A 144,179-nucleotide genomic window follows, 5' to 3' on the forward strand; every position below is an offset into this window, starting at 1 on the left:
ATGAAAATACAAAAAATGACAAAATGTAAATAAACACGTACATACATAAACAGTTTAAAAATCTGCAGGTTGTTACAAGTACACAGTCACGCAATGCATATTTAGATACATGCTAATATAACAGGCTATAATATGACATATCTGGAATCTTGTTCCTTGCATGAATGGTAAAAAATATCGATATTTATATGTTTATTTATTATTAGCCATTGCTACACTGTGAATCTTGGGGCCATGAGCCTTTTATTTATTAATGATCTGTAACTGTGGGTGCTCAATCTATTACCTTCTAGGCCTGTGAATAATGCCTATAAGAAGTGGTACAACCCATGTTGCTCATTTAACCCTCTGGGTGCGAGTGTGTCAAGCTTGTGTATCCACCTTGCCTCAAGCTGTAGAAGCTTCTTCTTTCTATTGCCACCTCTGATAAGTGTGGGAACGTGGTCTATAATTTTAGATCTTATACTGGCCAAGTTGTGTTTTCTCTCCGCACAATACCTTGCCACTGGCTGTTCGCTTTGGCCAGATGACAATGCCTGTCTTATGGCTCGGAGATGATTCGCCATTTTTTCTTTAAATTGACACTCTGTCTTGCCCATGTAGTATAGCCCACATGGACAAGACAGAATGTATACCACGTACCGACTTGAACAAGTGACCGAATGCCTGATTTTGATTTTTTGCCCAGAGTGGGGATGGCTCACTGTATCTCCTATAATCATGGAGCTACAGGTCACACACCCCGCACATCTGTAGCACCCCTTGGGTCGTGACAATAAGTGGGATGGTTTGCTGTCTTTGGCTAACCTGGCTATGTCAGTGTTTATCAGCAAATCTGCCAGATTGCGTCCTCTTTTGTACGCTGGCATGATTTGCGTGTTGTGCAAGCTTTTAAGGTCTTTATCTGACGTCAATAAGGGCCATAATTTTTTAACTCTTTTTGTGGTTTCACAGCTGCCCATCGCATGCTGTGTAACCCAGGGAATTTTGGGCCCTAATTCCTTCTTGTTGGTGGTAGTTTTTAGTGCTGTTTCGCGTGAGATGTTAAGCACCTTCTCCTTAATATTGGACAATTCTTTCTTTTTGTAACCCCTCTGTTCAAATTTGGTTTGCATTGCGTCCAATTCTATCTGTGCTTGGGCCTCGTTGCTGACTATCCTCCGTAGGGCAACCCCTCACGCAATGCTCTAGGATGGCAACTTTCATACCTAAGGAGGGTATTGCGGTCTGTCTCTTTTGTATGTAATGATGTCACTATTTGGTTGTGATTGAGACTAATTTTCACATCCAAAAAATTGATGACCGCTTTGCTCATGTTATATGTCAATTTGACAGGGTGGGCCAATGCGTTGTGCGCGTCAAATATGTCTCTTAGCTCCTCCATGCTACCTCTCCAAAAGATGAGCAGATCATCTATGTATCTGCAGAATAGTAATATTTTGTCTGCATACGGGGCTTGGAAGATTAACTGTTGGTCAACCTCATTCATGTAGGCATTGGCGTAAGATGGGGCCACATTGGACCCCATCACTACGCCAAGCCGCTGGCCATACACCACACCATTGAACAAAAAATAATTGCGGTTTAAAACCAAATGCAACAAATCCATAAACAAAGGAATTGGCAGACCTTTATATGTCTCATTGTTGCTGATCAGTTTCTCCACAGCTTGCATCCCCTCCGTGTGGGGTATGCAAGTGTAGAGTCCTGTTACATCAGCGCTACACATGACAACATCATCTGGTAAGGGGCCAAGGGCATCAAGAAATTCCAAAAGGTGGTTTGTGTCCAAGCCCGCCTCTGACTCAGAGTTAGCCCGCGGCTATAAACGAGAGGTAGTGGACCGGTGCTTGAAAAAAGCAAGAGCAAGGTTTCAAGATAAAACCAAGAAAGCTCCCTTTGATGAGAAAATAATGATTTATTCTACTACCTACAATACAGCCTCGCATAGATTGAAGAAATCGATTAAAAAATCATGGCCCATCATTACAAGGGACCAGCATTGGGTGCGATCAGCAAGACACCACCTATGATATCATACAAAAAAGGTCCAAATCTCAAGCAGATGCTGATGAGGCCCACAATGATGCCGGCTCGAGAAACTAGGAATTGGATACAGACGGGCAAAAAGGGTTGTTTTCGCTGTGCGGACTGCACAGCATGCAGATCAATGATGGTTGGATCGACATTTGCACATCCACATATCAACCAGAGAATTACGATACAACACAGAGTATCCTGCCAGTCTACATACATTATATACTTCCTGCTATGCCCTTGCGGGTTTTACTATGTTGGCCTCACAACGAGGACCTTCTGTGAGAGAATGGCCAACCATAGACGGTCGATAAGGGAGGCATTTGAGAAGAAAGGCTCCGACAAGCCAGTGGCCCACCATTTCTTTGTAAAGGGTCACTCTGTTGCAAGCTTAAAGAGCATGATCATTGATCATATACCCACCCCAGGACGTGGGGGTGATAGGGAGAAGCTCCTGAAGCAAAGGGAATTAAAATGGATACAGCGACTAGACACGTGTTCACCGAGGGGGCTCAATGAGCATTTACCATACAGTGTATTTCTGTGATTTGGGACTACACCTGAAGATATTGTGCGATGAAGTGGATGCCATATATAGTGGCCCTAGGACACTTATGACTTTGCTGCTGGACACCCAAACTTTTCTAAAGAATTTTTTTTGAAAAGTTTCTTTAGAGAAATTTTTTCTATATTCTGTATTTTTTCAGACTTAAACCCCAAATCCCCCCTTTTTTGAGTGGATACAGTGGAGCAGGGAGAGCAAAATAAAAGTCTTTTGCCCTCTAGGGCATTTATACAATCTACGGGTAAATATACCCATGGGTTGACTTTTTTGTATTTGTAATGTCTATGTATATGTTTGTCTTTATTGAACCAAGTTGTATATATGTAGCTGGGACCGTGGTGAATCCTATACCCACCGCTATAGATCATTATTGATCGACAGTGTATAACTGCAGGTCACATACACCTATTATATGATAGTATGTTTAGAAGTCAATCCACCGCAATATGTTTCTAGCAACCTATATCCATACGCTGGAAGTTGCTAGGCAACGTGTCCTCTCGTGGAGGCTCCATATATGTGTCGCATTTGGGTGATGCGTCACCATAACACAACAGAGCAGCGTTAGCTTGTTGCTATGATACCGCTGTATACGAAGTGCCGGGGACTTCCGGTTTGAGTACGTCCGCGTCATTTCCGGGTGACGCGATCGTGTAAAAACACAGCTCAGACACACGGCCGCGGCTACTATTTATTGAGGTACATGGATCAAGGGATTGTATGACTCTAACATCTATTATGGATTGAATAAACAATAGCCACGTTTATGCACGTTTGATGTTAGAATGACAAGCGGAAACAAAATGGCGGTGCGTTCCACTGAGTTGGAACGCACGCCGGGAGTTTTTGCCTCATTTACCATTTATACCATGATATTCAACTTCACAGCGTGATAGAATGGGTTTGTGTGTGCTTTGTGGATATAGATACATGATACATGTTGGGGATATGTCTGGAGTTAGCCTGCATTTAATGTATAAGTATAATTTAGTAGAATGACAGTCCATTGGTCATATGAAGGCACTTCCTGAGTGGGTGGGTATATAAGTTCACCATGGTCTCTGTTGGAGTAAGATCTCTTGCTGCATTGTCTGTCTTGAAGAAGGTCTGAAATGCGGACCGAAACGTTGACAACTATTTGATGTTCAATATTTTAATGGTTTGAATAAACAAGAAGTTTTAACTGCGAATTGGTGAGTGCCCTCCTTACAAAAATTATATATATATATATATATATATATATATATATATATATAAACACAGGGGGCCCAGCACTCACTACAACAAACTAACTCACCTTAACATTCAAATAATCAATAAATAAATAATGGGGTTTTAGTTCATGAATTGATCAATGCATTTAAGCTTGCAGCCCATCGCCAAGGGACCCCATTTCACTGCAAGTCCTACACTAACTGGTTTTCTTGGGAACCTGGCACCTGCTTACACATCATAGCTAAAATGAACATGTGTTTTTTCTCTGGGTTAATGCTCAACTGCCAAGTAACATGGCTTTTATAAGGTGAGACAATCCCAAACACAGCACCTGAATTAGTATTAAAGGGGCAGCTGTCACAGGTTTCAGGTAAATGAGCTTATCAAGGGTGCATGAGAAAGCTATGATCACAGTAACAGAGGTTAATTAAAAATCAACCCAAATATATAGATACAGAAGTACCAACACACTCGCCAATCCTAGGAATGGGGTGCAAACAGCACCCACATCCCAGGGTGGGGTGCGGTGGCCTGTGACCACACACTAGTAAATACAAACACAGGGGGCCCAGCACTCACTACAACAAACTAACTCACCTTAACATTCAAATAATCAATAAATAAATAATGGGGTTTTAGTTCATGAATTGATCAATGATTTAAGCGTAAATGCATTGATCAATTCATGAAATAAAACCCCATTATTTATTTATTGATTATTTGAATGTTAAGGTGAATTAGTTTGTTGTAGTGAGTGCTGGGCCCCCTGTGTTTGTATTTACTAGTGTGTGGTCACAGGCCACCGCACCCCACCCTGGGATGTGGGTGCTGTTTGCACCCCATTCCTAGGATTGGCGAGTGTGTTGGTACTTCTGTATCTATATATTTGGGTTGATTTTTAATTAACCTCTGTTACTGTGATCATAGCTTTCTCATGCACCCTTGATAAGCTCATTTACCTGAAACCTGTGACAGCTGCCCCTTTAATACTAATTCAGGTGCTGTGTTTGGGATTGTCTCACCTTATAAAAGCCATGTTACTTGGCAGTTGAGCATTAACCCAGAGAAAAAAACACATGTTCATTTTAGCTATGATGTGTAAGCAGGTGCCAGGTTCCCAAGAAAACCAGTTAGTGTAGGACTTGCAGTGAAATGGGGTCCCTTGGCGATGGGCTGCAAGCTTAAATGCATTGATCAATTCATGAACTAAAACCCCATTATTTATTTATTGATTATTTGAATGTTAAGGTGAGTTAGTTTGTTGTAGTGAGTGCTGGGCCCCTTGTGTTTGTATTTACTAGTGTGTGGTCACAGGCCACCGCACCCCACCCTGGGATGTGGGTGCTGTTTGCACCCCATTCCTAGGATTGGCGAGTGTGTTGGTACTTCTGTATCTATATATATATATATATATATATATATATATATATATATATATATATATATATATGTAGCGAGTAGTCGGCACTTACTCTCTGTAGTAGTGTGAAGGTGCCCGGAGGGGGTATTGTGATAGGAAGCAGAACACCGGCACTCACTCCTTTCAAAAATAATTTCAAGGACACTCAGAGGTGCATTTTGCAACGTTTCAGGCTTTTTTATTCAGCCCGTCGTCAGGCAGTACAGGATCAAAGAAATAATGTACAACACATACCTTTATACCAGTTGCATCCCCCGTTCGCAGTCCGCCCAGGTCCCTGACTTCCGCCATCCACAGGAAGCGTGTGTCTCCAGACACTCCCACCTACTCCCGGAGTGTGACGCGTTGTCATGGTAACTGGACGCGTTCAACTAGGTTTGCTGTATACAATACATACACCTGTGAATAATTACAAAAAGTGATATTATAATACATATTTACAACAAATGGAATATAGGAACACATTAATCGCATAGCTCAACTGATTATTTTAGAAAATATGGGATATAATAACCTCATATTTATAAAAACATACTTAGGTTTAATTGCTCATTTAATCCCCTCGGATGTACTGTGTCTAGAATGTGGATCCATTTGGATTCTAGACATAACAATTTTTTACCCCTGTCCCCACCTCTGTGGTCATCTGGTACATGATCAATGATCATATGTTTTAGGCTGGATATCGAGTGATGTTCTTTAAGGAAATGCTTGGCCACAGGTTGGTCATTGCCCTTGCCACTTAGGGCTGCTCTTATGGCCGACCTGTGAAGTGCCATCCGTTCCTTAAAGGGTAAGATGGTTTTACCCACATATGTCATGCCACATGGGCACTTAATCATATACACGACATGTGTTGTACTACATGTCAAGAAATGTCTAATGGTATATTTAGTGCCATTGTGTGGGTGGTGGAATACTTTTCCAGCTATCATGTGACCACAAGTTGTGCAGCCAGAACATTTATGGCACCCATTGGGCTTGATATTAATACCTTTAGATCTGTTGACATGTTCAGTGACATCTGATCTGATGACCCAATCTCTGATGTTTTTGCCTCTTTTGTAACAAGATCTAATTTTAGTTCTTTTGAGGCATTTCAGGTCTTTGTCATTCTGGATAATGGGCCATAAATTATGTGTGATCTCTTTCACTTCTTTATGTGCCACGTCGTAGTTATGTACCCAGTTAATCACATCATCCGGGTTGACATTATTGGCTTTGGGGACAAGTGTCTCCTGTCTAGTCAATTTGTCAACCTTACTTTTAGCTGTATTTAAAGTGTGATCTGCATAACCTCTTTTCTTAAATTTTTCCATCATTTTTAACATCTGTACCTCTCCCTCACTATCTTTACTACTAATTCGCTTGACTCTAAGTAATTGTGAGTAGGGGAGGCTATCCAGGGTGGATCTGGGGTGAAAACTGTCAGCTCTAAGCAAGGTGTTTCTATCAGTGGGCTTGCTATATAAACTAGTCACTATCCTGTTCTCCTCTATGCAGATATTGACATCAAGGAATGGTACACTCTCTCTGTTCATTACAAATGTAAACTTGATCGGACTCTCTCTACTATTAATATCGGACATGAGGTTATGGAAATCATCATAACTCCCTGTCCACAACAGTAGCAGATCGTCGATAAAGCGCCTGTAAAACAGTACTCTATCGCGAACATCTCTACCAAAAAACAAATCTTTTTCAATGACAGCCATGTATGCATTTGCAAATAGATCACACATAATTTATGGCCCATTATCCAGAATGACAAAGACCTGAAATGCCTCAAAAGAACTAAAATTAGATCTTGTTACAAAAGAGGCAAAAACATCAGAGATTGGGTCATCAGATCAGATGTCACTGAACATGTCAACAGATCTAAAGGTATTAATATCAAGCCCAATGGGTGCCATAAATGTTCTGGCTGCACAACTTGTGGTCACATGATAGCTGGAAAAGTATTCCACCACCCACACAATGGCACTAAATATACCATTAGACATTTCTTGACATGTAGTACAACACATGTCGTGTATATGATTAAGTGCCCATGTGGCATGACATATGTGGGTAAAACCATCTTACCCTTTAAGGAACAGATGGCACTTCACAGGTCGGCCATAAGAGCGGCCCTAAGTGGCAAGGGCAATGACCAACCTGTGGCCAAGCATTTCCTTAAAGAACATCACTCGATATCCAGCCTAAAACATATGATCATTGATCATGTACCAGATGACCACAGAGGTGGGGACAGGGGTAAAAAATTGTTATGTCTAGAATCCAAATGGATCCACATTCTAGACACAGTACATCCGAGGGGATTAAATGAGCAATTAAACCTAAGTATGTTTTTATAAATACGAGGTTATTATATCCCATATTTTCTAAAATAATCAGTTGAGCTATGCGATTAATGTGTTCCTATATTCCATTTGTTGTAAATATGTATTATAATATCACTTTTTGTAATTATTCACAGGTGTATGTATTGTATACAGCAAACCTAGTTGAACGCGTCCAGTTACCATGACAACGCGTCACACTCCGGGAGTAGGTGGGAGTGTCTGGAGACACACGCTTCCTGTGGAGGGCGGAAGTCAGGGACCTGGGCGGACTGCGAACGGGGGATGCAACTGGTATAAAGGTATGTGTTGTACATTATTTCTTTGATCCTGTACTGCCTGACGACGGGCTGAATAAAAAAGCCTGAAACGTTGCAAAATGCACCTCTGAGTGTCCTTGAAATTATTTTTGAAAGGAGTGAGTGCCGGTGTTCTGCTTCCTATATATATATATATATATATATATATATATATATATATATATATAGGTACTTATGTAATATCTGGACTCCCGTTTTTCTTATGAGACCGCATCCCCTCGCGGGGCTCGCTGCGCTCGCCACGCTTCGGGCACGGTGGCTCGCTGCGCTCGCCACACTATATAAAGTCAACTCCATGCATAGTTGGATAGTAGGGGTTTGAAAAAATGGGGTGCATTTAACATGGGAGCCCAGATTATATATATATATATATATATATATATATATATATATATATATATATATATATATATATATATATATATATATATACTGTATATCAAAGTGTTTGCAGGTTAGACACTCCAAAAAGTTCCAGAAATAGTTTGCTGGTGCTAGGCACATAGATACATGAATAGAGAGCCAGCACACAGTGATTTTGGTGAAAAGCAAAAATAATTTAATGCAAAAGCATCATTGCAAAAAGTGACAGCTGTTTATCCTGACAGCCGTTTGAACTACTCACAGGCAGTTTTCATCAGAGGTAAATGCATAAGGACACAGAGCCCACTTTTATACCATAGGATTGCGCCAAATTAGGTTATCCTGACCTCATTGTCATGTGTCTGCCATCATTACCATAGAGTGACAGCGGGAGGCGCAGCTAGGAGAGGGGGGTTCCCCCCGGGGCATGGCCAAGCAGGAGGCTCGGCTCGCTCCGGAGACCTGCGGCATCCTGTGCGCAAAGCAATAGCAGCCACTGCACATATGGCGGCGATAGCGCTGTCCGTGACAGTGTGCACTAGAACAAAGGGGAGTGAATGCTGGGGAGCTGGCTATAAAATCAGTGATGCCGAGAAGGCGGCAGGTTCAGTGTTCCTGACCGAAGCTCCCACTGACATGCTCACTGGTATACAAAGATAAACTATTCGCCTGACATATGGAAAATATACATAGATTAAAGAGAACAAAAAAGCAATAAAACAAAAACTTTTGAACATCACGAATAGGTGACAGCCTATTGAGGTGTACGAGGACACCAGGCTGTGTCAGCGTGACAGGACCCAACCAGGGTGTCTAGATGACCGGCCGAAATTAACAGTATATTGACATAAATAATCATAGAATAAGACACACAACGGTGTCAGTTCAAGCTGGCAAAACAGAATGTCAACTCTGACAATAGCAGCTATTAAGGCAGAATAAAGGGAAGTGTGATGTCGACATACAGCGATGTCAGACCACAAACCCAAATAAAGCAAATGCAGGCAAGTTTATCATCTACCAGCAATCTGAAGTTGGTAATCACAAAGCCTAATGGGGGAGGAGAAATTACAGATGGGACCCACTGATCTTGCGCACAACTGCGCCTTAAAAGAAATGTAAGCAGGGTCAGAGATACATTAACATGTAAAATACAAGCGCACGGCAGCGCAACATAACCATTCAAGGGCAAAGGCAGTTATATAAACATTTGGTACTCTTTACCTAGAAGGGCGCCCATCGCGGGCATTGAATGCACTAAAAAATCGGGTGCGATGCGACCGACGCGATGCCCGCGATTTCCCATAGGGAACAATGTTAAATGTCCCAATTGACCCGATTTTCCTGTTCAATGTCTCAATTGACCCGATTTTTCCATAGGAAACAATGTTAAATGGGCCACAGAGGCCAAATAGGCACCCTGAAGTGTGAAATGGCCCCCACAATTGTTAACGCCACCCCACGATCAAAGTGAACCCGAAGCGTGGCGAGCGCAGCGAGCCCGCGTCCTACGACCTTTTCATACCCCCACTATCCACGTCGGCGTGGAGTCGAGAATAGAAAGTGTGGCGAGCGCAGCGAGCCACCGTGCCCGAAGCGTGGCGAGCACAGCGAGCCCCGCAAGGGGACGCGGATACCTTCACAGGTATCCGCGTCCCCTCGCGGGCTTCGCAGCTGTCCGCGTCCCCTTGCGGGGCTCGCTGCGCTCGTCACGCTTTGGGCTTGGTGGCTCGCTGCGCTCGCCACACTTTCTATTCTCAACTTCACGCCGACGTGGATAGTGGCGGTATGAAAAGGTCGTAGGACGCATACCGCCGCCGCTCGCCACGCTTCGGGTTCACGTTGATCGTGGGGTGGCGTTAACAATTGTGGGGGCCATTTCACACTTCAGGGTGCCTATTGGGCCTCTATGGGCCATTTAACATTGTTTCCTATGGGCCTATTTTAGGGACAGGCCCCCGATATTTGGACCATCACCATTCAAAAAGGTGCTCAGGTCGGATAAAAAACACAAATTAATCTCAGCTATCTATGATCAGCTAGTATCAGCGGAAGGGGTGAGATACAAGAACTACAAGATCTGCGTGAGAAATAGGAAAAGGATATAGGGCCGATAGAATCCGATGAATGGTCGAGGGCAATGGCGGCGGTCCCGGGGGCTACAAACTCTATTAGAGTTCAGCAGGTGCAGATGTTTATTCTTCATAGGGCATATTTAGCTACAACAAGATTACTAAAGTTTGGTGCCAGATCATCTGATGAATGCCCAAAATGTCAATTGTCACCTGGTTCATTCTATCACCTGATCTGGGAATGTCCCAGAATTCAGGCCTTTTGGGAGAAGGTAATACAAACCCTGGTGGATTTAGGTATTAACAGAGCGTGTTTAACAAATAGATGCTGCTTGCTGAATATGAATAATGATGTGTCTCAAACGAAGGAGGATAAGGCCCTTATAAATAATGTGTGTGCCCTGGCCAAGGTAATGTTGGCGAGGACTTGGTTGGCGGACACTGGACCAGATCTTGAAGGTTGGAAAGCACTGGTGGAATACACAATTCAACATGAGAAATATATATACATATGTAGAAATTCACTGAGTAAATTTATTAAAATTTGGAGTCGGTGGACAGACCGATAAGATAAAGTAAGAAAGTAAGAATAACATGAGTAATTAGAGGGAAAACGGGGGTAAATATATATATATATTTTTTTTTTTTTGGAAAACACTGCTTACACAAAGATAAAATTAACTCCACAAAATATAAGACTTAAAAATATGAATGATATAATCACTAATGTAATACACGTAGAAATTCCCAACCAGAAATCAAGTTAAGATAGTTGGCCAATAAGGGCAACCCACATATATAGAGGCCTGTCCAAAAGAGGGAAGGAGGGGAAAGGAGTATCCCATTATAGTGTTCGAGATGTATTGACTTTGGGAGACAGCAGTATAACTAGATGGGGGAAAAATACATAAACAGGGTACCTCTCCATCATGAAACCCCGAGCTAAATATAGAGGAAGTAGAAGTAGTAAAACTAGAGAGACGGTGGATAGGAGGTAAAATAGTCTGGGCGTATGTGTGTTTTGGGTTTGTCGTGTTTTTAAGTGTTTATTGTGATAATAAGTTGATTGTATGTGATTTAAGATTTTGAATACTGGGAATAGGGAACTAAGACCCCTTTGAGGTCTGGAAAAATTTGGGTAATCCAACCTTCCCAGAATGTGAAATTTTGGTATACAGTATGTGCCTATGCACATCCTTGCTGGCGGGTCGCCAGAACGTACGCGCTGGCGACCCGCCAGCAGCCTCGCCAGCGAGGAGACTGAGACGCGCGTGCGTCTCACGCGCACGCGCGTCTCAGTCTCCGTCGCTAGCGTGGCGGAAACCCTGTCCGTCTCCGCCTCAGGGAGATGGACGGGGTTAGGGGGGGGGGGGGGTTAGGGGGGGTGCGGGCAGGCGGCGGGGACCCGGGGTTACCGCCGGCAAGCCGGCGGGGACCCGGGGAAACGTTTGGAAGCGCCGTCGGAAGGGGGCGCGCGCGCCTCTCGTGCGCGCGCGTCCCCTTCTCACGATCGCCATGGCGCTGGCGGGGGATGGCGGCTGGCGACGCCAGCGCCATCCCCTGCAAGGATGGGAACAGACCCATCTGTATTTATGAATTGATGTTTGTATGTTTTTTATATGTCTAAATTTTCAATAAAGAACAATAAAAAAAAAAAAAAAAACATTGTTTCCTATGGAAAAATCGGGTCAATTGAGACATTGAACAGGAAAATCGGGTCAATTGGGACATTTAACATTGTTCCCTATGGGAAATCGCGGGCATCGCGTCGGTCGAATCGTATGCGATTTTTTAGTGCATGCGATGGCCGCGATTTTTTACTAACGATGCCCACGATCAAAATCGTGGGCGCCCTTCTAGGTAAAGAGTACCAAACATTTTAGATAATAGCACACGGCGGCGCATCATGGGACGATCCCCCAACAAACAGCGGTGAAGGTGGATATAAACATTAAGCATAAAATAAGAAAAAATAAAACATAAGTTGATTTAAAGAAAGCATCCCATTTTAAAGTCCTCGTTCAGGCCAAAAGGGGCCTGACAGTTCAATCTGAAGATCCAAGATAGTTATCTTTGGAGGAGCATCTTGTCCCTGTCCCCTCCTCGTTTAAGTGGAGGGATATGACCGAGTATTGTACATCTCAGATCTTTGAGCGTGTGTGATTTTTCCAAAAAGTGCCTAGGATTGGTACTTTTCTTGATGGACGAGCGGTATTGATTCAGCCTCTATTTGAGCATACAAGAGCTTTTACCAACATACACCAGATTACAAGGGCATTGAAGAGCGTATATGACAAACCTGCTGTTGCAGTCATGTCTAAATTTGATGTTAAACATATTGCCATTGTTCGGGTTAGTGAACTTTGGTCCAGTGATTAGAATTTGACAATTTATGCACCCACCACATCTGAAAGTGCCCACTTTTTGCTTTAACCAACTCTGCTTGGGTGTAGGTATCGGGTTCGTGAATGTTTTCACCAACAGGTCCCTCAGATTAGGTCCTCTCCGACCTGAAGAGGACCTAATCTGGGCGGTTGGGCAAGTTTTGTTGATAAAACAGGATCACTGGAGATGAGGTGCCAGTGCTCATGTACCTTCTCACGTATATGTTTAGAGGCTACCATATAGGTGCTCACAAAGTTCAGTCTGTTGTTCTTAGTATCAGTCTGTTTGTCATGGGGTCTTTAGGAGGTCATCTCTGTTGAGCTGGATTACTTTGGTCATGGCATTGTCCATATCTTCTTGGCTGTATCCCCTTTCAAGGAACTTCACCTTCATGGATTCCAGGGCTTCTGTGGTAGTATTTGTGTCAGAGTTGATACAGACTACACAAAGGAGTTGTGAGAAGGGGAGTCCCCTTTTGAGGGGCTCAGGCTGAAAGCTGGACGCCAAAAGTAATGTGTTTTTGTCAGACTCCTTGATATAGATTTTGAGGCCACTGTTAAGTAAGATGGTGACGTCAAGGTAGATGATACATACCTCACTGAAATTAGCAGTGAACCTGATTGTACCAGAGATGGAGTTTGTGTGTGTGTAATGAAATTCAGAAGCTTCTCTTCGCCGCCAGTCCAAATAAAAAAGAGATTGTCTATGTATCCAGTATATGTATATGTATCTATGTATCCAGATTATGATAGCTGTTGGACCAAATATGCTAAACAACCAAGAAGGAATACAATATGAACAAAAGGCACCTGCAAAAATGGGGGGGGGGGGGATAATTTACAAATAATATAACCACAAATACCTATATGAATATGAGTTCCGTACTATTATGTTTTATGAATTTACATCTGCAATGCATAACAATATAAGCATATCACCTATCCCCCCAACAATTCACTATATCATCACACTGCAAAGTACGGATTTCTATTTTATCCCTAACCCAACCCCCTTCCTTCCTCATCTGCATGTTGATTGCACCCGACTTTAACTACTTTACACTTTCAGACACTATTTTTTTTTTTTATTAGCACATATCCACTCCATATTTCATTCTATCCTTTTTCTCAAAATATATATATATATTTTTAGATTCAACTACACCATTTATATCGATATCCAATACACAACCTTATGAATTCTTCTGCACAATATTTACATAATCGTTTCTCTATATAATATCATATACTGTTATACACTGATCTCATCACTTTTCACATGCACATTTATGCATCGAGTCCATACACATTATTTTAATCCCCCAATCACCTGAATATCGATGACAGGCTATTAAAAAACTTTTCCTTCCCAATATTTTCAAATATTACGTATTTATTTCTTTCTCCCATCCCAGCATACTCTATTCTTACAAATGTATGAACCTATATATCCCTGGTACCGGTAGAAACAGGAATTTACTGCACTAGTACCAGCATCATATAAATGAGATGTACATAAATTTCCAGGTCATGAGGAAAAATATGATAGATTAATAAAATACTATATATATTGACCACCATTTACATCAGTTCTGGGATCACTGTGGAATCAGTATAAATTAAACACATATGATGGATATCTGAAACTACGCAATCCCAACAACGCTCATAAAGTGGTAAGACATACACAAACAGGAATCAAATTAACTTTTTCTTAATGGAAAGAAGTCCGATCGTGGCCGTTTAACCCTTTATGCACCGCGGGCAAAGCGCCCGCAGTGCTTTAATAGCTGATCGGAGAGGGGGCGCCCCCCTCCGGCACCGATCGGCAGTGGCGGATTCAGGGGGGGGGCACCCGGGCACGTGCCCCCCCTGTCATTTATTTTATAGCTGAGGACCAGGGCTTTCCAACGAGCCCAGCCCCGTGTCTCTAGCCCCCCGGGAACCGGAGATATCGCCTGGCAAACCTGTAACGTTTTTTCCCCATAGGATAATATGGGACCCGTCAATTCCGACCCCTACCCGGTTCCGACGGCTGCCAGTTCCCGCCCTGGCATCCCAGAAGCTTGTGGTTGATATCATTCAATTCCAAATCGCTGGGCCTTCAATATGATACCAGGCTGGTCCAAATCGGTCAATCGGTTCCAGAGATATTGCGTGTAAACCGATTTTTTTATTTTTGTAATGTAATTTCATGGCTGTTCATGATTTTGAGGGAAGATTACTCTGGAACCAAACGTTCCAGTTTCACTGGACCAAAATCATTCAAAGCCCACTCAAAAGTTCTTCAATATAATACTTGTCTCATGTAAATGGGTCAGTTGGTTCCGAAGATATAGCCGGTTAAATGAGATAACTGGTTAAAGGGGGGAGGGGTGGTTTTCTCTCCCCTTCACACCAGAAAATGCAGGGACTAGGCTGGTGTAAAAGGGGCCAACCTGGGAATGCATTTTCTGGTGTGAAAGGGGTATTATTTCAAATAGCCGGGACCTGCAGTGCTCTGAATACAGCCAGGCTCTGCCACTGTCAGTGGCTATCACTTCTGCCTGGCGGCGGCTGTCCCCCATTTACCACGAGCATGTATTCCCCCTTGGCAATGAGCATGTAATCCCACATGGCAATGAGCATGGAACCTCTGGCAATGAGCATGAGCATGTAGAGAAGCAGCACTTATGTAGCATAATTTTTAATAGGCATTATGGTGTTTGGCATAACACATAATGGACATAATGGCGTGTAACTTAGGCCCTTATTCTGATGTAAGCGGTAACGGCCGCATGCGGCCGTTCCGCCGATGTTTTCGCTCTGCGCATGTGCAGAGGGCACTCTGCGCATGTGCAGGCGAAATCGCCGCACACTTTTTTTTAACGCCGCAAAGGGGGTGGATAGGGGCGTGAGGGGCTACTTAGCCTCATTTCCCTATGCATATGCCCCGCGTTTCATGGGCGTTCCCATGCAAACGTGGGGCGTACGCATGGTAATGAGGCTGTGACGCATGTGTTAGGGGCGGGCATCTGACATCGCCGGATGTCAGCTGCCCGCCCCCATACATGCTTTCACACGGAAAAGTGTCCGTGAGGTCTATGGGTGCGGGAGCTGGTGGAGCGTGCGGCCCTGCCTTCGATGGTCGGTGACCATCGAATGCAGGGGGCTGCTCCAAGATGGTGGAGGCGTATCCCCCGCCATTTTCATGCGGACCGCCACATGTCCGCGTACGGACGGCCGTGGCGATCCGTATGGAAGGCGGGGATTCGCCTGCACGGTCGGAGCCGCATATGCGGCTCCGGCCGCACCAAGCAGAATAAGGGCCTTAATGTGTAATGGACATTATGGTGTAAATGTTTAATGCGCGCCTTTGGTGGACAATGTCCCTGTTTATGAAGTGTATTGTGAATTTTGGCTTAATCTGTGTGGCATTATGTGAATTCTGGCTCAATCCATGTGGCATTATGTAAATTTTGTCTCAATCCGTGTGGCATTATGTGAATTTTGGCTCAATCCGTGTAGCATCATGTAAATTTTGGCTCAATCCATGTGGCATTATGTGAATTTTGGCTCAATCCGTATGGCATTTTATGCATTTGGCTCAATCCCTGTGGCATTATGTGAATTTTGACACAATCCATTTGGCATTATGTGAATTTTGGCTCAATCCGTGTGTTATTATGTAAACTTTAGCTCAATCCATGTGGCATTATGTGAATTTTGACACAATCCATGTGGCATTATTTGAATTTTGGCTCAATCCATGTGGCGGCATGTCAATTTTGGCTCATTCCATTTGGCATCATGTGTATGGGGCAAGTATAATGGGGTCTAGTATTTTGTTGTATATGGTGTTGACACGCCCCCTGTTGAGTGGCCACACACCCTTTTCTGGAGCGCGCCTTTGGCGCGCGCACAACTACATCCTTCACTTTTGTCGCCATGGTGGTCCTGCGTACTTTAAATGCCAGGGCCTATTTTTAATCCCATTCCCACTCTCTCCTGCCGCTCTCTTAGCATGTACACTGGCACCACTAACACCGCCCCTCCCCCACCCAAACCCTTTTTTATCATGGTGCCCCCCCTGTCATTTTATCCTGGATCCGCCCCTGCCGATCGGGGCCCCCCGCGGCGAGATCGGAGGGTGCCGATCGGTTGCCATGGCAGCCAGGGGTCTAATGTAGACCCCTGTGCTGGCCATGTCAGCATTCCTATTACATCCTGCCTGAGGCAGGATGTAATAGGAAGTGCTGAAAATCACTATGTTCAGCCATAGAGCTCTATGGCTGAACCTAGTACAGGCGATCGCGCCCCCTAGTGGTCAAGTACACTAGGGGGCCTTGTAGTAAAAGTTAAAAAAAAATTAAAAAAAAGTTTAAAAATAAAAAAAAATAAAAAAATATTAAAAGTTCAAATCACCCCCCTTTCCCCATTTCACAAATAAAAATAAATAAAAAATAAAAAAAATAAACATATTTGTTATCGCCGCGTTCCTAAAAGTCCGATCTATTAAAATATAACATTAGTTATCCCGCACGGTTAAAGGCGTAAACGGGAAAAAATTCCCAACGCCAAAACTACGTTTTTTGGTCGCATCGCCTACCCAAAAAAATTTTAATAAAAGAGATCAGAAAGTCGCACATATCCCATAATTGTATTAATTAAAAAGTGCACTTCAGCCCGCAAAAAATGAGCCCTCACCCAGGTCCGTAGGTGGAAAAATAAAAAAGTTATAAGCTGCAGAACATGGCGACGCAAATTAGAAAAACCGTAAAATTTTCTATTTTTTTTTTTAGTGGTAAAACGTAACGAAAACTATATAAGTTTGGTATCACCGGAATCGTAACGACCCATAGAATAAAGGTAACCCATCATTTTAAACGAACTATGAGCTCCAAAAAAACCGTAACCAGCGCAAAATTGTGGAATTGCGTTTTTTTTTCCTTTTTACCCCACATTGAATTATTTCCTGATTCCCCAGAATATTATACGGTATAATAAATGGTACCATTAAAAAGTACAACTTGTCCCGCAAAAAAAAAAGCCCTCATGTGTCTATATAGCCGGAAAATTAAAAAAGTTACGCTTATTTGAACGCGAGGAGGAAAAAAAAAAAAAAAGTTAAGAAAAAACGCCCCGTCGGGAAGGGGTTAATGAAGTAATAGCTGAAATAGAAACAGCATTATTAGTTATGCAGAGGTAGGGGTGCCTCACCCCCGAACCAGAATCAAGCGACTTCCGGGTATCAGCAAAAAACAGCAATCATTGGCCAGTTGGAAACACATGACGAGCGTCCCATGTCAGATGCCGCTCACGTGACCCGCAATGTCGGAAGAAGGGCGGAAGCACCCTCCAGGCGGAGATCAATGGAAACAGCGCCTGACTGGTGTGTTTCCTATGACATCTAGGACACTCCTGAATGGTGAGGATCATTTAACAAATACAGCAACTGAACAGACGCTGAAAAAGCCTTCTTAGAAAGGTGAAACACATGTCAGGCCGTATTTAATTTTCATGCAGAAAATTGATTGAAAGCTGACTAAATTATGGATGGGATGTAGATAGAAAGAGAGCATCAACATCTGGGCTAGTTTAGCAAGAATCCCCAGCAAGGGGACAGTAGGGGAGTTAAGCTTAAAATAGTGAGAATTCAATCTGTACCTGTCTTTATAGTGAAAGCACTCCCAGCCCATACAGAATACCAGACATATCGGTCAATGATACTGTAACGTTGTATTCTGTATATATTAACCAAGCCCTAATTCTAAACAGTAACATATTACTATCTTAAAAGGAGCCTGGGCTCTGTGCCAGTGAGAAAAGTTACATATTATCAGTGCACAGTCAATCAGAGCATGGTGCTTCATGAATAGAGCTCATAAAAGCAACAAAGCTATCTAATATTATATACTTATATTATATACTTGCTAAACACAAGTCCCATAGAGGACACCAGATATATTGTTATTTTGCAACATTGTATATTATATATGCCTCTCAAGCTCTAATTTAGAACATTAATACATCCCTCCTTAAAAAGAAGCCTGGGCTCTGTGCCAGTAAAAAGGAGTTTCATAAAAAAAAAAAAAAAAACATTTGTGTAAAATCAGAGTGTTGTGCTCAATTAATAAAGCTATTTAAAGCAATACAATAAATTGACCACAGCGAATGTAACCAGTGTCTATCTCTTATAATAGTCCTACAGCATAACAGAGGTTCTGTATTTTAATGCACCACTGTTGCACAATCTTTCTATTCTTCTTCCCACACATTGAATGCACAGTATTTGTCTATATATGTAAAAAATATTTTAGCCTCTTATTTCACCTTGTCTAAAAACGTCCTATGCCCCTGAGTTTCAACTGAATAAAAGAAAAAAACAATAAGGGACATTTTTATCAATTTATTCAAATAAAAGTACAAGTTATACAAAAAAGGTGTGCATCTAAATCGTACAACCGTTTCCTTCTCTTCTTCTTCTGTACCTATGAGGATCCATCAATAGCCCTTCTGATGATCAATTTGAATATCATACATGTGTGTCTCCATCTGTACTTGTTTTTCTTGTCTGTTTCTTGGCAGTGGCAAACGCAGGATTTTCAGATGGGGGTTTCCAGAGGGGCGGAGCAAAGCACGGAGATGGACACTTAGGTGACCCAGTATATGCCGGGTCAGTTAAAGTATTATAGATAGACCAAATGTATAATAATAATAATAATAATAATAATAATAATAATAATAATAATAATAATAATAATATACACACACACACACATATATATATTTATATAATAAGTTGAAGAATCTGTGTGCGTGTGTGTGTGTGTGTGTGTGTGTGCGTGTCCGGCGCATTGCGGACACACCGTGGCACTCAGAGACACCAAATTCAGCAACAAGATACCTCTGGACCCGGTGGTGTGTACCTCGAAGCCGTTTTTGGGAAATTTCACTTAGAAATTTAAAAAACACCAAGTTGTAATTTACCTTCATTGATGTTCTGGGGAAAAGATCGATGATCTGGGAAACCGTTTGCAAAGGAACAACTCCACACCTGATTTCATTGCTGTCATTGAGTATGAATGACACATTCTAACATTATGGTGAAGGCTTTTAACAATTAGGAAATAATTGAGGATATACATAGACCACACAACACACACATACACATTGTACACGCACACACACACACACACACACACACACAGTACACCACATACGCACACATAGCACACAACACACACATTTATACGTAGAGCACCTCACACACTTACACATTGGACAGATACACACACACAACACACCACATGCAGTACAATACAAATCCATACACACTACAACACACACCCAAAAACAGTACAACACAAACACACAGAACACACACACTTAAACATTGCCAGGATACGCAAAGCACACTACACACACATATATACGTAGCACAGATCACAAACTTACACATTCGGCAGATACACACAACACTCACAGTACAACACACACCCACATTCACTACAACACACACCCAAAAACAGTACAATACACAAAACACACACTTAAACATTGCACAGATACACACAGCACACTACACACACACAGATTTATACATAGCACACCTTACGCACTTACACATAGGGCAGATACACACAACACACACTCATAACATACCTCTAACAGCACAACACACACACACATTCACCACACACACCCAAAAAACAGTACGACACACACTTATACATTGCACAGATACACAAAGACACAACAAACACATACTGTATACACGTAGCACACCTCACACACTTACGCATTGGACAGATACATACAATACAACACACACAACCACATACACTACAACACACACACAAAAACAGTACAACACACACAAGCACACAGAACACATAAAAAATAATTTGCCGTTTATTTAACCGTCTGTACCGGCAAATAAAAACTGTACCTAATGTACCGTTTCTACTTTGTTCCCCATATCCGTCTCTCCAGTCCTCCAGCCTGTCACTGCGCTCCCCGGCCAGTTGCACTGAGAAATCTTTGTCCTGGCCAATGCACCCATTGATCAATGCAAAGTGGGTACACTGCACTCACCCTGTTAGTCAGTTGGATATCAGGCACAGCTCTGCCTTAAGGGTTTCTCAGACTCTTTTGGTTCATAGATAATGTTTGGTTGATGGGCATGAGCGCTGCATGCATTTGTTTGAATGTTATGAGTGTAAGAAGTTGAAGAATAAGACTGAGATGAAGATTTGTCACGTTATAGTGTACAATTTACTCAATAAATCGTGAAAAAAATATGTGTACATAGAAGTACAGTACAATCAAGAAATGAAAGTAGGATTAAAAAATTAATTCTGATTCAAACTGATAATTATTTGGATGGTAGTGGGTTGCGAAACAAATCTATAGGTGGAGGGGGTATGGAGATTGTGGGCATAATTGGTGTTTGGTACACCTACAGGGGGTCCCCAGTTGATGAGAAATTCTCACTACAGTGTCACCGTAGGGGGATTTCCAATTGGGGTTCAAGTGGTCTTTTAGGGACCCCTTTACAATCCCGTTGGTCTCTTCTCCTGGAGCCTACAGTCTCCCTCAGTGATTGACTATCATTAAGGGAGACTGTAAGCTCAAGGAGAAGAGACCTACAGGATTGTAAAGGGTCCCAAAAGACCACCTGGACCCCAATTGGGAATCCCCCTATGGTGACACTGTGACCGTGACACTGTAGTGAAAATCCCATCAATTGAGGGGCCCCTGTAGGTGTAACAAACACCAATAGATTTGTTTCACAACCCAACCCATCCAAACAATTATCAGTTTGAATCAGAACTTATTTTTTAATCCTACTTTCATTTCTTGATTGTACTTCTATGTACACTTACATTTTTTTCACGATTTATTGAGTAAATTGTACACTTTGTAACATGGCAATTCTTTTTCTCAGTCTTATTCTTCAACTTCTTAAACTCCAAACCTTATCAATGCATCCATTGATGATTGTGATGGCTGGATCAGTGGATTGGCTCGGTGGGTGTAGGGAAGAATTTTGCCCATTGCACCCATTCCCAGTGGTGCATTACAGTGGTGCGGATAGTGTGCATCGCGTCATGACATCATTTGGCCAGGCCCGCGGACCTGCTCCCACACTCAGGGGCTGCCCCACTGTTTGGTAGAGATGCTCGGTGCATGTGCTTTCCAGATCCCCAGACCTCAGAGACTGCTGCAGGCAGGTTCGGTGAGTGGCAGGGAGCAGTGAATTTTTAATTAATTATGGCGCGGTAAGTAACGCCCACCCCGGACCCCACGCACTCAGCGCCTGTAATTACACATCCTAGAAACTGTACCATTGAAAGTATAGAAATTGAGGTGTGGACATGTCCCTTTCTGATTTTGTACCGATTTCTGACCCTCAGAAGGTAGGTGCTAAATCTCAGGAGTGGATGTGGATGTGGGTGCTAAATCTCAGGAGTGGATGTGGAATTCATCAACACATACAAGTTTTCAACTCAGGAGCGTTGTGTTTCAAACAACAACACCACACCTGATTTCATTGCCATCATTGAGTATCAATGCAAACACATTCTAACATTATGGTGGAATCTATAACAAATTACAATCTTAGGTCTTTGTCACAGCATACTGTAAAATGACATTTTTCAGCAATTTTGGAAATAAAGAAACCCCAAGGTTTTCCCGGGCAACGCCGGGCGGGTCAGCTAGTATATATATATATATATATATATATATATATATATATATATACATACATAACAGCAGTGTAGACCCCTGGGCATAGCAATGTATTGGGGCCCCTATCGATCCTCCAGCAGTAGGGGTGGGGGAAGTTTTGATGTCCCGCGACTGGTAGGGGGTATTATATCAACTGCTCAGCGTGTAGGGCCTGGATCAGTAATTTCCACTAATTGCCCCTTTACTGCACATATGGTGGGAGATGGGGTGGGAGAAGGGGGCATTGGGCTGAATGAAGGGGCCCTAATACATTACTTCCAGGGTGGTAGAGGATGTTTAATATGCAGAGGAGGGGTGTATAGTGGAGTTGGCTTATTATTTATAATTTTCTGGTGCAGTGGTTCCCAAACTGTGTGCCGCGGCTCCCTGGTGTGCCTCGGGACACTTGCAGGGGTGCCACGGGTTGGTGGTCCTGGACCAATTAGAATTATGTATGGTTAATTATTTATGGACAAAACCAGTGCTGGTGGCTGCCAATCATAAAATCTGTGTACATACAGAAGCAAATCCTGCATTTTACCATATAACTGAACATCAGGATCACATATAAACACAATCTAATTATTTTTATATATTTTTTTTCTACATTTTTGGGGGGCCTAGGGGTGCCGTAAAAAAAATTCTGATACTCTAGGGTGCCGCGATTCCAAAAAGATTGGGAACCCCTGTTCTGGTGGGATGACAGCTTGCTTGACTGCAGATATCTCCAGTTCCCAGAAATAGATTTCTTAGATTTGAATGGAATTAAAAACTAGAGAATTCCTCCTACCAAATGGTACTGGGGACTAGGGGATCAGAGTTCAGGAGGCAAAACAATCTGCCAACGAGAATATAAAACTACATACCAGGTGTGTGGAGCTGGATCAGTAACCAGCTGCTGGAAGGCTAATATCTCTGGTTCTGGGAACAGTAGAGACAAGCTACTAGTGTCCATCAAAGGGGAGAGTCTCAGCTTTTGGAATATATCCTCAGAAAAACTCTAAGTCAGACAGAACCTGAAATATCTGACTGGGAAGAGCAATTAACAGGCTTGGATGGGGACCAGTGCTTTGAAGTCAGATATCTCCGGTTCCCAAGGGCCGATTTTTAAAATTCTTGTACCCATGGAAAGAGGAGACCCTCAGCTTTCAGCTTATGTCCTTTAGACTCCTGAGGGGTTTTCTGGGTACTCAGAAACCCCCCCCCCCTGCGTGCGCTACTGCTTGGGGAGTGGTTTCTCCCCATCAGGTGTTGAGACAAGATTGGCTGCTGTGCCAGAGGGTGGTCTACTTATTAATTTTGTTTATATTCATATGGGATATGTACACATAGGAATGTGCCTGTTTTGTGTTGATGCATGAGTAAAAAAGTATTTTTTTACCAATAAGAAATCAGACATTTAAACTTGGTAAGATTTTGCTCACAAGTAGATGTTGACTTACTATGCCAAAATCACACCATGTTAAGGAAGCTTGAGATACCTATGCGTGGCCCTGTGCCATTGGTATCATAAGTAGAAATCGACGATGTGGCATAATCTGTGTCTACAATATTGTATTGAGGGCTTGCTGTTGTTTGTCACCTGCTGCCAGTACCCCGCTGGGTCCCCCCAGCCACCGAATTTATTGTGTGTACACACCTTTCATCCCCTTAATTTATCGCACTGTATGGAAATGTTATAAACACTTTGTCAATGTTAAAATGTATGTTTTCATTTTGTTCTATGTTTTAGGTTTTGAGCCTTTCTTTTAAAAACAGAATTATAAGATTACAGAGAAACAGCACTTAAGCACAGCTGATGTTGCTCCCAAATGTGATAAGCATCACTTACTTTTGTTTACTGAAAACATGATTATTTTTCTAAGCAAAGGCCCTTAATTGGACTCATTCAATTATGTGGTGATTTTAGTCTGTTTAGCAAAACAAAATTACTGAGGCATTTTCTGCTCACTTACTCTCCATGCTAATAACTGCAGCATACTAGATTTAATAAATATAAGCATCTGGGCACACATACAGTAGCTTTGAGAGTCTGTGCAAAGTATAATTTATTTTATTTCACCACTGATTGTGCTGGAGAATCTAAGCAGCTTTTCTGTAGTATTAACAACTACAGATAAAAAGGCTTATTTAAAGCTATCATGCAAAATTGTCTCTTCTAATATTTCTGTAACCACATGAGCAATTACATGGAAATGTGTGCAGTTATCACTGTCCATCTCGGTAAATGTGACCTCTCTTGTTTCTTTTTACGTAAAGCTGAAGCTTATTTTTATGAATTGCAATAATAAAGGTGAACCATACTTGTCTACTTTTAAAAACTAGTTTCAGGGAGATTATAGTCGGCAGTAAAATTTTGTTCTGCGCCCAATTGAGGGGGCGTCTCATGCTCCCAAAGCAGTTAGTAAGAGATACTATACTTGGTATACATTGCCGTCTTAACAGCAGTGTGGGCCCCTGGGCAAAACAATGCACTGGGGTCCTTACCCATTCTCCCCTCCTAGGGGTCAGGGGTGCTATCAGCAGCAGCTTTGATGTGTTACGGGTGGCAGGGGGTGCTCTATCTTCCACTCAACATGTAGTACATGGAGCAGTAACTTCTGCTAATTAATCCTTTACTGCAGAGGTGGTGGGAGGGAGAACACTAACGTGTGGAAGGGGGCACTGAGCTGAATGAAGGGTACCTTGTAAATTACTTTCAGGGAGGTAGGGGGAGATTTATACCTAGGGGAGGGTTGGATAATGGAGTAGGCTTAATATCCATAATTTTCCAGTGGAAGGGCAGCTTGTTTGACTGTAGATATCGCCATTATCTGGAAATAGATTTCTTAGCCTTCAATAGTATAAAAACTGAGAGTCCCAACTTTCAGGAGGTGCTGGGGACTTGGGGATCAGAGATCAGGAGCCAGAGCAATCCTATATAAAATCTAAATACCAGACGTTTGGAGCTGGAGCAGGGACTGGCTGCTGGAAGGCTGATATCTCTAGATCTGGGCATGATAGAGACAAGCTGCTAGTTTTTCCAGCTTTTGGAATTTACTCTCAGAAAAAGAGAGAACCTGACAAATATGACTGCTGCTTTGAAGTTGGATATCTCCAGTTCCCCAGGGCCGATTTTCAAAATTCTGGTATCCCTGAAAAAAGGGGATCCTCAGCTATCAGCATAGGGCTGTTATACACCTGGGGCCCCTGGGCAAATGCCCATTAAGCCCATACGAAAAGACGGCCCTGTTGGTATAGTGCTGGGACATGGTTCTGATGATCCTTTTTTCCCCAAAAATGTAACAATGTAATGAGGGTAAGGTGACATGAGGGAGAGATGGAGATTGCTGCTATTTCAGGGAGTCAAACAACAATTAGCCCGAGGGCTAGAGTAGAAGCGCTGGTAATATGTATCCAAGATCCCTTGCTGCTATACACGTTTGCAGCCCCTTGTTAGAGGATGTGTACCTCAAACAAAGCGGGGAAGGGTAAAGCTCATGCAGTTTGCACCAACAAGAGCTTCCAAGGGGCACAGTTGTGTTCTAGCACAATAATAAGTCAATTATTTCAATAAAAATTATTATTTTTTATTTTTAAAAGATAATAACAATATCCAAAAAGCGAAGTGCACTTCAATATTAAAACAAGACAATACAAGACATACAACATATAAACAAACAGAGGCTATTAATTAACTATATATCCGGCTTGAGGCTTAAACTAATCTGGCATCCTTTTGGAGAACAAGCATCTGCAGCATATACATAGTTACCAGTCCCGAAGTAGTGAGAATAACTGCTGTTTAGGGAACTCCAATCTCCTTATATGGACAGTCCAACCTCTGATTCTATGGAGGTATTCCCCTGATGTATGGGGGATAGGGAGGAGGTTCCTCAAATTTCCAGCAGTGGCCGTTTTTTTCCCCCTTCTCTGTTATAGGGCTTTCTCCGGCAGTTTTCACAGCAATCTCTGGGTACAAGTATACACGCAGGTGCAAGGTTTCTGGCACAGCAACAAAACGCGTTTATCCGCCTAAACAGACATCAGCGGCTTCCTCAGTTGTGCTGTTACCTTGTACAGGTTGCCTTTTTATAGTAGTCCCGTTCGCGGGGTTTCATTCCACCGCGCTTCCGGGTTTGTATTCCAAGCCTTGTTTTGGATAGCTCCTATTTATACATTTCCGCGGCCATCTTTCTTTTGCGTGTCAAGCCTCGCTTTCAACATCGTGGGCTGATGGTCTCTCGCGGCCATTTTGAGATGTATTCCAAGCCTCAATCTCATGGATAGTATTCCGCGGTGTTACACGGCCATATAAATTCTCCAAGCCTCCATTTCGATCTGTACATATGCCGATCTTCGCGGCCATGTTTTTTATGTTCCAAGCCTCGTTCTCATATCTATGGAATAAGTCTCACATTATTATTATATATTTCAAGCCTCATTTTTAGAGCGGCTATTCTGCCATAGCTCCACCCACATATATACTCATATGCTCGTCCCAGATGCCAATCACTTCAAGCCTCATATCTGACTAGCCTCACATTGAACATGAAACATATAACATAAATTACATATAAAGAATAATTAATAATTTTTACATAATCCAACCATATTAAATTAATTTAAGAAATTACCAATAATTAATAAGAATATATATATATATATATATATATATATATATATATATATATATATATATATATATATATATATAAAGATAATAATAATAAAAAATGATAATGTCATTACAATTCATATTAATCGTCAAACATCAATATCGAATATCGATAGTTCCATCCTTGGTTTTTTGTTTTTTTCTTTCTTCTTTTCTTCTTTTGGTATGAATAATCCGTGTTCTAGTAGTTTACTTCTACCATATATATTTTATTATGCTATACTCTCCCTACTTCTAACCTATGGATATTAATGCCACAATATACATTCATTAATAGTTATATACATGTGCATGCTCCCGATAAACCGAAGCATGCACATATATTTCACTCCTCTAGATCAATGGCTAAATTATGTACAGATCGAAATGGAGGCTTGGAGAATTTATATGGCCGTGTAACACCGCGGAATACTATCCATGAGATTGAGGCTTGGAATACATCTCAAAATGGCCGCGAGAGACCATCAGCCCACGATGTTGAAAGCGAGGCTTGACACGCAAAAGAAAGATGGCCGTGGAAATGTATAAATAGGAGCTATCCAAAACGAGGCTTGGAATACAAACCCGGAAGCGCGGTGGAATGAAACCCCGCGAACGGGACTACTATAAAAAGGCAACCTGTACAAGGTAACAGCACAACTGAGGAAGCCGCTGATGTCTGTTTAGGTGGAGAAACGCGTTTTGTTGCTGTGCCAGAAACCTTGCACCTGCGTGTATACTTGTTCCCAGAGATTGCTGTGAAAACTGCCGGAGAAAGCCATATAACAGAGAAGGGGGAAAAAAACGGCCACTGCTGGAAATTTGAGGAACCTCCTCCCTATCCCCCATACATCAGGGGAATACCTCCATAGAATCAGAGGTTGGACTGTCCATATAAGGAGATTGGAGTTCTCTAAACAGCAGTTATTCTCACTACTTCGGGACTGGTAACTATGTATATGCTGCAGATGCTTGTTCTCCAAAAGGATGCCAGATTAGTTTAAGCCTCATGCCGGATATATAGTTAATTAATAGCCTCTGTTTGTTTATATGCTGTATGTCTTGTATTGTCTTGTTTTAATATTGAAGTGCACTTCGCTTTTTGGATATTGTTATTATCTTTTAAAAATAAAAAATAATAATTTTTATTGAAATAATTGAAATAATTGACTTATTATTGTGCTAGAACACAACTGCGCCCCTTGGTGCAAACTGCATGAGCTTTACCCTTCCCTCCATTTCAGGGAGTCTCCTGCAGAATGCAGGAGGGTAGGCAACTATGAGGTGAACCCAATGCAGGCCGACCATGTGGACACCCAATTAGTATACTGCATTCACTCCCATGCTCCTGGAGTTACTTACATTATGAAAGCCATTTCATGGAATTTCCTACAAATGTATACCCCTTTTTCACCAAAATTGTGGTTCCAACCTGGGATTTGGAAATTGGTTCCACTCCGGCTCAAACCCGGTCGACCCATTTCGCACTGCGGTTCTGATCTGGGTCAGCACCGTACACATGAACCAAATCTCCACTATTTATTATCAGTTAATTTAGTGTGTGCAGAGCCCCTACAATGTCTGTTTAAACAATGTGGTCACAAGCCATAGGGCACCCCAAAACTAGGAAAGGTGAGTGCCGATGTTTAGTGTATATATTGTTTATTAGATTAATTATTTTAATTAGTCTTATTGTGATCACATTCTCTCATGCACCCTGTTTTAACCCATAATGCATAGCTTATGTTAACTAGTTCCCTAGTTGATTAGTGACAGGTGTGTTGGTAACTGCTCACCTATAAAAGCACAGTCTGCTGTGAGCTTTAGACCAGATAGCATGCCTGGATTCAAACATTGATGTGATAGCTATGTGTATTGTAGCCATATTGAGCGATAGTGCTAGGACCTGCAGAAAGGTGGGGTCCCTTGACGGGGGCTGCAGGCTTAAATGCATTGATCAATTCATGAACCAAATCTCCACTATTTATTATCAGTTAATTTAGTGTGTGCAGAGCCCCTACAATGTCTGTTTAAACAATGTGGTCACAAGCCATAGGGCACCCCAAAACTAGGAAAGGTGAGTGCCGATGTTTAGTGTATATATTGTTTATTAGATTAATTATTTTAATTAGTCTTATTGTGGTCACATTCTCTCATGCACCCTGTTTTAACCCATAATGCATAGCTTATGTTAACTAGTTCCCTAGTTGATTAGTTACAGGTGTGTTGGTAACTGCTCACCTATAAAAGCACAGTCTGCTGTGAGCTTTAGACCAGATAGCATGCCTGGATTCAAACATTGATGTGATAGCTATGTGTATTGTAGCCATATTGAGCGATAGTGCTAGGACCTGCAGAAAGGTGGGGTCCCTTGACGGGGGCTGCAGGCTTAAATGCATTGATCAATTCATGAACCAAATCTCCACTATTTATTATCAGTTAATTTAGTGTGTGCAGAGCCCCTACAATGTCTGTTTAAACAATGTGGTCACAAGCCATAGGGCACCCCAAAACTAGGAAAGGTGAGTGCCGATGTTTAGTGTATATATTGTTTATTAGATTCATTATTTTAATTAGTCTTATTGTGGTCACATTCTCTCATGCACCCTGTTTTAACCCATAATGCATAGCTTATGTTAACTAGTTCCCTAGTTGATTAGTGACAGGTGTGTTGGTAACTGCTCACCTATAAAAGCACAGTCTGCTGTGAGCTTTAGACCAGATAGCATGCCTGGATTCAAACATTGATGTGATAGCTATGTGTATTGTAGCCATATTGAGCGATAGTGCTAGGACCTGCAGAAAGGTGGGGTCCCTTGACGGGGGCTGCAGGCTTAAATGCATTGATCAATTCATGAACCAAATCTCCACTATTTATTATCAGTTAATTTAGTGTGTGCAGAGCCCCTACAATGTCTGTTTAAACAATGTGGTCACAAGCCATAGGGCACCCCAAAACTAGGAAAGGTGAGTGCCGATGTTTAGTGTATATATTGTTTATTAGATTAATTATTTTAATTAGTCTTATTGTGGTCACATTCTCTCATGCACCCTGTTTTAACCCATAATGCATAGCTTATGTTAACTAGTTCCCTAGTTGATTAGTTACAGGTGTGTTGGTAACTGCTCACCTATAAAAGCACAGTCTGCTGTGAGCTTTAGACCAGATAGCATGCCTGGATTCAAACATTGATGTGATAGCTATGTGTATTGTAGCCATATTGAGCGATAGTGCTAGGACCTGCAGAAAGGTGGGGTCCCTTGACGGGGGCTGCAGGCTTAAATGCATTGATCAATTCATGAACCAAATCTCCACTATTTATTATCAGTTAATTTAGTGTGTGCAGAGCCCCTACAATGTCTATATATATATATATAGTCCTCTTAGGAACCGCACTCCTAAGCTTGCACAAATATGGGGTGCCTTCCTCGGGTGCCCAGAATCGGGGCCCAACATAACAATTTATTCAGCAGGTGGCACTTCCTCCCAATAAACAACTCAAGGGGTCAGCGTTACTTTTATCAACGTTTCGAAGCTTTAATGTAGATGCTTCTACATCAGGACATAAAATAACAATACAAAATACAACATATTTATACATACCACCCACAAGTGTCCATCCCCTCTCCGTCTCCTCCGTTCGCGCCATGAACTCGGCGGGTGACGTCACAAGCACGCGCCCGTGCACCCACCCGACCCGTCATAGACGCGTCGTCATGGAAACCTCCAATAGCAGCGTCTCATTCCCGAAAACCGGGCTGAGAACGCTGACAGATAAACGATAATAAGAAACATATATCTGTGTATGATGCCATCGGATTAAGTAATCCGATTGGATCCGCATAAACACAAGCCACAAGAATCCCTCCCAGCGTCAACACATCCCATATGATAGATCAGATTTAAATCTAAAAAAATGCACAAATTAGATTAACAAGGTTGCATACATGGGGATGCGGTCATTTGGTCTACTGCATTATGGTCGACAGTCATTAGGTCGAATCCATTAGGTCGACATGCTAAAAGGTCGACATGACTCTAGGTCGACATGGGAAAAGGTCGACATGATTCTAGTTCGAAAGGTCATTAGTTCGACAGGTCATTAGTTCGACAAGGTCATTAGTTCGACATTGTCTATGTCGACATTCACAAGGTCGACATGGAGTTTTTCACTGTTTTTTGAGCCAACATGTGCCGACAGGCGGTATTTCATGCCCTACCATCCACTAGGGCGTGGTGGGAGAATAAAATTAGTGTGCCGAGCGTAGCGAGGCACCGTGCCCGACGCATGGCGAGCGCAGCGAGCGATGCGAGGGGATGCAGTGCACTTTAAACTGTGTCCATGTCGACTGTGTTGACATTCAGGTAAAAAAACAGTGAAAAACCCAATGTCGACCTTGTGAATGTCGACATAGACAATGTCGAACTAATGACCTTGTCGAACTAATGACCTGTCGAACTAATGACCTTTCGACCTAGAATCATGTCGACCTTTTCCCATGTCGACCTAGAGTCATGTCGACCTTTTAGCATGTCGACCTAATGTATTCGACCTAATGACTTTCGACCATAATGCAATAGACCAAATGATCCCAACCCCATACATGACAGATATACATTCAAAAATGATATTATAAAATACATCATCACAAGAACTATCGAAGGGCCATATAAATTACAAATGCATAATATAAAATCGGATACAATACTAGCGATAATAAAACAAATAGAGTCTGGATTTTTAAAGGAACACATGTAGCCCAGCAGACTCATTGAGTCCCCTCGGGGCCAATGTTCCCAATCGCTGTATCCATTCCGCCTCTCGCCTCAGTAATTGTAATGGGCGATTTCCCCTCCTGATGTTCATAGGTATGTGATCAATGATGATGTACATAGGTACAGTATGTTTAGCTGAGAGAAAATGGCGGGCCACTGGCTGGTCACTCTGTCCCTTCTCGAGTGCCTTCTTGATTGCTGACCTGTGGCCTGCCATCCTCTCCCTCAGTGTTCTCTCAGTTTTACCTATGTAATGAAGACCGCAGGGACAAGTAATCATATATATAATAAAGGTGGTAGTACATGTTACCCTGTGTCTGATCAGGTAACGCTTGCCACTGGAGGGATGACAGAAGGAATCTTCAACAGTCAAAGCACTGCATGTAATACATTTTAAACATCGAAAACAGCCTGGTTTCGATGGTTTTCGATGTTTAAAATGTATTACATGCAGTGCTTTGACTGTTGCAGATTCCTTCTGTCATCCCTCCAGTGGAAAGCGTTACCTTATCAGACACAGGGTAACATGTACTACCACCTTTATTATATATATGATTACTTGTCCCTGCGGTCTTCATTACATAGGTAAAACTGAGAGAACACTGAGGGAGAGGATGGCAGGCCACAGGTCAGCAATCAAGAAGGCACTTGAGAAGGGACAGAGTGACCAGCCAGTGGCCCGCCATTTTCTCTCAGCTAAACATACTGTACCTATGTTGAGATACATCATCATTGATCACATACCTATGAACATCAGGAGGGGCAATTGCCCATTACAATTACTGAGGCGAGAGGCAAAATGGATACAGCGATTGGGAACATTGGCCCCGAGGGGACTCAATGAGTCTGCTGGGCTACATGGGTTCCTTTAAAAATCCAGACTCTATTTGTTTTATTATCGTTAGTATTGTATCCAATTTTATATTATGCATTTGTAATTTATATGGCCCTTCGATAGTTCTTGTGATGATGTATTTTATAATATAATTTTTGTATGTATATCTGTCATGTATGCAACCTTGTTAATCTAATTTGTGCATTTTTTGTGATTTAAATCTGATCTATCATATGGGATGTGTTGACGCTGGGAGGGATTCTTGTGGCTTGTGTTTATGCGGATCCAATCGGATTACTTAATCCGATGGCATCATACACAGATATATGTTTTTTATTATCGTTTATCTGTCAGCGGTCTCAGCCCGGTTTCCGGGAATGAGATGCTGCTATTGGAGGTTTCCATGACGACGCGTCTATGACGGGTCGGGTGGGCGCACGGGCGCGTGCTTGTGACGTCACCCGCCGAGTTCATGGCGCGAACGGAGGAGACGGAGAGGGGATGGACACTTGTGGGTGGTATGTATAAATATGTTGTATTGTGTATTGTTATTTTATGTCCTGATGAAGAAGCATCTTTATTAAAGCTTCGAAACATTGATAAAAGTAACGCTGACCCCTTAAGTTGTTTATTGGGAGGAAGTGCCGCCTGCTGAATAAATTGGTATATATATATATATATATATATATATATATATATATATATATATATATATGTAGAGAAAGGATAGTGGCCCCAATAATGCGCTTAGGAGAGCAGCACCTCTATAGTACCCTGCTGTCAGTAAAGGTACGGGGGGGGGGAGAGAAATAGAAAAAGGAATAGGGGTGCGCTTGATGTACCACTTAGTGGCTATGCATACAATGAATAAAAACCGTATTTTTCATAAAAGCAGAATAACATTTATTGAAGGTTCATCCAGCAGTAAAAGTTTTTTTCATTTGTTCAGAGTTTTTCAGACGTGTGCCACATATACTGTAAATCCGCGGCCCTATGTGGCACACGTCTGAAAAACTCTGAACAAATGAAAAAAACTTTTACTGCTGGATGAACCTTCAATAAATGTTATTCTGCTTTTATGAAAAATACGATTTTTATTCATTGTATGCATAGCCACTAAGTGGTACATCAAGCGCACCCCTATTCCTTTTTCTATATATATATATATATATATATATATATATATATATATATATATATATAGAGATCTGGAAAGACCGCACTCTCACCCAACAAAGCAACACTTGGGGTGCCCGGCAAAGGTGCACGCAAAGGCGTGTACCCGAAAATAGTCCAGGATCCACACTGGGTGTGGAAGCAGAGCACTCTCCAAAATCACAAATCAGCCTTGTGATTTAAATAAAAAAGTTATTTAATTCCAATTAGTGCAATAAGGCAATATACGTAAATGTATATGCATGCTCCGACGTTTCGGTCCCAACATGGACCTTTATCAAGGAGCCTATGGCATACAAGAGGTTACAGTCAGTAAATGCATGTATCAGCTGAACAAAGAAAACATACATTTGAACTGGAGAAAAATGACATAGTTACGTTTTGCATCACAATAGCGTTCAGTCAACGGTGCAGAGATCAGCCTGGTACAGGATAGGGTCAGCAAGCCAATCCAGCTGCCCTCCTGTCCGGCTATTTATACCTGTCTGAGGGGCTAAGTGCTGGATAGCGCCACAGACACGAGTCTGTGTAGCGCTATAGGACTTCCGGTGAATCCGGAAGTTCAGCGGCAGAAAGCCGGCCGCTGGACCGCACGTTTGGAACGCACAGCTTCCGGGTTAGCCGGAGCTGTGCGCGATCCTGGTGATTAGGGTTAAATTAGCATGGTAGAAGTATTAGGGTTTTCGGGGCTGTCGTTTGTACGGGACTATCCCTATGGCATTAAGGAAGTGAAGGGGATTATATTTAGAAACCATGCTGCGCTGTTAGTAGCGTAAGGTATATAGCCGGACCGCTGTATTGTATCTACCAGGGGGTAATGTGAGGTGGTGATAAAGTGATAATTCAATTAGGGTCATGAAGTGGGATTTTAATCCCGTGAATAAAGGGATTGCTATTGGTGACAGTGTCAATGCGGTTGTATCAGTGCATATTAGGTACATGCACACAGATACACACACACATCAACACACATGCACAAACAAATGAAAGTGCACATGAGAAGATGCGGGTGCATATGTGCGCATGTACTCATGGACCCGGGGGGTTCTGTGATCTATGAATGGAATTAAAATTCTGGGTGGTGTTTAATGGTGGGGGTCGTGGTACCAGGTGCTGGAGTTAGATGGTGAGGGTGTCCTGAAGGAATTCAGATTAGGGATAGGTGCCATTACCTTAAGGGTGTGCTGTGCTTTATCTATTATAGTATTAATATTGTAAGTAATTAGGTGGTTTTAGAGGGGTAGGCTATAGGTTCTGATGACGTGTCACTAGGTTATACATTAAAAGGACAAATATATTGCAGGAAGCAAAAAATGAAAAAACAAATAAACAACAAAAAGCTCAAAAATGGAAGATGGTGTAGGAGCAAAAAAAAGGAAAAGAAAAGACATGATCATAAACTGTTTGACAAAACTTATTCAATATAAACGTGAAGGTTAGGCAATGTCATCTCAGGAATATGGAAAGGGGATTGTTCTCGTTGAGTCCCTTGGGGGCTAAGGTGTCCAATTTGTGGATCCACCTACTTTCCAGTTTTCTCAGAATCAGGCCCCTGTCGCCTCCTCGGGGGGGTGGGGGTACCCAGTCAATTAAACGACAACGTAAACTTGAGTTCTGGTGTCCCGCGGACAGAAAGTGACGTGGTATTGGTAATTCAGCCTTCTTAAGTTCAAGCGCAGCCCTAATGGAGTTGCGATGGTTCGCCATTCTCTCCCGGAACTTTCTGGTTGTCATGCCGACGTAAGCTAGTCCGCATGGGCAGTTTAGAAGGTATATTACGTGGTCCATGGTGCAATGTAGTCGGTACTTGATTTTGATTGGTCGACCAGTGTGGGGATGTGGGAAGGTTGGGCCTGGTGTGAGACTGTTGCAGGTTGTGCAACCAGAGCATCGGAAGCAGCCCGGTCGTTTCGAGTATAGCCAGGTGGTGTTGGTGTCAATCTGAGGGCTCATAGTTGGACGCATAAGAAGCTCCTTCAGGTTAGGACCCTTCTTGAAGGCCACCATGGGGGGGCCAAAGTTGTTCATCTTGAGGGTGTGGTCTGAGGCAACAATGGGCCAATGCTTCCTAAGGCTTTGTTGAATCGTGGCAGAGGTGTGGTCATATTTGTTTACAAAGACCATCCTTTTTGGTTTAGGTGTCTGTGTGGTCGTTCGTGATCTGCTCATATTACTTCTGGCTTTGATCAGGCATCTGTCGAGTGTGGTTCCAGAGTATCCTCGTTGTTTGAAACGTTCGGTCATTTCAATTAGTTGGGGTTCCATGCTGGTGATGTCCGTATTGTTCCGCATGACCCGCATATATTGAGAAATGGGGAGGTGCTCTTTTAGAGCTGGTGGATGCTGGCTTGAAGTGTGAAGAAGCGTATTTCGGTCTGTATCCTTGCGGTAGAGACTTGTTTGTAACTTGCCATCAGTTATCTGGACCTTAATGTCGAGGAAGTTTATCGATTCACCATCGATGAGGTGTGTGAATTTTATGGGGTGGTCTTTAGAGTTGAGAGATTCCACCATGTCCGAAAATTCATCTGGTGTGCCCGCCCAAAGTAGGAAGATGTCGTCAATAAATCGCCGGTAGAATCTGATCTGTTCGCGATACTGGGGTAAGATGTGTTGGTTCTCGTAGTCGAGCATATACAGGCCTGCATATGAGGGTGCCAGGTTCGACCCCATCGCGGTGCCGGACACCTGGATGTAGTATTGCTTCTGGTAGGTAAAGTGGTTGCAGTGCAAGATGGTATCGGCCAATTCAACCAAGAATCCTGTTGGTGGCGTTAGTGTGGGTCGTTCATCTAATTTAGATCGTAGTGCTCGGAGGCCGTCCGTGTGAGGGATCACCGTGTAGAGCGAGTTTACGTCCATGGTAGCAAGGTAGACTTGGCTGGTGGAGATGTCGATCATCATTAGTTGATCAATGAAGTCAGACGTGTCCCTGATGTAGGTGTTGCTGGAGATGACCAATGGTTGTAGATAGTTGTCCACGAAGATGGCCAGTGGTTGTAAAAGAGAGGCCCTTGCCGAGATAATGGGCCTGCCAGGTGGGTGAGAGTGGGACTTATGGACCTTAGGGAGGGTGTAAATAATGGGGCACACTGGGTACTCTACCGTCAGGTAATCAAGTGTGTCCTTTGAGATCCAGTTGTTGTTCAGTCCTTTTTTGAGGAGTGCATCAACGGTACGCTTAAACTCAGGTATGGGGTTGTGCTGTACTAGTTTGTACGTGTTGGTGTCCCCTAGCTGACGAACCACTTCGGAGTGGTAATCAGACCAGTTTTGGACTACTACCGCACCCCCTTTATCGGCTGGACGTATTACCAGATTGGGGTTGCTTTTAAGCTCTTTACCCGGAAGCTGTGCGTTCCAAACGTGCGGTCCAGCGGCCGGCTTTCTGCCGCTGAACTTCCGGATTCACCGGAAGTCCTATAGCGCTACACAGACTCGTGTCTGTGGCGCTATCCAGCACTTAGCCCCTCAGACAGGTATAAATAGCCGGACAGGAGGGCAGCTGGATTGGCTTGCTGACCCTATCCTGTACCAGGCTGATCTCTGCACCGTTGACTGAACGCTATTGTGATGCAAAACGTAACTATGTCATTTTTCTCCAGTTCAAATGTATGTTTTCTTTGTTCAGCTGATACATGCATTTACTGACTGTAACCTCTTGTATGCCATAGGCTCCTTGATAAAGGTCCATGTTGGGACCGAAACGTCGGAGCATGCATATACATTTACGTATATTGCCTTATTGCACTAATTGGAATTAAATAACTTTTTTATTTAAATCACAAGGCTGATTTGTGATTTTGGAGAGTGCTCTGCTTCCACACCCAGTGTGGATCCTGGACTATATATATATATATATATATATATATATATATATATATATATATATATATATATATATATATATATATATATATATATATATACATACCCTCCAACATGACCCATCCCATTAGGTACAAAATGCTCTGTTCCTGGACTTCACTGCCAGTGACAGTTATAGATGTGAGTCTACAGCACAGTCCAATATTCAAAGAGGGTGGGAGAATATACTCCTTGTGGGAGAATATACATGGGTTGGTAGAGGGCACTCTTGAGAATCTTTAATCTGCTCGGCGCAGAAATCAATAATGAAGATAAGACACAAGAAGATTGTGGGTCAACGTTTCGGGCTCAAGCCCTTTATCAAGACATAAAGTAAAAAGTGAAACAGTACTTACATATATAGACAAATGGTGGGGACAGGTGTCCCTCGTACAGGAATCACTCTCAGAGCTCCCGGCGGGATGGTGATGACGTCAGCGGCGCATAGGGCCTCAGTAGTCACCGTGTAGCAAGGGGCATGTGTCAAACACTGGTGGTGGTAACCATGGTGAGGTGGTGTAAACAAAAAAATGCGTCCGTGAAGACAAGTGTAAGGAGAATGTAAAAAACACCCGGGGTCCTTGACGAGTGATGCCTGCATGTAGTATTCTGTAAATACAAAACGTTTCATAAGAAAACCGTGCTGATAAGCATGAGACATGAGAAGCAGGCAGTTAATACATTAAGACAAAATGGGTTCTCCAAAGGGAAAGTTCTGAAATAAAATGCTGATTAAAGCGGAGCTGGAATGAGTAACCAGTGCTGTGTATGAACAGCGCAAATCAAATGCGTACAGTTCTGTGGTTACAAGAAACACTGTCATAGACAGTGCCGTACACTAAGTGTTTATATATGTCCGAAGGACACAGAGACACCTGGCAGAAATGGGGAGCCAACCAGAGGCATTGGATGTGACCAGTGCGTGCGCAGATACTTGGTTCTGGTGATTTTCTGAGATATGGTAACGTGCATAAAGCGCAATGTTCAATATTGGGCAGAGAAGTGCTGACACAAATGTACATATATACAAGAGCCATGTTGGTATTGCGGTAAAGAACATGCAGAGTGTGCAAATAAGATGCAAAGATTACTTTAGTTATTAACGCAGCCTATGAAATGTATATAAAATACGGTACTCTTTACCTAGAACGGCGCCCATCGGGGTGATCGCGGGATCGCGGGCAGTACATAAACGGCCGCGACGCGATGCCCGCGATCACCGCGATTTTCCCATAGGGAACAATGTTAAAAAGTCAGATTGATCGCGATTTTGCATTCAATGCCTCAATGCCCGCGATTTTACCATAGGAATCAATGGTAAATGGGCTACAGAGCCCAAATAGGCTCAATTAAACCTTAAATGTCACCCCAATTTTTTTACGCCACCCCACGATCCACGCCAACCCGAAGCGTGGCGAGCGCAGCGAGCCCGCGAGGGGCGGCGGTACGCGTCCTCCGACCTTTTCATGCCCTACTATCCACGTCGGCGTGGAGTTGAGAATAGAATAGTGTGGCGAGCGCAGCGAGCCACCGAGCCCGAAGCGTGGCGAGCGCAGCGAGCCCCGCGAGGGGACGCGGATACCTTCACAGTTATACGCGTCCCCTCGCGGACTTCACAGGTGTCCGTGGCGACGCCGACACCTGTGAAGCCCGCGAAGGGACGCGTTTACCTGTGAAGGTATCCGCGTCCCCTCGCGGGGCTCGCTGCGCTCGCCACGCTTCGGGCTCGGTGGCTCGCTGCACTCGCCACACTATTCTATTCTCAACTCCACGCCGACGTGGATAGTAGGGCATGAAAAGGTCGGAGGACGCGTACCGCCGCCCCTCGCCACGCTTCGGGTTGGCGTGGATCGTGGGGTGGCGTAAAAAAATTGGGGTGACATTTAAGGGTTAATTGGGTCTATTTGGGCTCTGTAGCCCATTTAACATTGATTCCTATGGGAAAATCGCGGGCATTGAGGCATTTAACATTAAAATCGCGATCAATTAGGCTTTTTAACATTGTTCCCTATGGGAAAATCGCGGTGATCGCGGGTACACGATTTTGATGTACCCGCGATTTACCCGCGATGCCCGCGATTTTTTACCCCCGACGCCCGCGATTCTGATCGCGGGCGCCGTTCTAGGTAAAGAGTACCTAAAATACAATATTGGAGACCTGTAAGATAAAAGCAAACGAGAACATGACAAGAAGACAAGAATATACAATCACTGTCAATAGTAAGAAGGGGGCTTTAGAGAAAGCATGAAAGGGGAAGGATCTCATTGAGTCCATGGGGTGATACAGTGTTGACTAAATGTTTTCCAGTGACGGGCAACAGGTTGGTCTGAGCCCTTTGGACCTAGGGCAGCCCGTATGCTAGATTTATGTAAGGCAATACGTTCCTTAAACTGTCTGATAGTCTTTCCAACATATAATAAGCAGCATGGGCATTTGCACTGTTCATATACAGCACTGGCTACTCATTCCAGCTCCGCTTTAATCAGCATTTTACTTCAGAACTTTCCCTTTGGATAACCCGTTTTGTCTTAATGTATTAACTGCCTGCTTCTCATGTCTCATTCTTATCAGCACGGTTTTCTTATAAAAGTTTTGTATTTACAGAATACTACATGCAGGCATCACTCGTCAAGGACCCCAGGTGTTTTTTACATTCTCCTTACACTTGTCTTCACGGACGCATCTTTTTGTTTACACCACCCAGGGCCGGTGCCACCACTAGGCAGGTCTAGCCATTTGCCTAGGGCGCCGGCCACTGGAGGGCGGCAGTTCGCCCCTCACCCCCATGCAAAGGGGGTACCTGTTGCGCCGTCTGGGGAGCGGGCAGGGTGGTCCATGCCGGCTTCTGACAGGAGCATGCAGTGGTGTCCTTGCTGCGCGAGTACCTGCGGCGCTGTGTGTAAAGCTGGCGGCGGCGGGGGGTCCCTGCAGTGAATAAGAAATAACTATCGCTATCCGCCGGGCTATGCGGCGGCGTGGGAAACGCTGCCGGGTTTGAAAACACTGGCCGCACGCTGATTTGCTTAGATTCAGCCAATCAGCGTGCGGCCAGTGTTTTCAAAACAGAAGCGCCGCTTCTTAGTCACTGCAGGGACCCCCCGCCGCCAGCTTTATACACAGCGCCGCAGGTACCCCCGCGGCAAGGACACCACTGCAGGCTCCTGTCAGACGCCAGCATGGACCTCCCTGCCCACTCCCCAGACGGCGCAACAGGTACCCCCCACCCCCGGCACTGGGGTGCCCCCACCCCAACCCCTTGCACCGGCCCTGACACCACCTCACCATGGTTACCACCACCAGTGTTTGACACACACCCCTTGCTACACGGTGACTACTGAGGCCCTATGCGCCGCTGACGTCATCACCATCCCGCCGGGAGCTCTGAGAGTGATTCCTGCACGAGGTACACCTGTCCCCACCATTTGTCTATATATGTAAGTACTGTTTCACTTTTTACTTTATGTCTTGATAAAGGGCTTGAGCCTGAAACGTTGACCCACAAACCTCTTGTGTCTTATCTTCATTATTGATTTCTGCGCCGAGCAGATTAAAGATTCTCAAGAGTGCCCTCTACCAACCCATGTATATTCTCCCACAAGGATTGAGTGGCACCAGAGCAGTCGCTCATCCTGAATTGAATGCCGGAACCTTCCTACGTTGTATTCTCCTGTTTTCCTCGTTCAGAGTGAAACGGTGATTCAAGGCATCGCAGAACTTTTCTATTTCAGCACCCTCTTGCTGATAAGACATCACCGTCTTCACCACTGGTTACAAGCACCACAAGGAGAAACGAATTCCCTGGATATGACCACTGCTGCCGAAGTTCCAGGCTTTAAGGACATCACGCTTATCCCTGGGGAAACTCTTATCCTAACGGACTCCGATGCAGATGCCATACTTTTCAAAGAGAGATTCAATGATAAAGATGAAACCCCAGCCATAGACGTCCTGATTGCCCAACTTACCCGCCTCAAAAAGCGGGAAATAGACTTTTATTTACACTGAGTCACCTTGTTAGAATATTATGGAGACAAAAAGATTCCGCGTGGGTTCAGGGTAAAAAATATCCCGACTATTGGCAGACATAACCCTGACTTTTGTCGCAGGTGGACATCGGTCCTGAACAAATGTTCACAGGATCTCATACTTCTAGTTATAGAAGAATCCAAATGAGAACTTACCATCATCAAAGAAAAATAAACACGTTTGAGGCAACCCACCTTATCTCCATTCAGGCTGAACTCAAAATTGGCTGCCACAGTTATCTGTACAAATCAACAAATACAGACAGGACCTGATTGCATTCAAAAAAAACAAAATTAGAAACCGTCAATAGAGACTACACAGAATTCAGGGTCTACAGCTGGGCATACAGCAGAGGCCAGCAACAAGATCGCAGAACCAACTTTCGCAGACGCCGCAATCCAAAATTCGACACTGAACAATCCAGTGATCTATCTTCTAGCGACACTGATCGATCAAAAAACTTCAAAGCTACACAACAACGAAAACCCCCGTCAGGAGTAACCACCCGTGCCAGAGGTCCCCCACCAGACGCCCAACCCGCAGAGGTGGCCAGTACCTCCGACAAATTAAAAAAGAAAACAGGCAGGAAAGCCTAGTCTACAATCTGTCAGACCGGACCCTCAGCACCACAGAAATTCATGTACTTGATAAGGGATTATCATTTGTCCCTACAAACTTTCCAGACCCCTTTGAGGACCATATTGATATGTATAAATTGGGGCGCAGAATCAGGTTAAGGGAACACTTCGGTGCCAGCCGTCCCCAAAGTTGCTTTTCTTATAAACGTTTGATCAATTCCTAGCGGAATCTACAGCTTCTAATCTCATTCCGGACAACATACGCCTTCTACTCACCACCGACTTCCCCAAAGTACCCATACTGTATACACTTCCCAAAATCCACAAGGATCTTACCAACCCTCCAGGAAGGCCCATTATTTCCGCATGTAATTCCCTCTACTATACAGCCGCACAGTTCTTGGACCTCTTCCTTCAGCCAATTGTACAAAAACAACACATATACCTAAAAGACACCACATCGCTGTTGGTACACCTACAAAACCTTTCTCCATTACCCAACAGATGCCTATTATGTACCATAGACGTGGTTTCTTTGTATACCTGCATCCCTCATGACAGGGGTTTGGAAGCTGTTAGAAGATCGGTCCAATCAAGTGGCATTTACTCAGGACCAGACACTGCTTTTTTCATTAACTTACTCGATCTTGCTCTCTCCAACAATTATTTCCTTTTTGATAGGAAATTCTTCATACAGCACTCGGGGGTAGCTATGGGATCCTGTGTGGCACCAAGTGTCGCAATTATTTTCATGTATGAAACTGAACAAGACCTCTTTTTTACATGCCCAGACACAGTCTCAAAGATTAAAGCCTACTACAGATACATCAATGACATCCTCCTTATATGGGATGACACCCAAGAGAGCTTCATTGCACTTATGGAAGACATCAACAGAGCTGATGCCAATGTTAAATTAACATACAATCACAGTTTCGATAAAGTGAATTTCCTCGATGTATGCATCACACAGACCAGTGACCTGAATCTTAGCACCACTGTATTTCATAAACCAACGGATAGAAATACAGCCCTTCTCTACAGCAGTTTCCACCCTCCTGAATCAAAGTGGGGATTACCATATTCCCAGTTCCTGAGGGCAATGCGTATCTGTTCTAACATTGTGGATGCAGAAACTGAAATCATTGAGATGACCAAGAAGTTCTTGGCCAGAGGATACCCGGCCAAATTACTATATAACACCAAAACTAAAGTACTACAGCTCGACAGGAAAACTCTCCAGGAATCTAGTATTCCTGACAAGACCTTTGAGAATAATCTGCACACAATGCTACTCCACCGCCAGCCAAAACCTTGTGAAAGCTGCCAAAAGTTTATGGCCTTTGATCACAACAGATCCCAGCTTACCAGCACTTAAGAACTGCACCATCATGCCAGCATTCAAACGGAGTAGAAATATTAAAGACTTGGTTGTCCACAACGACATTTCCCTTTTAAAGGAAGCCCCTCCATCAACTTTCCTAAAAAGAAGGAATGGGAACTTCAAATGCCTCAAGTGCGTTACTTGCAATGGCCTGGAAATAGGTGAATACTTCCAGCACCCACTTACAGGCATCAAAACCCCAATCCATCACCCCTTGACTTGCAGTAGTAGATATGTTGTCTATTATATCAAATGCCCATGCTGCTTATTATATGTTGGAAAGACTATCAGACAGTTTAAGGAACGTATTGCCTTACATAAATCTAGCATACGGGCTGCCCTAGGTCCAAAGGGCTCAGACCAACCTGTTGCCCGTCACTGGAAAACATTTAATCATAGTCTGCCAAGCATGCGCTACAAAATGATAGACTGTATTCCTGAGAATCAACGTGGAGGTGACAGAGGCAAAGCCTTACTAAGAATGGAAGCCAGATGGATACATAAATTGAACACTGTATCATCCCATGGACTCAATGAGATCCTTCCCCTTTCATGCTTTCTCTAAAGCCCCCTTCTTACTATTGACAGCGCTTGTATATTCTTGTCTTCTTGTCATGTTCTCGTTTGCTTTTATCTTACAGGTCTCCAATATTGTATTTTATATACATTTCATAGGCTGCGTTAATAACTAAAGTAATCTTTGCATCTTCTTTGCACACTCTGCATGTTCTTTACCGCAATACCAACATGGCTCTTGTATATATGTACATTTGTGCCTGCACTTCTCTGCCCAATATTGAACATTGCGCTTTATGCATGTTACCATATCTCAGACAATCACCAGCGCAGAACCAAGTATCACTGGTCACATCCAATGCCTCTGGTTGGCTCCCCATTTCTGCCAGGTCTCTCTGTGTCCTTCGGACATATCTAAACACTTAGTGTAAGGCACTGTCTATGACAGTGTTTTTTGTCACCACAGAACTGTACGCATTCGATTTGCGCTGTTCATACACAGCACTGGTTACTCATTCCAGCTCCACTTTAATCAGCATTTTACTTCAGAACTTTCCCTTTGGATAACCTGTTTTGTCTTAATGTTTTAACTGCCTGCTTCTCATGTCTCATGCTTATCAGCACGGTTTTCTTATGAAACGTTTTGTATTTACAGAATACTACATGCAGGCATCACTCGTCAAGGACCCCGGGTGTTTTTTACATTCTCCTTACACTTGTCTTCACGGATGCATTTTTTTGTTTACACCACCTCACCATGGTTACCACCACCAGTGTTTGACACATGCCCCTTGCTACACGGTGACTACTGAGGCCCTATGCGCCGCTGACTTCATCACCAGCCCGCCGGGAGCTCTGAGAGTGATATATATAAAATCCCAAAAAGCAAGTGCCACAAACATTAACTGCGGGAATGGTTTTTGGGGACATTCCTGCGTCCCTCCCGCGGCCGTCAGTGTCCCACGGCGAGGGGGGGGGCTGTTTGGAGTCCCCACTGTCGGCTGCTGAGCAGCGGGGAATAAACGCTGTGCGCATGCGCACAGCGTCTATTCCTGCAGCCAGGGGTCTGGGGGCATGGATAGAGGCTCACAGAGCCTCTGGGTCATGCCCCTATAGCATCAAAACGGGGGCAGAAATTTTCGGCGCACACTCCCCTGGCCCTCCTCCGGCTCTCAAGAAGTTGGGAGGTATGTGTTTGTACCAATATGCCATGTCTACACGTGTCCAGAAAGCTATCAAATACTTATGCATTTGACTCAGGATTTTCTTGTATAACATGCACATGTAAATAAATGGAGTAAATCTGCTACATTATGCTCTAGGCAGAAACTTGAGTTACACTTACACAGTAAAAAAACACCATGTTTGATGTATTACAATAAAGTGTTTTATACTGTATTTGAGACAGGTTGGATGTGTTTGACACAATTGAGTACATATTTTTGAAAAAAGAAATTTCAGAAATTGTATGAAAAAACTATCTTTTTCTCCATAACCACTAATGGATTACGCGTCAAATGAATTTATCTTTTGACTATTCCGTATATTAAGACTTTATGGGTGAAATTTAATAAAATGCGATTTTTTTTGCACTTTCTAAAATCGCACCATATCGCCGCACATCATATTTTTTTTAATTGAATTTTTCCCTTGTAAACCGCATATTTAATGGGACGCGAATATACGGCTAAAAAGTGTGATAAAGTGCGAAGAGGTGCGATGTGGTGTGATTTTATGACACATAAAAGTGAGTTTTTTTATGGCAGTCATGTGCGAGTTTAGGGCCAACCAGAGTGCGAATTACAACACTGCCTCTGCATGCCAAATAACCTCCTAACCTATTGGCCCACCTAAGTCCTCTACATTATGCATCACACATCCTATATAAAGGGGCAGAGGCGCCATATTAAATTTTGAAAGGGAGTAAGGAGTATGGAGAGGAGAGGAGGTATGCTTGGCAGAGGAAGAGTGGCAGTAAGTGGTGGTGGCAGAGGGAGCAGTGGCCCACTGACAGGCAGCAGCAGCACCAGAGGAGGCAAGGGGAGAGGCATCAGAGTAATGCTGACACCCAGCACATTGAGAGGGAGAGGCAGCAGTATGGTGGGCAGCATGGAAACAGCAAGGCCAGGCCTAACCCGGATCCTAGAGGTGCAGGCACAGCAGGAGGAGGTGGAGGACCCTCTTGCATCCCCATCCCATCCACTAACACAGGACCTCTTCTTCACACAGACAGAGGAGGAGGGCCACATCTAAGAGGTCAACTGGCCTGAGGTGGAGGAAGATGGAGGTGAGGAGGAGGAGGGGGAGTTTGCCCTGGAGGAGCAGGGGGACATGGCCATAGAGGAGCTGGAGGAGGAGGGAGAAACTGGACGCACCCAAAGTGGCCGGAAGGTGCACTTTTCCTATGAAGAAAATGCCGCATTAGCCAGGGCCATTATCCCTATATATGACCAGCTGCTGGGGAAACATAATAATCGAACAACTGCACAGCGCAAGAGGGCCATGTGGAACTCCATAACAGAGGCGGTTAACGCAGTCATCAGTCATAAACACATCGTCGGAAATGTCAAGAAACATTTTAACGACATTAAAAGGCAGCTGAAGACCAAAATAGCCACTGAGCTCAAAGAGGCTACCTGGACTGGAGGAGGAAGCCCCAATCGTGTCTCATACACCTCCTATGAGAAAAAGTTAGAGGATCATCCCACCAGAGGTTCTTCCTGGCCTCCATGGGGCGGATACAGATAGGCCACCAACGCCACCCGAACTGGTAAGTGTGCCCACATTTCATCTACAACATACATTGCGATGTTTTATAACTGTAATGCTCTCTTGTAATGTTAGCATAACAATAGTGCTGATGTGGAACTACATATCCCAGCAAGGTAATTCTAGATAAATGTCATGCTCATAGATAGAATTTGTTGATTACTCTGGGCCATGTAGTTCTACACCTGCTGGTTTTGGACAAATGTTTATCAGTTTTTGTTACAAGTTAACATGGCTGTGGCCTCAAACATAGGTGTCATGTTGGTATAGCTGAAAAGCCTACATACAGTACAGCAGATGTGCTGGCAGTTTTCAGTCAAAATCAATATTTATTATATCAGTCAAGCATTGTTTGGTACTTGTTTCCTAGCACGGCGCCCATCGTATGCCATCGCATACCACTAATTACAATGGCATGCGATGTGATGCAATTTTTAATTATACAGGCACCCTGATGGGTGATTACTATGTTAAATGCACCCCCATTGTTAACGCCACCCCCACGATCCAAAGGGTGGTGAGGGGGCACGGAATACATGTGAAGTAATCCGCGTCCGCTTGCCACACTTCGGGCTCAAAGCGTGGTGAGGAGACGCGGAATACATGTGAAGTAATCCGCGTCCGCTTGCCACACCTCGGGCTCGGTGGCGAGCACAGCGAGCCACCCTATATAAAGTCAACTCCACCCCCACGTGGATAGTGGGGGTATGAAAAGGTCAGAGGACAAGTACCGGCGCCCCTCGCGGGCTCGCTGCGCTCGCCACGCTTCGGGTTGCCGTTCATAGTGGAGGTGGCGTTACCAATGGGGGTGCATTTAACATAGTAATCACCCATCAGGGTCCCCTGTACAATAAAAAAATCAGGTCTGATTTGATCACATCGCATGCGATCAGGTCCAAGCGATGCGATGCGATCAAAGCGATGGCATAACATAAAAATCGTGGGCACCGTGCTAGGAAACAAGTACCCATTGTTTAAATATCGATTCCACACCACAGCGCTCCAGACCGATTGGTGCTGATGCAGAGGCTGCAGGTAATGATATAAAAAATGACACCATTACACATACAGTACACACACCCATGTCACATACACAATAGCCTACATTACATTCATCTCCTGCTGCTACAGATGGAGCGGGTCTCGCTCTTGCAGGGGATGGCGAAAGATTCGCCAGCCACCATCCCCCGCCAGTGTAAGGGGACGAGCTCACGCGCGCGCGCATCGCCTTACAACGGGGCTCCCCCTGGGTCCCAACCGCATTGCCGAGGTTCGCCTGGGGTCCCCGCCGCCTTGCCGCCCCCCCCCCAACCCTGTCCGTCTCCCTGAAGCGGAGACGGACAAGGTTCCTGTCCCCCCGCCGACGGGAAACTGGGACGCGCATGCGTCAGTCAGATGGGGCGCCTCTCCGCCAGATTCTGGCGCTGGTGCAACGCCATCAAAAATGAGAGGTGCTCCATCTGTACATACCAACGGAAATGAATGTAATGAGAACCAGCCATCACTCTTATTACCAATGTTATCATTACATTAAGTCACGGGGTACATGATACCCATTGTTATGTGACATAACCCTCAATACACCTTAGTAACATCTAACTACACATATACTGCACTAGTATGCTTGAATTCTTACCAATATTTCTGTATCCACAGGAACATCACAACTAGAGCATCAACCCACAGATTCTTTGGAAATGATGGACGAAGAAATGGAAATAATTCTCCAGCCCGTCGAGTCATTTTCACCTGAAGAAGAAACCATCACAGCATCTCTGATAAGGCAACAACTGTGGTGACACCCAACCAACCCCCATCCACCCCACACACCAACTACCTCTGCAGAAACAGCTAACTCATTGCATAATTTTAAAAGTAAGCAGATTCAGTTCATGGCCATGCAAAGCCATCAAATTGGCAACATGCAAGGTTACATTAGAAACTTGTTTCAGCAAGTTAAAAAATTGACCACCAGTGTACGTGTTGCTGTGGGCACACAAGTCCGGATGGCTACTACCCTGGACACAACTTTGTCTGAAATTAGTAATGCCCTACGGGAACACAATAGTCATATTGCCACCCTTAGTTAAACTATTCTTGGCCAAAATCAAGCTATTACTGCACAGACCAATGCCTTCAGAGCCGGCCCTAGCCTAAATGACACCCTAGGCAAGATTTTGGCTGGTGCCCCCTTTCACTGCCACTAGTTCCGCCTCTGACCCTGCTCCCCTTTCCCAGCACCATTAACCCTCATTATAGCAGTCATCATTTTGGTGCTCCTACCCGCAATATTTTAATTAGAAACAGTGCACACATTTGGTGCGCAGCCCATACAGGGGTGTGTTCTTGCTGGGAAGGGGCATGGCCACCCAATAGTACCCCCAATTGAAATTATGCCACACAGTAAAGCCAATTTATTCACATTATATCATGGGATGGTGTCCCTTATTCACGTTAAATCACACAGTAGTACCACTTTACCTTATGTACATTACTCCTCACATTATTCACATTATACTCTTAAAAAAAAATCCTGAGAAAATATTGTATTTTAAGCACCTCCATGGTCACACTGCAACCCAGCACAAAGCAGTGTGTGCTGGGCAGAGGAGAAGAGCTGCAGCTGCTGCTGTCACTTAAGGGGAGGGGGACCGGGGCCCCCACTGGACCCTTCCATCAGACTTTGGCCAGGGTAATTTGTACCCCCTAACCCTTTCTCTCGGCACCCCTGATAATACCAAACAGTAATGCCCCTTACACATGACATACATTATTAATGTTCTTATAACCATAATGCCCCTTACACATTATGCCAACCTTTATTAATGCCCTTCATTCACATAATGACACACATAATGCCCCTTACACATATTTTGCACATTAATAATGCCCTTCATACACATAATGACACACATAATGCCCCTTACACATATGTTGCACATTATTAATGCCCTTATACACATGACACACATAATGCCTGTTACACATATGTCACACATTATTAATGCATTTGTACATGACACACATAATGCCCCTTACACATATGCCGAACACTATTGGACAACCAACCCACCCACAGACAGCACTTGCACAGCCGCTTACACTGTGACCTTTACCTCTGCTTGGATACAGATGTTTCCTCATACATCTTGCCTCAATAGGCCATGCAGCTCCTGGCCAGTTCTGCTAACGTAGGGTGCATTTTTTGCTGAAAAGTCATCTTCTTTGCATTGTTATGACAGCACACACAAGGTAAATATATTCTGTGTGCGACTGTGGCTGTACCTGCATACGGAATGCTATGTCACAGTGATTTCCATGAATACACTATTTCATATGCAGATACAGCCTCACTCAGAATATAGGCATGATGCATATCATTTTAATCAGCAGAAGCTGCTGATGCCCATAGGCATTCCAAATGCCCTAGGCAATTGCCTAGTTTGCCTATGCCTAAAGCCGGCTCTGAATGCCTTAATTGCTATGCAGGGTCAGATTAATCATGTGGAGCTTAATTTGATAGGGGCAGCTACATCTACTGTAAGTAATTTTTCGAGTACACCAGTGAGTGGCTCACCCACTTAACCCCCACGTTGGAGTGTTAGGACCAGGGGTGGGGTGGGGTCAGGTGCCAAGGGAGGATGTGCGCGTGCTCAGGCATCCAAAAAATGAGCTATTTTTTCACACATTAATATTCAAGTTATAAGCAGTAAAAAATGTATTTACCATACCAATGTCTATGTGGTTTATTTGCTGCTAATGTATTTATGGTAATACTTAAATGGTTTAATGGTATATGGTAATGTGTAGGTAAGGGTGTAAATTGGTCTTGGGGGTTTGCTTTTAACTGGAATACAACAGTGGTGTCAAACACATGGCCCTCCAGTTGTTGTGGAAGTACACATTCCACCATGCTCTGCCACAAATTTTATATAATGGATGGCTTAAACTGTGGCAGGGCATGCTGGGACGTGTAGTTCCACAACAGCTGGAGACCCATGAGTTTGACACCACTGGTATACAACATTTTAATAATGTACTTACCAGCATGTAGTCAGCAAGGGATACCTCAGGTTCACTAGCTTCACCTGTATGCCTCTGACTACTCTCCTAAATATTGATGAAAATGTATTAAAATTGGTTTATTGTATGTGAACACACTTACAGCAAAGGTACATGTTAGGGTAAAGTACACATGTAATTACCTGAGAAGTAGTGTCTGATAATCGCACTACGCATCAGATTCCCCCTCTGCGTACCCCTCACTTCCTGAGGTGTGGTAGTTTCTGATTCCTGCATGACTGCTGCATTGTCATCCTCAGCATTAGAAGGTTGGGAGAGGGCTATGTTGTGTAACATGCAGCAAGCCTGGACAATCATCACTACTTTTGCTGGGTGGTAAAGCAGTATTCCTGATGACCTGAAACTACTGCTGAAGCTACTTTTCAGCACCTCAAAGTGCGTTCCACAACATTGCGAGTGGCAACGTGTGCTTCGTTATAGCAGTGCTATGCAGGGCCTTCTGGGGATCGCAGTGGTGTCATGAGTCACGGAAGACACCCATATCCTGCATCACCTTTACAGAAAAGATGAGCTCAGTGCAGTATATGGTAACATATGTGCATTTGGGTAACATGAGTAAGTGGGGCAACTGCAGTATGCATTAAAAACTGTTAAAGGAGAGGGACTGCTTCTATATTTAGCACATATCAGAGGGGAGTACACAGTACAGTGCCATTTTAGTAAAACAACATGCACATTAGTACAGGGAACCAGGGCCTCCACTACTAGTAATGTTGGGGCCTGGGACTGACCTTCAGCCCGGGCCCCCAGCGGTACCCCCCTCTCGCGAACCAGCACCCCCCCTCGTGCACCGGCACCCCGCCTCTCCCCCCCAAATTACTATTACTTACCAGCGGTGGAGGCGGCGCAGCATCTTCTCCCTCCGGGACTCGGAGCACTCACTGCACAGTGCAGCCTGCAGGGCACTGAGCCCCTCTGTATCCTAGGCTCGGCGCTCTGCAGGCTCCACTGTGTATTGTGCGCGCCTGGCCACCGGCGCCGGGTGGGGGGATTTGTGCGGGTGGGGAGGGGGTGGATGCCGTGCCACTGTGGACAGCTGTATCCCTGGCACCCCCCTGTCGGCGGCCCTGCAGGGAACACTTACTGTTGGTAATGACTGGTTGTAACAACAGGCCTAGGCATATTTTAGCCACAATTAATGCACATTGTAATGGTAATGTGGATTTAGTGTAGTTGTGGGTATATTTTACAGACTATAGGGACACTCCACAGGAGGAAAATAATTTATTAGTTTTTAAAGTTACATATTTTAACACTAACAATAAAGGGGAAACATTTTTATATTTTTAAAATGTCCTTACCAAGTAGCCAGCCCTCTGGCATTTGTTGGTCCTGGAATTGGTCCCAGAGGGCTGAGTGCTGCAGAATAAAAGACGTCTTGGCATTTCCCTGGGTAGCCTGCAGCCACACCATTTTGAGGTTAGCATCACACCACCTGCACGTTCAGGGAGTGCCGCCCACGCCTATTGACGTAGACGTGTCCCCTCACGTGCGGTGCCCAAAGCCCAATGTGTATGCAATCTATAGTTCCCAGCATGTTAGGAAATGCTGAGAGCCTATAGAAAGCCACTCAGACTCAGAACGTGGGAATCTGATGTATGTGCACCACAACTTCTTTAAATCAAGTAACACTTGATTGAAATGCTTAGAGCAAGTGACGTGAGACCCCCAAAGACCATGAGGTCACAGACTGAGTGGAGCCTGTGGCCAAGAAGTAGAGGGCACACATTAATTTCTGCAGCCCAGACACTGCATAGTTGGCACCCCCGTAAGGGTCCAAATCATCTCTAACCTGCTCATATAAGTCCAACAGGTTAATGCGGTTCAGCCTAAACATCTCCATAACCTGTTGATCCGAGAGGGAGTCCAGGTACAGCCTAGCACGATACCTACGTGAACCACGCAGTAGTCGGGGTACCTGGATCTGGCGCACAGCTTCCTCCCTCCTCCTGCGCAGATCCTCCAAACGCTCAAAATCACAAACCGCCAACTCCAAACCACTCTGCACAATCTCCATCTAAGAAACCCTCACAGGTGTCCTTAATGATGTTGGGGTATATGTAGGGGATACAGAAAATAGTAAATGGATCACCCTTGGGCGCAACTGCTAGTAGGTCTCAAACACTCAATGAGGAGACACCACTCCTCCGAGTGGAAACCTTCCAGCGCTTATAACACAAGATGCAATACTTCCCTTTTGTTCATAGAATGATCCTATTGGGCAGGTGAATGGAACAAAAGATCCTTGTAGTCAATTTTCATTGGCATTAGTCCATGCAAAAAACAGAGACAAGAAATACCATGTAGTGAAATATTTCCACACTGTAAAATTGGTTTTACACCCGTGCAGGTAAGTAGGGGCTTTGCAGCTGTTTCTTCCACCAGATGGTATCTACAAATGACTTGCGTACCCAAACTCACATCAAAGATGTGACTAATCAAGCGAACATCACAGCACTTATACTAGTGAGTTGGGGTACGCATTCCCTTGGCATTTCCCCTTTTGGATATATCGAAAGATTCCTTGATGTGAGAATATAACATCCACACATTGGGCCTTATTCTGGTTGGTGCGTATATTTCCGAATACTTTTGGATGGCATTTTTTAGCCGTCTGCGCATGCGTGGGGAACGCTATGCGCATGTGCCACGCATGGTCTCCGTACTTGTACTCACTAATACCGTACAGAAATGTGCACCGCAATCACTCTGGAAATATGGGCGTATTATGGGCGTCATTCGGAACTACACAGGGGCGTACTTTCAAAGTGGGCTAAACTGGGCGGAAACATGGGCGGACACGAGGGAGTGCACTTATTTTGGTAGGCGTGCATTCGGACAGCACACCGAATGCACGCGGACAAAAAGGCAAGAAATATGCGGTGTCCATAAGCAAGTATTGCTTTGCGGACACCACTCGTTCATGCGCTAGGCAATCGCTACGCCTAATCAGTACAACCAATGTCAGCTGAACACAATACAATCCACTCCTTTACTCATTACTCATTAATTACAAGCTTGTCAGTGCTTCAATTGGAACTATTGCAGCTTAAATGGACCATTACTAAACACACACATATATGCTGCAGTTTTCACACACTTTTACACTGCAAATAATGGACACAACTTACTATTAATAATAGAAATAGACATGTCACTTCTACATGTATCAATTAAACCACACATTTGGGGGCAAAAAAAAACATTTATTACAAGAACTTATTAAATAAAATGGAAACCGTAACAAATTAAAAGGTACCATGCCAGGAATATAAAAAAAATAATATATAATAAATAAATGAATTTGTGACATACATAGCCACAGCAGAATCATTAGGAAAACATCAGGTGGCTTCACAACAAAAGTATAGCACCAACACTTCAAGTACAGCAGAAACGAGGGCAAATGTGGGTACCCTCTGCACGGGATTGGACACAGGAAGCTGACACACACAGCTCAATGAAAGATTTGGGAAGACATAAGGGTGGAGATTAATGCGGACACAAGTTCATTTGCAGCCACGTTTGGCCCTGGTAGGCTCCTTGCCACGTGCAGCAGCTCTTCGGCCACGGCCACATTCTGATGGTGGCCCAGGTGGAGCAGATGCTGGTGAGGGGGGGGATGGTGTTCCCCCTCTGCCAGCAGAGAGTGCTGCTGGTGGGAATGCACCAGAAACGGATGACAATAGGACCCTATTGCTGGCAACTAGCTCCACCATAAGCTCATTATGGTGGAGGAGGAGGTCATTTTGGCGCAGGGCTTGATCTGCCAGCACCTGCAGGCTTGCAGCCATGGTCTGCTGGGCCTCAGCCATAGCCTGCAGGCTCCCAGCGATAGTCTGCTCGGTGCTGACCAAACCCTGCATGACCTCCTCGGTCCTACGCATCCGCTCTGATTTTTATCCCAACATGACCCACTACAAATCCATCCATTTAAATTACCAACAACAACGGAATAACATTGAAAATATCTTTTTCAAAAAATAACACCCCGTCAGTACCCATCAACAACGACGACGGATTCCAAACACAGTTTCTCAAATTAGAGAAACTTTATGGACAAGAGGCAAGACAATGGTGGGAAATTACTACCCTAAAAAAATACCTAGAAAATAGCCTCATCCCAAGAGGGCTAAGAATTACAAAAAACGTCACCTTTGACCCTGTCATGCCCTCCTTTCATAAAGATTGGAACGAGATTCTTGATAAATGTGCCACAGATCTCATTAAACTCATTATAAAAGACAGATCTGAGAGTCTCACTAAGATCAATGAAGACATCGCTGTCTATGAAAATCGCTTTGAATCATTGTCAACAATGGAAGACTTTAAGAACCTAATAAAGATGACAAATGATAAGATTACTAAAGTGGAACAGGACATCACCTCAACAAAACAAAGAAAATTCCAAAGAGATTTAAAGGAAGTATCCTTCTATCCAAAGGAGGAAAAAAGACAATTTAAATCCAAAATACAGACGCATCACAATGAAACATATCATCACAGCCAACGCCAAGACACTTACAGAAAACCACAACATCACTCACAAAGACACCAAAACCAACCCACTGTTCCACAGAAACAAATTTATCAGAGAAGAGAACCATTACTTAAGAATACCCCTAACAACGGACAAAGAACTTATCCATCATACAATAAGAGGAACTTCACTTATGCAGATGCCTTAGCAAGAACATCATTCCAACAGGGGAAGCAAGATGCCATCACTGAACAAAAACAAGAATTCACGTCACTTCTACAAAAAATCTCATCCAGACCATCTGAGATACAAGTAGTCAGGAAAAAGATCCCCACCAAACAACTACACCTGGAAGAATCAGAAGAAGACAGTGAAGATGAGGCTACCGACCCTCATTTTTTGGATCAAGGTCGAGACATGAAGAAACCGCCAGACTACACCCCAAGAAACAAGAAACAGCGCAATTACACAGAACGCGACGTAGAGGCTGCAGAGGTGGAAAAAAGAAAAAGTCACACATAGATGATACATCAACAACCACCATCTTCAACCTTAGCAGTCGCACACTCACCATTGAGGAACAGATAGTCCTAAAGAAAGGAATGAAATTCGCACCAGATTCATCTGCCAAGAAATTCGACCTATATGTGGACACGCACAAATTTATCAGAAAACTCAACATTAAAAAATTCTTTTCCAAAAAATCAGTGCCACAATCAACACAAGAACCCTTTGCACAATCCAAATTTAAACCAGTCTCCACCTTCAATCCCACCTTCTGCAAGAGTGGCCCGATTGAAACTTTTCAAAAAGCAATAGAAAAAGAAAAAGAAATAATCAATCTTCCGGATAAACAAAAAAGAAAAATAAATTTCTCACAAAAAGAAAGGCAAGCGCTCAAATCTCTTAAAGAAGATAACACCATTATCATCAAACCCGCCGATAAAGGCGGGGGCGTAGTACTTCTTGACAAAATAAAATATGAAGAAGAAATTAATAGACTGCTGTCCGACACCACCACCTATAAAATTCTTCCGACAGACCCCACTACTGTATATCAAAACAAATTAATTTCTATTCTCAATGAAGCTATTCTTTTAGGTCTTATCAACAAGAATGAATATGATTTTATCCTGGTAAAACATCCAAAAATTCCCACCTTTTATTGTTTGCCCAAAATCCATAAACACCTCACCAATCCCCCTGGACGCCCGATAGTCTCCGGTTTAAATTCAATATCATCCAACCTCTCAGTTTACATAGATTCATTTTTACAACCTCTAGTTTCAAAACAACACAGTTTTCTCAAAGATACTATTCACATTTTACAGATACTGGACACCCTGGAGTGGAAAAGTCACTATATATTGGGAACAAGCGATGTTACATCGCTCTACACGTCAATCAGGCATCAGGAGGGCTGTGACCACACAAATCATTTCCTTACAGAATCATCACTACCCAACCGACAAGTTGTCTTCATCATGGAGGGCATCGAATACATATTACAACATAATTATTTCTGGAATGGAGGCGAATTTTACATCCAAGTATGCGGAACCGCGATGGGGACCCCTTTCGCACCCTCATATGCTAACCTGTTTGTTGCAAAATGGGAGGACGATACAATTTGGTCAAATAACCGTCATCTGGAGAATATTATTCTCTGGAAACGATACATCGATGATGTGTTTTTTGTGTGGGGAGGATCAGAAGAGGAGCTAGAAGAGTTTAAACAACATCTCAATAACAACAGCCTCAACCTCCGTTTCACCACTACAACAAGCAAACAGAGCGTCACATTCCTAGATCTCACCATTTCCATAGAAAATAATCTTCTAATCACAGAAACCTACACTAAACCCGTCGATGGAAATAACATTTTACCAGTACAAAGCAATCATCATCCAACTTGGATCAAAAACATTCCCCTAGGTCAATATAAAAGAATTCGACGGAACTGTACAAGTACATCCACTTTTCTCAAGCAAGGACAAACCATGACAAATAACTTCATTCAAAAAGGATACAAAGAAGAAGTATTAAATACCCAACTTGAATCCGTTACCAAACTTGACCGCAAATCTATACTAAAATACAAAACCCACAGTAAAGATAAAATCCAACCCAGTCTTTCTTTCATAACTCAATTCAACAGTAACCATAAGGCTTTTGAACAGATTTTACAAAAAAATTGGCACATCTTACAGCTTGATGAAGACCTACAGCCATACCTTCAAAACAAACCAAGGATCATTTACAAAAAAGCTCGAAATCTGAGACAAGAACTAGTCACCAGCACCATAAATCCAATAGATAATGAAGAACACACAAGAACGAAAGGCTTCCATTTCTGCCTAAAATGTAGAGCATGCAAGAATGAGGGCAGGACCTCAACAAAACCAGTTACAAATTTCCTCTCCAACAGCACCAAAAAGGAATACAAAATAAAAGAGTTCATTTCCTGCAACTCAGATGGGGTGATCTACCTTCTTCAATGCACATGTGGATTTCAATATGTCGGACAGACAAAGAGACAATTGAAGATAAGGACCTCTGAGCATATCTACAACATCAAAAGAGGCTTATCCACACATAGCCTCTCTAACCATTTTCTCACCTGCCATGATAAAAACCCCAAGGGACTTACCTTTATCGGAATCCAAAAAGTACAACCCAGCTGGAGAGGTGGAGATCACATTCGACATTTAAAACAAATTGAGTCTAAATGGATCTTCGAATTACAAAGCCTCCAGCCAAAAGGTTTAAACATAGATTTCGAGCTTAATGCATTCTTGTAACTATCCCCCCTCCCACCTATTCTTTTTTATCTCCTTTTTTTCTTTTTCCCCTCTTCTGCAACTAACTATCTTATTATCCTGGCACCAGTATTGATCTTTGTAAATTTTTACTTTATACTTTTTTATTATAAAAGTATTTTTATACCAAGTAACACTGTTGCAATTTTTTAGCTAACACAAGTTTTTTCACTTGCTGAATTTTCCAATATGGAACCTGGCAATGTGGTTCCCACCAAAATGTGGATGACCACATCCGTTTTTATTAATAAAGCTTCTTTTAAAAGAGACAACAGTGCCCAGCAGACTTCATCTTGAAAAAGTGCGCTTGGCGCATGAAACGCGTAGATCCTGCTGCCCGTTCAAGAAGAGGAAACCAACACACCCTCACCCCGCTCTCCAGCCCGGACCCCGCTAAGAATTTCATCAGCGAAGACGGGAAGCTACGGGACGCGCTGACACGCTGCAGCAGCGGAGCTCACTCAGACGCGGCTTTGTCATTCTGCCGCTCGCTCCTTCCTCGCTGCAGCCTGCACGTCAGCGCTGAGATAGAGGTAGGGACAGCTACACAGGTTTCCCAGAACGGACTTCCATCAACTCCTGCAAAGGAGCTGTTACATTTTTTCATTAACCCCCTTTTCTTTACAGGTGCCGCTCTGTTATCTCTCTTCTTCTTTACCTTATCGCTCTCTTTTCTTTAACCCATTTCTCCCCTTTCCACCAGTGCTCATTTCTTCCAACTTACTACAGGGAAAAAAAGAGAATTTTTCCTCCTTTTTTCTCATTATTACTGAGCTGCTCACCACTAATTAGCGCAAGTGACCCCAATTTCTTGCATCCGCTCTGATGCCAAGTCTCCCTGCTGGTGAATATGGCCAAGCACCTGCACCCACCTGTCGTATTCGGCCTCGGCCAGTGGCTGCTGCTGCTGCACGTGCCTGGCACTGGTGGCAGGTGGCACAGACTCCTCAACCTCAAGAGATTCTTGACCAAGCGGTGGGGATGCTGGTGAAAGAGACAATTACATTACAACACATACAGTACCATGCAAAATTAGGACCAGCTACTTATGGCATGCCAAATAATTACCTTCAACAAAAGCAGCAAAGACTTCCACTGGGGCCTCACTATCCATGGTGCTCACCCCCGGGACTCCTCTACTGCAATGCAGCATTCTGCTATCTCCTCCAGGGGGGTGAGCTTCAGCCGGCTTGGCATGGGGCCAGCCCCAGAGGTGTGGCTGTGTTCCCATCGCTGGGTCAATTTCTTCTTGAGGTTGGTTTTGAAGTCGTGCCACCTGCAATCAAAGTTTACATATTAATACATGTCACTCCTCATGTTTGCTGTAGCACCCATTGCAATCTGCAACAGATTACAACATGTGCTTCATTACACCAAACTTACATTATATTAAATTCGAAAACCAACCCTTAGAAGATACACTCACACTCACCCTACAATAACTATCGATTAAATGACATGGCAAACATGTCTGTGGCTCCAAGCAACGTGAGCGGCCATTTATCAACTCCATCTAAGATCTAATGTAAACATTAATGGTCTTGTACTGCTCAAATGTAACACACATGAACTTGCCTCTTCTTAACGTGCTCCGCCTCACGAACTTGTGGAGCCACCGCATTAATCTCCACCGTTATGTCCTCCCAAATCTTCCATCTCCTTGTGTGTGTCAACCTGTCCTGTGGACACTCGATCCAATCCCATGCGCGGGGTACCAGGATGGCAAGTTCCGAATGCCATGTTTCTGCTGCTTGGTTCCTCTGTTGGCCACGGCCACCTGTTGCTGTACTTGAAGTGCTGGCCAGGCTACTCTGTTGGGAAGCCACCTGTTGTGTTCCCAATGATTCTGCTGAGGCTGAAGATGGGCCAGCTGCCGATTGGCCTGATGTAGATGGCCCATCTGGCTGCTGTTCTCCCAATGGCTGGTCTGGGTTGAGCGGGACATAGCTGGTGTTGGAGTCCATGCGGGCAAACAGGTCCTGGCACACCTGCTCTTCCTCAGATGAAGATCCAGCCATGTTTGCAACAACTTTTTTCCTTTCTACTACTATACCTTCAAATAGTATTTCTATAATTGGCGTACATCAGCGACACCTTGCGTTCCGTGCGACAGCGTCACGTACGTCAGCGTACGCCGTGCTGTTTGTGCGGCGCATAGGCCACGCCCATAGTAGCGGCAATTTGATTGTTGAAAACCTGGCAACCCTTCAAAGTGTAATTGAGGTGAACTGTTGTAAGATTTGCTATAATGGACACCTCCAACGTTATGAAATGTTAAATGCTATCTGTAAATGTGCAGTAGTACTGTGCTATTGTTGAGATTGTCCATAAAAAGTAAGTAACCCAATCCATTTGAAAATCCGGGCCAGAAGGCATGCAATAGTTATCACTGATGTCATGCACAACACATGTGCTAGGCCTATAAATAGTGGTTGGCTGCTTGGTTCATTTGTCTCCAGAGCTGTATTGGGCCAGGGTCTAAGGTAAGCTCTCCCATGGTCATTGTAGAGATGATATACATTAACAATGTAAGGGTAATAATGTATGCATCATTGGTTCACTGAGTACAGATTGTTGGGACAGCAAAGGCTTGTTAGCATTATTAAAACATGTTACCTGGCCACCATTTTACTCACAGCTGTTAAACCTGTGTGTCACCATAGATTGGTGAACTACATGTCCCAGCAATACTTGAAATGTGTCATTTGATTTATTGATCAGTTGATCACACCTATAATACTTCATTAGTGTTTAGTTGTTACATGTTTTAAAGATATTTGTGTTTAAGAAGGTGTGTGGTGAGGTAATATTATTGTTACATCATTATAGATTAATATGGATCTGCGGGACTTCACTGGGCGGCCGTGTATTGTACGTATTGATTCATCTAATGTGACAATTTTTTTGCCATGACCAATCTTTGCATAGGTGATTCCTTATTTATGATCCTTTCGTTGTAGGTTGCTGAAGCAATGATGGATTTTATGGCTGATAGCCTAAGGGCACTTGCGGCTCACCCCACTCGTCGCCCAAGGAGGCCAGGACGTGCTAGAATCTTCCGCACACGGGTGACATTCTTTGGGATGCCCGATGATGAGGTACTTACTAGGTACAGGTTACCCCCACATGTAATTCTAGATATACTCTCTTTAATTGAGAGTGATCTAGAACCTCTTCATGGGCTCACGACAGCAATTCCGCCTCACACTCAGCTGCTGGCGGTCTTGCATTTCTGCGCATCAGGATCATTCCAACAAGTAGTGGCAGTACTTGCTGGAATATCTCAGCCGGCTTTCAGCCGAATCCTGAGGCGTGTGACGTCAGCCATGTTTAGGCGCAAGGGGCACTTCATGGCCATGTCTTTTGCCCAAGAGACCCTTCACCGAAGCCAGCAGGCATTCCATCAAATTGCTGGCTTCCCTAATGTGATAGGGGCTGTGGATGGCACTCATGTACCATTTGTGCCTCCATCAAGAAATGAGAAGATCTATAGGAACCGAAAATTGTTCCACTCACTGAACGTGATGGTGGTATGTGGCCCATCCATGAAAATTCTCTCCTTCAACTCGAAGTTTCCCGGAAGTGCTCATGACTCTCATGTTATCCGACAAACCGGGATTTGGCAAATACTCCAAGAGCTTGAAGGCCGTGATGCGTGGGTTCTGGGTGACTCCGGTTACCCATGTACGCCCTGGCTACTTACGCCGTACAGCTTCCCAGCACCAGGCCCACAGGAGGCCACCATGCCTGGTGGCATGTTGCCACCAGGCAAGTGGTGGAGCGCTCAATTGGCCTGTTAAAGGGTCAATTTAGAGTGCTCCACCGCACTGGTGGTGACTTACAGTATGCGCCTGAAATGGTGTCGAGGATTGTGGGCTTGTGTGTATGCTTTCACAACAAAGCTGTGCGGCGTGAGATACCCTTTGATGAGTGGGAGGTTCCATCTGAGCCGCAAGATCCGCCCCTGCGCCCATCCCGCTCCCCCGAAAGCCGACGTGGATACCAGCTGCGGGACTCGGTGGCCCAGAGATTCTTCAGGTACATTTCTGAATGTTGTCCAGACCAAACCAATTTCAGATCAATTATCCCCATCAAGGTTGAAAATGATTTAAATGTTGTGTCCTCCTAATTAAACATTAGGCAGCATGGCCTCTGAATGGCAATAGCAATAGCACTACGTATTATGTTTGAGGTGTATTGGTTTAATACCAATATTGCAGGTATTTTACATAGATTTGAAAATGTATTTTATGTTTCCATTATTTTAGCTGACCTTATCATCCATGTCTGGTGAGTACATTGAATTTCATACTTTTTTCACCATGTATGTGTGGGATGTGGGGGTGATTATTTTATTTGTAGATGTAATATTTATTATCACATATATATATATATATATATTTTTTTTTTTTTGGGGGTATTTATTTTTAAATATATTTGCAGTAGGAGCTAGTTAGCCAGGCAGGCAGGCGTCCAATATAATGGTATAGTCAGGAGAAGTGCTAGTATGTGTATGTGTTTTTTCTCATAAATGTACGCATACACATAAATGCATACAGTAAGTAATGCGAAGTACAGCTAAGCGATGCCAAGCTATAGCACGTGTTGTTTGGCGGTGCAATGTTTTCGCCGATTGTTGGGCGCATACACAATATCCATGTCAATATGGATAATAAAGTTAATACCAAATAGTAAAGTTAACAACCAATCACACGACAGGAAGTATTTTCATGTGCCATTGCTAAAATGGCTGCCTACCAGCGAGCACCACCCTTCTCCACTGCGGAGCTGCTAGCGCTGGTGGCAGTGATGGAGAGGAGGCTGGGGCAGGCAGGCCCCTACATTTCTAATCGGGACAAGCGCAGGGCATATGTTGCAGCCCGGAGCCGCATATTTGCCCGCAGTAATGTGCGAAGGACCATCGCCCAATTGGAGAGGCGATGGTCCGACCTGCGGAGGCGGCAGCCGGAGCGGCTGCAGGCTTTGAGGCGGCGTCTTTAACGCTGTAAGTATTTACGCAAAATACACATAATTGACAGTGGGCCAGATTCTCTAAGCTTCAAAAGTGATAAAATGGAGAGTAATAAACAGCCAGCCAATCAGCTCCTACCTGACATTTTTCAAATGGCAGGTATGAGCTGATTGGCTGCCTGTTTATCACTCTCCATTTTATCACTTTTGAAGCTTAGTGCATCTGGCCCAGTGAATGTTATCATTTTCACATTATTTAATATTAATATTACATGAGGTCAATTGGGTGTTGATGACATAGAAATGCCATATACTATATGTGTGATATATAACACATATATAATGTGGTTATGATATGTACTTGTTATAGTGATTAGAATGTCAAATGACACTCAACCATTTTGTTTGTTTAACCCACAGCGCGGGAGAGAGCCAGACAGGCCAGAGAGGAGGCCAGAGAGGAGGCCCAGGAGGTCGGCCAGGAGGTAGAAGTGGAGGGCCAGGTGGAGGTGGAGGAGGCGGGACAGGTGGAGATGGAGGAGGAGGAGGTTGAGGGCCGCCATGAGGTGGAATACCTCACCTCCACCACCCCTACACACACCCCTCCCCCTAGCCACTCACCAACCTCCACTGTCTACCTCCCCCCCCCCTCCCTGTGTACCAAGAGGAGGAGCTTGGCCTACCCCTCCCGGATTTCCCAGCACCTCCAAATCTGGAGGAAGAAGAGCTGGTGGAGCTGCCTGGCAGGGGTAAGTAGACGTAATGCATCATTACTGACTTAGGTACAGTTTGTTATGTCGCACAGCTGATGACATTTTGCTATAATGTAGTAAAGAGTAGTCCAAACAAATGGAAAACAACAGACACACTTTGGCCTTATAGGGCCATGCTGCAAACGTGCAATGTGGAGGCTCATGTAGGTGATGAGTGTTTATTTCTGGAGGGTCTTTGTATAGAAGCAACAATAAAACATCAATGGAATATGGCCAGGCCTGATTTATAATGGAGTCCCAAGTGTCCAGTTCCCCTGGGACCCCCTCTAGCCAGTGGGCCCGTGTTGTTGCCATGTATTTTTGAAAGGTATTATGTAGGATGGATTGCCCTTAGAAATTGTTTGGTGTATGGAAGCGGATTAGTGCTGCACTTTCACCTATCTGACAATGTGACAAGGAATCATGAAGTAATGGGTAGAGGGACTAGCCTAGCCTTTTAATGTGGTATCTATTCTCTCTCTCTCTATCTATCTATCTATCTATCTATCTATCTATCTATCTATCTATCTATCTATCATGCAGTTTAGCTATTAAGCAGTGACAAGCAGGTATATATGTATGGCTAAATGTGGCATGTTGTAGTGGGTGTAGCTTTCTAGTAGATTGGTGAGTGTTTTGGCAGGAGAAGTGTGAGTGAGGCTCAAGTGTTGTTGTGATTTTGATAGATACATTGTGAAGTTTATGAGTCACATATTCTGTTGTGTAAGCCAGTGTGTGTGTGTGTGTGTGTGTGTGTGGCAGCATCATATATTTTCTGCCTTTAGATACAGTATTGGCTATGTAATTGTTTGTATGTATGATTTCTCATGCTGTAGGTACTTAGGATTGACTGTACAAGGTGTACCTGAGTAGCATAATTAATGTTGAACCCCCTTTAACATGCCCACAGGTGACCCGGAAGAAGGCCAGGGTGTAAGAGGGGCCCTCATGAGGCTGCGGCAGGACCTCATGCAGATGGCGGCCCACGTACAGAACCTGTGCGACTTCCTGCTGGAGTAATTTATTTTTTATTTTTTTTAATGTAAATAAATTTTTCAGTTTAAGTACGAAGTGGTCTGTTTGTTATTTTATTATTTTACAGTTTAAGTATAAATATACGGAAATAAGTAAAAATATTGATGTTTAGTTATGTAAGGTGCAAAAGGTATATACAGTACATAGATGTTTTTATTGCATAGCAGTGATTTAAAGGGAATGTTAGGGTTAATGTAAAGTGGTTTTAAGTGTTTAATTATCAATTAGATAAATAATAGATGACCAGGATAAACAATCCCTTTTCAATGAGGTTGGCTAATTGCCTAAGTGTGTCATGTGATCGATTTGGGGATTCAGATAAGAGTGGTGGTGATTTGTGCGTAAATACACCGCATCGGTGCGTACGGGCAGGTTCCCGTCCGTTCTGACGCGGTAAGACCGTGCATACGCGGTAAGACCGTGCATTCGCTGTAAGACCGTGCAGAATCTGTGTGTGTGTCCACCGCACACGCATGGTTTGTATGTCGTCCGTAAACACGCCCTGTTCTTCCAGTGTGAGTCCGTCCGTATGCGGAGGTCCGGTGGGCGTTTCTTCAGACGATGTCCGCACAGGGTGGCATGCGGCCCGCTCCGTAAGAATACGGGAAAGTACGCACCGATCAGAATAAGGGCCATTGTGAGTTGGGGGTACGCATCAAAAATCAAAGATATCTTGATGTGCTTGATTAGTCACATCTTTGATGTGAGTTTGGGTATGCAAGTCATTTGTTATAAGCGCTGGAATGTTTCCACTTAAGAATTTGTGTGGTTTGTATATGTAGGGGAGTTTATGATTAAAAATGAGGACACCTGTGAGCAAATGAACCATTTCTGCACTTGACCAAAGTTGCTTCTGGGCCAAAACGCCTATCAGAACCTGGTCTGAAAAAAGTGTGATTTTTAGACACCTAAAAAGTGCGATTTTTATTTGTGCATGCCATTACATAAATGATTTGTATACTTTAGAATGGGAAAACATCTGGATGTGAACGGCTAATGAGAAAGTGCAAGTTATCGCACAAAAAGTGCGATTTACGGGACTTAGCGCACCCTTTTAAATTGGCAATTTCTGCAAAAAATGAAATAACGCCATTTTGTTGACTAATTAACGTCAAAATTAAAAAATTGCATCCTATTAAATGTCACCCCTATACAGTATGTACTCTAAGATCACCTGATTATGAGCATTTGCATTGCTGTCACCAGTCCTCCCAAAAATATTTTTGCAGTTTTTTTCCTTAACTGTTAAGGCCTAGTTGGTCACTTAACCCCTTCCCGACATTTGACGTATATATACGTCATGGCCGGGATGTACTTCCCGACACATGACGTATATATACGTCATGACTTTAAACTGTCCCCGTGTCTATAGACGCGGTGACAGTTTAAACATGTCTGCTGTCCCTGACAGCAGACATGTCCCTGCATGCCCAGGGGGGGTGGCGATGCCTCCCCCCCGTCGGCGATCGCTGTGATTGGCTGTTCAATGTGAACAGCCAGTCGCAGCATTTTCCTGTGTTACCGGCGAATCAGACGCTCGGTAACACAGGTGTCAATCACCGCCAGGTGTGAGGGGGCATGAGGGGGTCACCGGTGATGACCACACCTCACCCCACCTGCCCCCAAGGCTGTGATTGGTCCGTCGGACCGACGGACCAATCACAGCCAAGGCGCGTCATTTAAACTAACGGTGACTGCGCTGCAGATGCCATTCCGGTCTGGAATTGCGTGCAGAGCGGTCACCGGCCACTCTGTTGTGCTATACATACCTGAACCTTGCCTGATACTTACCTGATCACCGCTGATCACCGCTGGTAGCGTGCTGCCAGCAGCTGGATGCTTCCTGGATCTTGTGACTTCCTGTGTCCTGCTGCTGCAGTGTCATAGAGTCACAGATCGTGAGAGATAGTGACAGAGAGTGACAGAGAGTGACAGAGAGTGATAGAGAGTGATAGAGAGTGCTATATTTTGTGTCTGCTGCACCCCTTTTGTGCTGATCAGTATATCTGTGCTGATCAGCAACTTTTTTTTTTTTTATTTTTTATATATATACCTGTCAGTTGCACCAAAGGTTGTGCTGCCTGTGCAACTGACTGCTGCCCCCCCTTTTGTGCTGATCAGTTTAAATTAATTAACTGATCAACAACGTTTTTGGGGTCCAGTTTTTTTTTTATATATACCCTGTCAGGTTGCACCCACAGTTGTCTGCCTGCTGCCCCTCACTGCTAATCAGTGTCGCATCACTGCATCACTGATCTGCAGTTTTTTTTTTGGGGGGGGGATTGCAGTGGGGTTTTGTTTTTACACCCACGTTGCTTTTGTGGGTGCTTTTGTGGGTGTCCTGTGGCCGCTGATCAGTGACGTACATCACTGAACAGCATTTTTGGCACAGGGTTGATATAATTTTTTTTCTGCAGTTTTTTTAAATTGTTTTTTTTTTTTTGGAGAGTGCTGTGGTTTATTACACCCACGTTGCTTTTGTGGGTGTCCTGTGGCCGCTGATCAGTGACGTACATCACTGAACAGCATTTTTGGCACAGGGTTGATATAATTTTTTTTCTGCAGTTTTTTTAAATTGTTTTTTTTTTTTGGAGAGTGCTGTGGTTTATTACACCCACGTTGCTTTTGTGGGTGTCCTGTGGCCGCTGATCAGTGACGTACATCACTGAACAGCATTTTTGGCACAGGGTTGATATAATTTTTTTTCTGCAGTTTTTTTAAATTGTTTTTTTTTTGGAGAGTGCTGTGGTATTTTTTTTTTTAAATTGTTTTTACACCCACGTTGCTTTTGTGGGTGTCCTGTTGCCTTTGAGCGCTGTTCAGTGACGGACGTTACTGACCAACATCTGTGCTCAATTTTTGGCGCAGGACCTTTTTTTTTTTTATTGGGATCAAATTCCTGTATAAAGTATTTTTTTTTCTGCACTACATACACACTACACACTACATACCCCCGTGTTGAAATAAAGTTTGTACCCCCCCTACACTATACACGTGTTGAAACATTACACTTACAGAAACACAAAAATAAAAATGGCATCCCAAATGTCATCCCAAATGTCATCCCAGTCATCCAGAAGAATGTATTCAGCGGAGGAGGCATATGCCATGCTTGCCTCTGACTCTGACACAGCCAGTGATGCAAGCGGGGAATTTGAAGGATTCGTCTTAAGCTCCTCTTCCTCCTCTAGTGATGAGGGACCCCCTCAAAGACGCCCCCGTAGAGCAGCTGAGACCCCCCCCAAATGATTGATCCCGTATGGACCCCACCACCAGACAATTTTGAGCCCCAGGTTCCTGAGTTTTTGGCCATCCCAGGAATCCAATTCGATTCAACAGGTCTCAAAGAAATTGACTTTTTCAAATTATTTTTCTCTGATGATTTTATAAATTTAATGGTGGACCAAAGTAATTTATATGCCCAGCAGTTTATTGCTCAAAACCCCACGTCATCATTTGCTAGGTGGACCCCTGTAGATGCAGTAGAGATGATGATGTTTTGGGGGGCATAGTAAAAGGACATATGGGCATAGTAAAAAAGCCAGAAATTAGGCAATATTGGAGTACAGATGTTCTGTACAGCACCCCATTTTACCGTATGGCCATGACTCGGACTCGTTTTGAGACAATCCTTAAATTTTTACATTACACCGATAATGCACAGTGCCCACCCAGAGATGATCCCACCTTTGACCGGCTATTCAAAGACAGGCCGGTCATTGATCATTTCAGTGCCAAATTTGCAGAGATGTACATCCCTGAAAAATTTATTTGTATCGACGAGTCCCTTATACATTTTAAAGGAAGGGTTAAATTCCGCCAGTACCTTCCCAGTAAGAGGGCAAGGTATGGCATAAAAATGTATAAACTGTGTGAAAGCACCTCAGGGTACACCCACAGGTTTAGGGTATATGAAGGGAAGGATTCAAGAATTGAACCGCCAGAATGCCCCCCCTCCCTCGTAGGTGTTAGTGGAAAAATTGTCTGGGATTTAGTGCACCCCTTCCTGGATAAAGGTTATCACCTCTATGTGGATAACTTTTACACTAGCATCCCCCTGTTTAAGGCCCTTGGTTCAAGAGGTACAGCAGCTTGCGGTACTGTGCGCAAGAACCAAAGAGGCCTCCCAAAAACGCACGTTGCCCAATTACTGAGAATGGGTGAAAGCAGGGGAATATGCACCGAAAATATGTTGTTGGTCAAATATAAGGACAAGAGGGATGTCCTTATACTGACAACAATTCATGGAGACAGTACCACCTCCATCCCTGTACGAGGTACCAGTACCCACACCTCAAAACCTAATTGTATCCTAGATTACAATAAGTACATGGGCGGAGTGGATCTTTCAGATCAGGTACTGAAGCCGTACAGTCCCCTGCGGAAAACAAAAATCTGGTACAAGAAGCTGGCCGTGTATATCATCCAGATGGCACTGTATAACGCTTACGTGCTATTCCGTTCTACCAGCCAGAGGGGGACATTTATGCACTTTCAAGAGGAAGTCATAAAGGGCCTAATATTTGGGAACCAGCAGGCAGAGGGCCCCAGTACTTCTAGTACTGGCCCCCGTATTGTACCAGGGCAGCATTTTCCTAACGAAATCCCCTCCACTGCAAGAAAGGGCAGGACACAAAAAAGGTGCAAAGTTTGCTATAAAAAGGGAATAAGAAAGGATACTATTTTCCACTGTGAAACTTGCCCCGACAAACCCGGCCTATGTATAAAGGAGTGTTTTAAAATATACCACACATCTATGGATTATTAGGTTCATCAGTTCACCGTGCTTCGGGGGTCTTGCTAATGCCACATAGCACCTACCATTCATTCCACCAGAATCTGAGCTGCAAAATCCAAAAATCACTCCTTCCCTTCTGAGTCCTGCCATGCACCCAACTGGTATTTTTTGGTCACATATGAGGCATTGCCATACTCGGGAGAAATTGGGGCACAGATTTTGGGGTGCTTTGTCTCCTTCATTCCTTGTGAAAATGAAAAATTTTGAGCCAGAACTGCATTTTTGTGTAAAAAATGTAATTTTTCATTTGCACAGCCCAGTTGTATCAAAATTGGTGAAACCCCTGGGGGTTTGAAATGTACACTATACCCCTAGATGAATTCCCTGAGGGGTGTAGTTTGCAAAATGGGGTCACTTGTGGGGGGGTTCCACTGTATTGGTGCTTCGGGGGTCTTGCTAATGCGACATAGCACCCACCAACATTCCACCAGAATCTGAGCTGCAAAATCCAAAAATCACTCCTTCCCTTCTGAGTCCTGCCATGCACCCAAATGGTATTTTTTGGTCACATGTGAGGCATTGCCGTACTCGGGAGAAATTGGGGCACAGATTTTGGGGTGCTTTGTCTCCTTCATTCCTTGTGAAAATGACAAATTTGGAGCCAGAACTGCATTTTTGTGTAAAAAATGTAATTTTTCATTTGCACAGCCCAGTTGTATCAAAATTGGTGAAACCCCTGGGGGTTTGAAATGTACACTATACCCCTAGATGAATTCCCTGAGGGGTGTAGTTTGCAAAATGGGGTCACTTGTGGGGGGGTTCCACTGTATTGGTGCTTCGGAGGTCTTGCTAATGCGACATAGCACCCACCAACATTCCACCAGAATCTGAGCTGCAAAATCCAAAAATCACTCCTTCCCTTCTGAGTCCTGCCATGCACCCAAATGGTATTTTTTGGTCACATGTGAGGCATTGCCGTACTCGGGAGAAATTGGGGCACAGATTTTGGGGTGCTTTGTCTCCTTCATTCCTTGTGAAAATGACAAATTTGGAGCCAGAACTGCATTTTTGTGTAAAAAATGTAATTTTTCATTTGCACAGCCCAGTTGCATCAAAATTGGTGAAACCCCTGGGGGTTTGAAATGTACACTATACCCCTAGATGAATTCCCTGAGGGGTGTAGTTTGCAAAATGGGGTCACTTGTGGGGGGGTTCCACTGTATTGGTGCTTCGGGGGTCTTGCTAATGCGACATAGCACCCACCAACATTCCACCAGAATCTGAGCTGCAAAATCCAAAAATCACTCCTTCCCTTCTGAGTCCTGCCATGCACCCAAATGGTATTTTTTGGTCACATGTGAGGCATTGCCGTACTCGGGAGAAATTGGGGCACAGATTTTGGGGTGCATTGTCTCCTTCATTCCTTGTGAAAATGAAAAATTTTGAGCCAGAACTGCATTTTTGTGTAAAAAATGTAATTTTTCATTTGCACAGCCCAGTTGTATCAAAATTGGTGAAACCCCTGGGGGTTTAAATTGTACACTACACCCCTAGATGAATTCCCTGAGGGGTGTAGTTTGCAAAATGGGGTCACTTGTGGGGGGTTCCACTGTATTGGTGCTTCGGGGGTCTTGCTAATGTGACATAGCACCCACCAACATTCCACCAGAATCTGAGCTGCAAAATCCAAAAATCACTCCTTCCCTTCTGAGTCCTGCCATGCACCCAAATGGTATTTTTTGGTCACATGTGAGGCATTGCCGTACTCGGGAGAAATTGGGGCACAGATTTTGGGGTTTGCTTTGTCTCCTTCATTCCTTGTGAAAATGAAAAATTTTGAGCCAGAACTGCATTTTTGTGTAAAAAATGTAATTTTTCATTTGCACAGCCCAGTTGTATCAAAATTGGTGAAACCCCTGGGGGTTTGAAATGTACACTATACCCCTAGATGAATTCCCTGAGGGGTGTAGTTTGCAAAATGGGGTCACTTGTGGGGGGGTTCCACTGTATTGGTGCTTCGGGGGTCTTGCTAATGCGACATAGCACCCACCAACATTCCACCAGAATCTGAGCTGCAAAATCCAAAAATCACTCCTTCCCTTCTGAGTCCTGCCATGCACCCAAATGGTATTTTTTGGTCACATGTGAGGCATTGCCGTACTCGGGAGAAATTGGGGCACAGATTTTGGGGTGCTTTGTCTCCTTCATTCCTTGTGAAAATGACAAATTTGGAGCCAGAACTGCATTTTTGTGTAAAAAATGTAATTTTTCATTTGCACAGCCCAGTTGTATCAAAATTGGTGAAACCCCTGGGGGTTTGAAATGTACACTATACCCCTAGATGAATTCCCTGAGGGGTGTAGTTTGCAAAATGGGGTCACTTGTGGGGGGGTTCCACTGTATTGGTGTTCTACGGAGGTCTTGCTAATGCGACATAGCACCCACCAACATTCCACCAGAATCTGAGCTGCAAAATCCAAAAATCACTCCTTCCCTTCTGAGTCCTGCCATGCACCCAAATGGTATTTTTTGGTCACATGTGAGGCATTGCCGTACTCGGGAGAAATTGGGGCACAGATTTTGGGGTGCTTTGTCTCCTTCATTCATTGTGAAAATGACAAATTTGGAGCCAGAACTGCATTTTTGTGTAAAAAATGTAATTTTTCATTTGCACAGCCCAGTTGCATCAAAATTGGTGAAACCCCTGGGGGTTTGAAATGTACACTATACCCCTAGATGAATTCCCTGAGGGGTGTAGTTTGCAAAATGGGGTCACTTGTGGGGGGTTCCACTGTATTGGTGCTTCGGGGGTCTTGCTAATGCGACATAGCACCCACCAACATTCCACCAGAATCTGAGCTGCAAAATCCAAAAATCACTCCTTCCCTTCTGAGTCCTGCCATGCACCCAAATGGTATTTTTTGGTCACATGTGAGGCATTGCCGTACTCGGGAGAAATTGGGGCACAGATTTTGGGGTTTGCTTTGTCTCCTTCATTCCTTGTGAAAATGAAAAATTTGGAGCCAGAACTGCATTTTTGTGTAAAAAATGTAATTTTTCATTTGCACAGCCCAGTTGTATCAAAATTGGTGAAACCCCTGGGGGTTTGAAATGTACACTATACCCCTAGATGAATTCCCTGAGGGGTGTAGTTTGCAAAATGGGGTCACTTGTGGGGGGGTTCCACTGTATTGGTGCTTCGGGGGTCTTGCTAATGCGACATAGCACCCACCAACATTCCACCAGAATCTGAGCTGCAAAATCCAAAAATCACTCCTTCACTTCTGAGTCCTGCCATGCACCCAAATGGTATTTTTTGGTCACATGTGAGGCATTGCCGTACTCGGGAGAAATTGGGGCACAGATTTTGGGGTGCTTTGTCTCCTTCATTCCTTGTGAAAATGACAAATTTGGAGCCAGAACTGCATTTTTGTGTAAAAAATGTAATTTTTCATTTGCACAGCCCAGTTGTATCAAAATTGGTGAAACCCCTGGGGGTTTGAAATGTACACTATACCCCTAGATGAATTCCCTGAGGGGTGTAGTTTGCAAAATGGGGTCACTTGTGGGGGGGTTCCACTGTATTGGTGCTTCGGAGGTCTTGCTAATGCGACATAGCACCCACCAACATTCCACCAGAATCTGAGCTGCAAAATCCAAAAATCACTCCTTCCCTTCTGAGTCCTGCCATGCACCCAAATGGTATTTTTTGGTCACATGTGAGGCATTGCCGTACTCGGGAGAAATTGGGGCACAGATTTTGGGGTGCTTTGTCTCCTTCATTCCTTGTGAAAATGACAAATTTGGAGCCAGAACTGCATTTTTGTGTAAAAAATGTAATTTTTCATTTGCACAGCCCAGTTGTATCAAAATTGGTGAAACCCCTGGGGGTTTGAAATGTACCCTATACCCCTAGATGAATTCCCTGAGGGGTGTAGTTTGCAAAATGGGGTCACTTGTTGGGGGGTTCCACTGTATTGGTGCTTCGGGGGTCTTGCTAATGCGACATAGCACCCACCAACATTCCACCAGAATCTGAGCTGCAAAATCCAAAAATCACTCCTTCCCTTCTGAGTCCTGCCATGCACCCAAATGGTATTTTTTGGTCACATGTGAGGCATTGCCGTACTCGGGAGAAATTGGGGCACAGATTTTGGGGTGCTTTGTCTCCTTCATTCCTTGTGAAAATGACAAATTTGGAGCCAGAACTGCATTTTTGTGTAAAAAATGTAATTTTTCATTTGCACAGTCCAGTTGTATCAAAATTGGTGAAACCCCTGGGGGTTTGAAATGTACACTATACCCCTAGATGAATTCCCTGAGGGGTGTAGTTTGCAAAATGGGGTCACTTGTGGGGGGGTTCCACTGTATTGGTGCTTCGGGGGTCTTGCTAATGCGACATAGCACCCACCAACATTCCACCAGAATCTGAGCTGCAAAATCCAAAAATCACTCCTTCCCTTCTGAGTCCTGCCATGCACCCAAATGGTATTTTTTGGTCACATGTGAGGCATTGCCGTACTCGGGAGAAATTGGGGCACAGATTTTGGGGTGCTTTGTCTCCTTCATTCCTTGTGAACATGAAAAATTTGGAGCCAGAACTGCATTTTTGTGTAAAAAAATTAATTTTTCATTTTCACTGCCCAGTTGTACCACAATTGGTGAAACCCCTGGGGGTTTGAAATGTACACTATACCCCTAGATGAATTCCCTGAGGGGTGTTGTTTGCAAAATGGGGTCACTTGTGGGGGGTTCCTAACTTTTAGCATCTTATGGTGCCTAGAAACCTGCATGGTGCCTAAAAAATAATCTCATAAAAAGGAGGCTCCAAAATCAAGTAGGTGCTCCTTCTATTATGAAGCCTGTGGTTTGGTCAACGTGCACACTAGGGCCACATATAGGATATTTATGAAAACAAAAGAATTGGGGGAATCAATTTTTAGTCACATTTCTCTATTAAAATCTACTGTGTTCCTTAGAAAAATGTATTAAAATTGCAAATCTGCAAAAAAAATTAAATTTTGAAATTTCACCTACACTTTGTTTTAATTCCTGTGAAACACCTAAAGGGTTAACAAACTTCCAAAATGCTGTTTTGAATACTGTGAGGGGTGCAGTTTTTGAAATGGCATCATTTATGGGGGTGTCTCACATACAAGTCCCTCAAAGTCACATCGGAACTGAACTGGTCCCTAAAAAAATCAGTGTTTGAAATTTTCTTGAAAATTTGAGAATTTGCTATTCATATTTTAAGCCTCCTAGTGTCCCAAAAAAATTAAAAGGATGTTGAAATAATGATGGAAACATAAAGTAGACATATGGTCTATGTTAGTTATTAACTATTTTGAGTGGTATGATTATTTGTCTCACAAGCAGAAAATTTAACATTTTGAAAATTGCTAAATTTTCCATTTTTTTACGACATTTTGGTATTTTTCACAAAAAAACACAGACTGTATCGACCCAAATTTACCACTATCTTGAAGTACAATGTGTCACGAGAAAACAATCTCAAAATCACTGGGATAAGTAAAAGCAAAAAAAAGTTATCCCCACTTAAGTGATACATGTCAGATTTGAAAAAAAGGGCTCTGTCAGGAAGGCAAAAACATTGGGGTTAATATAATCTTTTCTATTATTATTATTATTATTATTATTATTATTATTATTATTATTATTATTATTATTATTATTATTATTATTATTATATCTTAAATATTAAAAATGGATACAAATTATTATTGAAATTTTTTCAGGAAACTGTCCAGGTCAGGTGCATGTTCGCAAGACTTAATCCCAGGTCACAACTTTCTATCTGTCCAGACAGACGACCCTGGCCCATTTTCGTTTTGCTCGACAGCAAATTGCCAGGCAGCATTCAATGTCCCACTTCGTGATCGGCGAAAAGGGGGCACGTCCATGTAAACTACCATGGATTGTCGAGATTCGGCCGTGATTGCGACAATTCACGGGCATAACTGACAAAACGGGCTCGACTGCTTTCAAAGTCGGGCCCATTCTGTCGATCTGCCTCTTCAATGCTGTCTGAATACCCCCTTACACTTGACACAGACATTACTGGGGGCCTCCCTGTCTCACACACACATACATTTCCACCTCAACCACTGAACCCAGACAACCCTCTCCTGCGTGTGCCATGTGCTGTGATGTCACCATGAAACATTCCAAACCTCTATATGCCATGGCTTGTTGTGTAGGTTTGGATGGTTTGTTTCTGTTCCTCCATTTATTAAGCATTGAAATGCTGGTATTGCCACTGGTTACAATATCTTGCTTAATTTGGTGGCATGGAAAATGTAATTGTTCTTGAAGCAGCAGCAATCTTCTACTTGCAGTTGCTGAATGGTGAAAATGAGCAGGATTTTTTTTTGCCCACATAGAGCATACCCCTGTTATTTAAACAAAAATGTTGTATCACCAAGTTAATTCTGTGTTCAAAACATGTGATGTGTGCAAATTCCCCCAATGTAATGCTCTCACAATATTAGTTGCATTTTTTTGAACTATGACATCCCTGAGTTTTTCTAACAGGTTGACACTGGTATTCCTCTTAGTGAAGAGAAGCCTTCCTGTAATTAAGTTGACATTTTGTTATATACTGCTGCTCCATCTTCAATAGCCAGTGGGCTTTCACATTCAATTTTTTTTATTTGAACCATGACTGCTTGTCCACATATCTGTGGATAGTGAATACAATGACATTTCTTTTTTTACATCTCGATACAATTGAGTAATTGCTACTAGAGTAAAAATGGAATTGAGATGGAATTTGGTAGCATGATCAAAGGACATCAATTAACTGTCTAAACTAGAGGCATTGGCTGGGAATTAATGACTGCAGATTTTATTCCGATTTGGTGAAAAGTATGAAATTTTGCAGTCAGTCAATGTACAGTAATAGCATCTGATTTATTTTCTCTGAATAAGATGGATCCAGATGTTTTGCCCATGTTAAACATACAATCCATTTGGGGGGCGTGGCTTGGATGGCCTAGAGGAAGGCAGCAATCTCGTGGAGCTCCTGCTAAATATCCTTTTAATTATCCTATTATACCCTTGACGACGGCCCTAATATTGGTGGCGACTGTGGGGCAACCTACCTGAACATTTGGTGTACTGTTTGGTGTGCTGAGACAATTATTTTGCATTAATCCGGCTGTTACATTCTCTGTGGCCTGCTGTTACACCGGAGCCCGAGGGCGGGGGATCTGCAGGCCATGTTACCCTGCGCCGGACAAAGTATCCTCCTGAACGCCGCCCTGTTTGAGGTGTTTTGGTGGACAGGAGGGGGTACGGGCTTGTGAAACTCCCAGCAAATCTTGTGGAGATAGTGGGAAGTGGATAGAGTATTCGTGGACTCCCTGGATCGCTTGACAGTGCCAAAATGGAACACTTCTCTGCGCAAATAATACAGGCTGCATATGCTTCATTTGCCAGAATCTTTCACTACCTAGATGATGTACAGAAGGGTGTCCCTTCATTTCATGTCCCTCATGGCTGCGATTTGGGAACTGCAGGTTCTCCTACATCTAATGCCCTTCTGGATTATCCTGAGGCACCATTGAAAACAACACTGGACTTGTATTCTTATCTGGATCCTTATAACATTGTGACCAATTGGTGCATCGCTCCTGGGGACGGTGCTGGTGGAACATTTTGCCTTCATCCTTCTTCTATTTTAATAATGATTGCACAATGCTCCTGGTCTTTGGCTTTTTTGAGTCCCAGACATTCCTCGAATAACCCCCACGAGAAAGATAATCCATGTAGGTCGATGGTACTACACCCTCAGGGAACTAAAAACTGACCAGGCTATAACCTGTAGTGAGGATTCTTTTTATATCCATTCATATTAGCTCTTCTGCTAACCCCTATTACGGTTCAATATTATATACGTCTTCTCCTGATGGTTTATATATTTTTGTTATTCTGTACTGTTTTCCTTATATTCTATTTGATGCAAGTGGTGCCAGTATGTTATACTTACTAATCCTGCTGAATTTTTCCTTAATATATTTTAAAGGCTGTTACTCTATAACCAGTCGCCATATCCTGATGTTTATCTAATTTACTAGGGATCATTTAAACTTGGGAAGGCTAGCCTTGTACTAGTAATAATATTTTGTTCTTATGCCACGGTTAATTATCCGCTTATTATCCTTTAGTTAGGGGTGTGAAGGGAAAGGAGGGGGGGGGGGATTAGATAGTTAGCGTAGTTATCATAGTTAGCTGGGGGGGTATGGTTAAGTGATCCAGGTACACCTAAGTTGGGGGTGGGTAGTACAGGGTGGGGGGTTACAGGGGAGGTTCATTTTGGGTCGTTTGGATGAGCTTGTTAATTTATATTTCTTGTTTCTCCAGATTGGATTGACCAGACATAAGATATTGAAATGTTAATTTCCTCCTGATATAGTATTCTGTCCTTGATGGGGATGATGCTGTCCTGACAATTTTATATTTGTAATGTTCAAATTTTGCTATATTGTAGTGTGATATTTTTTATTTGAATAGTGCCCGAATGGTGCCTTTGGGCACTAGGAATCATTCCATCCTGCATGGGAGTGTCTCAAATTGCTATGTCCGTACACAATACTCTTGCTATACTGGTACTTTCTTTGAACCACCCCCCCACCCCCCACCCCCCCCCCCCCATTAAGTGGATCTTATTCACAAAAGGATGTTAATGGGACAGGGAAACAGCTACTGTTGATTAACATTATATGAAAAATGCCTATATTCTGTATATAACTGCAACTGCATCTGCATAGAAAATGTTATATTACAGTATTTTCCAGCCAAACAATAACATGATTTGGTATATAGATACCGTAGCAATTATATACAGAAATACAGAATATAGGCATTCTACGTATTATTTTATTATTTTATTCAGCAAAAGCAGCTTGTGTGGGAATTATTTTGATGTTTCACTTTATAAAGCTGTTTTTTTTTGTGATTTTCTAACTCAGCTACTATAACATCACTGTTTGCAACTGTCTAAAATACCATGAGAAGTCACATCTGATTTGCATTCAGAGCATTATATATGCATGTTACTACTTGGTATTATTTTATCTGATTTTTCAGATTTTCTCAGATGCTTTGCATGAACTCACTCCAAATTTAATAACAGGGAAGAGGTTCCTAGATGGTTAAAGTTCCTGACTCTAATGGCTATGGCTTTACAAGTGCTATGGATGGCTTGATAATTGTCAGGATTAGACATAATTTCAAACATAAGAGATAGATTTTTTTGGTGTTATATCAGCCATTACCAGCCTGGCTAAGGATAGACAGCTGGGCCAATAATCCAATTATGTGAACTCAGAAAAGGTTGCTTATTGGCTGGCAAATTTGCAAAGGATTGAACACATGTGGATTCCCACCCTAGCATAAAGAATCTATATTTCAAACACATATACAGTAGCTCCTCTAGGAGATATATATCATTTTATTTGCAAAATATTCACAAACATTCCATACAGTCACATAAATCATGGAAAATAGTATATTCCAAAATATTTATTATCTCCTAATAATTATTTTTATGATCTTCCAATAGATCATCTTGGATTTATCTTATGATATGTGTTATAGTAACCATGAGTAATCATTTTACTGTATAATGTTTCCTTACTTTGGATTGTGCCAAGAAATGGGCTTTTTCTTAACATAGAAGACCATTAAGAAGAAACAAAATGCATCTCATTGTGTTACTCTGCTTAAGCTTCCTCACAGAATTGTGGGTTTGGAACTTGTGCTACAGTAAGTCCATCTTTATGACAACACAGTCATCAAAAAAGTATCTTGAGTTTTGAACTGATGACACAATGCTTGATGTGTTTTGTACTACTACATATTTCTTTGACTGTGTTATTTGATCTCCTGCGTTACACAAAATACAGTGTTTGGGAACTTCTAAAATCCGGATTTTCTGCAACTTCTATGGTTTCTTTAAATACAATATCCCATGATTTTGCAAGCCTTCTTGTAACTGGATTACGCAATCTGTAGCCTTTACTCTCATGAAAATAACACCAGGCCACAATTGGCATTATGGGCGAGATGTACTAATCTTTGCCGCGGCGGAGTTAGCTTGTTTCCACCGCGGCTTCTTGTTCACTGATGTATGATTAAAGTTTTGTACAAAAAAAATTGCAATACTCTCGGCGCGGAAAATAGGGCGAGATGTGTCCGGCGCTACTTCCCGCCTATACAAAACTGTGCAGTGATCGCGGGCTATTATGTATTAAGAGCAGCCGCGGGGAGGCATTTGCATATTTTTCTCGCCACAGCAGAGCCGCGATTTTTATTATTGCCTCCACGTACATTAATCTTTGGAGGTGTGTGGTACTTAGAAGTGTAATTTATATGCCCCAGTAATAGTTCCTAATTTAGATCTTCTTATTTGTCATATATATATATATATATATATATATATATATATATATATATAAAATAGAAGAGTTCCTGGCACTCGCTACATCAGTCAGCGACCTGGTTTATATATATATATATATATATATATATATATATATATATATATATATATATATATATATATATATATATATATATATAGTAGTCGACTGGAACAGAGGCGGCACTCAGCGGACTTGGTAAAAAACTTTTTTAATCACAGCAAAGTGAATGTCCAACGTTTCGGAGCAAACGTGCTCCTTTTTCAAGGTGTACAAATAAAAAACAGAAAACTCATACCTTATATACCTCACCCGGGAGTGTGTAAAGTCTCGCCCCAGGGGCCGGAGCAGGCGTCTGACGTCATGTCCGGTGAGCGCGGCGTACAGGCGCGCTTCCGTGTACACTGTTGGTAGGAGATTCATGCGGCCAGGTTAGCATTATCCATCACCTGGGTAACTGCTGTCAGAGGCTGCGCCGGTCCCGTGGGCGGGATTATCTGTGTAAACAAAGGAAACCACGGAAATATTACAGAGGTCAAATATGGAAAAACAAGTATACTGTGAGACGACTGCCGCAATGGGCAGATTATAAAAGTGCCTGTGCCTATGTGGAGAAGTTATTAAGAAAAATTAGAAAGTTTAAAAGGGTCACCTGACAGAGGTCTAAACATATACAAAACTGTTAGAGCTAGGCAGGCTGAAAGCCAGTCATAAATAAAGAAGAATGGAGCATCATGTTCCCATGTGTCTGCCAGTAAGGAGGCCCCTGCCACGGGTCTCCCCTCTGGCCGACACAGGGGAATCTATACTGGAAACGTCCACAATATGATAATAGCGATGCCCCGCTGTAAAGTGTTATATATTGATCTACAGTGTCCATAATCAGCGTCTTGGAAAGGAGAGACGATGGGAGTGGTGTTCAAGCCTACTCCGAAATATTCCAGAAAAAATTAATCAAAAATTGCACCAAAACATGTACCAAAAAAGGGTACAATCAAATGTACAAAACAATGTTCTTCTGGAGGGTATGTAGTTGGTGTTTCCACCGAGTGGAGTGCAGGTTCCTCTTGAGTTTGTGATGGATTTCAACTGGTATTAGAGGAATACACTTAAGGATTGTCTCTCATTGAGGCCCATGGGTCTGCCCGAGTTTAACATATGAATCCATCTGGCTTCACAGCATAACAATGCCCCTTATCTGCAGATAAATCCCAGGACTGGCTGGCGAAGCTTAAACAGCAATGCGACAGCTATCGCAATGACCTCATTAAATTTAAGCGAAACAAACTGCAGACAGTAAAAGAAGATTACGAGCGCAATCCGGTATACCGCTGGTTGAATGGGGGGAGTGAAAGATCCCGTCCACCTCAAGCCAAATCGGGGCAGGGATGGCGGAGACGCAGAGAAGCGCGCTCTGGACCGCAGGTATCCTCCAACAGCGATATGGATCCGGCACATATGGATTCTGAGGGAGCAGCTATAGCAAACGACATCCCTTTAGGGTCCAACTCCCGCTCCAGAAAAGCAAGAAACGCAGGTCGGCCACCCGTCGGGGAGGCCAGAACCAGAGGGTACACAAAAAGGAATCCCCCCAGGATCCCTAGTATTCAACCTATCACAACGCTACCTCACAGATTATGAAACTGGCATACTCGAAAAAGGACTTTCCTTCGTCCCTACAACAGACTTCAACGAACTTAACTGGAAAATTGAATTACATCGTTTCTCCAGGAAATTACGCCTGGGTGAATTCTTCCAGAATAAACCTGATCTACGCCCCCCCCCCCGTTGCACACCAGAGCTTTATCAACAAACGATCTACCTCACAATTTGATCCTCCATCTCAAAACGCGTCCATCAAGTCTTTCACCCGACTAGTGGATGAATCAGTTGACAAGTACACCAAGGCGGCAAACTCTAAACATTACAATCTCTCCAAAACAGAGTGGGCAGCTCTCAAAAAATTAAGTGGGTACCAGGACATAGTTATACGCCCCGCCGACAAAGGCGGGGGCATCGTAGTCCTGGATCTCGACTACTACAGAACCGAGATCTTACAGCAATTGGCAGACACTACCACGTATATCAAACTTGATACCAACCCGACGGCAGCTTATAAACTCGAGCTGGATAGGATTCTGGAAAAGGCTGTTAATGATGGTACCATTACCGACCAACTCAGGAAGGCGCTCACGCAGCAACATCCAAGGGTGCCCCTGTTTTTCACGGTACCCAAAATACACAAGAATTTGACAACACCACCGGGCAGACCGATTATTTCGGCCCAAGATGGCATTTTCCAGCCGGTCTCCCAGTTCTTGGACTCTATCTTGCAGCCCTTAATCCTCAAACAGGGGGGCTTTATTAAAGATACCACCAGCTTCTTGTTAAAATTGAACGAGATAAAATTAGTACCACAGGGCACCATCCTGTGTGTTATTGATATATGTAGTCTCTACACCAGTATCCCCCAAGATAGGGGACTGGAGGTGACACGGGACTTCCTAGTTAAGGAGAACTACGACGGTTTCAACATCGACCTGTTCATCCATCTGTTGTCCCTCACGTTGAAGAGAAACTATTTCTTGTTCGATAATGGCTTTTACCAACAGCTCAACGGCTGCTCTATGGGGAGCAACGTGTCACCCTCCTTCGCGAACATATTCATGTTCCAAGAGGAGAGGGACATGTTTTTTGACAACGTCGACACAGCATCCAAGGTCCTCCTATACACCCGTTATATCGACGACCTCTTCCTCCTTTGGACGGGAGGGGAAGAGGCCCTGTTGGCATTGTTCGGCAAAATCAACTCCAGAGACTCCCCGATCAGAATAACCCACCAGCATTCTGCACGTACAGTGAATTATTTAGATGTGGAGGTCACCATATGCGGAGACCGCTTGGTTACTAGCATCTATAACAAACCCACCGACAAGAACACTCTGCTAAGGGCTAATAGCCACCACCCGAGATCCCTGATTAAAGGTCTGCCACGATCCCAAATGATACGGGTAGCTAGAATCACCAGTGAAACATCGGAGCTCCCGGCAGAACTAGATCGGATGGTGGCCAAGTTTGCTGCCAGGGGGTACAACCCTAAGGATTTGGAGACCCAGAAACAGGAAGTTTTACATATCCCACGAAATGAATTGTTGCTACCAAAAATCAAAGAGAAGTCCCACATTATCCCTTGGGTCTCGAGATACAACACTAGCATCCCTGTCATTCCCCGTGCTACGAGGGCACTCTGGCCCATAGTATCCACGGATAAAGATCTCCACTGCTTTAAAAAAACCCGCCCTATGGTCTGCTACAATAGAGGATAGAACCTCAAGGACCATTTGGTCCACTCGGACATTTCTAACTTTAATAAAGCAGAAATCCCCAAGAACTTTCTGTCTCGGCAGCCAGGCTGCTACCGCTGTGTGAAATGTACCACGTGTGACCATATGACTGTGGGCAACACCTTCTCTAATGCAGACGGCAGCAGAACCTTTAAGATCAGACACATCCTGCATTGTCGGTCATCATTCGTGGTCTATTTGATCTCATGCCCATGCCAGCTCCAATACGTGGGCAAAACAGTAAGGACGGTACGCGAGAGAATGGCTTTACACCGTTCCGCCATTAAAAATGGTCTATCCACGAAAACATCAGAACAGCCGGTGGCACGGCACTTTTTGGAGGCAAAGCATAGGCTCCAGGACCTCAAATGTATAGTGATCGACCACGTCCCAGTCACTAATAGGGGAGGGGACAGAGAAGGGGCATTGTTACGCTGTGAAGCCAGATGGATTCATATGTTAAACTCGGGCAGACCCATGGGCCTCAATGAGAGACAATGCTTAAGTGTATTCCTCTAATACCAGTTGATATCCATCACAAACTCAAGAGGAACCTGCACTCCACTCGGTGGAAACACCAACTACATACCCTCCAGAAGAACATTCTTTTGTACATTTGATTGTACCCTTTTTTGGTACATGTTTTGGTGCAATTTTTGATAATTTTTTTCTGGAATATTTCGGAGTAGGCTTGAACACCACTCCCATCGTCTCTCCTTTCCAAGACGCTGATTATTGACACTGTAGATCAATATATATCACTTTACAGCGGGGCATTGCTATTATCATATTGTGGATGTTTCCAGTATAGATTCCCCTGTGTCGGCCAGAGGGGAGACCCGTGGCAGGGGCCTCCTTACTGGCAGACACATGGGAACATGAGGCTCCATTCATCTTTATCTATGACTGGCTTTCAGCGAGCCTAGCACTAACAGTTTTGTATATGTTTAGACCTCTGTCCGGTGACCCTTTTAAACTTTCTAATTTTTCTTAATAACTTCTCCACATAGGCACAGGCACTTTTATAATCTGCCCATTGCGGCAGTTGTCTCACAGTATACTTGTTTTTCCATATGTGACCTCTGTAATATTTACGTGGTTTCCTTTGTTTACTCAGATCATCCCGCCCACGGGACCGTCGCAGCCTCTGACAGCGGTTACCCAGGTGACGGATAATGCTAACCTGGCCGCATGAATCTCCTAGCAACAGTGTACACGGAAGCGCGCCTGTACGCCGCGCTCACCGGACATGACGTCAGACGCCTGCTCCGGCCCCTGGGGCGAGACTTTACACACTCCCGGGTGAGGTATATAAGGTATGAGTTTTCTGTTTTTTATTTGTACACCTTGAAAAAGGAGCACGTTTGCTCCGAAACGTTGGACATTCACTTTGCTGTGATTAAAAAGTTTTTTACCAAGTCCGCTGAGTGCCGCCTCTGTTCCAGTCGACTACTAGAAATCTACTTGGGAAGGCACCATCGGCAGCTGGTTACCATTTAGGCAAGAGTGACGGGCTGACTCCGTGGACTATATATATATATACACATACACATTATTTATTTACACACACAAACACACATATTATACATATATATATATATATATATATATATATATATATATATATATATATAGGCAGATGGAGGGTGCGGCACTCAGTCGACTTGCAAAGCGTCAGAAATAATCATACAACACGCTGGTTGCTTTACAACGTTTCAAATGTATTACATTTGTCATCAGGATAAAGTACAAGTGAAATAAAACATACTTTTATAAACACATACAAGGGAACAGCGTGTGAGGACGGAGCAATGGAGACCGCCCCTCTGCTGGGGGAGTGACGTCACAGAGTTACCCGTAGGCAACGTAAGGACGTTTAAAGGGGTCACCATGGAAACGTGTAAACATTCTATAAAAGTAATATGGAGCGTAAGTATGCAGCAATATGTCAGCAAAATTACATAAAGATATATACAATAAATAGCATAATCATCAGCTGGATATAATACTAATTAAAAGACACAGTAATACTGGCATTTAGCGAAATACAGACAAAGGGCAGGAATTCATTCAATCCTCTAGGGGAAACCACATCAAGTCGGTGAATCCAGCGCAATTCAAGTTTTAACAGTTTTTTAGCTTGATCACCTCCTCGTATAGAGGGAGGCACACAGTCTATCATGCGGTATCTGAGAGTGTTGAGCGCGTGTCGACACTCAGCAAAGTGTCGCGCTACCGGCTGATCACTATTACCACTGAGTAGAGCCTGTTTGATGGAGCTGCGGTGCGCTCCAATCCTCTCTTTAAATTTACGCTCAGTTTTGCCTATGTAATAAAGGCTACATGGACAGACAATAAGATATACAACGAAGCTGGATTCACATGAAAAGCGATGCTTGATACTGTATTTATGGCCAGTATGGGGGTGCAGAAATTAATCACCTGTTAATAAAAACTGGCATGTCACACATGGGCATTTAAAACAACCATTTTTGCCAGTTTGAAAGAAAATTTTATTACTTTTGGGGATGGAAATTTCTGTCTTCACTAAAAGGTCACGAAGATTTTTACCTCGTGAATAACAAGGCATGATAGTTTTATTACTGAAAGGGAGAGATTTGTCACTCTCGATAATGGGCCAATGATGTCTAGTAGTTTAATTAACTATTCCGGAGGCATAATTGAATCTATTAACCCATGGCACTCTAGAATTCTCTACATTACCACTTACCACATACTTACCTCTGTATTACTTTTACAGAATGTTTACACGTTTCCATGGTGACCCCTTTAAACATCCTTACGTTGCCTACGGGCTGTAACTCTGTGACGTCACTCCCCCAGCAGAGGAGTGGTCTCCATTGCTCCATCCTCACACGCTGTTCCCTTGTATGTGTCTATAAAGGTATGTTTTATTTCACTTGTACTTTATCCTGATGACAATTGTAATACATTTGAAACGTTGTAAAGCAACCAGCGTGTTGTGTGATTATTTCTGACGCTTTGCAAGTCGACTGAGTGCCGCACCCTCCATCTGCCTATATATATATATATATATATATATATATATATATATATATATATATATATATATATATATATATATATATATATATATATATATATACAGTGGTCGAAGTGGAAATTTTGAAGTGGGGGTATGGAAATTTTGAAGTGGGGGTATGGAAAAGTAAAGAGTGAATATAGTGCGCACCTTCGGACACCCCCCTGTCCATCAACGTCCCCTGCCAGACTGCCCCGTTGTACAGGGGTATTACAAAAGCACAATATGTGCTGCTGAGTGATCAGAGAGCATCCTGAGGGGGGGAATTTTTTTTTTTTTTTTATCTTCAGATTAAAGTGGGGGTATGCCATACCCCCATATACCACCCCACTTCAACCACTGTATATATATATATATATATATATATATATAGTATAGCAAGGGAGTGCAGCACTCGCAGTATAATGAAGTACACGGAAACAGCAGGTAAGTTCAGCAACGTTTCAACGTCCTTTTATTAGGACATTTTCATCAGGCTCGAAAAATGAACAAACATTACATACCTTTATACACCTCTGTGACAGCTGACTTCAGTCCACGCTGGCCCGCTTCCGGGTCCCACACGTATGACATCATCAGTAAATCGACAAGTGCACCCATCACCAAGACAACGAAACAAAACAAAAACATATACATGGACACTTTTGTTTCGTTGTCTTGGTGATGGGTGCACTTGTCGATTTACTGATGATGTCATACGTGTGGGACCCGGAAGCGGGCCAGCGTGGACTGAAGTCAGCTGTCACAGAGGTGTATAAAGGTATGTAATGTTTGTTCATTTTTCGAGCCTGATGAAAATGTCCTAATAAAAGGACGTTGAAACGTTGCTGAACTTACCTGCTGTTTCCGTGTACTTCATTATACTGCGAGTGCCGCACTCCCTTGCTATACTACATTATTCCTGGTGAAGGCACCCAGTGCATTGCTGCAAGCGTTGGAGCCGTGGATGTGCCGGCCACCTGTCCGGATATATATATATATATATATATATCTGTAGAGGGGTCCTGGCACTCGCTATACAATCAGCAACCCGGGTGCCTTCAGTGGGTGACTTCACTTCATTGAAGTCTGTAGTTTCTGCCCAGCACATGCGCACTGATGCCTTGTATGGAGATCCTGCGCATGCGCCGGGCAGAAACTACAGACTTCAATTCCCATCACGCCGGGAGCGTCGGTGCACATGCGCAGAAAACATTAAGCTGCTCATCGCGGACAGGACAGCGGCCGCCAGGGGGATAAATCATAATACATATGAGAGACACAGCTTGGCGAACGAAGGTACTTTGCGCAGCGGCAAAAAATCGAAAACTAAGCAAATTTTGATACATCTCGCCCTATATCTTTAAGGGTAACTGTTGGAAAATTGTTCTTTGAATAGACTACTGTGAATATGATTTAAACCAAAACAATTTATTTTCAGTATACACCTTTACACCTTGCTTTTTCTACTAGCATATGATTTGCTAATTCACTAACTTCCGTTTGCTAAGGACAATAAGTATTGGTAAGCTGATGCTCTATTCCATATCTTGTCAAGATTTGCTTCACTGATTTGCTACTGTCCTCCACTATCAGATCACAGAACTGCGGTCTGTTTGGTCCTCTACAAGACTTGTAATCTGAAACTTTCTTTGCTCCCAGGACAGCTTCTCTGCTCCCAGGACATGTTCTTGTGTTCTAATATTTCTCTTCATTTGAAATATACCCCCTTTCCCTTCTCTGCTCCAAACTAAACATATTAAGATTTTTCAGTAGTCCCAGGTAAGTTTTGTGATGTATTTATTATTTATTTTATTTATTAACAGTTTCTTATATAGCACATACATATTCCGCAGTGCTTTACAGGGAATATTTCAACATTCACATAAGTCTCTGCCCCAAAGGAGCTTACAATCTATATTCCCTACCACATGTACATGCACACACAGACATTCTAAAGCTAATTTTGTTGTAAGCCAATTGACCTACCAGTATATTTTTGGATTGTGGGAGGAAACCAGAGTCCCCGGAGGAAACCCACGCAAGCACAGGGAGAATATACAAACTCTGCACAGTTAGAGCCATGGTGGGGATCAAACCTATGACCTCAGCGCTGTGAGGCAGTAATGCTAACCATTTCACCATCCGTGCTGCCCGGGTAATGTACCCTTTTTTTCTTCATGTATCATTTTAATTGCTCTTCTTCGTACTGTCTCTGGTGTATTTCTATCCTATCCAAGATAAATCCTCCAGAACTTTACACAGTATTCTGAATGAGGTTGTACCTTTGACCTATATAGTGGCATTAATACTTCTTTCTTTCTACTGCTGATTCCTACCCCTATGCAACCAAGCATCTGACTTGACTTCCTCATTACTTTGATACATTACTTACCTGCCTTTAAGTCATCTGAAATACTGACTCCTATATCCCTTTTCTCCTCAGTAGTTTTCAATAAAGTGCCATTTATGTTATATTAAGCCTTTGGATTTTTGAGACCCAAGTGCATTTAGCATTTTTTTGTCATGAAACTGTAATTGTCACGATATTGACCACTCCTCTAGTCTAACTATTAGATCATCTATCATTTGTATTACTACTCCTGGTGTGTCTACCTTGTTGCATACCTTTGTGTCATCTGCAAAAGTACTTTCCCTTAAATTGCATTTTCAATGTCACCAATAAAGGCCCAGACCAATAAGTACAGATCCATGGGGTACTCCACTGGTAACATTTCCCTCCTGGTATTTGGGTTTTAGTATTGCATTCTACCCTAATGGCTATGTGGCGGTGCAGCAAAATCTGGGTATTTGTCCAAAAGGCTGGTAGGATCAATATTGTCTTTGCTATAGAAGTGCGCACTCTGTGGATACAATCTGTGTATTGTGTGTGGGCTTGTGATTGTGCCAAACACAAATGTTCTGTGAGACTGGCTATTGTGAAAAAAAATATCTTTATTGTAACTGTACAGTCTAGATTAAAAATCTATCATCAAGTATGGGGAGATGGGGTAGGGGTGGTCGCCCTTTGGGTGCGCGTCACAAAAACCAGCTGTGCGCTGTGGATCTCACTGCTGTGTCTTCCACAGGCGCTGGTATGTGTCAGCCTACCTGTGTCCCCCACCCACACGGAGCCCCCACTGGTCTCCCACCCCATCCAGGTCGACACAGGTAGGTTGACACATACCAGCGCCTGTGGATGACACAGCAGTGAGATTCACAGCGCACAGTTGGTTTTTGTGACCACCCCTACCCCATCTCCCCATACTTGATGAAAGATTTTTAATCTAGATTGTACCAGTTACAATAAAGATATTTTCTTTCACAATAGACAGTCTCACAGAACATTTGTGTTTGGCACAATAACAAGCCCACACACAATACACAGATTGTAACCACAGAGTGCGCACTTCCATACCAAAGACAACATTTCCCTCCTATCAATGCACTTTATTTACTACAACTCTCTGTTTTGAATCATGCTGCTAAGATCTTATACATACAACCATCTTTGTATCCAGTGCCATGCTTTCAAGTTTATTAAGCATTTGCTGGTATTAAGGGAGGTAAAAAGAGAAAAAGAAAAACCCTTTTTGGGGGCACTCTTCAATCACAGACCCATAGTGTATGGGTTGATACTAGATTTAAGAACAATTTTTAATAGATATGCATTAAAATGGAATATGGAATATATGGAATCTAATCAGCTTAGATGATTAACTTTAAAAGGCTATTTGCAAAAATATATAAAGTGATGTTTGGAAATGATGTTCCTTCAGTGTACCCAGATAGTGATCTGGATAAATTAGTCACCTCCCGTGACCAAGCTATTTGCGAAACGTACGTTGGGGCTACCGGATCACGTGGTGCACCGACGTGACCGGCTTCCAGCAGGCGAGGAAGACGCAGGAGCTACAGCGCACTCACACACAGACGGCTGGATTCATGCTACTTACCAGGGCGTTCTACACACGCTACTTACCAGGGTGTTATACCCAATCCGCACTGTGTTTTCCTTCTGATGGCACTAGCTATCCCAACCATGGGGTGCCACTGACGTTCCTGACATCACGCAATTTAGGACAGGACATAGCCTTCCATTTGTTCCTATTGCACAATTCCCTAACAGCGCTATAACTACATGAATACTCCTGATTGTTAACATGACAGTATAGATATCAGCTCATAAATTGTTTTTGCTACCTATCGATACTATTTTCTGATTTTTTCTAAATTACTGTCATTCATACTTACCTTCCAAACCTGCGTGGAGAGAAAAAGGTTCCCCCATGGTACCAAGTGACCAATGATTTGACAAAAAACAAAATTACCTATACATTGGAATAAAAACAAAAATGAGGATCACTATCTGGGTACACTGAGGGAACATCATTTCCAAACATCACTTTATATATTTTTGCAAATAGCCTTTTAAAGTTAATCATCTAAGCTGCTTGGATTCCATATATCTTTTAATGCATATCTATTAAAAATTGTTCTTAAATCTAGCATCAACCCATACACTATGGGTCTGTGATTGAAGAGTGCCCCCAAAAAGGGTTTTTCTTTTTCTCTTTTTACCTCCCTTGGTACCAGCAAATATTATTTGTTTAACCCAGGGGTGCACCACTGGCAATCAATTCACCCGCCACACGATCCTCAAATCGGCAATGTGTGCCATATGATAAATATAACTCATATTGGAGGTTTATGTCAGTTGTCACAGACCTACACAATCAACTACTGATTTTTACTAAGTGGTTTTTACCACCTACCAGTGCTGACATACTCTCAAAAAATCCACGTTCCCCCCCATTCCCCTTTGCTCAAAAAGTTTATTAAGCCGTCTGCAATGTGAGACATAAAAAAGTCCTTGCGAAAGTCTAGATAACCTACGTCTATGCCCCCTCCTCCTTATCTATTACTTTAGCCCCCTAGTTAAAAAAGTCAACAAGGTTTGTTTGACAAGATCTCCCTCCAGTTTGGGATCCTATAATTTTTGAGATTTGAGATCTTGCACGAGTTTGGGATCCTAAAGATTTTATTTGATATGCTATTCTTTAATGACTGGAAAAAAAACATTCTGTACATTTACTCATGCACTATATTAAACAAATGCACTACATTTAAAATATTTACTAGAATATTTTTAACTGTTCATCTCAAGTACAAAAAGGATCAAGTATTTTCGTTATAGACCTTCTGTTCTATAATATGAACTAAAGCTTCTCTAAAAATAAGGTACAATGTGTACATTTTTAACCTATTATTGAAATATGAGACCTCAGATTCATTCTGTTCCATTTTTATATATATTGCAGTAAGTAAAATACCTGTGACGCATTAATCTCTTGACCCCCATGAGGCTCACTGAATGTCAATTACACTATACTGTTGCCCAGAGGTGAGATTTGTGAACTGAAGCTGATGACAGGCTTCTTGAGCTGAACATTGACATCTTACATGGAGATCATGAACAATCAATCTTCTTCAGGTTCTGAGGGCAGAACCGCTTCAGCTAGCTGCAAGCTAAATGTTAGTGTATTAGAGGCTGAGGCAAACTTGTCTCTTGCTAAAGCCTTTGTACTCATACCTGACCCTGCTATCTCAGCAATATGCCCCTACAAACCTTACTTATTAAACTAATACAAGGCATGTTAGGAAAGATGACTCTGCAACCATGTTACTTGTGTTTTCTATTGCAGCTGACATTACAGACAAAATAATATTATACTGTACCTTCTTTTAAACACAGAACCTGAGGTATATCATTATGGTAAAACATGAAACAATCAGAACCAGTAAAGTAAAGCCGGTACTGTATGATATGTCATCTCTGTATTAGGCAGCCTTATTGCAGCATTGCATTACTTAATATGATGGAATTAATGCTGGTTTAACTTTAGTTCTGTCTGTATCCTCTTGTATCAATAAATTATTACCAAGTGTTGCTTTTTATGTAAAGTTTTAAAAAAGTATCATATTTATTTTAAACTGAGTATAATAGGCTGTCTCTACAAAATACACAGCATAAAGCAAAGTAAAAATTGAAGGCTGCTGCAGTGCACTAGCGCAGGGCCGGCCTTAGGCATAGGCACACTAGGCAATTGCCTAGGGCATTTGGAATTCCTAGGGGCATCAGCAGCTTCTGCTGATTAAAATGATATGCAGCATGCCTATATTCTGTGTGAGTGAGGCTGTATCTGCATATGAAATAGTGTATTCATGGAAATCACTGTAACATAGCATTCCGTATGCAGGTACAGCCACAGTCGCACACAAAATATAGGCATGCCGCATATCATTTTAATCATCGGAAGCTCCTTGTGTGTGCTGGTCATAACAATGCAAATAAGACGAATTTTCAGCAAAAAAGGCACCCAACGTTAGCAGAAGGGCCAGGAGCTGCATGGCCTATTGAGACAAGATGTATGAGGAAACATCTGAATCCAAGCAGAGGCAGAGGTCACAGTATTAGCGGCTGTGCGAGTGCGGTCTGCGGGTGGGTTGGTTGTGCAATAGTGTTCGGCATATGTGTAAGGGGCATTATGTGTGTCATGTATAAATGCATTAATAATGTGCGACATATGTGTAACAAGCATTATGGCCCTTATTCTGATTGACGCGGACTTTACCGCATACCTTCGGATCGCGTCTTTTCGGCGTCTGCGCATGCGTGGAGAACGCAACGCGCATGTGCCACGCCTTGACTCCGTACCTGTTCGGCCAAATCCCGTACAAAACTGTTCCCCGCAATCAGTCGGAAAATATGGGCGTATTATGGGCGTCATGCGGAATGACACATGGGCGTAGTTTCAAAGTGGGCAAAACGGGGCGGAAACATGGGCGGACACGGGGGAGTACACTTATGTTGGGGGGCGTACATTCGGATACCACTCCGAATGTACGCGATCAAAAAGGGAAGAAATGTGCTGTGTCCACAAGTGTACTATTGCTTTGCGGACACCACTCGTTCATGCGGTAGGCGAACGTACGCCTAATGACTACAAGCATTAACACCTGAACCCAATAGAATCGACTCCTTTACTCATTACTCACTAATAGGACGCTTGTCAGTGCTTTAATTGAAACCATTGCTGCTTCAAGGAAACCGTACTAATCCCCCACATATGCTGTACTTGTCACACACTTTAAAACTGCTAACAATGGACATGACTGAATATTAATACTAGCAATACACATGTGTATTCGACATGTACTCATGAAACCACACATTTTTGGTAAAGTAAACAAATTTATTTCTATACATGTCACAGTCAATGCCACTGTGATGCAATGACCAAAAAATAACAAATCCCAAACAAAAACAACATGGCAGGAATGTACAAAAATAAATAAGAATACAAAACAAATATAATTGCACACAGATGGACTACAGCACCTCCTATGTGCCACTGCACATGCAGCCAGTGGGAAATGAGGAGGCTGCTGGCCCTTCGACAGCAGGCCAACCTGCACCTGACCATTCTACAGCAGGGCAACCTACACCTGGCCCTTCTGCAGCAGGCCAACCTGCAGCTGGCTCATATGCACCATCAGCAGAATCATTTGGAACACAACCGGGGACTTCACAAGATAGTACCATGGCCATCACTTCAAGTACAGCTGACAGTAATGGCAGGCAAAAGAGGGCAACAGGGGCACCAAAAAGGACATATGAAGCAAGGGCTCATCTGGTTACCCTCAGCACGTGATTGGACAGAAGAAGCTGACACACACAGCACAATGGAAGATTTGGGACCACATAACGGTGGAGATTAATGCAGCCACAAGTTCATTTGCGACCACGTTTGGCCTTGGGAGGCTCCTTGGCCTGTGCAGCAGCTCTTCTGGCACGGGCAGATGCTGGGGCAGGTAGAGCAGATGATGTTGAGGGGTTGGCTGGTCTACCCCTCCTGCCAGCAGGGAGTGTTGCCGGTGGTAATGCACCAGAAACGGATGACATTAGGACCCTGTTGCTGGTAACCAGCTCCACCATAAGCTCATTATGGTGGAGGAGGAGATCATTTTGGCGGGTGGCTTGCTCGGCCAGCACCTGAGCACTTGCAGCCATGGCCTGATGTGACTCAGCCATGGCCTGCATGCTCGCAGCGATGGCCTGCTGGGTGCTGACCAAGCTCGCCAGGATCTCCTTGGTCCTATGCATCCGTTCTGATGCCAACTCTCCCTGCTGGTTGATGTCCCCAAGCATGTTGGCCAAGGCGGCCAAATCGGCTTGGGCCGATGGCTGCTGCTGCACAGGCCTACCCCTGGGGCCAGGTGGCACGGACTCCTCCACCTCCTGAGCAGAGTCGGCACCAAGCGGTGGGTTGTCTGTGGAAAAAGATAAACAAAATTAGGACACATTCTAAGATAATTACTTGCACAAGTTTATGGCATGACCAATATTTACCTTCAATAAAAGACGCAAACACTTCAGCTGGGGCCTCGCTATCCATCGTGCTCACCCCCCTGATCTCCTCAACTGATATACAGCTCTCGGCCATCAACTCCAGGGGGGTGAGCTCTAGCCCTGATGGCATGGGCCCGGCCCCAGATGTCTGGCTGTGTTCCCACCGCTTGGTCATCTTCCTCTTCAGGTTGGTTTTGAAGTCCTGCCACCTGCAATGTAAGTTGACATATTAATACATGTCACTCCAGATGTTTGCTGTTGCAGCCATTGCTCTGTGCTACATATTACGACATGTGATTAATGTCCAATAGATAATATTACATGCAACTATGATATCAACCGTTACAATACACATTCACAATCACCCTACTCTAACTCTCAACGAAATAACATGTCAATAATGTCTGTGTATCGTAACAACCTCACGGGCCATTTGCAAAATCCATCTAAGCATGAATTCAATCATTACTTGCCTATTACTGGCCACATGTATCACAAAACAACTTGCCTCTTCTTCACATGGTCCGTCTCACGAACTTGTGGCGCAACTTCATTAATCTCTGCCGTTATCTGTTCCCAAATCTTCCATCTGCGTGTGTGTGTCAGCTTCTCCGATGGACACTCAATCCAATCACGTGCTCGGGGAACCAGGATGGCAAGCTCCTGTGCTTCATATGCCTTATTTCTTGTAGTTGGTTCCTCTGTTGCCCTCGCTGTCCCCTTGCCACGTCCATGGCCACGCCCCCTGGCACGTGTCGCTGCACTTGAAGTGCTGGCCATGGTACTACCTTGTGAAGTCCCCGGTTGTGTTCCAAACGATTCTGCTGATGGTGCATATGAGCCAGCTGCAGGTTGGCCTGCTGCAGAAGGGCCAGGTGTAGGTTGCCCTGCTGTAGAATGGTCAGGTGCAGGTTGCCCTGCTGTAGAAGGGCCAGCAGCCTCCTCATTACCCACTGGCCGCATGTGCAGTGACACATAGGTGGTGCTGGAGTCCATCTGGTCAAATAGTTGCTGCAGGTCTGGGTCCACCTCTGGTTGTGATCCAGACATGTTAGCAACAACATTGTCACCTTCTAATACACCTTTATATACTGTTTGTGTATCCTGTTTGGCGGACATCAGCGGCAGCTGCGTTCCGTGCGTGTGCGTACGTCACTGTTTTTTCGCGCCGCATACGGTGGCGGAAATTCCATTGTGTAAAACCTGGCGAAACTTCGACATGAAATACTGGTCACCAATTCTAACATTGCATAGAATCTTCTGATACACCTGTGACTATTGCACAATACACATGCTATTTGCTAGCATGACATGACATTTGGTTCATGACTACTGTGGTATTGTGGAGTTTGATTGCAAGCTAAAAGTAGCCCAATCCCTTAGAAAATCCAGGCCACAAATCATGCAATACTCATCACTACTGTTATAGACCACACATGTGAGAGGCCTATAAATAGTGAGTTGCTGCTAGAATCATTTGTCAGCAGATCTGGACTTGTCAGGGTCTAAGGTAAGCTCTTCCATGGTACAGCTATGCGTTGCTAAGCTATAGCACGCGTTGCTTGGCGGAGCGAGGCGTCATTGGATTTGCTAAGTGCATACACACTGTGTTTTATATATATCAGATTTGTTCATTGCCATACATCAGCACTACTGTTTTGAAGGCATGCGAATTTGTCACCATTTGTGTTGGCGCAGAGACGCTGTTCATGTCAAGATGAACAATAAAGTTATTAACACAAATAACTGTGATAAACCAATGACACCACCTGATTGGTTGATAGATGCCATTGTTAACATGGCGGAGACAAGAAGGGCAGACCCCTTTTCACATGCGGAGCTGAGGGTTCTGGTCTCCGTCATGGAGACAAGGCTGGGCCGTGCGGGGCCCTTTATCAGTAACCGCCATAAGCGGAGGGCCTATGCTGCGGCAGGGCGCCGTATTTACGCCCGCACTCGGGTGCGGAGGTCCCTCGGGCAGCTCGAGAGGCGGTGGTCGGACCTCCGCAGGCGCCAGCCCCAGCTGTTGCAGCAAATCAGGGGCGAAATTGCTGATTGTGAGTATTTTAGCTATGAAATTTCGCACTTACAACATAGCATATATAAACAATAACAGGTGTCTCATGATAAGTGGGTGTCCATGGGTTTAAAAGTCCATAGACTGTTATGTGTGCTTCTTCCTGGTTAACATGCAGTCATGTGGCTTTTATATGTAATGACATAGCATTGAGGATTCTGATGCATACAATGTGCCAGATCTAATATGTGTTACACATTGATAAATGCCAGGGTTGTAATGTTTGAACAAATTACTAACAATCACATAATAATTTAAATGTCACATTTTTGAGTCCATTAACAGTAAGGAGCTACTTGCCTGCATCGTTTGCCATCATTATCACCCTTCCATGTATGTCTTGTTATGGATTAATACATGTGCCCCAATGACCCGACATTGACCATGATTTTTTTTTCTACCACACAGCACGAGCCCGAGCCCAACAGGCCCGTGAAGAGGCCGAGGCAGCCCTGGACCAGGAGGAGGCCCAAGACCCTGAGGAGGAGGTGGCGGCAAGGGTGGAGGAGGAGGAAGTGGAGGAGGAGGAAATGTTGGAGGAGATGGTGGAGGAGATGGTGGAGGAGGAGGAGGTGCCTGAGGAGGTGGTGGTGGAGGAGGTGGAAGTGGAGTTGGTGGCAGAGGAGGAGGTGTTGGTGGCGGAGGAGGAGGTGGAGGAGGAGGTGGTGGTGGTGGAGGAGGAGGTGGAGGAGGAGGAGGTGGAGGAGGAGGTGGAGGAGGAGGTGCTTGTGGCGGAGGAGGTGGACGTGGTCATGGTGGCAGAGGAGCTGGCGGAGGAGGGGGCTGAGGAGGCCACGGTTGCCCCAGAGGATTCAGATTCCGAGGGGGAGGAGGCGTGCCAAGCCCCGGAGTCCCAGCAGATCGGTATGTTTACATAATGCATCATTCATGAAGTAGTTGTACTGGTATTTGTTATGTAGCACTGGTGATTAAAAATTTTGTTCCAATACTATTCATATAGACCCCAAAGTGGGTAGCTACAGATACAGGTACGGGTTAGATGGGGTGTCCAAGGCATCCCTTTCATCCAGGACACCTCTCAATTACACAGGTTTGTGGGATGGGTTGGAGCTCCATTTTGACTGCCACATAACCGTTGTAGTTAAACAGGATCCTGGAGTAAAGGGATGAGTGGATCATTTGTGGATTAAATTCACCTGCTGCAATCGTAGATTATGACCCATCAAATAGTGGAATCTATATTGTTGGTGAATGTTATTTATAAACTCTAGGATGTATGCTATAAATGGAGTATGGCCCGGCCTACCTTGGAATGGAGTCAGAAGTTGCCAGTGTCCCAGGAGCCTCCTCTACCTAAACACCCCCTGTAGTTCAGATTGTTTTTTTGCCCTCACAGAATTGTAGGTTGGTTTAGACAGAATTATGATTTTGAGGATGTGTACTGTGCATTCCTGACATTTGCATAACTCCCATGCCACGAACCATCACTGAACTTAGACTGAGCAGATTGTGACAAGTTCTTATTGACGGAGGCCATGACATGCTTGTCATTGGTTAGTCATGGGTGGGTTGTGACTGAGAAGAAACACTATGACTGTTATGTCTTCTGCAGAGTAAAGGGTAGAGGCAAAAAAAGACAGTATGTAGTAAATAAGTTTGCATGTATGTATATATGTATGTGTCATATCTATTTATCTATGTGTGTCTCTATCTCTCTACATAGATATATATATATATATATATATATATATATATATATATATATATATATATATATATATATATACACACACACATGTCACCTAGCATTTGTGCAATTTATGTCGCAGTATGTGAAATGTATGCATGAATAACATGACTAATTTTTGCCCCTTTGACATGCCCACAGATGACACCACACCGGCAGATGAGGGGGTGCGTGGGGCCCTCCTGCGGGCGGAGCACCACTAGAGGCTCCTGCTAGCCGACCTGCAGGACCTCAGAGATCTGCTGATTTAATTTATTATTTGATATTTTTTTATTTATATGTTCATTGTGTTTTCTAATAAATTGTTTATGCAAGTTCACAGTTGTTGGTTTTCTTTGCACATTAAACAGTATATGTGTAGATTGTTTATAATCTTTTACACAGGGTGTAATACAAACCATTGCACTTAAATTGCTGTAAGGGTTAATGTGTGCAATGCATGTGTTAGGCATGCTTGTAAGGATATATTGGCATTTAATTGATTCCAATTCCAAATAAGCAGTTTTTTATGAGGATAGGTAATTGAATAAGTGGGTCATGTGATGTCTTGCAGAAGATACTTAATAGTGGGTTGTTTGGCGTAAATACTCCGCTTACGGGCGGTAGCACCGCTTGGCTCCCGGTCGGATGCGGTATTTCCGAGCATACTCTGTAATACTCTGTAATACCGTGCATAATCGGAGTGTTTCTCCCGCACACGCATGGTTTGTATGTCGTCCGTAAACACGCCCTGTTCTTAAAGAGTGAGTCCGTCCGAATGCGGAGGACACGTGGGCGTTTCTACGGACGATGGCCGCATGCGGCAAAACACCGTGGCGTGCGGACCGCTCCGTAAGAATGCGGGAATATCCGCACCGATCTGAATAAGGGCCTATGTGTGTCATGTGTATAAGGGCATTAATAATGTGCGACATGTGTAATGGGCATTTTGTGTGTCATGTGTATAAGGGCATTAATAATGTGAAACATATGTGTAAGGGGCATTATGTGTGTCATGTGTATAAGGGCATTAATAATGTGCGACATGTGTAATGGGCATTTTGTGTGTCATGTGTATAAGGGCATTAATAATGTGAAACATATGTGTAAGGGGCATTATGTGTGTCATGTGTATGAAGGGCATTAATAAAGGTTGGCATAATGTGTAAGGGGCATTACGGTTATAAGGACATAAATAATGTGTGTCATGTGTAAGGGGCATTACTGTGTGGTATTATCAGGGGTTCCGAGAGAAAGGGGTAGGGGGTACAAATTACCCAGGCCAAAGCCTGATGGGAGGGCCCAGTGGGGGCCCTGGGCCCCCTCCCCTTAAGTGACAGCAGCAGCTGCAGCTCTTCTCCTCTGCCCAGCACACACTGCTTTGTGCTGGGTTGCAGTGTGGCCATGGAGGTGGTTAAAATACAATATTTTCTCAGGATTTTTTTCTAAGGGTATAATTTGATGAGTAATGTATATAAAGTAGTACTACAATGTGATGTAACATGAATAAGGGACACTCTCACATGATATAATGTGAATAAAGTTGCACTACTGTGTGGCATAATTTGAATTTGGGGTAAAATTGTGTGGCCATGCCCCTTCCCAGCAAGAACGCACCCCTATTTGGGCTGCGCACCAAATGTGTGCACTGTTTCTATTTAAAATATTGCAGGTAGGAGCACCAAAATGATGACTGCTATGATGAGGGTTGATGGTGCTGGGAAAGGGGAGCAGTGTCAGAGGCGGAACTAGTGGCGGTGCTAGGGGGCACCAGCCAAAATCTTGCCTAGGGCATCATTTAGGCTAGGGCCGGCTTTGCACTAGCAGGAAGACTGAATCAGATGGGCAAGGTACCCTCTAAGTCAGTACTCCATTAAATTATTTTAATGTTGGCATGCATGAAAACAATATAATCGTTTTCCTGTCACTAGTACTTTGAGAATGAGTCTTAATTGAAATAAATTATCATGCATGGGCTTTTTACTAGAACCACATGGTTTATTTTGGTTATTTTCTTAAGCATACAATAACCTTGGAGGGAATTCTTACAATCTCACAGTGCCTTTAGAGAAATGCCATGGGCACCATTCATCCCAATGGGAGTAGTATGTGTAACACACCAGGATGGCAGATACCAATACTGTACTTGGCACTGTTGCTATACAACATTACATTTTCTCAAATGGTCTGGATGTGTTCCATATGATACTGCTGCCAAAGACTGTTGTTTTCTCCATGTGAAGAGTCAGCTGCCAGGGCATGGGAGCTGCCATCTTGTCTGCAATGAGCTGACTGCTGCTCTGACAATCTCTGACCTTATACCCTGCACATCACTTCTTCGACCTATTAGCTGCTAGGGTGCCCTTTATACAGTATGTTTTGCCTGGTCATAATTTTTGGCCAGAATATCTGCTGTTGTCTGTTTAGTAGCTTCCTGTGTGCAGGTGTTCCAGAGCTTGTCTCCACAGTTTGCATCATCTGCTACTGTGTTACTACTGAGCAATATCAACAGATTCCAGTGTATAACAGCAAAATTCCCTTTATCCGTACTATCCACATTTTCCATTGGGTTCCTTTGATACTCCCAGTGCAATTCACTACAAGGAGCTCACCGGATCCCAATATGTTCACAGTATGTTCCATCTAGTGGTATCAGAATGTACATTCTCCTGCAGCACCTGGCTCCTATCATAGAGAAAGAACTGACATTGCAGTCTCTGGGGGCAGGATACAGTGGCAAACGCAGGATTTTCAGAAGGGGGTTTCCAGAGGGGCGGAGCAAAGCACGGAGATGGATACTTAGGTGACCCAGTATATGCCGGGTCAGTTAAAGTATTATAGATAGACCAAATGTATATAAATAATAATAATAATAATAATAATAATAATAATAATAATATACACACACACATATATATATATATATATATATATATATATATATATACATACATACATAACAGCAGTGTAGACCCCTGGGCATAGCAATGTATTGGGGCCCCTACCGATCCTCCAGCAGTAGGGGTGGGGGAAGTTTTGATGTCCCGCGACTGGTAGGGGGTATTATATCAACTGCTCAGCGTGTAGGGCCTGGATCAGTAATTTCCACTAATTGCCCCTTTACTGCACAGATGGTGGGAGATGGGGTGTGAGAAGGGGGCATTGAGCTGAATGAAGGGGCCCTAATACATTACTTCCAGGGTGGTAGAGGATGTTTAATATGCAGAGGAGGGGTGTATAGTGGAGTGGGCTTATTATTCATAATTTTCTGGTGCAGTGGTTCCCAAACTGTGTGCCGCGGCGCCCTGGTGTGCCTTGGGACCCTTGCAGGGGTGCCACGGGTTGGTGGTCCTGGACCAATTAGAATTATGTATGGTTAATTATTTATGGACAAAACCAGTGCTGGTGGCTGCCAATCATAAAATCTGTGTACATACAGAAGCAAATCCTGCATTTTACCATATAACTGAACATCAGGATCACATATAAACACAATCTAATTATTTTTATATATTTTTTTTCTCCATTTTTGGGGGGCCAAGGGGTGCCGTAAAAAAAATTCTGATACTCTAGGGTGCCGCGATTCCAAAAAGATTGGGAACCCCTGTTCTGGTGGGAGGACAGCTTGCTTGACTGCAGATATCTCCAGTTCCCAGAAATAGATTTCTTAGATTTGAATGGAATTAAAAACTAGAGAGTTCCTCCTACCAAATGGTACTGGGGACTAGGGGATCAGAGTTCAGGAGGCAAAACAATCTGCCAACGAGAATATACAACTACATACCAGGTGTGTGGAGCTGGATCAGTAACCAGCTGCTGGAAGGCTAATATCTCTGGTTCTGGGAAAAGTAGAGACAAGCTACTAGTGTCCTTCAAAGGGGGAGAGTCTCAGCTTTTGGAATATATCCTCAGAAAAACTCTAAAGGCCCCCATACACTAGCCGATTTTGGTCAGATTTCAGCCAGATCAGTCGGATCTGGCCGAAATCGGACCAAAATCGGCTAGTTTTGATGTCCCCTCAGATCCGATGCGCGGTCCCGTGCGCATCGGATCTGCGTCGGGTGGTCGGACCTGCTGCACGTCCGACCACCCGACTTGGGACCTAGTGGGGCGAGCAGGGGGGGCTGGGGACGCTGCGGGGGACACAGGCGGCATAGAGCCGGGCAGGGGGAGCCAGCGGGAGCTGTCAGTACGGAAAGAAAAAAAAAAAAGCCCATACAATGAATGGGCAGCCTGTGATTGGCTGAGCGCTCTCTCAGCCAGTCAGCAATTGGCTGAGAGAGCGCTCAGCAGCCAATCACAGGCTGCCCATTCATTGTATGGGCTTTTTTTTCCCTTCGGTACAGACAGCTCCCGGCTCCCCCTGCCCGGCTCAGCTGTAAGTAATTGCCGCAGCTGTGTCCCCCGCAGCGTCCGTCCCCCCAGCCGCCTCAATGTCCCCCTGCCCCCTGCTCCCTTCACATTGCAGCTCCCCTGGAGTTGCAAATGATACATCGCATGCGATGTATCGTTTGCAAAACTTGGCACATCAAGTGCCAAATCGTGTGTCCCCCTCCCGGGGAGCTGCAGGGGGGAATCAGGTCCGACTTGTCCTTAGGACAAGTCGGACTAATGTATGGGGGCCTTAAGTCAGACAGAACCTGAAATATCTGACTGGGAAGAGCAATTAACAGGCTTGGATGGGGACCAGTGCTTTGAAGTCAGATATCTCCGGTTCCCAAGGGCCGATTTTTAAAATTCTTGTACCCATGGAAAGAGGAGACCCTCAGCTTTCAGCCTATGTCCTTTAGACTCCTGGGGGGGTTTCTGGGTACTCAGAACCCCCCCCCCCCCCTGCGTGCGCTACTGCGGATAGCATTTCTGAGGATGGGGTCATGACCCCTTTAACTTAGGTCATAGCCCTTTTTTGGAGGCATGTACCTGTGGTGTTCAAGGAAGATGCAGAGCTCCTTCTGGGTGTCACCAGGCCTAGTGACAGCTGCTACAGGGCACTCTACACATTTTCCAGTATTTCTAGTATGCTCCTGTAAATTCTCAGTATCAGTCCATACAGTTTGGCATCATCAAGAGTTTCCAGTATATGACGTGTCATACTGTATGTATCCCGCAAGACACTATGCTAAGTCTGCACTAGCACTCTGTGCAGCCCTTGTCCTAAACCTATTCACCAATCCATACTGGTAATCAGTGACTGTATCACTGTGCCACCTCAGATCTTTACGTGTGCCTGCCAGTATAAATTAACAAATTGAATTTCATTTATGAGGAGAAAGCTCCAAAAAATCTTTATCCATATAAGCAGAAAATTCACAGATACTCTCAGTAGGGGACATTCAGTATTAATAAAGATGGTAGCTAGCCTCATACTTGTAATCTAACCTGTACCCCAGCGGAAGCTGTAGTGGATGCTCCAATATATGCCCCAAATACAATTACTGTACCCCTTTTTTACACCTTTACTGTTATGTAAGGGTAGAATATAATATTATACCTTGCTTATTGCTGGATCACTATTAATTTTCTTCTGGTGATATTATTTTGTGGAGGGTGCTAAATTATGGATCCTTGAAGTGAGGCTGAATGCCATCTGCAGAATTCTCTACAAATTAAATATAAAAAACTGTGCTAGTATATATGTGCACCAGGGCTAAAAATACAATTTAAATTTATAATAGGTGGACACCTAATTAGATTACTTTATAACACATATGGGCATACATTTTCTAAAAACTGAAATATCTCTTTAAATAGCATACATTTTTTGCAGCCGGGATAAATGTAAACTTGAATAGTTTTCCATGTACTGTAAATTTTTATAAGTCTTACCCCACTTAATTGATTTTAAAAGTAACTGTCATCTGTCCCACAACTGAGAAGTGGCAATAGCGTAATACAGTTCTTTAAACATATCCAAAAATTATTACTAAATGAAAAAGATTGACACATGAAAAATTTGCAGTTTTTTAAGGAATTTTTGTTTTTTACTTTTTCATACTTTACCACCCATGAGAAACGAGGCACCTGGCCCAAAGCATGGCGAGCAAACCAGTACACTTATTGGGAGTCCACTTGTTCAGGTGTTGACACTGACATGATTTTGAAAAAAACTCATGTCGACCTTTTTCATTTTCCATTTTAACCTTTTGCTTACCTTTTGCTTTAACCTTTTGCTTACCTTTTATCATTGTCAACCTTGTGCGTGTCAACTTTTTGCTGTCAACCTAAATTGTCTGTGAGCTAGAAAACCCCTGAAAACTACAGTGGCACAAGAGATTAAAAATTGGAAATATTAATATTAATCAGACCTAAAATAGTTCTGATTAAGTTATAGAGGTATATTTAGTAAATTGCTGCTAATAAATGGCACTGGTTGTTGCCAAGTTTTATGGAAAAATGTATCCTCGCATTTCTTTTTTTTAAACTTGATTTTATTGGAGGAATGTAATTTGGTACACATTTAACAAAAATAATTTCAGATATACTGTGCACTGGACAATGTTTACATTATACTAAGTAATCACTGAAAAGATAAAAAGAAGATACATATACAGTATACTGACAATAATGAAAGTCTGTGAAACCTAAACAATATTCCATCTAGACCAGTGGTTCCCAAACTGTGTGCCTAGGCACCCTTGGGTGCCTCAGGACACTTAAAGGGGTGCCTTGGGTTGGTGGACCAAGATCAATTCATATTATTTATGGTGAATGTACCAGGCAAAACCAGTGCTTGTGGCTGCCAATCATAATATATGTGGACAAACAGAAGCAAATCCTGTCCCTCACCAGATAACTGTGACATATAAACACAATGCACTTAATTTAATATTGTTTTTCTGAATTTCTCGATAAAAAGCATTTGGCCTAGGGGTGCCTTGAAAATATTTTGATGCTCTAGGGTGCCGTGATTCAAAAAAGTTTGGGAACCCCTGATCTAGACTGAAGAATCAGTAGATACTATTTGAATTAATACCAGAAAGTTTATGAAAAACATTTAACATTTAATTGCATGGTTGGGATGTGAAAGATTGAAATATAGCTTTCCCAAAGTTCAAAGAATTTATCACCTTTGGACTCTTTGGGCAGTATTCAATGAGGCCAATTCGCCATGTTTTATGGCGAATTTGTGCTATTTTCGCGTTGGAAGGTTTTTTTTTTGTGTCAGAAAGTAAATCACCCTATTCTTTCTAAGTGATTTTCGCCATGTGTCGCCGTGTAGCAAATCGCCATCTTTTCATGGTGAAGTGGAATGTAAACTTAAAATAAAGTTGTTGTTTTTTTACATTTGGTGTCAAAAATCAGGAATTTTATTCTGTGAATGGGCATGTTATTTTTATTCATGTGCTTATAGCACATGAATATATATTTAATTTTTTTTTTTTTTTACACATAACAGCCAGCAGGGGGCCGGGAGCCGAGAGCCGCTCATTAGATATTCATATATTCACTGCTCCCGATCATTGGTATGCACAATGAAGAGCAGTGAATACCCGGTCCCCTGCTGGCTCTCCTGGGGGGCAGCTTGTGCTGCCTGGGTCCCGGGGAGCCCTCCTCCCTTCCACATACGTTCTGGGGCAGGCAGGGAGACTTCCATCTCCCTGCCTGCCGCCGTCCCCCAGCTCCCTGCGGGACGCCACAGGGGTTATGATTCGCCGTCAGGGGCAGCGAGCCCCCGCAATGTTGAATACGGGGATAGCAGGGGGACAGCGAGGCTCCAGAACACGGCGACTGTGCAGCGAATCTTAAACAGGATTCGCTGCACGCCGTGATTATATTTATTGAATACTGCCCTTTGTTTAGAGTGGCCTGTATCCAGTCCATTCCAAATAGATTAAATTATTAATTATAAATTATTTGAATAGGAAAAAAAGGATGATTCCAGACTTGGACATTTTTTTTTTTTTTGCAGTAGAACTCCTCTGGCCCTACAGCAGCATACCAAAATAGCCCACTCCAGGTAAAAGGTTAATAATTTACCAGATTATCCATGGCAAATGTGTATTTGTTAAGTAAAAAGGCCTAACTTTTGGACATAACCAAATCCACTGAAACAAATCTGCATAGTCATCACGACACCTAAGACTATGACTGTGGGATGAATCCCTTATAAAACTATGGTGGGAGCTAATGTATGTTCTATGATGGATGTTAGCCCAAATTTAGAGAATTATAATCTATTATATTATGTAAGATATTACAATGTCTTGAAATTGCTTTGCATTCAGTGGTGAGAAATTTTTAAACAGAATCAAGAGTGTTATTTCCAGTTATAATTGCATTTCTATTAAACTACCAGGCATAACACCAGGCGTACAGTATTTTGCATTTAATAGTAGTAATAATTTTACTAGCATATAAATTCCTTAGTAAAATATAATCTATATAATAAATTGAAGAATCTGTGTGCGTGTGTGTGTGTGTGTGCGTGTCCGTCGCATTGCGGACACACCGTGGCACTCAGAGACACCAAATTCAGCAACAAGATACCTCTGGACCCGGTGGTGTGCACCTTGAAGCCGTTTTTGGGAAATTTCACTTAGAAATTAAAAAAACACCAAGTTTTAATTTACCTTCATTGATGTTCTGGGGAAAAGATCGATGATCTGGGAAACCGTTTGCAAAGGAACAACTCCACACCGGATTTCATTGCTGTCATTGAGTATGAATGACACATTCTAACATTATGGTGAAGGCTTTAAACAATTAGGAAATAATTGAGGATATACATAGACCACACAACACACACACATACACATTGTACACGCACACACACACACAGTACACCACATACGCACACACAGCACACAACACACATTTATACGTAGAGCACCTCACACACTTACACATTGGACAGATACACACACACAACACACCACATGCAGTACAATACAAATCCATACACACTACAACACACACCCAAAAACAGTACAACAAACACACAGAACACACACACTTAAACATTGCCAGGATACGCAAAGCACACTACACACACATATATACGTAGCACACATCACAAACTTACACATTCGGCAGATACACACAACACAACACTCACAGTACAACACACACCCACATTCACTACAACACACACCCAAAAACAGTACAATACACAAAACACACACTTAAACATTGCACAGATACACACAGCACACTACACACACACAGATTTATACATAGCACACCTTACGCACTTACACACAACAGATACCAAGTAGGGCAGATACACACAACACACACATAACATACCTCTAACAGCACAACACACACCCACATTCACCACACACACCCAAAAAACAGTACGACACACACAAAACACACACTTAAACATTGCACAGATACACAAAGACACAACACACACATACTGTATATACGTAGCACACCTCATACACTTACGCATTGGACAGATACATACAATACAACACACACAACCACATACACTACAACACACACACAAAAACAGTACAACACACACAAACACACAGAACACATAAAAAATAATTTGCCGTTTATTTAACCGTCTGTACCGGCAAATAAAAACTGTACCTAATGTACCGTTTTACTTTGTTCTCCATATCCGTCTCTCCAGTCCTCCAGCCTGTCACTGCGCTCCCCGGCCAGTTGCACTGAGAAATCTTTGTCCTGGCCAATGCACCCATTGATCAATACAAAGTGGGTACACTGCACTCACCCTGTTAGTCAGTTGGATATCAGGCACTGCTCTGCCTTAAGGGTTTCCCAGACTCTTTTGGTTCATAGATAATGTTTGGGCATGAGCGCTGCATGTATTTGTTTGAATGTTATGAGTGTAAGAAGTTGAAGAATAAGACTGAGATGAAGATTTGTCACGTTATAGTGTACAATTTACTCAATAAATCGTGAAAAAAATATGTGTTCATAGAAGTACAGTACAATCAAGAAATGAAAGTAGGATTAAAAAATAAATTCTGATTCAAACTGATAATTGTTTGGATGGCGGTGGGTTGCGAAACAAATCTATAGGTGGAGGGGGTATGGATATTGTGGGCATAATTGGTGTTTGGTACACCTACAGGGGGTCCCCAGTTGATGAGAAATTCTCACTACAGTGTGACCGTAGGGGGATTTCCAATTGGGGTTCAGGTGGTCTTTTATGGACCCCTTTACAATCCCGTTGGTCTCTTCTCCTGGAGCCTACGGTCTCCCTCAGTGATTGACTATCATTAAGGGAGACTGTAAGCTCAAGGAGAAGAGACCTACAGGATTGTAAAGGGTCCCTAAAAGACCACCTGGACCCCAATTGGGAATCCCCCTATGGTGACACTGTGACCGTGACACTGTAGTGAAAATCCCATCAATTGAGGGGTAGGTGTCGCGTCATGACATCATGTGGCCAGGCCCCCGGACCTGCTCCCACACTCAGGGGCTGCCCCACTGTTTGGTAGAGATGCTCGGTGCATGTGCTTTACAGATACCCAGACCTCAGAGACTGCTGCAGGCAGGTTCGGTGAGGGGAGTGGCAGTGGCAGGGAGTAGTGAATTTTTAATTAATTATGGCGTGGTAAGTATCGCCCACACCGGACCCCACGCACTCAGCGCCTGTAATTACACACCCTAGAAAATGTACCATTGAAAGTATAGAAATTGAGGTGTGGACATGTCCCTTTCTGATTTTGTACCGATTTTGGTACTTATGTAATATCTGGACTCCCGTTTTTCTTATGAGACCGCGTCCCCTCGCGGGGCTCGCTGTGCTCACCATGCTTCGGGCACGGTGGCTCGCTGCGCTCGCCACACTATATAAAATCAACTCCATGCGTAGTTGGATAGTAGGGGTATGAAAAAATGGGGTGCATTTAATATGGGAGTCCAGATAATACATAAGTACCCCGATTTCTGACCCTCAGATGTTGGAGGATATGTCATACAGTAGGTGCTAAATCTCAGGAGTGGATGTGGAATTCATCAACACATACAAGTTTTCAACTCAGGAGCGTTGTGTTTCAAACAACAACACCACACCTGATTTCATTGCCATCATTGAGTATCAATGCAAACACATTCTAACATTATGGTGGAATCTATAACAAATTACAATCTTAGGTCTTTGTCACAGCATACTGTAAGATGACATTTTTCAGCAATTTTGGAAATAAAGAAACCCCAAGGTTTTCCCGGGCAACGCCGGGCGGGTCAGCTAGTATTTAATAATTATAATGATCATAATTTCCTCAGCACATGGTAACTACCTAAATAAATCAGGTTTCCTTAATCTATTTATTTTAAGAAAGTAAAGCTGGAAACACATACATACTGTACAATCGTCGGGCCGTTAATCCGTTCTGGGTCAGACGGCCGTTCAATTGTATAGGTGTGTATGCTGTCCCGATTCCCTCTGTACGATCGATAAACATGTCCGTCCGTACTCGGTAGGTCGAAGGTTCAGTGCTGTTTAATATTTATCTGACCGGCCGGGCCCATATCGGAACAAAAGTGCAGTGTTTACGCACATTCGATCGATATGCTGGCCATTCGTGCGATTATACTCCCATAGCTAGAACGCCCATGTGGGCGTTGACTAGCTGCATGATCTCTCCTACAGCACAGCATGTTAACAAGAAGCGTTCACCTTCAGGGAAAAAACACAAATAATGGTATACCCACTGGCGAGACTGGATTATAAACTTGCACCTTTGGGTATCTTTAGTATCAAGAATCTGAAAAACTCAGAACACAAAAGAGAACCATAGTGTAGTATTGTAAAACACTTCCAATGTTTTTAATTTTCACAGGCCACTCACTTGAAAGAGATCAAAAAAGCACATGTAACAGGTCTTTGATAGCAGATTTGGATGGCTGATCAAACCTATATGGGCTCAATGAAAAATACAATAGTGCAATCCTGTAGCTTAAAAATTGGAACAATTTATTGATACACTCACAATTTAAAAGAAGATAAAAAGCATATCACCCAATTGGGTATGTAGAACACGGATCATCAGAGGTCCCTCAGGTAAAGGTATCCAGAGGTAGTCCCCAGTGTCCGGTCCGTTTGGTGGTGATGAATGTGCTTAAGCGCGCTTTCGGGCCAAGTGAGCCCTTCCTCAGAAGCATAATGATCACCATCGAACGGGGTGGCTCTTAAATCCCCCGCACAATCAAAACAAAACAGTGAGCAGCTGGGATTCCGGCTGGCCGGATGTGACACTGTGTCCCGCGTTGTTAGGTTTCCAGCAGTGTACAAAGCCTCTAGAAGAAACGTTCCCAGCTGGATGCGTTGCGGCGTCCTCAGCCGGAATTGACACAGAGATAGATGTTTCTGCGTTCCATGCGGACTTCCTGTTTGCGCTTCACAGGAATCCTCCGCTATTTCACTGTTTACATCAGTTTCGTCCACTTGTTTTTTTTAAACGGAATGTCCTCATCAAGTCCATTATTCCAATGGATAAATAGAAATAGAAATACAAAATAAAAACAGGATATCAGGGCACTATAAAACATTTGTGACATTATTCTTCGATACCAGAGTGACTTCACAAAAAACATTTAATTTCAAAGTCACCATTCAGACCCACTGGGACCAATGTTTTTAATTTATAAAACCACTGCATTTCAGTTTTTGCAAGCCGGACTTTGATGTCATTGCAGCGCCAGGATGGATTAATCTGTTGGATTCCCCAGAAAGTTTTAATTTGGCATGGGTCTGAATGGTGAACTTTTTTGAAATGTGCGGACAATGTATGGTTTTCCACTCCCTTTTTTATATTGTATACGTGTTCTGCTAGTCTGATTCTCAGGCACCTAGTAGTTTTACCTACGTATACTAAACCGAATTGTACGGGGGCGTGGCTTCATGGGGCATGGAGTAGCAGTGCTTGGCTGAGCTCTCCGTCCCTAAATATCCTTAAATCCCATCCTGCACGCACACACACTAACACTTACTGTTCAAAGAATTTATCACCTTTGGACTCTTTGGGCAGTATTCAATGAGGCCAATTCGCCATGTTTTATGGCGAATTTGTGCTATTTTCGCGTTGGAAGGTTTTTTTTTTGTGTCAGAAAGTAAATCACCCTATTCTTTCTAAGTGATTTTCGCCATGTGTCGCCGTGTAGCAAATCGCCATCTTTTCATGGTGAAGTGGAATGTAAACTTAAAATAAAGTTGTTGTTTTTTTACATTTGGTGTCAAAAATCAGGAATTTTATTCTGTGAATGGGCATGTTATTTTTATTCATGTGCTTATAGCACATGAATATATATTTAATTTTTTTTTTTTTTTACACATAACAGCCAGCAGGGGGCCGGGAGCCGAGAGCCGCTCATTAGATATTCATATATTCACTGCTCCCGATCATTGGTATGCACAATGAAGAGCAGTGAATACCCGGTCCCCTGCTGGCTCTCCTGGGGGGCAGCTTGTGCTGCCTGGGTCCCGGGGAGCCCTCCTCCCTTCCACATACGTTCTGGGGCAGGCAGGGAGACTTCCATCTCCCTGCCTGCCGCCGTCCCCCAGCTCCCTGCGGGACGCCGCAGGGGTTATGATTCGCCGTCAGGGGCAGCGAGCCCCCGCAATGTTGAATACGGGGATAGCAGGGGGACAGCGAGGCTCCAGAACACGGCGACTGTGCAGCGAATCCTAAACAGGATTCGCTGCACGCCGTGATTATATTTATTGAATACTGCCCTTTGTTTAGAGTGGCCTGTATCCAGTCCATTCCAAATAGATTAAATTATTAATTATAAATTATTTGAATAGGAAAAAAAGGATAATTCCAGACTTGGACATTTTTTTTTTTTTTGCAGTAGAACTCCTCTGGCCCTACAGCAGCATACCAAAATAGCCCACTCCAGGTAAAAGGTTAATAATTTACCAGATTATCCATGGCAAATGTGTATTTGTTAAGTAAAAAGGCCTAACTTTTGGACATAACCAAATCCACTGAAACAAATCTGCATAGTCATCACGACACCTAAGACTATGACTGTGGGATGAATCCCTTATAAAACTATGGTGGGAGCTAATGTATGTTCTATGATGGATGTTAGCCCAAATTTAGAGAATTATAATCTATTATATTATGTAAGATATTACAATGTCTTGAAATTGCTTTGCATTCAGTGGTGAGAAATTTTTAAACAGAATCAAGAGTGTTATTTCCAGTTATAATTGCATTTCTATTAAACTACCAGGCATAACACCAGGCGTACAGTATTTTGCATTTAATAGTAGTAATAATTTTACTAGCATATAAATTCCTTAGTAAAATATAATCTATATAATAAATTGAAGAATCTGTGTGCGTGTGTGTGTGTGCGTGTCCGTCGCATTGCGGACACACCGTGGCACTCAGAGACACCAAATTCAGCAACAAGATACCTCTGGACCCGGTGGTGTGCACCTTGAAGCCGTTTTTGGGAAATTTCACTTAGAAATTAAAAAAACACCAAGTTTTAATTTACCTTCATTGATGTTCTGGGGAAAAGATCGATGATCTGGGAAACCGTTTGCAAAGGAACAACTCCACACCGGATTTCATTGCTGTCATTGAGTATGAATGACACATTCTAACATTATGGTGAAGGCTTTAAACAATTAGGAAATAATTGAGGATATACATAGACCACACAACACACACACATACACATTGTACACGCACACACACACACAGTACACCACATACGCACACATAGCACACAACACACATTTATACGTAGAGCACCTCACACACTTACACATTGGACAGATACACACACACAACACACCACATGCAGTACAATACAAATCCATACACACTACAACACACACCCAAAAACAGTACAACAAACACACAGAACACACACACTTAAACATTGCCAGGATACGCAAAGCACACTACACACACAGGCACAGGCCCCCGGACCTGCTCCCACACTCAGGGGCTGCCCCACTGTTTGGTAGAGATGCTCGGTGCATGTGCTTTACAGATACCCAGACCTCAGAGACTGCTGCAGGCAGGTTCGGTGAGGGGAGTGGCAGTGGCAGGGAGTAGTGAATTTTTTAATTAATTATGGCGTGGTAAGTATCGCCCACACCGGACCCCACGCACTCAGCGCCTGTAATTACACACCCTAGAAAATGTACCATTGAAAGTATAGAAATTGAGGTGTGGACATGTCCCTTTCTGATTTTGTACCGATTTTGGTACTTATGTAATATCTGGACTCCCGTTTTTCTTATGAGACCGCGTCCCCTCGCGGGGCTCGCTGTGCTCACCATGCTTCGGGCACGGTGGCTCGCTGCGCTCGCCACACTATATAAAATCAACTCCATGCGTAGTTGGATAGTAGGGGTATGAAAAAATGGGGTGCATTTAATATGGGAGTCCAGATAATACATAAGTACCCCGATTTCTGACCCTCAGATGTTGGAGGATATGTCATACAGTAGGTGCTAAATCTAAGGAGTGGATGTGGAATTCATCAACACATACAAGTTTTCAACTCAGGAGCGTTGTGTTTCAAACAACAACACCACACCTGATTTCATTGCCATCATTGAGTATCAATGCAAACACATTCTAACATTATGGTGGAATCTATAACAAATTACAATCTTAGGTCTTTGTCACAGCATACTGTAAGATGACATTTTTCAGCAATTTTGGAAATAAAGAAACCCCAAGGTTTTCCCGGGCAACGCCGGGCGGGTCAGCTAGTATTTAATAATTATAATGATCATAATTTCCTCAGCACATGGTAACTACCTAAATAAATCAGGTTTCCTTAATCTATTTATTTTAAGAAAGTAAAGCTGGAAACACATACATACTGTACAATCGTCGGGCCGTTAATCCGTTCTGGGTCAGACGGCCGTTCAATTGTATAGGTGTGTATGCTGTCCCGATTCCCTCTGTACGATCGATAAACGTGTCCGTCCGTACTCGGTAGGTCGAAGGTTCAGTGCTGTTTAATATTTATCTGACCGGCCGGGCCCATATCGGAACAAAAGTGCAGTGTTTACGCACATTCGATCGATATGCTGGCCATTCGTGCGATTATACTCCCATAGCTGGAACGCCCATGTGGGCGTTGACTAGCTGCATGATCTCTCCTACAGCACAGCATGTTAACAAGAAGCGTTCACCTTCAGGGAAAAAACACAAATAATGGTATACCCACTGGCGAGACTGGATTATAAACTTGCACCTTTGGGTATCTTTAGTATCAAGAATCTGAAAAACTCAGAACACAAAAGAGAACCATAGTGTAGTATTGTAAAACACTTCCAATGTTTTTAATTTTCACAGGCCACTCACTTGAAAGAGATCAAAAAAGCACATGTAACAGGTCTTTGATAGCAGATTTGGATGGCTGATCAAACCTATATGGGCTCAATGAAAAATACAATAGTGCAATCCTGTAGCTTAAAAATTGGAACAATTTATTGATACACTCACAATTTAAAAGAAGATAAAAAGCATATCACCCAATTGGGTATGTAGAACACGGATCATCAGAGGTCCCTCAGGTAAAGGTATCCAGAGGTAGTCCCCAGTGTCCGGTCCGTTTGGTGGTGATGAATGTGCTTAAGCGCGCTTTCGGGCCAAGTGAGCCCTTCCTCAGAAGCATAATGATCACCATCGAACGGGGTGGCTCTTAAATCCCCCGCACAATCAAAACAAAACAGTGAGCAGCTGGGATTCCGGCTGGCCGGATGTGACACTGTGTCCCGCGTTGTTAGGTTTCCAGCAGTGTACAAAGCCTCTAGAAGAAACGTTCCCAGCTGGATGCGTTGCGGCGTCCTCAGCCGGAATTGACACAGAGATAGATGTTTCTGCGTTCCATGCGGACTTCCTGTTTGCGCTTCACAGGAATCCTCCGCTATTTCACTGTTTACATCAGTTTCGTCCACTTGTTTTTTTTAAACGGAATGTCCTCATCAAGTCCATTATTCCAATGGATAAATAGAAATAGAAATACAAAATAAAAACAGGATATCAGGGCACTATAAAACATTTGTGACATTATTCTTCGATACCAGAGTGACTTCACAAAAAACATTTAATTTCAAAGTCACCATTCAGACCCACTGGGACCAATGTTTTTAATTTATAAAACCACTGCATTTCAGTTTTTGCAAGCCGGACTTTGATGTCATTGCAGCGCCAGGATGGATTAATCTGTTGGATTCCCCAGAAAGTTTTAATTTGGCATGGGTCTGAATGGTGAACTTTTTTGAAATGTGCGGACAATGTATGGTTTTCCACTCCCTTTTTTATATTGTATACGTGTTCTGCTAGTCTGATTCTCAGGCACCTAGTAGTTTTACCTACGTATACTAAACCGAATTGTACGGGGGCGTGGCTTCATGGGGCATGGAGTAGCAGTGCTTGGCTGAGCTCTCCGTCCCTAAATATCCTTAAATCCCATCCTGCACGCACACACACTAACACTTACTGGCAAGTGGGAGCTGCAAAGATTCAAAATCCCCCCACCTGCACGCACGCTGCGACCTGAAAAGCTGTGGGGACCTGACCTGTGAGACGCCGGCGCCATCTTGGACCCACGAACCAAGCTGCCTCAAGAAATCCGTGGAGGGGTCCCGGCAGGAGAGAAACCCTGAAGGGCGAGGGGGTGACGGAGCCGGGAGAGCTACAGCTCCGGTGAGCCACCCGGCAGGACTGGAAGGACTGAGGACGCGGCGGGGCTTGTGACGTGAGTTGCGGGCGCCATCTTCCCTCGTCCTTCCCTCGTCTGGCCAGATACTAGATTGACAAGCCCGCAGACTCACTCTGACCCTTGGGGTGGCCCCTCTGTGTGTGTCCCCTCCTCTGGTTTCGCCCCGGGCTATCCTGATCACAGCCCTTGCTGGCATGTGAGGCTGGTGTTCAGGGCCAGCAGAATATCCATATTACACTGAATCTGTGGGGTAGCGGTGGAGGAAAACTGCAGCACCACACACCTCTGTGATATTGTGCCTTGGACCCACCCTGTTGCTTCAGGGGCCGAGCTGCTAGAATAGAGCCTGGGGCATGTATGCTCCTTTCCCTCCTTGAACTCCCACTGGCCAAAACAACTTCCCTGCAGCCGGACCGCCACCCCCAATGGTGCCCACCAACATCAGGGGGACTGACATTGCCAGTTGGAGTGTGGCTTTCAAGTCTTTTAGTTTACTGGCTCCCTATATAAATTCCTCTATGTGTGCAATACTACTTGCGCCGTGACGCTCACCTGCTGGTGAGAACTGGTGCACTCTAGCCCCCTCTACACAAAACCTGTGGGCGTGCTTTTTTTATACTAACTACAGAATTCTTCACCATGGGTAAAACGCAGAATGCAAATGCCGCTGCTAAGCTGGAACGCTATGCTAGATCATCCACCCCCAGGGGTCGCTCCCCAGAGCGCGACTCGGACTCCAATGCTTCCTCATCGCAGGAGCCTCCCCCTGCTGACACACATACCGACTATGCCCTACAGAAGGTACTAGATGCGGTTGTCGCGTGTGAGACCAGGCTGGCGGAGAGGATTGGTAATGTGCAATCTGACTTGTCCATTATCCATCAGGATCTACAAAAAGTTAGGGAAAGGGTTGGGGAGGTGGAAAGCCGAACCTCCACCCTCGAAGACAAAATAGATCCCCTTAGCAATAAAGTACAGACCATGGCTACCCAGCTATCTGCCGTTCAGGACAAGATACTTGACATGGAGGGGCGTCTGAGGCGCTGCAACATATGTCTTGTGGGACTCCCTGAGAAAGAGGAGGGTCAAAATCCTGAGAAATTTCTTGAAAAACTGCTGCTGGATACCTATGGAGCAACTTCCTTCTCTCCGTTTTTCGCTGTGGAACGGGCCCACCGTGTGCCTACCAGACCCCTGCCCCCTGGTGCTCCACCGCGCACGTTCATCGCTAAACTCCTCAACTACAGAGATAGAGACACCATCCTGTGCTTGAACCATACTCAAGGACCACTGACATTGAATGGCAATAGACTTTCACTGTTCCCAGACTTCGCTGTGGCGGTCCAAACACATCGAGCAGAGTTCCTTCCGGTGAAGAGCAGGCTATGTGAACTCAACATCACCTATGCTATGCTGTTCCCCTCTCGCCTTAAAGTAATTATAGATGGGGACACAAAATTCTTCTCCACGCCTAGGGAGGCGGCCCAATGGCTGGACACTGCCAGGCCGGCACGGAGACCAATGGCAGCGGAACCGTAATGTATACTGCCTCATCTGCTAAAATGTACTTGCATTTTCTGTACAGGTTGTAAAGTCTCCCCCTTCAACATATGCAGGGAACATGGGGGCACTGGCAGGATGTTTAATGCATGCCTCCTCTCTTCTTTTTTTATTTCCCTCTCATCCTGTCTGGCCCACTCAATGCATCCCTCGGGTGGTGGGGGCTGTGGGGGGGGGGGGGGGGGGGCTCCGTCGGTGGATCGGCCCTCTGGAGCCATAAAACCCACTAAAACACAGACCATGCTAAAAGCCAGCCTATAACCCGGTCAATATATCAGCTGTGGTGGGAGCCTGTACTAGCAGACTCCATACACAATAGTTTTTGGGTGTGTGCAGTAACGAGGGACGGGTGACTTGGCCTTGCACATATGCTCAGAAGCCACTTCATCTTTTGCCTCACATAGTCATTAACCACTAGGGTTAATTGTTCTTTTTTCTTTTCATACTAGAATCCAAGAAGAGGTGACCGGCATAAAAGTTTATTAAGATTGGAGTCTAAGTAGATCCATATTTTAGATAAGGTGAGACCCAAAGGGTTAAACGATCATTTAAATCTAAACGTATTTTTGAATTGAAAGATTTGCTGTATGCCGCCTCCTCATGTTGATTCTAATAGATTTATTCTGTCCCGCTACATAATGTTTCCTGTTCCTGATAATGCATGTAATTGTATATAATGTATTGCATTTAATTGTATATTGTGGATATTTACTGCAACATTGTACTTCTTATTTTTGATTTATGTATATTTGTGTGTTGCCGCATTGCTAGGGCAACGACTGACACGCTCTAAGCAACATAGGATCCTGGAAAGTTAATACCCAGAAGTCCTTGCTGGAACTCACGCCTGAGCTCCTGCCGTGCGGCACCTGTCCTCACGTTGTCTTTGTAATTGCATGTGTATAAAGGTGAGCACTGTATTTGTTTGTTTGTCAATTGCTGCCTGATGAAGGGCATAATAAAGCCCGAAAGCTTGTAATCTTCATAGTGTTGGAGTAAGTTATTCCATTGAAGAATCCGTGAGTGCTCGCCATTGGACTATGCTATATACACACACACATATATATATATATATATATATATATATATATATATATATATATATATATATATATATATATATATATATATATATATATATATATATATATTGGAGAGTTTAACCATCAGGTCAAACAAATGAAATCCGCACACCAACTGAGTAAATTTTTAAAAGAGTGTATTAAACATCACAGCAAGTGAAAAAATAGACACATGGCATCATATTTGGCAGACAAGATATGCAAAAAGGGTCCAGGTATAACTTATCTAGTATGGCTCCACCAAAGAGACCTGCGACCAGCCATAAAGCCCAAATACCCGACAGCCTGTTTCGGTGGGTGCTCCACCTTCCTCAAGGGTACAATGCTAACTGGCCCAACAATGCCTTAAATAGAGCAAGAAGGTGCCGCCAAAATCACAGGAATCACACTCACCTGTCCTGTACTATCCCGTCTCGTCTGTGTGCCATTCCTCGCAGCGTGTGGAACGCAGGTGACCCGCATCACCGCTTCCGGTTCCGGCTTAGGTCACGCACAAGGAAGTATGAAAATAGTGGCCGGGCAGCGTGTGGAACGCAGGTGACCCGCATCACCGCATCCGGTTCCGGCTTAGGTCACACACAAGGAAGTATGAGAGTAGCGGCCGTGCACTGGGGATAATGCCAGCGTCAGGCTAGGTGACATCACAGCGCGTCGTCCGCCAATGGCGTAACGGGCTCTGTGCTCACCATATATGCACTGCGTGTTGCTGCTTCCGGCTACTGAGCCGTTCCCTGACACGCACGGCCATTTTAGCTACGTCAGTGACCAATATAGTATAATGATAACTGGCAACACATATAGGACTGGTGATAAATACATGGACTGGGTGGAGTGCTCATACCATATGAAAATTGAATGGCCTTCCCTTACTCCCACAGAAAAATATCAAATAAAGTGCAATAATATCTCCATCACCGCTAGATCAAAGAATTGCTATATATAATACAGTGAAGGCAAATATATAATAATAAAGAGGGAAAGTCATTGATGAGATAGCCACCAAATGAGCACTATAGCTAAGTGGAAGGTCCGAGAGGATTACAAAGATGTTAGGGTATATCCCTGGATTTTTTCTCAAGGTAATACGAGGGCATGGAAACCACGTCCATCAGGCAGGAGGAGATATACAAAACCGTACACTGATATAGAATCACAGACATCTGATTCAGATCAGGGCACTTCTAACTCTAGTACTCATTTTTTGGGAGAAGCAGGAAACACCCGGGTGAGAAATCGGGGAAAAAATGCAGGCGCGGGGGGCGGAAGAATAGGCACAAGGGAACAACCCCCACGAACCCTGAAGAGATAAGTGTATATAACATCTCTGATTATCAAATCTGACCCATTGAACAACAAGTACTTGCTAAAGGGTTAACCTTTGTTCAGACCCATAAACAGCGGGCGTTTGACTGCAAAATTGAACTTCACAAGTTTCACAGACAGTTAAAACTGAAGGATTATTTTTCCAAAAATTCTAACACCTCGACAGTACCAGTTAGATTCAAGAAAAAAAGTGTGTTTGATCCTCCCAGCTCCAATGCATCCATTGCCACCTTTGTCCGCCTGATTAGACGGGATCTTATCCCTTTTATGAAGAAACAGAAATTCTCTTACTCCAACACTACTGTTGAAGAGAGACAGGCAATTAAAATGTTAAAGACCAATAAAAATATCATTATACGCGCGGCGGACAAAGGTGGTGGTGTGGTTGTAATGAATCTGGATGACTACGTTGCAGAAATACAGCGTCAGTTAGCAGATTCTACCTGCTACAAACCATTAAAATTTGATCCTACGTCCAACTATTCCAAAGAATTTGATAATATTCTGTCCATGGGTGTTAACAACAACTGGATAGACGAGAACACTTTTTATCTCAGAATTTTTATCTCAGAATGCTCCGGTCACCCCCTTACTCTACATATTACCAAAAATAAAAAAGAGTCTCCAGAAGCCACCGGGGAGACCTATCATCTCCTCTAGGAACTCTCTTTGCCAAAACCTCTCGCAATATATTGACTTTTTTTTGCAGGCATGTGTAGCTGAAATTGATAGTATCTTAAAGGACACGACGGACTTCTTGCTCCGCCTTGATAAAATCAAAACCATACCAGCCAATTGTATGCTAGTCACGTGTGACATTACTAGCTTATACACAAACATTTGTCACCAAGAGGGATTAGATGCAATCAAAAAGGTTATCACATTGAATCCAGCATATAGTGGTCCTCCTGTCGATTATTTTCTGTTACTGATTGATTTTGTTTTGCATAAAAATTATTTTCTGTTTAATAATTCATTTTATTTGCAGCTTCAAGGCACGGCCATGGGCTCAAACATGGCCCCTGCCTATGCCAACTTATTTATGCATATTTATGAAGAGTCTAATATCTTACATAACAGATTATTTTCGCCATATATCACATCTTATGTTAGATTTATAGATTATATTTTCTTTTTATGGACAGAAGGCCCTATTTTGCTTGATTCATTTATGCAGCATATCAATGGATTACCAGGTACCATCAGGTTTTCCCATGCCAGCAGTCAGACTAACATTTGTTTTTTGGACGTGGATGTGAGCATTGTGAATGGTCAGCTCCACACGTCCATCTATAAAAAGCCAACAGATATCAATTCTGTCCTACGAGCCGAGAGCTTTCACCCCAATTCACTCAAGCGTGGACTTCCGTACTCTCAATTATTGAGAGTTGTACGTATTACTTCGGATAGGTCTAAATTGATGCCTGCTTTACAAAAAATGGGCACAGAATTTTTACAAAGAGGATATGATGCCAAGGAGGTTGAGGATTCCATCCAAAAATGCTACAAATTGGACAGAGACACGGTGCTGAAACAGCCTAAACGCGACACCTCTATCCAAAGGATGATTTTCCCAACTACTTATTCCATTGCATCTTCTAAATTGAGAGACGCTGTTTTTACACATTGGCACATATTGGCATCAGACCCAGTTATGGGTCAATTTTGTGGTGAGAAACCCATGTTCGCGTATAAACGCAGCAGTAATTTAAAAGACCAGATTACTTTTTGGGATGTAAGTCCTGCACCTAAAGCATCCTGGCTACAATGTCGTGACGGAGCCTTTAAATGTGGATCCTGTGTGAATTGCCCTTTCTTCATGACAGGAAACATCTTTGTCCATCCATCCACAGGAAAAAAGATTAAGTTGCATCAACATATGACAGGTGACAGTAAATATGTAGTATACACCATCGTATGTCCCTGTCACTTCCTATATATAGGAAAAACAATTTGCATGTTGAAGGAGCGCATTAAAATGCACAGATCATCCATTAAAAAAGCGATGACAGTCCGTGACCTCACAACGCCTCCATTACCCAGAAGTCCTTGCTGGAACTCACGCCTGAGCTCCTGCCGTGCGGCACCTGTCCTCACGTTGTCTTTGTCTTTGACATTTTTATGAAGCAGGACATACAATCAAAGATTTCAAATTCATGCCATTATTCCAAGTAAAAGCGCCCAAAAGAGGCGAGGACAGACACCTCTGTTTATTACGAAAGGAGACGGAATTTATTTACAATCTTAATTCATTGACACCATTTGGTTTAAATGAAGAGATCAATTTCAATGTTTTTCTTTAGTCTGACTGCTGCCATGGTGAGATCATGACATGATATGTTTCTGACTATGTATCTGATTGTTGCAATTGTATTATTACTTTGAAGCCTATTCTCTCGGATCGATGGGTTCCACTTAGCTATAGTGCTCATTTGGTGACTATCTCATCAATGACTTTCCCTCTTTATTATTATATATTTGCCTTCACTGTATTATATATACCAATTCTTTGATCTAGCGGTGATGGCGATATTATTGCACTTTATTTGATATTTTTCTGTGGGAGTAAGGGGAGGCCATTCAATTTTCATATGGTATGAGCACTCCACCCAGTCCATGTATTTATCACCAGTCCTATATGTGTTGCCAGTTATCATTATACTATATTGGTCACTGACGTAGCTAAAATGGCCGTGCGTGTCAGGGAACAGCTCAGTAGCCGGAAGCCGCGTCACGCAGTGCATATATGGTGAGCACAGAGCCAGTTACACCGTTGGCGGACGACGCGCTGTGACGTCACCTAGCCTGACGCTGGCATTATCCCCAGTGCACGGCCGCTACTCTCATACTTCCTTGTGTGTGACCTAAGCCGGAACCGGATGCGGTGATGCGGGTCACCTGCGTTCCACACGCTGCCCGGCCACTATTTTCATACTTTCTTGTGCGTGACCTAAGCCGGAACCGGAAGCGGTGATGCGGGTCACCTGCGTTCCACACGCTGCGAGGAATGGCACACAGACGAGACGGGATAGTACAGGACAGGTGAGTGTGATTCCTGTGATTTTGGCGGCACCTTCTTGCTCTATTTAAGGCATTGTTGGGCCAGTTAGCATTGTACCCTTGAGGAAGGTGGAGCACCCACCGAAACAGGCTGTCGGGTATTTGGGCTTTATGGCTGGTCGCAGGTCTCCTTGGTGGAGCCATACTAGATAAGTTATACCTGGACCCTTTTTGCATATCTTGTCTGCCAAATATGATGCCATGTGTCTATTTTTTCACTTGCTGTGATGTTTAATACACTCTTTTAAAAATTTACTCAGTTGGTGTGCGGATTTCATTTGTTTGACCTGATGGTTAAACTCTCCAATATACTATGTTTATGTGACCCTGCACCCTATTATCCGCATTGGGACAGTGTGCGTTTTTTCCGGGATCTATATATATATATATATATATATATATATATATATATATATATAGACACACACATACATACATACAGATGGGGAAGGCCTCTTCTTTGCTGCCTGGCTCACCATCTGACTGAGACGCGAGTGCGTCTCACGCGCGTCTCAATCTCTGTGGGTGTGGCGATGGGAACCCTGTCCGTCTCTGCTTCAGGGAGAAGGACAGGGTTAGGGGGGGTGCGGGCAGGCGGTGGGGACCCCGGGGAAAGCGCTTGAAGCGCTGTCAGAAGGGGATGCGCGCGCCTCTCGTGCGAGCCGAGAAGGCTTGAGCCTTGAAAAAGACTTTTAGAAAGTTGAAACATGTGTTGTTGGTGGGCAGAGCTAGGGCAATGTTTGGTTGTAGATGTAAATGAATACACAAACAGAAAATATGCAGAGATTGTAGTTGATTGAAAGAGGGACACGGCCAATCTGGCCAACTAAATCCCCACAAAAGGGCAAACAGGAATCCAGCACTTGACATATTCTCCTGCTGAATTAATTGGTTGAACTAAATACAGTAATACCAAACCCTGCAGCAGTTAACTGCCGGTCCAGGCAGAAACCCCTTAAAGGGACAGTACAACCTCAGTAATCCTGGTATTTTGATTAAATATCAATGGTATACTAAACCCTGCAGCGGTTTACTGCCGGTCCAGGCAGAGACTACTTAAAGGGACAATACAACCTCAGTAATCCCGGTGTTTTGATTGTGATTAAATATTAAAAACTGATACCATTTCCCAGATAAGAGGGAACAGAGATATTTGCAATTTATGTCCCTGGACAAACTGAGGGTTAAGAAAAGCTAAAATAAAAAATATATATACAAAAACTGACATATTTTCCCAATCAAAAGGGAACAGCAAGAGCTCACTCAATCCGATATTGAAACAATGTTGATCTGAGTGGAAATCAATTATTTTTACTGTTGCTGTATTCCTGCCCCTGTGAAAGTGATAAGACCTGGGCTCTGTTCCAAAAACAGAGCAAAAAGTATCTAAATTAAGGCAATATAGCCACTAATAAATATACAGATACACCAGCATCTGTCTCATACGAATAACTACAAAGACTGCAGAAGCAACCCTAGCTCTGCACCACATATTTTTTTTTTAAAACTATTCTTTTTCGCTAGCTAAATTTCATTGTTGCACTACATGTCTCATTTATGTTGTGATTGTATTTAAAAAAATGTTTTAACCTCTTATCTAACAGTCTTTATGTCCTCCAGTTTCAATTAATAAAAGAAAAACTAGAAGGACATTTTTAAGAAAAATTAACCTTGTATAAAAAGTAAATTTTCCTTGAAAAAAGGTGTGCATCTGACGGTACAACCCCCTTCTCTCTTTTTTGTCCACATAAACTTATATGGTTGTGAGGATAGCACCCCCACCAAAAAGAAATAGATTGGTGGCAAGACCTACACTGATAGGTCCAATAATCTAGAGTGCAGACTTACCCTCTCTGCTTGACTTAGTAAACTCCCAGTAATGCACAGCACATTTGTGCAATCACGGTGGCTTGGATCCCGATGCTCAGCTACATTATTCATTGTCACATTGCCAGATAGGTGAAGCTGCAGCACTAACCCACTCCCATGCACAAAACCTTTATTAATAAAAAACAACAACATTTTTTGAGTCAAAAATACATGCGAACCACAGGGGGCCCCTAGCTAGAGGGGGGCCCAGGGGCACTGACCACTTGTGCCTCCATTATAATCCAGCCCTGGCCATACTCCATTTATGCCATACTTATTCTTGTATTAAAATAAAATTTAACAAATAAACACTAATAACCTACATGAGCCTACAGATTTTAAGCTTGCAGCAGGGCCCTCTAACTCCCAAGTCTGTCTGTTGTTACCCACTTTGTTGTATTACTGTTTACTATAGTAAACCACAATGGAATCTTCTGTGCTACATACAAACTGAACATACATAATTAACTAATGAACCATTATGTATACGTACCACTTTCATCCACGTTCCCACCCATTTCTTCCACCAGGTCGGTGGGTGGTGGGTAATTTGCAGGTGGCAGGATGGCCTCAGGGCAGGCACTGTAGGTGGGTGGAGAAGGGAGGGAGAATGAGGAGGTATGGGAGTGGGTAGGGGAAGGGTCTTGGATTGGGGTAGGGTCTTGGATTGGGGTAGGGTTGTGGGTAGGGGAGTGTCCCTCCTCTTCATGGGCCTGTCTTGCTCTTTCCCGTGCTGTGTAAATAAGAAACAATAGAGCAATGGATGAGTGTCAATTATGGGACATTTTTGTATGAATCAAAATCAATAATCATATACAATTACATATTATATCCACATTACTGCATGTCAAAGAGGAAGTATCACACATATTGTATATGCCATTTATAACTCATTAACACGCACTTAACCTCATGTTATTATTCTCATTAATAATAGTTATTAATGTGAAAATGAAAACATTCACTGGTAATTTATGTGTTTATAGAGTAAAAATTCACATAGTTCAATCCGGCACCTTAGACGCTGGAGAAGTTCCGGCTGCCGCCTCCGCAGGTCGAACCATCGCCTCTCCAGCTGGGCGACGGTCCTCTGCACCTGTGTGCGGGCGAAGATCAGGCGCCGGGCAGCAACATACGCCCGGTGCTTATCATGGTTAATGTTAAAAGGGCCCGCACGGCCCAGCCTCCTCTCCATTATGGAGATTAGTGCCATCAGCTGCGTGGTGGGGAAAGGTGCAGCCCTTTGATAGTCAGCCATCTTAGCTATGGCGCATTAATAACAATCATGTACTGTCATTGGTTGGTAAGAGTGTTTTTTGGTATTAAATTTATTGATCCTTTTTACATGAACAGTGTGTATGCGCCACATACATAGGCGACAACATCGCATCGCCAAGCAACGCTTGCCATAGCTTGGCATCGCAGAGCTGGCTTTCGCATTACTTACTGTATGCATTTATGTATATGCGTCCATTGACTAAAATACACACATACACATATGTGCAGTTCTACAGCCTACACCATTATATTGGACACATTATATACCTCAGCTGCCTGCCTGCAAGCCAAAACTGTGAGGTCATGCTGGGACATGTAGTTCCACAACATGTGGAGGGCCACAGGTTGGAGACCTGTTTGTTAAAGGGTGGTCAGGTAACATGATTGATGTATGCAAACAAAGATTTACTGGAAAAAAAGAGTATGATATGTTAAACACTTGTGCCAAAATGAGTACACTAACATTGTAAATCTATCAAATCTCAAAATGAAACATGTAAAACCTTACCTTACACCAGGCCACACTGGAGATCTGGATTCAAATGTACCTAGCATCAAGCCAGTATTTATAGGCCTATCACATGCGATTTGGATGCAATCAGTGATAAGTATTGAATGTATTGTGGACTGGATTTAAATCTGGAATGGGTTAGTTACATTTGTTGTACCTACAATACAAGTGCACATTACAAATCGCCATTCACATATTGCATGTATGACTGTGAGAAGTTGTAGTTGTTCAATGATGGAAAATTTAGGCTATGTATAGAAAAACAACCTCTGAATGGACGCCTGGTTTTGTAAATTATTCTTCCCGCTGGTATGGGCATGCGGTTTGCGCATGAGCTCCTCATGGCTCGCCTGGACTCCATCACCTCCAATGTGCACCTGAGCAAAATCAGCCATTGGGAGGTGATCAGGCAATGGTGTCTGCAGGCCCAACTTCTGCAGGGCCACCTTCGACCTCAGCAGAATCATTGGGGACACAGCAGGTGGCATCACAAGAGATTAGCCACGCCAGCACTTCAAGTACAGCAACTGGTAGCCATGGCCGTGGGCGTGGGCATGGCCGGAAGAGGCCAACTGAGGAACCAACCACTAAGAACAAAGCATTCCAACCATAGGAACTTCAAATACTGGTACCCTGTGCACAGGATTTGATAGAGTTGACACACACGAGGTTGACACCCACAATGAGATGAAAGATTTGGGACGACATCACTGCGGAGATTAATGCAGTTGCTCCACAAGTTAGAGAATCAGAGAGTGTTAAGAAAAGGCAAGTTCAAGTGTGTAAAGTTAGAGTTTAACAATACCAGTAATGTGTTTATACAAAGGTAGATGCAATTGCTAAATGCCAGGTCACGTTGCTAGGAGCAACAGACATGATTGTCATGTCACTTATTCAATATATATTAGATGGTGACTGGGAATGTATGTTCAAGGTGATTAATTTAAGCTTTGACCTCATGTAAGTTCTGTTGAATGAAGCAGCCTTAAAAATCTGTAGCATATAACAATGCATGCTAATACAAACTTCAGGTGTGACATGTAATAATTTTTAAACTTTGGTTGCAGGTGGCATGACTTCAAAAGCAACCTCAAGAAGAAATTGACCGCACGTTGGGAACACAGCCACACCACTGGGGCTGACCCCATGCCAGGCTGACTTAAGCCAAACCAACCAAAGTTTAAAAATTATTACATGTCACACCTGAAGTTTGTATTAGCATGCATTGTAAAAAGTTCTTATGTTTTTTGTAAAATGTAATAAATTGTTATTTTACCCCCACATATGTGCTGTTATCGCTGAATGTAAAAGTTAAATTTAAATTTATATTAGTGTTACAAATTTCTTTCCATTGCTTGCAGTGTAAATGTGGGTAAAATAGCAACAATGCAGTCGTGTTTGCAGCATATATTTGTGTATTTAGTAATGGGCCATTTAGGCAGCAATGCTTCCAATTGAACCTATGAAAAGAGTGTAATTATTCACTGATGAGTAGAGGAGTGGATTGTATTGTGTTCAGCTGAGAGTGCTTCAGATGCGGGTGTACTAATTGGGCGAACCGAATGCCAAGCGCATGAACAAGTGGTCTCCGCAAATTTAAACTTGCTTATGAAGACCGCATATTTCATGCATGTTGGTTCGTTTGCAGTCGGTGTCGTGTCAGAATGCACGCCTACCACAGTTCGTGCACTCCCTCGTGTACGCCCAGATTTACGCCCAGTTTTGCCCACTTTGAAACTGCGCCCTTGTGTAGGGCCCGAATGACGCCCATATTACGCCCATATTTTCTGAGTCAATTCGGTGCACATTTCTGGACGGTATTAGTGAGAACGAGTGCGGAGACAATGCGTGGCACATGCGCATTGCGTTGCCTACGCATGCATAGACGGCTAAAAAGCGCCCTCCGAAAGAATTCGGAACGGACCGCACCAACCAGAATAAGGCCCTTAGTAGCCAAATGTGAGTACAAATTTAAGGACAATTTCCTTATAACCCTTTGTCGCTAAATGCGATTAAAAGCCAAGACTCGGTACAAATTACGGAATAAGTAGATAAAGTCCCTGTACTATATATTTTGGTCCCTAGCGAACAACAGGGGGTTACAGATATATATATAAATGTACAAAACAAGATATACACTCTGTAATACAATATAACAATGGATTCTAAGCTAACAAGGGAAAAACAACAGGTCTAAATACTGACAACAAAAAACTGAAAAGTCCCAAGGCGCTACCAGTCCTTGCAGCCGTAACTCCAAAACAAGGACCACTGGGTAATCCTCCTCTACAACTCTTCCAAAACAAATAGGAATTTCTGGCGCTGGACTTGTATGTTCCAATGTGGATATTTTTCTCGTGCAAATGTGAAAACAAGAAAAAATGTGTATAAATAACACAAATATAAATAAAGGTAAGTGGGGTAGGGTTAACCCAAAAAAGGAAGTCATAGCCCTTTTTTGGAGGCATGTACCTGTGGTGTTCAAGGAAGATGCAGAGCTCCTTCTGGGTGTCACCAGGCCTAGTGACAGCTGCTACAGGGCACTCTACACATTTTCCAGTATTTCTAGTATGCTCCTGTAAATTCTCAGTATCAGTCCATACAGTTTGGCATCATCAAGAGTTTCCAGTATATGACGTGTCATACTGTATGTATCCCGCAAGACACTATGCTAAGTCTGCACTAGCACTCTGTGCAGCCCTTGTCCTAAACCTATTCACCAATCCATACTGGTAATCAGTGACTGTATCACTGTGCCACCTCAGATCTCTACGTGTGCCTGCCAGTATAAATTAACAAATTGAATTTCATTTATGAGGAGAAAGCTCCAAAAAATCTTTATCCATATAAGCAGAAAATTCACAGATACTCTCAGTAGGGGACATTCAGTATTAATAAAGATGGTAGCTAGCCTCATACTTGTAATCTAAACTGTACCCCAGCGGAAGCTGTAGTGGATGCTCCAATATATGCCCCAAATACAATTACTGTACCCATTTTTTACACCTTTGCTGTTATGTAAGGGTAGAATATAATATTATACCTTGCTTATTGCTGGATCACTATTAATTTTCTTCTGGTGATATTATTTTGTGGAGGGTGCTAAATTATGGATCCTTGAAGTGAGGCTGAATGCCATCTGCAGAATTCTCTACAAATTAAATATAAAAAACTGTGCTAGTATATACAGTATGTGCACCAGGGCTAAAAATACAATTTAAATTTATAATAGGTGGACACCTAATTAGATTACTTTATAACACATATGGGCATACATTTTCTAAAAACTGAAATATCTCTTTAAATAGCATACATTTTTTGCAGCCGGGATAAATGTAAACTTGAATAGTTTTCCATGTACTGTAAATTTTTATAAGTCTTACCCCACTTAATTGATTTTAAAAGTAACTGTCATCTGTCCCACAACTGAGAAGTGGCAATAGCGTAATACAGTTCTTTAAACATATCCAAAAATTATTACTAAATAAAAAAGATTGACACATGAAAAATTTGCAGTTTTTTAAGGAATTTTTGTTTTTTACTTTTTCATACTTTACCACCCATGAGAAACGAGGCACCTGGCCCAAAGCATGGCGAGCAAACCAGTACACTTATTGGGAGTCCACTTGTTCAGGTGTTGACACTGACATGATTTTGAAAAAACCTCATGTCGACCTTTTTCATTTTCCATTTTAACCTTTTGCTTACACCTTTTGCTTACCTTTTATCATTGTCAACCTTGTGCGTGTCAACTTTTTGCTGTCAACCTAGATTGTCTGTGAGCTAGAAAACCCCTGAAAACTACAGTGGCACAAGAGATTAAAAATTGGAAATATTAATATTAATCAGACCTAAAATAGTTCTGATTAAGTTATAGAGGTATATTTAGTAAATTGCTGCTAATAAATGGCACTGGTTGTTGCCAAGTTTTATGGAAAAATGTATCCTCGCATTTCTTTTTTTAAACTTGATTTTATTGGAGGAATGTAATTTGGTACACATTTAACAAAAATAATTTCAGATATACTGTGCACTGGACAATGTTTACATTATACTAAGTAATCACTGAAAAGATAAAAAGAAGATACATATACAGTATACTGACAATAATGAAAGTCTGTGAAACCTAAACAATATTCCATCTAGACCAGTGGTTCCCAAACTGTGTGCCTAGGCACCCTTGGGTGCCTCAGGACACTTAAAGGGGTGCCTTGGGTTGGTGGACCAAGATCAATTCATATTATTTATGGTGAATGTACCAGGCAAAACCAGTGCTTGTGGCTGCCAATCATAATATATGTGGACAAACAGAAGCAAATCCTGTCCCTCACCAGATAACTGTGACATATAAACACAATGCACTTAATTTAATATTGTTTTTCTGAATTTCTCGATAAAAAGCATTTGGCCTAGGGGTGCCTTGAAAATATTTTGATGCTCTAGGGTGCCGTGATTCAAAAAAGTTTGGGAACCCCTGATCTAGACTGAAGAATCAGTAGATACTATTTGAATTAATACCAGAAAGTTTATGAAAAACATTTAACATTTAATTGCATGGTTGGGATGTGAAAGTTTGAAATATAGCTTTCCCAAAGTTCAAAGAATTTATCACCTTTGGACTCTTTGGGCAGTATTCAATGAGGCCAATTCGCCATGTTTTATGGCGAATTTGTGCTATTTTCGCGTTGGAAGGTTTTTTTTTTGTGTCAGAAAGTAAATCACCCTATTCTTTCTAAGTGATTTTCGCCATGTGTCGCCGTGTAGCAAATCGCCATCTTTTCATGGTGAAGTGGAATGTAAACTTAAAATAAAGTTGTTGTTTTTTTACATTTGGTGTCAAAAATCAGGAATTTTATTCTGTGAATAGGCATGTTATTTTTATTCATGTGCTTACAGCACATGAATATATATTTAATTTTTTTTTTTTTTTTTTTTACACATAACAGCCAGCAGGGGGCCGGGAGCTGAGAGCCGCTCATTAGATATTCATATATTCACTGCTCCCGATCATTGGTATGCACAATGAAGAGCAGTGAATACCCGGTCCCCTGCTGGCTCTCCCGGGGGGCAGCGTGTGCTGCCTGGGTCCCGGGGAGCCCTCCTCCCTTCCACATACGTTCTGGGGCAGGCAGGGAGACTTCCATCTCCCTGCCTGCCGCCGTCCCCCAGCTCCCTGCGGGACGCCGCAGGGGTTACGATTCGCCGTCAGGGGCAGCGAGCCCCCGCAATGTTGAATACGGGGATAGCAGGGGGACAGCGAGGCTCCAGAACACGGCGACTGTGCAGCGAATCCTAAACAGGATTCGCTGCACGCCGTGATTATGTTTATTGAATACTGCCCTTTGTTTAGAGTGGCCTGTATCCAGTCCATTCCAAATAGATTAAAAAAAAATTATTTGAATAGGAAAAAAAGGATGATTCCAGACTTGGACATTTTTTTTATTTTTGCAGTAGAACTCCTCTGGCCCTACAGCAGCATACCAAAATAGCCCACTCCAGGTAAAAGGTTAATAATTTACCAGATTATCCATGGCAAATGTGTATGTGTTAAGTAAAAAGGCCTAACTTTTGGACATAACCAAAGCCACTGAAACAAATCTGCATTGTCATCACGACACCTAAGACTATGACTGTGGGATGAATCCCTTATAAAACTATGGTGGGAGCTAATGTATGTTCTATGATGGATGTTAGCCCAAATTTAGAGAATTATAATCTATTATATTATGTAAGATATTACAATGTCTTGAAATTGCTTTGCATTCAGTGATGAGAAATTTTTAAACAGAATCAAGAGTGTTATTTCCAGTTATAATTGCATTTCTATTAAACTACCAGGCATAACACCAGGCGTACAGTATTTTGCATTTAATAGTAGTAATAATTTTACTAGCATATAAATTCCTTAGTAAAATATAATATTTAATAATTATAATGATCATAATTTCCTCAGCACATGGTAACTACCTAAATAAATCAGGTTTCCTTAATCTATTTATTTTAAGAAAGTAAAGCTGGATACACATACATACTGTACAATCGTCGGGCCGTTAATCCGTTCTGGGTCAGACGGCCGTTCAATTGTATAGGTGTGTATGCTGTCCCGATTCCCTCTGTACGATCGATAAACGTGTCCGTCCGTACTCGGTAGGTCGAAGGTTCAGTGCTGTTTAATATTTATCTGACCGGCCGGGCCCATATCGGAACAAAAGTGCAGTGTTTACGCACATTCGATCGATATGCTGGCCATTCGTGCGATTATACTCCCATAGCTGGAACGCCCATGTGGGCGTTGACTAGCTGCATGATCTCTCCTACAGCACAGCATGTTAACAAGAAGCGTTCACCTTCAGGGAAAAAACACAAATAATGGTATACCCACTGGCGAGACTGGATTATAAACTTGCACCTTTGGGTATCTTTAGTATCAAGAATCTGAAAAACTCAGAACACAAAAGAGAACCATAGTGTAGTATTGTAAAACACTTCCAATGTTTTTAATTTTCACAGGCCACTCACTTGAAAGAGATCAAAAAAGCACATGTAACAGGTCTTTGATAGCAGATTTGGATGGCTGATCAAACCTATATGGGCTCAATGAAAAATACAATAGTGCAATCCTGTAGCTTAAAAATTGGAACAATTTATTGATACACTCACAATTTAAAAGAAGATAAAAAGCATATCACCCAATTGGGTATGTAGAACACGGATCATCAGAGGTCCCTCAGGTAAAGGTATCCAGAGGTAGTCCCCAGTGTCCGGTCCGTTTGGTGGTGATGAATGTGCTTAAGCGCGCTTTCGGGCCAAGTGAGCCCTTCCTCAGAAGCATAATGATCACCATCGAACGGGGTGGCTCTTAAATCCCCCGCACAATCAAAACAAAACAGTGAGCAGCTGGGATTCCGGCTGGCCGGATGTGACATTGTGTCCCGCGTTGTTAGGTTTCCAGCAGTGTACAAAGCCTCTAGAAGAAACGTTCCCAGCTGGATGCGTTGCGGCGTCCTCAGCCGGAATTGACACAGAGATAGATGTTTCTGCGTTCCATGCGGACTTCCTGTTTGCGTTTCACAGGAATCCTCCGCTATTTCACTGTTTACATCAGTTTCGTCCACTTGTTTTTTTTAAACGGAATGTCCTCATCAAGTCCATTATTCCAATGGATAAATAGAAATAGAAATACAAAATAAAAACAGGATATCAGGGCACTATAAAACATTTGTGACATTATTCTTTGATACCAGAGTGACTTCACAAAAAACATTTAATTTCAAAGTCACCATTCAGACCCGCTGGGACCAATGTTTTTAATTTATAAAACCACTGCATTTCAGTTTTTGCAAGCCGGACTTTGATGTCATTGCAGCGCCAGGATGGATTAATCTGTTGGATTCCCCAGAAAGTTTTAATTTGGCATGGGTCTGAATGGTGAACTTTTTTGAAATGTGCGGACAATGTATGGTTTTCCACTCCCTTTTTTATATTGTATACGTGTTCTGCTAGTCTGATTCTCAGGCACCTAGTAGTTTTACCTACGTATACTAAACCGAATTGTACGGGGGCGTGGCTTCATGGGGCATGGAGTAGCAGTGCTTGGCTGAGCTCTCCGTCCCTAAATATCCTTAAATCCCATCCTGCACGCACACACACTAACACTTACTGGCAAGTGGGAGCTGCAAAGATTCAAAATCCCCCCACCTGCACGCACGCTGCGACCTGAAAAGCTGTGGGGACCTGACCTGTGAGACGCCGGCGCCATCTTGGACCCACGAACCAAGCTGCCTCAAGAAATCCGTGGAGGGGTCCCGGCAGGAGAGAAACCCTGAAGGGCGAGGGGGTGACGGAGCCGGGAGAGCTACAGCTCCGGTGAGCCACCCGGCAGGACTGGAAGGACTGAGGACGCGGCGGGGCTTGTGACGTGAGTTGCGGGCGTCATCTTCCCTCGTCCTTCCCTCGTCTGGCCAGATACTAGATTGACAAGCCCGCAGACTCACTCTGACCCTTGGGGTGGCCCCTCTGTGTGTGTCCCCTCCTCTGGTTTCGCCCCGGGCTATCCTGATCACAGCCCTTGCTGGCATGTGAGGCTGGTGTTCAGGGCCAGCAGAATATCCATATTACACTGAATCTGTGGGGTAGCGGTGGAGGAAAACTGCAGCACCACACACCTCTGTGATATTGTGCCTTGGACCCACCCTGTTGCTTCAGGGGCTGAGCTGCTAGAATAGAGCCCGGGGCATGTATGCTCCTTTCCCTCCTTGAACTCCCACTGGCCAAAACAACTTCCCTGCAGCCGGACCGCCACCCCCACTGGTGCCCACCAACATCAGGGGGACTGACATAGCCAGTTGGAGTGAGGCTATCAAGTCCTTTAGTTTACTGGCTCCCTATATAAATTCCTCTATGTGTGCAATACTACTTGCGCCGTGACGCTCACCTGCTGGTGAGAACTGGTGCACTCTAGCCCCCTCTACACAAAACCTGTGGGCGTGCTTTTGTTATACTAACTACAGAATTCTTCACCATGGGTAAAACGCAGAATGCAAATGCCGCTGCTAAGCTGGAACGCTATGCTAGATCATCCACCCCCAGGGGTCGCTCCCCAGAGCACGACTCAGACTCCAATGCTTCCTCATCGCAGGAGCCTCCCCCTGCTGACACACATACCGACTATGCCCTACAGAAGGTACTAGATGCGGTTGTCGCGTGTGAGACCAGGCTGGCGGAGAGGATTGGTCATGTGCAATCTGACTTGTCCATTATCCATCAGGATCTACAAAAAGTTAGGGAAAGGGTTGGGGAGGTGGAAAGCCGAACCTCCACCCTCGAAGACAAAATAGATCCCCTTAGCAATAAAGTACAGACCATGGCTACCCAGCTATCTGCCGTTCAGGACAAGATACTTGACATGGAGGGGCGTCTGAGGCGCTGCAACATATGTCTTGTGGGACTCCCTGAGAAAGAGGAGGGTCAAAATCCTGAGAAATTTCTTGAAAAACTGCTGCTGGATACCTATGGAGCAACTTCCTTCTCTCCGTTTTTCGCTGTAGAACGGGCCCACCGTGTGCCTACCAGACCCCTGCCCCCTGGTGCTCCACCGCGCACGTTCATCGCTAAACTCCTCAACTACAGAGATAGAGACACCATCCTGTGCTTGAACCATACTGACCACTGACATTGAATGGCAATAGACTTTCACTGTTCCCAGACTTCGCTGTGGAGGTCCAAAAACATTGAGCAGAGTTCCTTCCGGTGAAGAGGAGGCTACGTGAACTCAACATCACCTATGCTATGCTGTTCCCCTCCCGCCTTAAAGTAATTATAGATGGGGACACAAAATTCTTCTCCACGCCTAGGGAGGCGGCCCAATGGCTGGACACTGCCAGGCCGGCACGGAGACCAAAGGCAGCGGAACCGTAATGTATACTGCCTCATCTGCTAAAATGTACTTGCATTTCTGTACAGGTTGTAAAGTCTCCCCCTTCAACATATGCAGGGAACATGGGGGCACTGGCAGGATGTTTAATGCATGCCTCCTCTCTTCTTTTTTTATTTCCCTCTCATCCTGTCTGGCCCACTCAATGCATCCCTCGGGTGGTGGGGGCTGTGGGGGGGGGGGGGGGGGGGGGGCTCCGTCGGTGGATCGGCCCTCTGGAGCCATAAAACCCACTAAAACACAGACCATGCTAAAAGCCAGCCTATAACCCGGTCAATATATCAGCTGTGGTGGGAGCCTGTACTAGCAGACTCCATACACAATAGTTTTTGGGTGTGTGCAGTAACGAGGGACGGGTGACTTGGCCTTGCACATATGCTCAGAAGCCACTTCATCTTTTGCCTCACATAGTCATTAACCACTAGGGTTAATTGTTCTTTTTTCTTTTCATACTAGAATCCAAGAAGAGGTGACCGGCATAAAAGTTTATTAAGATTGGAGTCTAAGTAGATCCATATTTTAGATAAGGTGAGACCCAAAGGGTTAAACGATCATTTAAATCTAAACGTATTTTTGAATTGAAAGATTTGCTGTATGCCGCCTCCTCATGTTGATTCTAATAGATTTGTTCTGTCCCGCTACATAATGTTTCCTGTTCCTGATAATGCATGTAATTGTATATAATGTATTGCATTTAATTGTATATTGTGGATATTTACTGCAACATTGTACTTCTTATTTTTGATTTATGTATATTTGTGTGTTGCCGCATTGCTAGGGCAACGATTGACACGCTCTAAGCAACATAGGTGTAACGATCAGATCAGGTGATCGATCAAATTAACGTATGCCTCCTATTAGGATTATCTGTCCGGTCAATGTATGTCTGATATTGGTGTAATAGTTATGTCTCCTGTGAGTATTGGAATCAGGACATGTCTTGTATGTAAACTGTAGGTGACCCTGGTTTGAGTTTGAGGCCTGTATTCCCTCAGTGTGACATCTGTGGACTCCTCCGGAGTTAGGATGTAAGATAAGATCTGAGCCCCTCATAAACCATGGTCCAGAAGAAGAGGTTAGATTTTGTCCCCTTCCTCCACATCTCTTATCAGTGGGTCTGCTATGCAAGGAAGGAGGATCAATCACTTTGAAAACAGCAGACTGTAGAAAATACATTGCCAGGGACCTTCCACACTCCTTCAGCATGGAAAGAGTGGAATCCCAAGGGTGGGAGGGATGAGGGAGTCTGCAAGGTATAACTAAGACCTTTCTCCCTATAGTCAGTGTCACTACCTGGGGGTCTAGCAAACAGGCTGTAGGCGACGAGAGATTTCTTGTGGAGGACCCCCCCACGTCAGGATCTGTATTTAAGTGTAAGATAGGTTCTGTCATTTTTTTATTTTTATTTTATCTCTGGAATTGCATTTAATCGTTGTGTGTACTTTTAAAATCATTGTAATGTCTTGTAACCATTTTGTTTAAAGCTCTGTAGTATTTCTAGGAATAAATAATACATATTCCCAGTTCTGGTTCTGTGTTCTTAAGACTCATTATCCTCAGAAGAGAAAGGCTGGCAAGCGTTACCATTGTTATCTTGTATTGTGTGGTCAGGGGCGAGCCAAGCCGCCCCTTGCGCAGTTTCAGGCGCTAAAATCAGGTTTTGGCTGGTGGCAGTGTACCTCAAGGAAAGGACCCGAGTGTCCTGAGTGAACCCCAGTCACGGCCGGCGCTGCTCAGATTGACGTATCGGAGCAGGCGACCGGTGGGTCCGTGACATTTGGTGGCAGCAGTGGGATGGAGAATTCATTTTTCTCTTTAAGAACTTAAGTGAGTGTGGGTAGAATTTTGTGAGAAATACCCACATCACCAGAATCAGAACTCAGAGCTTTACTATAGTTTTAAAAGTCACACAGTGGATGCAATTTCTGTTCCCTCCCTTCTCTTGTTTTTCTTTCCTATCATTTTATTTGACAAGTGTGAGACTCCGGATGGCTGATTACCAGCAGATGAGGAGAGATGACCTGGCGGTCGTGTGTGTGCAGAGGAATATCCCTTGGTCTGGCCAGAGTAGAAAACGTATGATTCAGGCACTAGTGGATGCCGATCGGACTCTAGCTGCTGGTGGAAACCAGTCCATGGACAATCCTACCCCAGGGGCTCAGTCAGCACTGGACAGTACAAACGATTCCACGCCAGGGTCAAACACTTCTGCTGGACCCAGCAAGTCTACACTGCAGAGCGACCTTCTAGCTGCTAGCAGGCAATTGAAGAATGTGAACCCCGTATTCGCTTTGCAGCTGGTGCAGTTCTGCCAAGGCATTGTCGACAGAGAGGCTGCGGAGCGCAAAGCCATTGTCGACAGAGAGGCTGCAGAGCGTCAGGCCGAGCGTGAGTACCATTTGGAACTGGTGAGGCTCAGGGGGCTGATCGCTGTTGGTGAACCAGTGGAGGATGATACAGGGCATCATGATGGCGAACCTTTACGTGGGACTTTATCTGCCGTGGCTACTGAGTTAGCAGGAGATGGGCTTCGTACTGAACTTTTACTGTCTGCGGAAGTTAATAATGTGTTGGATCATGATGTGGACTCTGTTATCAATCATGGGGAGCCTAACAAGGGACAGAGGTCCCAAATCACTGCTGACGCGAGTTTCACCGGACCGTGTCATGCACAGTTCCCTGTCTTGGAAGCAGACAGAGGAAGCCAAGTGAGTGTCAGCTTGGTTATGAGTAAAGAGCTGGCCCTGGACACTACCACCGATGCTCAGAGAGCTGACATCTCTGCTAGCACCAGGGAGACTGTAGGATGTGTGGCAGTCAGGGAGACTGCAGAGTACAAATCCCCTACAGCACCAGAAGAGCCCAGTGAGTATTCTGACCCATATGGTGATGATTATCCGTTTAGGCTTATGAGCCCAGAGGAACTCACTACAGAATGTCAGCTGCAAGGTATCTCCTGCCCCAACAATTCCCGCTGGGAGATGATCAAGCGGCTCACCCATGCCCGAAATGATGAGCGCAATGTTTTCGGCATGTATCGCGGCGAGTTTCTAACCTGGGGCCCCGATGCGACTCCTTGGTTGCTGCTGAGAGACCTGACGGACTGTTTTGAAATAGCGCAGCAATATGCTTATGATTGTAAAAAGCTTGATACTCCATGGTGGAAAGAGCAGTGCCGCTGGGCAGAGGCTGAAAGGAATCTCCTGGAACAGCTTCTATCACCAGCTACGGAACCAACGACACAGCCTACCGGGGTTTCCCTCATGGACATGGTACCCGGGCCTGCTACAATCGGTGTGGAACCTGTTCCAGAGACCTCACATCACAAGGCCCAGTTTAAACTGCTGGAAGATGTGAGCAGCATGTTCCCACCCGTTGCTCCAGATTTGTTGCCGGAAGGGGCTGGCTGCATAGTGAAAGTATGCAGGGAAGAGACTATGTCGGAAATAGGAATGGGACTTTCTGACTGTATGCACACAAGTATGTGTGGGACTACTGATGTGGGACTTTTATTAACTCCACACATATCTGTCGCTAACCCTTCTGAACCATATGATGCATCTCAGGTAGTATGTAACCATGCTGAACATTGCAATGTTGTTATTTTGTGTGAAGCCCCTGGGATGATCTGTGATAGTGCCGTACCTTCGGTAGAGGTGGAGGGTGAGTTAGAGACAGGTATAGTGGGTAATCCTTGCCAGTTTGTGGGGTTAAATGAATGCCCTAATCTAGTTGGGAATGAGACACCCTCACTCACCAGTGGTAGGAGTGCTGCTGGTGATGTCATTAAGGTTGCTGTGCTAGAAGTTAACCCTGTTCCTCCAGTGATGTCTGGTTGTGACATCGGGCCAGGGGATGCTAACTGCAGAAATGGGACAGGTCTGAGTTGGTTGCAGGCAGAGCATGTACCTGCCAATAAGTTAGTGGTGACAACATGCTCAGATAACCCCATTCCTGCTCAGAGACAATGGGATCCAGATATAGCGGGTTTGCCATGGTGCAATTGTAAGCCAGCAGGATGGGCCCCATGTGTTGTGGAAGATGCACAGGCTAATTTGCAGGTATTGCAGGATGTCTCCCCAGGTTATGATATTGATGTTACTGTTGATAATGTGATGTCTTGCGCTACTGTGGGAAATGTGGTACCAGGTATAATAAGTGACCCGGTGGGTCCTGTGTGCACTGTAGACCTGTCAGATAGGGAGAGAGTGTCCCTTACTGCAGCTTTCCCCCAAAACCCCCCTCCTTCCTGTAGACACACAAACACAGATACAGGAACACAGCAGGGGTTCCCTCCAGACACTGAGAACCCTCCAGAGAGTGCATTTTTCCAGCATCACTGGATAACGGATGCCTCTCCTGAGAACCTCAGTGGCACCACCCCAGCCACAGAACCTGCGGGTCTGGGAGGGAAGGTCAGGCTCAGGAAGGTGTCCTGGACGGCCATGGAAAGCTTGGCTTTCCACGCAGAACTGAGAATCAACCCTGCACAGGCTGCCCCATACCTGGGACGTGGGAAAGATACCCCTGGGTACAGTGAGAGGGTTGTTTCAGGAATAGAGCCAGTGGCTAGTAGGGAAGCTGCTGTGTGTAACCAGAAGGGTGGGAGGGCCCGTGAAGCACAGGTAAACTCAGCTCCATTAACCTCAGAAAGGCTGAGCTGGGATGTTCCCAAGACAGGGGACAAGGACCTGCTGGTATTCCCCCTTGCAGAAACGTGCCCCCCTTCACAATTCACACACACAGACACAGAGAGCGAATCTCCTCACAAAAGGATGAGGTGTGAGGTGTTGAGTGAGTGGACCTTCCCCCCAGTGAAGGGGAGGGGGGGTCAGTCAGCTCAGGAGAGGTGCTGGGAAGACATTTTTAAGTCTGTATATAGTACTGGGAGAATGCCCCACACCTGTGGTATAGTTAAACGTGCCGAGTTACGAGTCCCAGGGGGATGGCCATTTGGGGTGTGGCGGAATGGTCTGGTACTGATCTCAGTGAGTAAGGCCAAACTGCCAGCTGCAGGGGAGAATCCGTGTCCAGGAGTCCAACGCACAGCTGTGGTGGGCTGTGTCAATACCAGCCGGGATGGACACAGCTCCCACTATATCAGTGTGCTCACAGACTATGGGTTCGAGGACACCTGTGTGCTTTTAGTTTGCCATCTCCTGCGAGAGGGACAGGGACTATGCCCATTGCCCACCCTAGCCACGGCTATGGCGTCAGGTGGTGCCATGACAGACGTGAAGTATAGTGAAGTGTTAGTACAGATCCCGCAGAATCAGTGGCAGTCTGTCTCAGCACAGAGACCACTGCTACCTGTCCAGGTGATGTAGTTAATAGCGCACTGATGAGACGGTGACGTGGGTCACCGCCTCTGTGCGCCATTTTAAAAGGGGGAGGTGTAACGATCAGATCAGGTGATCGATCAAATTAACGTATGCCTCCTATTAGGATTATCTGTCCGGTCAATGTATGTCTGATATTGGTGTAATAGTTATGTCTCCTGTGAGTATTGGAATCAGGACATGTCTTGTATGTAAACTGTAGGTGACCCTGGTTTGAGTTTGAGGCCTGTATTCCCTCAGTGTGACATCTGTGGACTCCTCCGGAGTTAGGATGTAAGATAAGATCTGAGCCCCTCATAAACCATGGTCCAGAAGAAGAGGTTAGAGTTTGTCCCCTTCCTCCACATCTCTTATCAGTGGGTCTGCTATGCAAGGAAGGAGGATCAATCACTTTGAAAACAGCAGACTGTAGAAAATACATTGCCAGGGACCTTCCACACTCCTTCAGCATGGAAAGAGTGGAATCCCAAGGGTGGGAGGGATGAGGGAGTCTGCAAGGTATAACTAAGACCTTTCTCCCTATAGTCAGTGTCACTACCTGGGGGTCTAGCAAACAGGCTGTAGGCGACGAGAGATTTCTTGTGGAGGACCCCCCCACGTCAGGATCTGTATTTAAGTGTAAGATAGATTCTGTCATTTTTTTCTTTTTATTTTATCTCTGGAATTGCATTTAATCGTTGTGTGTACTTTTAAAATCATTGTAATGTCTTGTAACCATTTTGTTTAAAGCTCTGTAGTATTTCTAGGAATAAATAATACATATTCCCAGTTCTGGTTCTGTGTTCTTAAGACTCATTATCCTCAGAAGAGAAAGGCTGGCAAGCGTTACCATTGTTATCTTGTATTGTGTGGTTAGGGGCGAGCCAAGCCGCCCCTTGCGCAGTTTCAGGCGCTAAAATCAGGTTTAGGCTGGTGGTAGTGTACCTCAAGGAAAGGACCCGAGTGTCCTGAGTGAACCCCAGTCACGGCCGGCGCTGCTCAGATTGACGTATCGGAGCAGGCGACCGGTGGGTCCGTGACAATAGGATCCTGGGAAGTTAATACCCAGAAGTCCTTGCTGGAACGCACGCCTGAGCTCCTGCCGTGCGGCACCTGTCCTCACGTTGTCTTTGTAATTGCATGTGTATAAAGGTGAGCACTGTATTTGTTTGTTTGTCAATTGCTGCCTGATGAAGGGCATAATAAAGCCCGAAAGCTTGTAATCTTCATAGTGTTGGAGTAAGTTATTCCATTGAAGAATCCGTGAGTGCTCGCCATTGGACTATGCTATATACACACACATATACAGTATATATATATATATATATATATATATATATATATATATATATATATATATATATATATATATATATATATATATATATATTGGAGAGTTTAACCATCAGGTCAAACAAATGAAATCCGCACACCAACTGAGTAAATTTTTAAAAGAGTGTATTAAACATCACAGCAAGTGAAAAAATAGACACATGGCATCATATTTGGCAGACAAGATATGCAAAAAGGGTCCAGGTATAACTTATCTAGTATGGCTCCACCAAAGAGACCTGCGACCAGCCATAAAGCCCAAATACCCGACAGCCTGTTTCGGTGGGTGCTCCACCTTCCTCAAGGGTACAATGCTAACTGGCCCAACAATGCCTTAAATAGAGCAAGAAGGTGCCGCCAAAATCACAGGAATCACACTCACCTGTCCTGTACTATCCCGTCTCGTCTGTGTGCCATTCCTCGCAGCGTGTGGAACGCAGGTGACCCGCATCACCGCTTCCGGTTCCGGCTTAGGTCACGCACAAGGAAGTATGAAAATAGTGGCCGGGCAGCGTGTGGAACGCAGGTGACCCGCATCACCGCATCCGGTTCCGGCTTAGGTCACACACAAGGAAGTATGAGAGTAGCGGCCGTGCACTGGGGATAATGCCAGCGTCAGGCTAGGTGACGTCACAGCGCGTCGTCCGCCAATGGCGTAACGGGCTCTGTGCTCACCATATATGCACTGCGTGTCGCGGCTTCCGGCTACTGAGCCGTTCCCTGACACGCACGGCCATTTTAGCTACGTCAGTGACCAATATAGTATAATGATAACTGGCAACACATATAGGACTGGTGATAAATACATGGACTGGGTGGAGTGCTCATACCATATGAAAATTGAATGGCCTTCCCTTACTCCCACAGAAAAATATCAAATAAAGTGCAATAATATCTC

The sequence above is a fragment of the Crinia signifera genome, chromosome 5 (assembly GCF_055691185.1).
Source record: "Crinia signifera chromosome 5, ASM5569118v1, whole genome shotgun sequence".
NCBI classification, from domain to species: Eukaryota; Metazoa; Chordata; class Amphibia; order Anura; family Myobatrachidae; genus Crinia; species Crinia signifera.